Raw genomic sequence first — 144,179 nt, 5'->3', positions numbered from 1 at the left:
TTCTTGAATTTATCTGAGTTTTGATTTTTTTTTTTCCCTTTCTCCCCTTTGCATTTTTTTTTAACTCATGGAAATTTTGAAATCTCCTCACAGGGAGATGGGGATAAGGATTTGGGGGGTTTTGGCTAAAACATTCATAGGGGAAAAATGTTATCCAGGAATTTTTCCTCTTTTTTCTTTCTACTTTCCGCAGCTTTTTCTTCTCAGAATTTGGAAGTGTTTCACTTCCTTCATGTCACACTAAACTTTTTCTGATTTTTTTTTAAGTTACAAAGTGCAGAAAAGAAAAAAATTAAAACTTTAAAGGTAGCTCATTCTATTATATCCAATGCCAAAGAGATGGAAAATGAAGGAAGAAAAAGGTATCCAAGCCCCATGAAATTTTTTAGCACAGTCTATTTTTTAGAAGGTGAAAGAACAAAAGTCTGTTTATCTCATCTTAAAGAAAGATCAACAGACATGTAAAAGAGGAGAGATAAAGCATCCACAGCTGAAGGAATCCATCTGCACAATGAATTTCCACAAGAGATGAGGCTTGATGTAGAGATTCTTTGCAGTATTTTTTTTTCTCCACCAGAATAATATCTATAACTTCTCTTCCCCCCAAATAAAGATGTGTTACTGTGTAGGGGACTTCATGTGAGCAGAAGACAGCCTCTATTGTGTTTAACTGGAGCCTCATTATTCTAATTTAGTGCGTGAAGAGATCGTTCAATACTGAAGCGTTGGGCATTGGCATAAAAGCCGTATGATAGCTGAATAAAAGAAATTCAATTTAATTTCCAAAATTTCCTAGCTGTAATTTAGTGTTTCTTACACCTCAGGCACTATCAACTTGAAAAACTTTTCTCCCCCAGATGCTAGAATTGACAGGTGATTAACACCTCCTGTATGATATATGTAATTAAAAAGTGTTTAGGTTATTCCTAATTTTAAAAATGTAATTCTGTCCAGAAAACAATTCCACAGCAGATTTCTATGTGTGTTTGTGTGCGCATGTGTGAACAAAACTCTAGTTTGGCAAGAAAATTACATGCTTAACAAAGAAAGATTTAAAAATACAGGGCTTGCTTTGCTCCTGATATGGAATCAGATTGATTGGCATGTGTAATCTTGAATTTAAGCTTTGAAATATATAATTTTGTAGGACAGTGGGGCCTAAATCCTGCCCATCTATAAGAAAATGGTCTAATAGAGGTCTGGAATAAGAACTAGCTGTTACGATTATTTGGATTCACCCTCAATTGACTGTTTCTATTTCAGCAGCCGTTCCCTGAGATACCAGGGACACAGAATCGGGGTTTTCCTATTCATTTGGCAAGGCTGTTTTTATTGCTTTATTTATCCCTTAGACACAGGTGATATTGAGCAACTAAAGAGGTAGAAGGGCTATTCTAGTTTTATTCTAGAGCTAGGTAAAGCAGGCAGCAAAGACAGAAAAGTGTTAATGCCACTGCAGAAATCCCTGGCATCTAAGGCATCCTTAAATGCCTTAGTCTGATCTAAAACTCTGTATACTGCTCTCCAGGAAGGACAGGTTTAGCTGGGACAGGTACTTTGAAGGACTGTTATTTCAGCCAGAGGAATAGAGAAGCTATTTTGAAAGGCAAACTAAAGCTGGGCTCGCTTAGTCTATCGGAACAAGAGCTGAGGCATAACTGGACTAGAAGAAAAACACCGGAACAAAAGAAATACTTACCCTAAGAAATAAGATGTAGCTATAACTGGCTGTGAATAAGTTTTAGTCTTCAGCCTGGAAGAAGTTTTTTGCAACTTTGACTGAAGCTGCAGAAACCTTCAAATAGGATTAATAAGGGAGGAAAGGAAAACAAGTATTAACTTTTGCTAGTTAGAAAAAGGATGATGTAGCATTTTTTATAGTATGGAAATCTGGACTTGCTGATCCAGGAGGGCCTTTCAACAGTTTCTCTATTCCTCTACTGAATTAAAAACAGCAACAACGAAAACCTCTCCAGATCTCTTGGTATGTTTTCACAAATACCAAAACCATAAAAAATACCAAGTTCAAAAACCTGAATATTCAATTGGAAAAAAAGTTGTATTTTTTTATATTAGATCTATTTTTTTTACCTATTAGAAATGTAGAAATGTTGCATTTTGCCTGAATGCTTTTGCAAATCACTTTCCGATTCATGTCACAATTTCAAATCTGTCAGTAAAAATAATTAAAATCTGTTCACACTACTGACTATTATCCTATAAATAATATCAAAGAGACAGATCAAATAGAAGCCTGAATGAAGATATGGAAGGGTCTAATTAAATTAATGATAAAAATAATGTATAAGGATAAATAATTACCTTTAAAGAATTATACTAAGTGACAAAAGAAAGCTTTATTATATCATTCTTTTTATTTAAAGAAGAATCAGATGACACCTACATTAAAAACTCTAAATGCCTTAATATATTATTATACTTCCAATAATAGAATGATATTCACCAAGAAGCAATAAATATTCATGTGAGAGAAACAGTTTAATACAGCCAGTGGCATTAAATAATTAATTATTTATAGATAACAAACTAAGCCAGACACTAGCACAAAGGCACAAAAAATTATCTTTTTCAGTTGTCACCCTTTGGAACACGCTACCAGCTTCCCTTCAAATCTGATCTCGTCTCCTTGTTCCTGGTGAGCGCGTTATGCATTTGTTCGGACACTCGCTTACCGCACGTTAACGTAGCTCCCTAATGCGTACCCCATTCCGTAAGCTAGAACTCACAATGGATGGTGCCTAATGCTGAGTTTTATGGGAACTGTTACCAAGGAAATTCAAACTTTAAAAGCTAAATCTGAATCAAAGCTGAGTGCAAAGCAGGACAGTAAAAGTTAGTACATGTATAATAAATCTCCTAACAAATAGTTCTTTCATCCAAAATAGGATTTTTGTGACTTCAGTAGGTGAACTGCTTGTCCATGACCACAGATTATAGCCACTTTTGATGTGCTGGTACTTGATTTACATCCGTAATGTATTTGTAACAGTTAATAATTTATTAACTCCTTAATAAGCCTCCATTAACCTAATCTAAAGACTTAGGCAAATTAAAAACTCTTGGCTGTTAGTTGTGTTAAAGGCTTGTAATGTATTCCCCACATTTCCCTTAGACCATTAGTCTTAAATAAATCATAATTTGTAAATGTTAAAAGATGTGTCATGCACTACAGTCATAGAATAGTTTCAGGACAAAAAAAATGCATGTGAATGTAGACCATCGACTGATTTTCTCACAGAGACAACACTGGTCATAATCCTATCTTAAAAACAGAAAATAAAAAATCCAAAGCTAACATTGTACAATTAGTACAACGAATACCTGTGGAATGTAGAAATTAATCATCCAGAAATATATGGTATTGTAGATTTTTTAAAAATGTAAGGAAAGATCAAGAGAAGTAGTAGTTTAAAAAAGCTTTAGAGAAAGAAATCGTGCAGCGTTCAATGGCTCTGGCAGTTCTCCCCAGTCCATGTTCAGCAAGCTCTTGAAGTCCCAGTGAAGTTAGTCATGTGAAGAACTGCAACAGGGAGATATCTAAACAAAAGCAGAAACTGAGTGAGGTGTCCACTTGATGGGGTCTTACTTTATCCTGAGTCTTTCCCATTAAGAACAGTTAGATGAAGAACCTGAAAGCAAATTGCTCATAGTCCTAAATATTATTGCTATTCCTATTTATTTCTTCTATGGTTCCTACAATAGGCAAAATGCCAGATTTCTGGTCCAAAGATCTGCAAGAAATAGAGGTAAAACTGAATAAGGGCTTATAAACCCAGCCACTTGCTACTTCAATTTTTGTAGGAAGGTCCTTTTTATTTTGACTTTATTTTCAAGGGCTTAGATGTTTTTGAAGGAATACAAGATGGTGGAGTGACATACTGAATCTAGAATCACGAAAAACATTTTAAAAATTTACTCATCAGAGCAAGTGATAGATGGATTTTCTTGGAACTTCTGATTTTGGTCACAGAACTTTTTTGTCCTGTTTTCCAAGAAACAGGTTGACCATGCAAGCAGTAATTCCCTCAGAATGTAAGGCACAGATAATGCATTTTTCTTTTTCTTTCAGTTTTCAGAGTGTGTTAAGGGATGTTATAGAGGCTGCCACCTCCAGCAGGCGCCAGGTCCCATGGGTCCTTCCTGCCCAGCCATCAGAGCCCAGCCTGGTGCATTTAGGATATGAGGGTCTCCCTGTCCCAGGCCAATGGATTCAGCTGTCACTGTCCTGTTTGCAGGTTCCACTGGTGGGAGGATGATCCCAGACACACGTACTCAAGACCCCCTCACGCACGCACAGAGGATGCTGACATGGCCGGCTAGACAGCCTGCCACAGACAAGACACTGCCTTCAACAGCACCCCCATACAGCACTACCACAACCCACGTAGCATATAAGCATAGATAGCCGAGTCCCCTTCCTCCTCTCTGGGGAGTAAAAGTTGATGCTCACTAGTGAAGGCACACATGCCCTTGCTGTAGTTCACAAGAACGTGCACGTTTGCGGATCCCTTGAATGTCAGTATGGCCCCTCTCTGTCTACCTGCTATTCCCATCCAGATCCTGAGCTCTCTTGCCTGTTATACAGGACTTCTACTCACTAGCTAATCCAGCTTGAAGTTAGATAGCAAATTGCATGTATAGATACCCCCATATACAAGGTGGGGGGAAAATACCAATATGCTGGCCCCCACCCCAGCAGCTGGTGCCCAGACACACATGGCATGAGGTCCTGCTCAGCCGCTGACACTGAGACTCTCCCTTGAATTTCACTCTAGCCCCACCAGGAGCTGGCACACAGGACACAGGCCCCACTGCCCCTGGTCCTGCACCAGTGGCCAGTGCTGAGACCATCTCTCACTCCAGTTGCAGACACAGAGGCCACCATTGCCTGAGGTCTGACTCCAGTTACTGGCCCAAATTTTCTCACTCTTGTCTCTACCGTTGCTGGCACCTAGACCTGACAGCTCTCACATATGGGACAGAGAGTGGGATTACACAGAAGGATAATTAGGAAAAGATTTAACAAGATAGCATACGCTGTGGTGATCAGGTGCAAAGCTGGATTAGACAAGCGAGTTGACCAGTAACTGCTTACATACAACTAGTCCCTTTCATACCCCCTCCTCTCTGTTCTCCTCTTTGTTAGCCTTCCCCTAGATTTCCTTAGAAATTTTTGCATAGTCCCGTAGACCTCCCTCTTATGTAAAAAGCTGCATGTTCCTCTTGTTTCCTCCTCCATTACAAAGTCCAGGTTGGCCATGTCTGCAGCTTCTTATGGACCATCAATCAGTGATTGAAAGATTTGCTCTTTGTCATTGACTTTGTTATCTCTGTCCACTAGGTTTTGTGTTTTAGCACAAAACCTTTATTTATTGTCCTCTTTGCACTGAAAAGGTCCTTGAACTGATAACCTGAGTAGTGCAGACACTCTCATATTCCCCACGGCCTCACAGAGTACATGCCTTTACAATGAGGAAGAAGTCAATCTTTTTAAAAAGTAGTATTTATCCTTGCAGGAAAGTGGTGAGCAACTAGTTATCTTACTTTGACAACAGCAAACATTCCCAAGACGACAAAAATAATATTTATGTCTCATTTTTATACCAATGTCTGGTGAAGCTTGAAAATACATATACTGTTCCTGCTAACACAGTCTTGGAACAGAGACAATAAGCAATATGGAAGATCTGGAGTACCGGCTGGTATTCTCATTTTCTCCTAAAACCACAATAATTGAGACAAGATGCCAGATGACATGAGATGCTGAGCTGGAGGCAGAGCTGAGAAAAGTTCAAGCAGCTGTTAAACCTGACATGATTTACACCAAATACTGTTTCACCCCAAAAGCAGACTAACCTCTTAGGAAATATCCACAAATATGGATCTAATCCAAACACTGACTTGTCAGTTGTCTTGTATTCTTTATACTACTACAGGTCTTTTCTGTACTTCTCTGTTTATTCTCTGAAATTTTTCTCTTTGCATTTCTAGTATAGATGTTTACCTGAAAACTGAAACCAACACTGAAAACTGGCTCAGTCTCATAAATTATAAATCTACAGCTATTTCCTGATTACTGTAGGACACAAAATTTCAGAACAAACCATTTGTATTGTGAATAGGCAAAACAAACCTGAAATGTGAAAGATTTCCCTAAGTCATGATTAAAAAAAAAAAAAAAAAAAAAAAAAGATGGACCTGACTTCTGACTTTGAGAAGGCTGGTTGTATGTATAGTTTCACCTCTTCACCTCTCCTTTTGTGCCATGTCTGTGAAGATGGTCAGGACTGCAATGCTTGTGAGAGCCGCTTTCACGACCATTACATTCATAATCCAAAATATATTGAGTATTTTCCTAAAAGCACTAATTCCCTTACATTCCCTCACCAATAACAAACAGAAAAGGATAACATCGCACAGTTAAAGTAATACCCATGTTAACAGAGAACATCTGTTGGGTACACACTGAAGCTACAGCTATTACAACGCCTCGGCACGGACAGAGTTGGGGCAAGACCTGCTCGTGCACCATTGCTGTGGACTCTGCTGCCATCAAGTGGAAATCGGGATAAACACCAAGGACTAGATCTAATAAACCTCACCGTGTTCAGTTATTTGGCATCTCGACTGGAGGCCAGTGGCCCTGAGAATGGAAAACCTGCAAAACACAGCATTAAGTGAGCAGATTTCCCTGGTGGAGCCAGGAGTGCTCTGCTGCTCAGAGGACCCAGCTGAAAAATACCTTCACTGCTTCCAGATCTGGTTAGTCCAAGATGCTCTATTAAGGATTGTGCCTGACAGCCCAGCCTACTTGCTACAGCAGAGCAGATGCCTCTGCCAGAAACCTAATGTACTTTTCCAAAAGCAGTCATTTAGGTCCATTCTTTATGAGAGCCAAGCAGTGCTCATCCTCATTAAAGTGTTCCAGTTGGTAGGATCATTCCATATATGTATCTATTTGTGTGTGTATTTATATATATGCGTGTGTGTGTGCGTTCGTGTGTATAAGACAACCTATAGATTGACACGTCCCCCATGTGGCACAGCCTCACACCCAAACCCGAGCGGGGAGCAGAGCTGCTGAGGGTGACTGACCGGAGACTGCTGCAGCACCCGAGGATGGCCAGGTGAGCTGGCAGTTCTCAGTGTGGCAGGAGTCAAGGTCACATTTCTCACCAGCCTGAGCAAGACAATAAGCAACCCAAGAGAAGACCCTTGGGCTAGTCCCCATGGAGGCTTCCCGGCCATTCCCGTTGAAGCTGAGCCACTCTGCAGCAATGTGCAGGTATGGGAACCACACAGATGATGTGCTCCCCCTTGCCAGACCTCCCTGCAGGCCAACACCTATTTGTTAGATCATCTTTTTGGTTTAGGAAGTTACTTTTCTGCTTGTTTGTACCAATGTGTTTTCAAAAATTGAACAAAGGCATAAAGATCTTTTCTAGACATCAGATGAGTAGGATGAGAACAGGGAACTGCAGGCCTTTAATTGCTTCTCAAGCAGGAAGGACCCAGTTAGATTTTGGATAGCTCTATATCAGGCACAAAGTTGGTGAACTCTCTAGCAGAAATCACACCACCACCAAAAGTGAGCATTCAGCTTAAAATGTAAAATCACCATTCAGATGTTATCCCTCACAGTGGTAATGCTGGATATCAGCCTCTTTCTCTGCTAGCAGGTTCTGTTAGGAAGCAAAGGAAGCTTCCAGGCTCTTATCCAAGGTTGATTTACGCAAATCATGTCTGCAAGCCAAGGAACAATTCTGAAAGTTTAGAATTAAAATTGCCTACTGAGGAGTATTTTTGTTTTAGTTCAGCATAGATAATTGATATTAAAAAAAAATCGAAATACTATTTTTAAGAACTTTTCAGGAAGGAAACTCCGTATCAGCTGTTCTGATTCATATTTGCCCAGGAGTCAATCCATCAAGGATTCAGTCCAGCGGACAGATACAATTCAGCAAAATATTCATGTATTCCAGTATTGAAACAGTGCTACTGCACAGCACTACTATAGTCATTTAACACATCTAACTTTCAAACACTATGGTGGATTTGTGACAAATGCAGCAAATTTAGCATTGGCAGAATTGAATCATTGTATCTCTTTAAGATGAGTATAAGAAAAAAAAAACAGTTAAAAAGTTCTGGGGGTTTTCTGTCCGTGACTACTAGATCATATAGACCTTCTGTAAACTGATCAGGTTCCATCCTAAACATAGGTTTCTATATTTCTTCAAGTTTCCATAAGCTTGTTTCACAGATGGTTAGAAATCGTCTGACTTCCCACCTGAATTCTTTCATGTGAGGCTTATACTTATTCTTTCTTTTTTTTTTTTTTTTTTTTTTTAGTCAATTTTGTCTTTCAGTTTAAATAATCTTTACCTAGTGAATATTCTCTCTTTTCCTTGGCATTTCTGTTCTGGTGTATTTATATGCAGTAATCATATTTCGTGTTAATTTTTGTTTTGGAAGGTTAAACAAGCCAAATTCTTTAGTCTTAAGATCTTCTGCATTGATAGTATCAAATAAAAATGTACCTGCCTTCTGTTGCACAAATGTAAATGAAGAATGACAAATGAAAATGAGGACAAAATTACTGGGAGAAATGGGAAACTACTCAGAGCCCTGTAAATAGAGATGGACATATGATAAATTTTTCTGTTCAACAGCCATACTTAAAAATCACAACAGTAATTTTGTCTGTATCAGAATACAACAGAACTTCTATTCAAACTTTTTTATTAAGTAAAATTAGAAAAAATAATTTTGGTTTAAGCAGAAATGTTTTGTTTAGTCCTAAAAGTAATGTTTAATTACGTTGGTGGGTTTTGTTTATTCTGTTTATATATATATAAAATATATATTATATATTAATATAAACCTTACTCCCCACTTTTTATGGGTTCTTGTTTTGAAAAAAGAGGCCTTTTTAGATGCCATTTCAAATTTTAAAACTTAGTAGGTTTCACTTAGAAAACAGCAAAACAAAGCATTTCAGTAATACAAAACACCTCATCCTGAAAATGTCAAAATGAAAGGTTTTGACATTTTCACAGTTTATCCTCCTTTCTTCAGGCTCAACTATTTATCACAATTTGCTTAACTGTAATGTCCTATTTTGACAAAGTTACTAATCCTCAGAAAAAAAAATCGGTCCATATCTACCTATAGGATCTGCCTTATCTTGTTCTTCAGCCTAGTAAAAAAAGGTGATTGATATAAATGTCTATAAAATGATGAATAGAATGGAGATGGTGAACAAGATTCAGTTTTCTGCTTCTCCCAATAAAATAAAGCTAAGAAATATCAAATGCAGTTAGCAGATGGCAGATTCCAAAAAGAAAAAAAAAAGATCTAAATTTAATTTCATTGTGGAATTCCTTTGTACAGCAAGTTGTGGAAGCTAAAAGTTTACATGAGCTCAAGGGATACATTTATGGAAGGGAATCCTTGGAGGATGACTAAAAACCTAAACTTCATCTCTGGCTCAAGAAGTCCCCAAGATGCAGACTGTTCAAGGCTAGGAGACTATTTTAACAAACTATTATTGTGTGCTTTCCCTATTTCCTAGGCAAGTAACTCTTGAAATTATCTGTGAAAAGATCCTGGGATAGACAGACCTTTAATCTGACCCACTCTTCTGTTCTAAAATGCATTAGTGCAAGTAATGCAAAGAAACAGAATTAATGAGAGCATCAAGCTTGGCCAATCTGCCTGTAGAGCACAGCTGTGCTTGAATGGCATAAACCCTATTTAAAACATCATATTTGATGTCTGCAATGCTCTTTTGAGTTCTGACTGAGAAGAGAACAGCTGTCTTTCTGAGAAACTTCAACAACCCACATATTACCAGTTTTATTTCCCTATTGGTAAAGCTGATTGTATATTGTCCTATCAAATTGTTTACTGTACCATACTATTCTATGTTATTTCTTTTTGTCTTAGGTAGCAGTTCAGATCTGTTGACCACAACAGCATTAGTAAATAAGTAAAAGCCAACCTGCTAAGATCTTAAAGCTAAAGAACAGAGGTGGAGAAGGCAGAAACCAAGATAACTTCATTTAGAGGATATTCTGCTTTCTCTTTTAAGACAAGAAAATTAAACTGATTCAACTTTTTCCTGTCTCAGTGCGCTAGTTATGTTCTTAGGTGTCACAGTGACAGCTGTTGGTCTCACCTGAATTTGTAGCCTTTGAAAGTACTTGATGAACTGCTTCATGATATGTAAGCATCATGAAGATATAGCTATGTTGGTGGCATCAACCAGGCAGTGTATGGAACACCGCCAGAAGAGTCAGACTAAGCAGTGGGAACCTCTATTTTTGTAACACTTGTAATAGCTTCTTCATTATTTATTATTCAAAAGAATAATTACTTTTCCATTTTCAAGAGCAGATTGTCTTTCCCAAAGAAAAAGATGACAACAGTATAACATGAAAGAAGTTCTCAAACCTTGGTTCATAGACCACTTGCTCAAACTCTGTAGTGGCAAAGTAATACAGGTGGTACCTCTGTCTGATTCCCTGCTGCATTAGGGAAAGAATCGCAAAAATTTAGTACTTCTAAATATTATTAATCTGTGAACAGCTGCTGCTCTTGTTACAGGAATGAAAAAATACTGTAATTGAGAGGTTAGACTGGCCATGGTAGTAAAGGTGATGGAGTTCACAAGAGATTACGTGTCACACAACAAAAAGCAGGATAGGGTTACAAAAGAAACATTATGCAATGACTCATGGCTTAAGGACTGTATTAACTGATTATTAATCACGGCCTGAAGTATCATCCTGAGAACAGTTGAGCTCACATAAATTTGTGATCCCAATTATAGCTACAAAGCACTTTAAAATATGCCCAGTGATACACCAAACACCCTAATGAAGTACTTTGGCACAGTTCTTCAGCTCAATGCACACTACTATATGAAGGGCAAGAGAAGGAAAATGAGGAAGAAAAATCAGAGTGGAAAACCATGGTGGAGAACGACATGCAGCCATAAGGATTTATGCCACAGAAAAATGCTACTGTTCAAGGAACAGTGAAAAAAGGTAGGTGTGGAGACATGCATGGAAGTGGGAGAAGAGAAGGCAGAGGTCTTTATTGTCCAGGTCACTGGTGCCACCCTCCAGGTGGCCATCTCTGCCTCTGCCAGAAGTCTGCAGTCAGTCATCACAGAGAAAGAAAAGGGGTGGCCACTGGCAGTAGGGAAGATGCTTTGAGTTTATCTGCTCTTGAGTGCTCAGCAAGACTTCTGGTCTCCAGAGCTCATTCTTTCCTGGGAGGCTGTCGCACGCTACCCTGTAGCACACTTACCCTGTAGCACAGCCTTTCTCTCCTTTTAGCCTCCTGCCTTCTGGTGGCTGTTCTTCCACCCATAGCCAGAGGTACATATAAAATCCATTCACACAAGCTTATCCAGAAGGGGCTTTTATGACACATGTGCATAGTGAGATGAAACCATTTAAACTATACAATGCTAGTTTACTTGCAAAATTCTATTTACTTGGCTTTAGCTATTTCAAATTAGGGTGATTTTTGACATTACTCTTTGTTCCTCAGTTCTCTTTCTGTAAAATGAGAAGAGCTTCCCATCATCCTAAAGAATTTTGTGGCAGTAAATAAACATCTGGATATTATGAAATGACTGATTGAAATGAAATGAAGTAGTATGAAAAGCAATATGGAAAATTTAAAATGGAAATTAATATTTTTTGTCTTCAGAGCAGGTTTAAGTTTTACAGCAATAAAGAATAGAAGTCATTCACTGAATAGTGAGGGAAAAACAAGATATTGTGTAGCTGCTGATTAAATAAGCATTCAGTCCTGCAACCGGAGTAAGTAGAGATCTTGCAGAGAAAGAAAAAGTATGTGATAATATAGGCAATAATTAAAAGCTATATAGTAATGTAGGTGGACAAGAAGTCTGATTTAGAATTGCACAGTGCCTCATCTTTCAGCGTTAGTCTTTCAATCTTAAAAATATTAATTTTCTTCTGTGTATAAAACACAACATTTGATAGATACATCAGACTGCTAAACGATAGACCATTCAGTAGGACAATATTCAGTAGGTTTTTGCATCTGATAAGGTTTTAGAAGAAAGCACTACATATCTTCAACCCCGTGGATAAGTGTTTAAAAGATAGGAAACAAAGAGACTATTTTAATAGCAGAGAAAAGTTAACAGTGAGGACCACAGTGGCCTGTACATGACATGCACTGTTCAATATACATCCTTTTGTGTGCAACGAATAAAGAATGATGAAACAATTTGCTGGTGACATGTAACTGTTCAGAACAGTCAAGCAAAAACTGATTATACACTTGTAGAGTACCTTACACTTCTGAGTGACTGGTAACATAATTGCAAAATAATGCACATAGAAAAAATAACCATGACTATTCTTGCATTCACAGAAATAGCTATTACAGCTCAGAAAAGTGAGCTTCTAGCTGTTGAGAATATTCCCCTGAAAGTGTCTACTCTTCAGCTTGCTCATAAAGGCAAATGCAATGTCAGAAATCATTAGAAAAAGAATAAGAAAATATTATACTACATATAAATCCACAGTGCATCTGCATCTTAAATAATCTGCTAAATTTGATCACTGTATCTGGAAAAAAAATTTAGAGCAACAAAGATAATCAAAATTTTGTTACAGCTTGAAGATCTGGAAAGTCTAAATCATTTGGGTCTCTTCAGCTTGAAAAGAGGCAGCTAAAAGGCAGTATTAGAGAGGCCTCTAAAATCAAAACTGGCATAGAAAAGAGGCATGTAGAAATTAGTCAAATAAACTTGACCAAACAAGAGAATTAAGGGTCCTCCAGTGAATTTTTCAAAAATCCTTAACAAATTCAAAGTATATTCTTTTTCTTTGTCTACTGTCAGGAGTCAGGCTACAGAAACACATTAGCCTTTGGTCAAACACACTATGGCAGATCTATAAATCAAGATCAAATGGGGACCTATCGCATTTGCAGCTAAATATGGAGCTATGGCACATAACTTCTGCCATGTGTGCTCAGCTAAGAATTATTTGGAAGAATTGAAAGGCAGGCTTACAGTTGAAAAAATTTAACATATATTGAAAGACAGGTTTATACTAGATATGGACACACATACATGTGTTTGTATATATGTGTGTGTATATATATTATATATGCCTTCCCATGCATCTATACATTATATATTTTTCTTCCTATATTTGTATATTAAAATACATAATATAAAGATATATAATATACATATACACACACACATATTTCTAAATATAAGAAACAAGTCAGGACGTTAATGATATCTATACATAAACATGAAGTCTTACATATGCTTGGAAGTACATGATACAGTGATATATTATAATCAGAAGAGACAAAGTTGTCTAAATGCCAACTCAAAGCCAATCATAGAAAGAGGAAAGTTTATTATGTTAAATTCCTCACAAAACACTGTCCCTCTTAGTTTCTATTTTCAGGCAACTGAATTAAGCCTGAGGCACCTACTTTAGGAAAGCATGAATAGCTCTCCAGAATCCACTGCCCATGTTAGCTAGGGGCTGAATTTAATTGCCTAAATTTAGGTGTCTGACATAACTTGAAATGCTTTAGCTACTGAGGATGTCCATCCAGGGCTGTCAGAGATTATAAAGGATCTAGAGGAGTCTCAGAGAAACCTGGAGGCCAGGTGGGATATCCTGAGGCATCTCACATGGCATTGGATGCTTACATGTAGGTAACTGCAGTCCTTTGAAAATATCCAATATGGAAAATATCCACTAAGTATCCCTGAATATGAAATATTTCAGTATGAAGCACCAGAACCCTGAGTGGTAATAGAAGAAAAGCAAGCTAACCATTTGTACTCATTTTAGTATGTTAGTGATTGGTTTACACACTGAAGTTGCTCAAGCCTCATTCATAGAATCATAGAATCAGTAAGGTTGGAAGGGACCTCTGGAGATCATCTAGTACAACCTCCCCGCTCAGCAGGGGCACCTAGAGCATGGTAGACAGGGCTGCATCCAGGTGGGCCTTGAAGAGCTCCAGAGAAGGAGACTCCACAACCTCTCTGGGGAGCCTGTGCCAGGGCTCTGTCACTCTCACAGGGAAGAAATTCCCCCTCACGGTCAGGCAGAACTTCCTGTGCTTCAATTTCTGCCCAGTGCCTCTTGTCCTGTCACACGGGACAACTGAAAAGAGTTTGTCCCCATCCCCTTGACACCCTCCCTTCAGGTACTTGTACACATTGATCAGATCCCCCCTCAGTCTTCTCTTCCCCAGGCTGAAGAGGCCCAGCTCTCACAGCCATTCCTCATAGGGCAGGCGCTCCAGCCCTCTGATCATCTTCATAGCCCTGTGCTGGACTCTCTCCAGTAGCTCCATGTGTGTCTTGGGGAGCCCAGGACTGGACACAGAACTCGAGATGAGGCCTCATCAGGGCTGAGGAGAGGGGCAGGACCACCTCCCTCCACCTGCTGGCAACACTCTTCCCAATGCACCCCAGGACTCTCCAGCCTCCTTGGCCACAAGGGCACATTGATGGCTCATGGTGAACTTGTCATCCATCAGCACTCCCAGGTCCTTCTCTGCAGAGCTGCTCTCCAGCAGGTCAGCCCCCAGCTTGTCCTGGTGCCTAGGGTTATTCCTCCCTAGGTGCAGGACTCTGCACTTGCCTTTGTTGAACCTCAGGAGGTTCCTCTCTGCCCAACTCTCCAGCCTGTCCAGGTCTCTCTGAATGGCAGCACAGCCCTCAGGTATGTCAGCTACTCCTCCCAGCTTGGGATCATCATCAAACTTGCTGAGGAGGCACTCAGTCCCCTCATCCAGGTCATTGATGAAGAAATTGAACAGGATGGGACCTAGTCCTGAGCCCTGGGGAATGCCACTAGCCACAGGCCTCCAACTAGAAAATGTGGTTTCATTAAACCATAGCACTCTGGGCATCCTAAGCCCTGAGGCATCTTAGTTCTTCAGCAATGCATATCGCTTATTTCATTTTATACATTGTGTTATTTAACAACAACAACAACAACCTGCAACAAGGAAATCATATTTTCCTTGAATTTTGTGCCTTAATCTCTTCATCCTTGCTGCTGATTTTCCTGTTGCTGTTTTGATCAAGGTGGTGACTATCTCTAAAATGCTTTGCTATATTCTGATCAATGAAAACACAAAGTTTACATTTGAGTCAGATGCTTTTCTTTTGAGATACACATACATACATAGACATAGGTGTGTGTGTGTGTGTGTTTTCCTTCGTCATTTTAAACTACCCATGCAAGATGTGCTCATTTAACAAACCAAAATGAACAGCAATCTTAAGATAATTCAGGTTGGAATGACTCTCAGAATTCCCTCAGTCCAACCCCTGCTCAAAGCAGGGTCAGCTGCTGCTCAGGACTCGATCCCATCTGGTTTTCAAAACCTGCAAGAACAGAGACTGCACAAACTCTCCGGGCAACCCGTCCCACCAGTGGACTGTTTTCTTGGTGAAAACGTTTCTCCCTGACCCTCTCTTGCTCGGCTTGCACTGGTTGTCTCTCATCCTCCCACCATGCACCACTGCGAAGAGCCTGGCTCCATCTCCCTGATCTCTCTCTCCTCTCTCTTTAGGCACTGGGGGCTTCTCTCAGGTGCCCTCAAAGCTGTGTCTCTGCCAGGATGAACAAGCCCAGCTCCCCCAGCCTCTCCTCATAGGGCACATGCTCCAGCCCCCACCATCTTGGTGACCCTCTGCTGAACTCCCTCCAGTTTATCAGTGTCCTGTACTGGATAACTGAACTGGACTCAGTATTCCAGATGTGGTCTAGTGAGTGCTGAGTAGAGGGGGTCAGTCACTTCCCTGGATCTCCTGGCTCTGCCCCCTTAATAGAGCCTGGATGCTTCTGGCCTCCTTTGCTGCCTCTTTCTCCCCAAGTGCAGCATTTGTCCTTGCCAAAGGTTCCTGTCAGCCCAATCTCCTGCCTGTCCAGGTCCCCCTGGATGGCAGTCCTGCCCTTGAGCCTATTGACTGGTCTCCCCAGTTGTGATGGCATCTGCAAACTTAGCAAGAGTGCACTGTCATCTCCTCCGGATTATGGATGAAGGTGCTAAACAGGACAGGTCCCAGGATAGACCCCTGCAATATCCCACTTGTTAACAGCCTCTAGGGTAGAGCCTAGTCATCCAACCATTTTTTTAACCGTCTGGTTTTCCACTCATTTAGACCATAGAGCCCTAACTTGAATAATGCTTCCTTTTTGCACTTTTCCTGTATACAGGCCTACATACCACCATCAAGTCTTGTGTAACAAAGGTGTATGTAGGAGTTCTTGTTCTCCTATGAGAAAAAGTAAGCTCCATCCTCAAAATGTTCTTACATTAATCCTAAACAAACTTATTAATGAGCTGATTGTGAGAACCAAGTCCAAAAAAAGGCAGGGTTACATGACTCATGAACAAAAGAGGACTACAGTCATTAATTAAAACACTGAAAGAAGAAAAGGTGACTTAGAAAAAGGCAGTGAATACTAATTCTCTGCTGCCTGTCATTATTTCAAGGAAACTGGACTCTTTCCAAAGCTGGGTACTTTGTGCATATCTATGCAGCAATAAAAGAGCCATCTGGGGTCAGCAGTAGCTGTAAAATAAATGGAAAACATAGGAATCCCTCATTACTCAGCTTGACTAGAGACAGAAGAATATGTGATGATGACTTCTATATTCTCTCCCTGAAGGTGATCACAACTAAGCCAAGCCAAAATGATGATGGTTGGGAGAATACCACTGAAAATGAAACATGGAGAAACCCATGGTGTGTGAAGTCAGAGCCAAGAACAAATTTATGTAATCTAATTAAAAGGAAAAGGCAAGAATTTAATAAAACTGAGTTAGTGCAACAGGAGTTCTAAAAAGAGAAGATTGAACATTTCTGAGATATAAGAAAAGCCCAGCTGGTGAAGGGATCAAAACAGCAGAAATATTTTGTTCTTGCCTTTAGCTTCTTGCATGAATTATAAACAGAAAAATCTCAGAGAAACTTGGTGAAAGAAAAATAGCTTTAGCAGCATCTTTAGCATCATCTAGCAGCATAATGGGCAAAGGTATTTCAATAGCATTCACTGCAACCTGAAAGAAGAAATTGCTCCCTTCTCTCAGTGAAATGTATTAACCTCTAATAAAGAGTGAGTCAATAAAAATGACTTAAGAGTTCTTTCTGGCCTTAAACTCTGTGAATCAATGAATACCAGACAACACCCATGCAAAGCCAACTGCTTGTCATTCATACCATGATCATCTTTATCTTTCCTGTCCTAAAAGGACAGCATCCTTCTTTGCTCTTTGCTCACTTGCAAATCTTAAGAGTTTAGAAACGTATCCTAAAGGTTTTGTGAGTTGCTTCTACCCTCTGGAAGACCTCCTTGGAAGTTGTGAATACGTGCACAGAATTGCAGGCACATTGCTACCAGAACCTGATAAAAGTAGGCACACAACTAGCCCCATTCTTTCATTTTTTACTTCCAGATTAAGAATTTCACATAAACGTTGAATACAAATGTGTAGCTCTCATAGCTCTACAGGATATAAAAAGGAACAACGACTGAAAAACTTGAGCCCTAGCTTTAGTCACATAACAAGATACACAGTCAAGGTAAAGGGATCTTCTAATCAAACAATTGCTTAATTAAAAGTTTTGAGCATGTACTAACATGACAAGTTCTTCAGTGAGGTAGAGGCCAAAATGTAAGTGCCTCTTAGGGAGCAAAATGGGAGAAGGAATGATTTTCCAAAAGCAAGACAGCGGGGAAGGGTGATAAACAAAGGGAGGGGAGATTGCTGTGAAATTGTCTCTCAGTGCTCAGTCATCAGAGTTAGGAGAAGCACCCCAAGCCTCTCCCTAACTGCAGAAATCAGATGCTTCCTTTGTAGGGTTGGATCAACAAGGGGTTTATGGTTCTGCTGTAGCCCTAGTCACACAAGTGCCCCAACCTGTGTGATATCAAGAGCTTTCCGTTTGCAACTTCTCATGAGCATACCGTGAGGCTACTGGGCCCATATTTGGTGTCTGAAGTGCTATTATCCTCCCAGCTTTGCATTGCTAGTTCTGGACCGTAGCTGCAGCAATGATGTTAGATTTTTCATGAGAAGCAACTATCACTGCTGCGCAAATCACACTTTCTGATCTTCTATCCCTTTTCACTCTTCGCTATGTGGCTTCAGTTTATAACTTTATGTTAGGGAATGCACAGCACCTAATAGCTAACATTAGGTGATAGCACTGATTTAAATAGCTGAAAAGTATTGCCAGTAATACATATGCACAAAGCTGAACAGCCCATTAACACATACAACATTTTTGGGGGGGATCAAAGTGTGCTGTGAGAAGTTTGACTAGCATAGTGAGTGAGAGCAACCAATAAGGAGATGGAACAGGTCCTTATGAAACCATATAGTTGTAGAAGGAGTATTTGGCAGAGGTATTGCCAGCTGCACAAGAGCAGAATGACTGTCTGGGGATCATTCACCCCCAGCATTGCTTTTCCTTCCAGCTTTCTGGGAAGGAATTTTACCTTTTCCTTTCGCTTTCCCTCTTCCCTTTCTCATTTTCTTTTCCCTCTCCCTTTCCTCCTCTCCAAAGTATTTGGATTTTCTATATTTTTTTTCTCCAAAAGTAACCATTCCCACCAGGGCTGATGCTCATTATGGCTGCAGCCCCAGGCAGCTGTGGGTGTGCATGGAGTACAGTGGCAGCAGAGCAGTGAATCCCAGGAACTGGGAATCCTGGGGCTGAGGAGCCTTCTGTGTGCCACAGGCAGTGAGCTGATGCAGGAAATGGGGAGCAGGCTAAGCAAAGTATAGATGTTAGTGTAAGGGGCAGCTGATGCATGTCATCAGCTGCAGATTCCCCAGATAAATATTTGTCCATGTAAGCCTCAACATCTTTTGTGTAGCACCCTTATATTCCTTCCTTCCCCAGGTTTTCCCATTACCACCCTTATCTCCTCCCAAATAACAGTCTGTACCTGTTTACTTTTTCCCCCAATTACTCTGATTTTACTCACTTTATATATTTGTTTGATATTTGCAATATTGTTGTCCCTGTAACTTCTACCTTAGTCAGCAATTTCATTAAGCTAGTACCCCCTTTTTGTTATCTATAACAGTTCTCATTTCTGCTACTTCAATTTTTCTATCTCACTAGTGTTGCCACAATCCAGGGCTAGCCATCTATGTATATGTTAGCACCATTATAGGTAGCAAAAGGGAGTATCTTGGTATTGTAACCACAGGTCAGGGCTGGTGCTAACAGAGTGAGGTAAGGATACATCTGAAGCCCCTTTGATCAGAGCTGCTCAGAGAACAAGAAGCAGATTTTGCCTTAACCAGATATCAGGTCTCCCATATTCCTAGATTCATTTTAGACCATTCTTCTGGTCTCCTGGGAACCAGGTACAGTAAGTCATCCCAATTCCCAGCCGTGGCAGCAATGTGCAGTGTATAGCTGACCTGACAGACATGGAGTCATTGCATTAGTTCTGACTGGGTGGATGGTGATAACCCACCACAGTTCTGAAGAAGCCATATGCACAAAGCCTGCTTTAACTGAAGAGGGGGGAAAGCTCCTCACACTGCTTCAGGCCAAGCATAAAAAGGGCTCCTTGCCCTCACAGACAGGAAGATACAATCAGGACAAGCTGGATAGGAATGCACATGGCAGAGAACTTGTAGTCCTGCATACTGGCCTGAGATTAGCCAGGTCAGCATGGGGGGAAGTGCATACGTGGCTCAGCCCAACATAAAACCTGAGCAACTAACGCGGGAATGTTTGGAGAGAGAAGCAGGCTGGAGCTGGCTTCAACCCATGTATTTCTTCCCAGTGACTGGGGATGCCCAGCATTGTGATGGTGAACATATAGAGATCAGTAACGGCAGTTGCACTTGTGTTGTGACCTCAGTATATCACTATGTCACTCTGCTAAATCCAAAACTCTATGTAACATCAAATATCTTTACAGTAAACTTTTTATATAAAAACATTGCACTTTCTGTATGTGTGGAAGATCTGTGAAAGAACCTGGTCAGAGAGTACTAGACTCTGACAAGTGATAACTAAAATAAATACGTAGTAAAAGGGTGCATCATCTCTCTCTCTCTATGTGTGTGTGTGTATATATATATATATATATATTAAAAAAAAAGATACAGATAATATGTAAAAATATATTTAAAAAAAATCTCAAAAAGAAACAAGAATCTTCGGAAAATCAGTTTGTTAACATCAACAATATCCCATGAGCTTTCTAAGTCATCTTGTCTCTAGAGTTTCCAAATGCTGTAAAGGATATTTTCAAACAGAAAAAAAGCATAATATTTACTATATGTTCTGCTTTGAGCAGTATGACGAGCAAAAATTGAAAGCATATAGAAAAGACTAACTATTAAGATTAAATGCCTCCTCAGTATTAAAAGTCAGAAATTCTGAATTAAGTGTGATGGACTTAATTCTATATTTTAAGCCTTCTCTGCAGGAGTTTTCTGTGTATTAAACTTAGCAGCTACAGTGAGGTGCTATGTCCTAGGATTCCGTGGGCAGTGGTTTTTTTTTTTTTTTTTTTTTTTTTTAATCCATTTCCTTGCTTATTCCTAGTCTTTTTGTGAAAGAAGTAGCCCATTGAAGTCTTTCTCCTCAGTTGTTTTCAAGCACCATCCTCTCAGCTGATAGGAGAGATACTGTTATTCCTTAAATTCATGATTTGACATTTTGTGCTGTTGGAATGTATTCTCATTTCCAGTACCTTGGATCTAAAGAGCATCAACTTCCTTCTTGTGTAATATCCCAGTCCTCCACTATATTAATCACTTCTCATAACACAATGTCATAAGCAACCTTTATCAGCATATTTCCACACTTAATTCTAAGATAAGTGCAAATATTAAAAAACCCACCCTCCTTGAGGAACTCCACTCCTGACTTTCTTCCACACAATATCTTCTTTCAAAACTACCTATTGCCTTCTCTCATCTGATTCATTATTCACCTGAAATTTCTTCTGCTGCTCTCCTACTTCTCCTGTATGGCACGGTAGTACAGATGAACAATATCTGCAACAATTTTTTTTTGGTTTAGAAAATCAGTTAACAAAAAAGGATGTCAGACTACTCAAACATGACTTACACTCAGCAAACCCAGGCTGCAATTTATCTCCTTCTCTGCTTGTTCTTTACCTCCACTTCTTTCTATCAAACTACCCCAGGGCCTGTGGGCAGTAATAGACCTTCACCTGATTGGCCTCACCTGAGGCCTTCTCCCACCTGCTCTGCCTGCAGTCCTTCCGGGCCCGTGCTGTGATAATGGACCTGTGGTTACGTAAATAACGCTTAACCATCCTTAAACACTGTCACTGCATTTTCTCTTCTCCAAACACGCACTGCTATCCCTGACTCCATACGTTGGAAGTATTACCATGAGACCATCGGTTTCATGTAGCAGGTCTGACTATACCTGATCTGAATTCATCACCCTCATTGATGTTTGTGTGCACCTCAGCTCTAGCAATTATTATTTCTATATTTTTAATCACAAAGACATCCCGCCTTTGCTCACGTGTTCTGCATCATCATCTTTGCTACTAATTAACAAAAATAGCAACAATTAATACTTTATTAGAAAAAATCTTTTTGTGTGGCCTATTCAGTTAGGTTGCTAGGTACATGCCTAACTTAGAGGTCAATAGGAAAATTAGCATGTTTAAAATTAACCATAAGTTTAAATGCTTTGCTTTATTGGACGCTTGCACCATATTATCAAGCATCCTATCATAAGATTAGTGACATTTTGCACTTTAACTCTCATAAGGTAGTCTTTAAGCATTTCAAGGAGCTGACACAGGTGTCAAGAGACACCTTCTAGGACTAAATATTGGAGGTTGCATTTTAATACAGTACATTATGATAGGAAAATATTCTCATCTAGCAGCCGTCCACCATATGGTTATCTAGTTTCAAGCAGGTTGCTAATCTCAGACCACCTTAATGCAAATAAATCATGGCATTCTCTTAATATATTGGAACCTGCATCTGTTACTCTGCAGCTGTCACTACAGACATACTGTGGCAACAACATGATTTATGGTTCTAAACTTCCAGTTATTACAAAATGGCACATGAATAGACACACGTACTACTGACAGTTTTTGAAACAGATGGAAATTTGGCAGTGTTATAAACTTCAGACATTATTTTCTGACAATATCAAAGTTCTCTGAGGCTAGTTATGGAATGGACAGTTCTTCTGAGAATCACATCTAAAAACTAGTTACTCACCAACATCTGTATGTTACTTTGATAACTGCAGCAGTACATAACATCTACTAGTTTAACTTGCCATATGTTACATGAGACTCATTTAAAACATCTGCGGACATTACGTTAACAAAGATCGGTACATAGTTTTTCAGGACAAATAAAAAAAAGAATTTTTATAAATATTTTTACTTTACAACTGAATTTAAAGATGTTCTTAAAATATTCGATTCAGTGTATCTACAGCTCAGAGTGAACAGATGTACTATTTGTTCAACAACCAGCAGTGAAATGCATTCATAATGTGATGAATGAAACAGACCTTGTTTTTAAGCATTTTTAAGGTCTTTAATCTTGTCTTTACACTGTTTTTTTTTCTTAAAGATAGGATGAATTTCAACTTACCTTAGCAAGCTAGTATGAATATGCAGCTCTCTTGTCGCCTTATGGCCAATGAAGGGCAATTCCTCCTCTTTTTAGCTTATATGTCAAGGATAACTACTTCTGAAGTAAGCATAGAGGACTTATGTCCTTCATTAACGTTATTTTTCTGGTGGATACCTGCCTGGTTTCATGCCAGCTTTCCTGCACTCTCAGCAGCCCACTAAGATACCTGAACTTCAGGTTCCCCAGCACTTGAGCTCTGTGACTACAGAGGATTAAACATCATAGCTAAGCTCACTGTTTTTTCAGCAAATTTGGGGCGTATGTAATTAAAGAGCATATATTTGAGCAGTTTTATCTACACTGGTTCTTAACAGCTCCATTCTGTTCCAAACCATAAAGCCAAAAGATCTCAAACACCCAAGCTCTCCGACTCTTCCACAGCCCACCAAGCAGGGTAGTGTGAAATGAGAGTCCTCCGGATTCCTGCTCTATATCTGCAACAAAATATTGAGGAATTGTGGCTCCAAAACATTTTCTGGGATATTAACTTTTGTCCTTGTTCTCAAAACCTTTTTCACAGATGTAGAATTTGCTTTTTCAGCAAGCTTTGTGAAACAGATAACTTGCATCAATAGATGTTATTAGATATCACACTAGAATTCTCACAGCTCACTAGAGTTTATTTGTGCCATGCCACTTGATTTTCGATTTTTGAGATGTGCAAAATTGTAGCTAACATACATAACAAGATTTGCAAAAATGCCCAATTTCCACTGATTTCAAAGGTGCTTTCTTGTTCTGTATATTTAAAACAAACATTTGTGAAGTTAGTTTTATTTTTATGATTATTTTTATATTTATGTTTTTTGCCTCTCTGGCAAGAGTTCTGTAACAATCTAGTTTTCCCTAGATTAGAGCTCTTTATGGTCTCTCTATTTTCTGAGTATTAGTGATGTTCTAAGGTTGTGCTTTGGAGCTTTGAAGGTATTTAAAATGTAAACTCATTGTCAAATTGGTAGTAAATTATCAGTTTTCTAAAATTCTATGTGAAGAATTCTATGTGTGAATGGAAACTGGTCTTTCAGAACACACATGAATAAGCATTAGGATATGGGGCCAAATTCTGCCTTGATGTAAATACAGTAAAATCTCAGTATATTTATTGAGAACATATACATTTAAATCATGTCAGATTTTGGCCAGTGCTAGGTAACAGAAATGCACTGGCCCTGGAGAAGCAATAACTCACAAACTTTATTTATCTATTAAAATTGAGCTGGCTTGGACAAACTGAATTTTCAGTCACCTAGTTCTCTCAAATGAGAGACAAAAAATACTATGCCAGCTTTATGCTTTTCAGTGAAAATACATCATCAGTGTTATTAGTTATTTCAGGATGGATCCAAAGCCTGTGGAAGTCTGCCACTTATTTGAATAGACTTTGGAGAAGTCAGTCTGGATGATGAAAAGATTAATAGTAAATAGAACATATCTAAAAAATCAATTTCAATTATCCTTCCCTGGCTTAAATTTCTTATATTAGGAAAACTATCCCATAGAAGTTATAAATATTGTGCTGATCAATGAACTTGCGTATACAGATGATTATGCATATAGAAATGTTTTTTTTTTCACTCACCTCATATTACCATCAAAATAAGTATATTCCTACTCAACTGTTCAGAACTTCTAAAAAGGCATTTTAAATACAGGTATTTCAACTTGAAAAACATCAGACAGAAAGCAAGTGGAAAAGTCTATAGAAAGAAAAAAAAACTTCATCATAGAATCACATCATAGAATCACAGAATCAGTAAGGTTAGAAGGGACTTCTGGAGATCATCTAGTCCAACCTCCCTGCTCAGCAGGGGCACCTACAGCATGTTAGACAGGGTTGCATCCAGGCGGGCCTTGAAGATCTCCGGAGAAGGAGACTCCACAACCTCTCTGGCCAACCTGTGCCAGGGCTCTGTCACTCTCACAGGGAAGAAATTCCCCCTCACACTCAGGCAGAACTTCCTGTGCTTCAATTTCTGCCCAGTGCCTCTTGTCCTGTCACATGGGACAACTGAAAAGAGTTTGTCCCCTTCCCCTTGACACCTTCCCTTCACGTACTTATACACATTGATAAGATCCCCCCTCAGTCTTCTCTTCCCCAGGCTGAAGAGGCCCAGCTCTCACAGCCATTCCTCATAGGGCAAGTGCTCCAGCCCTCTGATCATCCTCATAGCCCTACGCTGGAGTCTCTCCAGTAGCTCCATGTGTGTCTTGTTCTGGGGAGCCCAGAACTGGACACAGGACTCGAGATGAGGCCTCATCAGGGCTGAATAGAGGGACAGGATCACCTCCCTCAACATGCTGACAACACTCTTCCCAATGCACCCCAGGAGACCACTGGTCTTCTTGTCCACAACAGCATATTGCTGGCTCATGGTCAACTTGTTGTCCCCCAGCACTCCCAGGTCCTTCTCTGCAGAGCTGCTCTCCAGCAGGTCAGCCCCCAGCTTGTCCTGGTGCCTAGGGTTATTCCTCCCTAGGTGCAGGACTCTGCACTTGCCCTTGTTGAACCTCAGGAGGTTCCTCTCTGCCCAGCTCTCCAGCCTGTCCAGGTCTCTCTGAATGACAGCACAGCCCTCAGGTGTATCAGCCACTCTTCCCAGCTTGGGATCATCAGCAAACTTGCTGAGGAGGCACTCAGTCCCATCATCCAGGTCATTGATGAAGAAATTGAACAGGACGGGACCCAGTACTGAGCCCTGGGGGACGCCACTAGACAAAGGCCTCCAACTGGACTCCAAGCCACTGATGACGACTCTCTGAGCTCTGCCTTTCAGCCAGTTCTCAAGCCACCTCACTGTCCACTCGTCTAACCCACACTTCCTGAGCTTCTCTAGGAGGATGTTATGGGAGACAATGTCAAAAGCCTTGCTGAAGTCAAGGTGCACAACGTCCACTGCTCTCCCCTCATCTCCCCAGCCCGTCATTCCATCATAGAAGGCTATTAGGTTGGTTAAGCAGTATTTCCCCTTGGTGAATCCATGCTGGCTACTCCTGATCACCTTCTTCTCCTCCATATGTCTGGAGATGACGTCCAGAATGAGCTGTTCCATCCCCTTTGCAGGGATGGAGGTGAGGCTGACTGGCCTAGAGTTGCCTGGGTCTTCCTTCTTGCCCTTCTTGAAGACTGGAGTGACACTGGCTTTCTTCCAGTCCTCAAACACCTCTCCAGTTCTCCAGGATCTTTCAAAGATGATGGAAAGCGGCCTGGCAACAACATCCGCCAGCTCCCTCAGTACCCGTGGGTGCATCCCATCCAGGCCCATGGATTTGTGGATGCCTAGCCTGCCCAGAAGGTCTCTAATCCTTTCCTCCTCAACCAAAGGAAAGTCTTCCCTTCTCCAGACTTTCTCCCTCACGTCCAGGCTATGGGATTCCTGAGGGCTGCCCTTAGCAGTGAAGATTGAAGCAAAGAAGGCATTTAGTAATTCTGCCTTCTCTGTATCCCCTGTCACCAGGGCCCCCGCACCATTCAGGAGCGGGCCCACATTTTCCCTAGTCCTCCTCTTGCTGCTGATGTATTTGAAGAAGCCCTTCCTGTTGTTTTTAACATCCCTTGACAGACTCCATTCCAACTGGGCCTTAGCCTTCTTCGCAGCATCTCTACCTACTCTGACTGCATTCCTATAATTCTCCCAAGTAGCCTGTCCCCTCTTCCACATTCTGTGTATTTTCTTCTTCTGTCTGAATTTGGTCAGGAGCTCCTTGCTCACCCATGCAGGTCTCCTGCCCTCTTTGCTGCACTTCTTACTCATAGGAATGCACCGCTCTTGAGCTTGGAGGAAGTGACGCTTGAATACTAGCCAGCTGTCCGGGACCCCCCTTCCTTCTAGGGCCTTAACCCATGAGACTCCTCCAAGTAGGTCTCTGAAGAGCCCAAAGTCCACTCTCCTGAAGTCCAGGGTTGCAATCCTGCTTGTTGCCTTACTTCTTTCCTGCAGGATCCTGAACTCCACCACCTTGTGGTCACTGCAGCCACGGCTGCCCCCAACCTTCACATCACTAACCAGTCCCTCTCTGTTGGTTAGGACAAGGTCCAGCAGAGAGGGACTTCATCCTCAATATTCTGCATAAAATAAAAAGGACGAAGAAATTGTTTTCTGAAACTATGGAAAGCTATTTTTGACTGAGTTCAGAATGTTTCTGTACTTTACCTACAATTATATACAAATAGATTTATTTTGCAAATTGACAGCTATCAGATTAATATTCTTTATAAAAATAATTAATGTTACCAATTTCACAATTTGATGATGAATTTTGTGATATTTAGTTGTTTTCTTATAGTTTCAGATTCTTGGAACACAGTAATGACACAGTAATTCTGGCTTCATTTAAAGTTAAATTTTCTAATCTGAACTGCTAAAGAGAAAGGAGTATTACAAGGGGCAAAACTAAGAAGCTAATAAAAGGTTCAATTAAATCTGCATTTTGCCTAATACCAAATCATAGTTATTGGAACTATTAGGTTTTAGCAACGTCGAATTATTGTTCAGGTTACAAAAAGGCTATGCTTGCAACAAATAGGGTCTTATTATATGTGATTATATTCTCCTTTATGCTATGTTAATCAATGTAGCTTTTGATCTGAGAGTAGAATTTGGTTTGTGAAACCGGTTTGCTTATGTTATAGGAAGTCCCACTGCTGAGACACATACTGATCTCAAAACACACTGGAACCCCGGGCAGTACCCTAGAATGAGTTAGTTTAGTAGAATCACTCAAAATGAAAGCAGCAGACATAATAAGAGATTTAGAAAACATGACTTACAATAAGAGCATGGAAGAATCAGGATTGTTTAGCCTAAATAAAAGAAAACTGAGAGAACATGTGTGTTTGTATGCTTGTGTCTAAAAGGTTGCCAAAAAGTGGAAGGAAGTAACTTCTTCTGTATTCCTGTGATATACGGGATGAGAAGTGACAGGATTTAACTTTAGGAAGGAAGATTTAGGTTAGACATTAATAAACATTTGTAACAGAAAGCATGGGAAGTACCGTAATAGATTGCCTTAGGAAGGTTGTAGAGAAACCACTACTGGAGATCTTCAAGAAAATGAGAGCCAAACAACTGTCAGGAGCACTGTATGAAAAATTGATCAAGAATATTGGATCTGGAGGATTAACTTGATGAGCTCTTCAGATCCTTCCCTATGTAATTTGATATGGTGTATAACTGCCCTCTGACCTGATCCTCACGATCTTGTTAAACGTGTATTAGGGAAAAGGGGGGGGGGGTACAGAAGATATTCTTTATACCCTTTGTAACAGAAAAAGAAATGAGGCATTCAAGTATAAATCTGAAAAATTGCCTAGATTCTCTACTATGTGAAAATAGGAAAAGGCAAGAAATTAGGAAGGTAGAAAATAAAGTGGTAACTTAAAGCAATTTTTTCCATACCCTTTGAGTATATATTTTATCATAATGAAAACATAAGGCAGAATTTCCCACATCCTAGAGGAACTATACCACTACTCCATTCGATTTAAAAATATTTGTCAGTCTCTGTTTGAACCACACTAATCCAGTCCCTTTTTAGACATTCAACTACAGTACATATATATATCCGTCCATAAGTTTCACGCAACCAGTTGCATTATTTGATGCAAGGGGCTCATTATGCCAACCAATTGAATTATAAATAAATTTCTATCAATTTCAACTTATCTTTTCAGTCCAAACTATAAAAACTATGTATTTGCTTTCATTTACTTCTTATACCTGGAGATATTAAAGTACTTAGAAATTTTTATTTTCCTCACCACATTCCAGTAAGGTGGCAAACTGTGCTAGTGACCTATTTAAACCACAAGGAAAAAGAATGACAAAGACTAAGCCACTCTCCCAAGATTATCCAAAGATAAGTGGCAATTATTAGAATAAACAATACTAAAACAGAGTGATCTTTTCTATTTCACTAAACAGTGCTTCGCCTTTAACCATGATAACATCATGACTGTGTATTTATATAAAGATTGCGCTGAAGTAATACCACTGCATTCCAATAACTACTGGAAATAAAATGAGAATCTGGGCCATTAAATGTGGCTTTTTTACTTCTGTTGTCATTTGTCCTTTGTGTCTATTATAAAAATTCGGTATTTCATAATAGTGTCTGATCAGCTAGAGCTTCCCAAGCATTCAGTTCACTGAAGCTGAAAGTCGAATGCCTCACTAGAGAGAACCAGACTCAATGGAAGCATTAAAAGGTCAGCTGCAAGAATTTTCACTTGCTAAACTGCATGTGGAAATGATATTATTTGTGCAGTAACATAATAGGATGAATCTCCATTTGAAGAGGTAACAATACAGAAACCTCACTGTGCTAATACAATCTTCCAAAAACATAATTACTTCATTAAATGAGGAACCTGATTCTTTTATTAAAATGAAGGAATGGAAAGGGTCTTTACTGATTTAATTGTTATCCAGCTATACATATTTAGAGAAACAACAATGGATTATATAAGTTGAATAAAAAACGCATTACTAACAAACAGTCTTTTCAGAGACAGTGATTTGCTGGTTTGACTTCTTTGGCTGTCTCATTAGATTCTACACTGAAAATAAATCACTGTAGTGAATATTTTCATTAATGTGTGCCGTTGCTAACTGGGATGTTGCATCGTCAGTCTAGATGTACAATGTGTTCTGAATGACAGAAGAGAAAATTGTTCTCTCATAAGTTTTCAGGGTTTCTCTCAAATAAGTTCATAAAAATGAGACAATATCAGCCACAATTTCATTTTAGTGAATTCTAGTGAATCACTTTGCTAAGTTTCCGTTTAGCTGACTTCAATATCTTTTTGTCTCTTGAACAATTTTAAAGCTATTCTAGGTTCCTGAATTACTATTACTAGACATTATCTTTACCTATTAGAACATAGAAATTAAATGCAAAAAAAAAGTCTAATAGTTTTTCTGTCATCCAATCTGTCTAATTATTCTTTGTCATTCAGGTTTGGTTCTTAGGGTGTTTTTTGAATGTTTTGATGACTCCAATTCCAAATTACAGTGATACCAGCTCTTTGGAAAATATTTTGCTCTAGCAGGTATCAATGTTAACATTTTTTCTGACAATTTGTGTTTTATGAGTTTCCTCTGATTCAGCCTGTGGGGTTCTGTCCCCTGCCTTGACTGACTCCATCCTATGTATTAAGCCCTTCAGAGAGCTGCAGATGTACAGATGGGAACAGATCCTGCGTCCTCGATCACAATCAACTCAGTCACAACCAAATACCTACGTCCACCTAGCAGAATACATACAGTAGACTTTGTTCATCACTGCTTTGTCACTGTTGCACATTAATCAATGCGCAAAGTGATCGCAAAGTTCTGTTACTAGATCAGTGGCTCTTGATGTGTTGCCACCCGGGTGTCTTGACTACTTCTGGGAAGTCCACATAAGATAGTTAAGTAAATACATCTTAAGTGTCTTAAATTTGCTTCAGTGAAAAGTTTTCAATTGAAAATCACTGTAACCAAATGATATCCACATATTCCTTCACAAAAGGAAACTTAGCAAAACAAGAGCAGTGAATTAAATGTGTCATAATTTTCTAAAAAATATATACTTTTAAGAGTAATGGTGTTTGCTAGTTCATTTCTGAATACTTCATTACTGGTTGGCTGGGGTGGGGGGGTGATATTGAGGGGCCTAGAACAGTGCCCTACTGGAACAGCCTCTAATAGCCATTTAACATTGTGTGGGTTAGACAAGTGAACAGTGAGGTGGCTTGAGAACTGGCTGAAAGGCAGAGCTCAGAGGGTCGTCGTCAGTGATGTGGAGTCTAGTTGGAGGCCTGTGGCTAGTGGTGTCCCCCAGGGCTCAGTACTGGGTCCCACCCTGTTCAACTTCTTCATCAATGACCTGGATGAGCGGATGGAGTGCCTCCTCAGCAAGTTTGTTGATGATCCCAAGCTGGGAGCAGTGGCTGATCCACCACAGGGCTGTGATGCGATTCAGAGAGACCTGGACAGGCTGGAGAGTCCTGGTCTCCTGGGGTGAATTGGGAAGACTGTTGCCAGCAGGTCGAGGGAGGTGATCCTGCCCCTCTACTCAGCCACATCTTGAGTACTGTGTCCAGTTCTGGGCTCCCCAGGACGAGACACACATGGAGCTACTGGAGAGAGTCCAGCATAGGGCTACGAAGATGATCAGAGGGCTGGAGCACCTGCCCTCTGAGGAACGGCTGCGAGAGCTGGGCCTCTTCAGCCTGGGGAAGAGAAGACTGAGGGGGGGTCTTATCAATGTGTATAAGTACGTGAAGGGAAGGTGTCAAGGGGAAGGGGACAAACTCTTTTCAGTTGTCCCATGTGACAGGACAAGAGGCACTGGGCAGAAACTGAAGCACAGGAAGTTCTGCCTGAGTGTGAGGGGGAATTTCTTCCCTGTGAGAGTGACAGAGCCCTGGCACAGGTTGGCCAGAGAGGTTGTGGAGTCTCCTTCTCTGGAGATCTTCAAGGCCCACCTGGATGCAACCCGGTCTACCATGCTCTAGGTTACCCTGCTTGAGCAGGGGGTTGGACTAGATGATCTCCAGAGGTCCCTTCCAACCTTAACAATTCTATGATTCTATGATGTCTGCACACTCTAGTTTCCTGTATTTCTTCACAGTAGGAGCTACATATTCTTCTTGCCCCAAGGGACTAAGCAGTCTGTCATTCTTTTTCACATATTTTGCTCACTTTTTCTCGTGAGATTACCATCTCCTTGGAAAATGCTAAGCAGCATTGACTCCATTGTAAATCAGCTATACCAGTTCCCTTCTGAATTTCTTAAACAAATCCATCTTTCTGTTAGTACCAACATTGCTATTACTCACCAGCTGTACTGCAGTAGCACTACTGTGCTGCAGCTTCATCCTGTTAGGCTTACACATAACAAAAAATTGAACCTTTTCTCAAGAAAGCAGAGGAAAGAATGGATAGAACAAATAGGTAAGAGGAAATGCAAATTAATCATAGGAAATATTTTATGTCATATTTATTGCAATAGCGAAACCTGAAACAACAAATGTTGGGCAACATTATATTTGTAAAACTGATGACAAGAGCTACTCTGTAAAAGTAATTACAGACAAGATGCTACCTTTTCCAACATATCAACAGGCCTATCTGGGAAAGGCAGCACATCCTGAAGTAAAGGGAAAGTGCAAATGCTTTTTCTTTTCTGCCAGCAGGAGAGCTTATAGCACTGGAGACACTGAGCCTTTGTAGGTTTCTTCTTCTTCCCTATATTGTGATTTTAATGAACAGATTTCCATGCTACAGAATCACCCTGCACTCCCAGTTCTGTATAGCCAGCTTGATATTTGGATTTTGTGAAGAACTCCTGAAGGGCATGAACAGACCCTTGAATCCCAAAATATCCCTGTTGAAATAGAACCGCATTGACTTTACCGTGTTCAGGAATTCACATTCGTTTCCATATCAATGTTGTCTGCCTTCTGGTGCATTTTATGAATTGTGAGTACGGCCATATTTGAAGGGCACTAATAATCTGAAAAGTAATATTCTGAAATGAAACTTCAAATGGCACTGTATGTTTTCATCTCTAATTGACTCATTAGTTCGCCTAATGAGAGTTGTTTATTTTGGCACATTAGGAAGACCATGCTGTTATTTGTCCTAAAACTCTCTGTAGGTGGATTTGATAATCATGCCAAGTTCTTTCTATTTATGATGTTTTCAGTCCTAATAATTCAACTCATTTATCAGTTGTAGTAATAAAGTGGAATGCATCTTGCTGTGCAGCACTAACAGAACTGAAAGAACTTTATCAATGTTACGTGTCCAGAAAGTGCTATGAAACATAGCATAGTACCTATATTTTATACCTTTGAATTCACACATATTTTACTATTGTATTTGTTCACATTCCTAACCTTCACTGTACTTTCAGAGTAGTCCTTGACAGAGAAGCATTCAGCCTACTGAGGATCAGGCTCTGACACAATGCTCTAACATCTACATTGATGAGTGTGTAAACACAAACAGACTGATTAGTTTCAGTCCTTTGTGCATAAACTTATAATCTGATTAAAAAAAAAAAAAAAAAAAAAAAAAAACTTGAGGAAGATTTTAAACTGTGGTCTAGATATCTACTTGCACATATATCCTGCAATATTTAAATGATTTTTCAAGGGAAATTGGCCTAAATATAAATCCAAAGAGTCAATAAGATTTTATTTAGTTTATCTAAAATAACCTAAGAAAATGGTTACCATTTATATTCAGTTTCAAGCTTTGCAGTTCCTTGATGAATTACTCTTTATATTGCACTGGACACACTCTAAAATTGTGTGATTCACTGTACTGTGCTGAAGGTGCTGGTATATCACAAGAGCTGCTAATCTCAGAATCAATATACAGTTAATTTGGAAAAGGAAATCAGTTTGCCATATAACAAAGTTAGCATAAGGTGTGGATAAACTTTGAAGACAGCCATGACAGAACAAATGCAAAAAAAAAAAAAAAAAAAAAAAAAGAGAGAAAGAAAAAAAAGAAAAAGAAAGAAAGAAAGAAAGAATCTGTGCAAAAATGAGCCACTAACACTGCAGTTTGTATTCATGGAGTTTGATATCAAAAGGATATCATCACTTTTCAAGTTTACTCCAAACAAGATAGTTTATTCAACACATGAGAATGCAATTGGCATGGCGGAAAATACTTATATAGTTTGGCTACCTCTATTCAGATACTACGTCCTATATATCTGCATAGCAGGACAATTTCTACTGTGTGGCAGTGGTAAAATCTGCAGCAAATTTTTGTTTATTCTTTGTAGCTTCAACAACATCAAAAAACTGAATGAAAATATTTTAAGGTGAAATGTGGAAGCGTGATTGTCATTTCCTTATTTTGTATTCCTTACTTTATCTACTCATCAAAAAGTAATGATTGTTTTCCATGTCCACAAAATCTGTATGTCCAGAAACCTCCAAACTAGTTGCCAGTGTTACAGTATTCTCACTTATCTAGCAATTAGTATGTATTTTCTCATATACATATATTTGGCTTTCCCTTCCAGTTCTACCTCAGTGCTGAACACAGGATCAGATGTATTGATACAAAGTTTGCTCCGCTATGAACCTCAGCGAACAAAGTTCAGGAACATTCAGGTGCTTTTAGAACTAACTGAAACTGAAGTATAAATGCAAATTAAGATTATGGACTTAAGCTTAGTTATTTCAAAGGAAAGGGGAGGTGAGTTATCATTGACAGCAAAATACAGCTGTCATATCATAAAGCACAAAGTCATATAGGATAAGGATCCTTGCTGCCCCTGGATCCTTTGAGGGAATTTTCTTTCTTTGTAAGTTCACAGTATGACTACTAATGGTACAAATACCCTGTTTTGCATCCCTCCTGTTGTAGTCTGTTCATACTCTGTCCTGCCACAAATTAAAAATACACTGAAATCTGTTTCTTGAACAGAAACAAAAGCAAAATATTCAAGTCCTATATTGTCTTAGCTTCTCTGATCACAACTGCACGGCAATATAGACTACAGAGATTAATGACTTGTAATGAAGAAATATTCCCCACGCTTTTGTACACATTCACCTATAATTCTGCCACCTTCCTCAAGTAACAGGAAGAAATCTAGAGAGTCTTAAAAAAAAAAAAAATGGGAGCTAAAATCAGCAGCCACTGGGTAACCGTCATACTAATTAGCCAAGGTTTTCTTTCAAACTCTTGGCTATCCCATCTATTTAAATTATCACTGGGCTGTCTCTTCTTTATATGAGTGTATTTATATTCTAGGCTTTGTAATACAGTGATAAGAAGGTTTGGGGCAGGTATTTAGTCTTCAAGTGTCATTTGTTAAAATATATGAAAACAGGCAACAAGGATCAGAATGCAGGACTTCTCTCCTCAGAGCACATTCTCTTCTCACCAGTCTGCAAGACCCAGCTCCCATTTTTTTATTTTATCTTTGGTCTCATTAATCTTGAATTCTCCTGCACACAGTGGCCTGGTCAAACTCCAACAGAAGCCGTGGAAGCACACTCTGCCAAAGATTCTCTAGAATCCGGAAGGGTGAGATTAGTCTTGCAAGACTGCCTGGAACCTGCTTCATGTCTTAAGTCTTTAATTACAAAGTTGTGGCACAGAATTATCTCACACCCTTCGTGTCATACCCCAGCATTTGGCTTTCTGATTCCTGAAAGACACTGGAATCAGACATGAGACAAAGGCTTATACTCTGGCAAATGGAGCTGCGTTCCAGTTCAAATATAGTTCTGTGTCTTGTGTTTCCTATTGCTTTCTGCAGTTGGGCCCCTCAATGGGATGTATCGTCAGAAAAGTCAGAAAGTGCCAATACAATGTTCTTTTTGAGAAGAATGATTTTGCTGCAGTGGCTGCAAGAGTAGTGTTGAAGTGTTATTCATATCACCAATTCTGACAGCAAAGACAGGAAAATGAGTGACATGAAATAAATTGTGATAATTTTAAAATATTTCTAAAATCCTCAAATCATTATTAGTATATTTAATCAGTCCTTTTGTACACAGAATTTCTCCATCAGAAATAAGAGACTATAAACTATTAACAAACATTTTAAAATGTAGTAAAATTCGGCAGCCATTAAACACAAAAACGTGGCAAAACAGGAACAAAAAATCAGCTCATCCCCCACCCCAAAATGAGTGGGTTCATGAACAAAGACAAGGTAAAACATCCTGAGTGCCTCAATCTCAAGAAATAATATAGCAATTTGGCTCTATAGAAACCCTAATTTCACAATGGATTGAAAACAAAGCACAATGTTTCTACAGAAACATTCTGTAGCTCTGGAAACCAAAATCCTCTGTAGAACTCTGAGCGTCAGTCATCTTGAATCACATTAGAACACATTATTATGAGAAAAGTTAACAGTAGACTATTTATAGTTAAATCAAGCTATATGCAAATTTTGCTCTCTGTTAAAAGCCTTGCTTTCCCATTTAAGAAAGCTTTAAGGAAATTCAAAGTTTTAAGAAAACATTATTATTAAAGTCAAAAATATCTAAAACTGACAAGTGAAGATGGTTGGGTTGAATATCTGCTAAAAAAGTACATATTTTTAATATATCCTTCCTCCTATGATGTTAGAGGAGCAAAGTAAAAAAAAAAAAAAAAAAAAAAAGAAGAAGACTGAATTTTGAACTAAGAAGATAATGCCCATGCCTTCTGATTCTGTTTGCTCGGTTTCTTGATTTAAATTTTTAGAACAAAGGTCTTTCTAAATTGTCCAATAAATGATGGCTCAGATCTTGTATGTATCCTTCAGGAACCACTACAATACAAATAAATAAATATAGCATGGAAGGGGGCAGGTTAAGAAGGAGTGAGAAAAATAATGGAAATAAAATTGATGTAAATTAATCACAGATTTTCTAGAAGAAAATAAGGAAATTCAGGAAAAAGTCTCTAATAAATATTACATATCTAAGACAATTCATAACATACTATACAGAACATACGCAGCTACTCAGCTATATCTAAATGGTAAATCTAGAATGGTTTCTTCATTTTCTATTCAGGATTTGAACTGCAACCATGTCCAAACCTCATGTTACGGTCTTCTTTTAGTTCCTGTCTCAAGAAAAGAGCACTATAAAGTCTAGTCATTCCTTCCAGACTGAAAAGGAAAAGGAAAGGAAGGCTGGCATGTGGGCCACATGGGAACCATGGCATGCTCACCCCCAGGTGAACCATGCTGTTGTAGAGACCAAAAAGCAGAAGATAGAAGAGATTTTTCAATTTTATGTTCAATTTCCAAAAGAGCAATAACCAACTGGTTTTCTGGTTTTGTTTGCTGAGGCCAAGCAGGGAAAAAAAAAAGTTTGGGTGCCTAAACACAGTTTTTTTAGTACCATAGTAAACACAACAAGATAACTGAGATATCTGCTGGCACACTCAAACCATATGGGAAAATAATCAGAGAAAAAGGAATCCAGATGACAGAAGAAATCAGCTACATTACAAACCCTTACATTTCTGGTAGCTACAGAGCTTCAAAAAGTAACATAGAGTTCCTTGCATTTCAATAAGCAGCACTGACATATCTATATCAGAGAGGAATAAAAATCTGAAAAAGTAGTATATACTCACATTGACTTCATGCCAAAGGTAAAACCTAATCCACAATATTATAGAAGATAATGATTGCTCAGAAGGCAGAAAAATAGTCATACGTAATATATGAATTATTGAAAAAGGACCTATTAGGGCAGAATTATCTAAGTCATTGACTCCTTTTTGGTATGACTGCAACCTTGTCATAAGATCTGCCAGTAACACAACAGAATGACCTGGCCTCTACCAACAAAGTTATTGCTGAAAATAATATAACATCGAAAAGACATACACAGATCAACGAATTGTAGAACTCTCTGACAGATTTTTCAGTTTTTAATTCAAGTAAAAGTAAAAATATTCCAAAATAATAAGAACACTTTCAGCTTTTGTACAGAAGAATGGATAAAAAATCTGAAAAATATTTTTACTTAATAGTGATATGAAATTTCAACAGATATACCTAATTGTCCCACTCACAAACTACTGTTCTCTGAATAAAATGGTATTCTAGGAACACTGATGGCAGATTATGATCCATATCATTCACAATAACAAGTACCAATTTTGCCAAACACTCTACAACCTGGTACCAACACTTCTGAAAGTGCCAAAAACAAATAAATGTTAGAATCATAGAATGTAAAAATACTCCTGAGAAAGTCAGGTGACCCCAACTGCAACATTAGCTTCTTAAACAGAATTATAGTTACATATGATTTGTCTAATTCCTACGTGGGGAAGCTTTCTACCTCATGTGCTGTTTTGAAACATTTAGCTCAATTTAATCTTGGTTTTCAAAATGGAAATGTGTAGAAATAAAATGTCAATGTTAATCTGGCTTCAGGTTTCTCTATGAGAACCTTTCTATAATTCTTTCTACATGTATGCCTTCTTACAGATAAACCAAATAAATAAATACCTGAGTAACTTACTTCTTAGAAATGTCACAATGTCACTTCTCAGTGTGGTAAGTACTTACAGCTGCATGCTCAGCTACAGTCAAAATTCTCCTAAACTATATTCAAGAAGCAATCTTTAAAAAGAAAACCAGCAAATCAATGAATCAAAATTCTATTAGATTTAATATTTTACTTCCTCAAACAGCAGCATTTTTTAAAGAAAGGATTGTCACATTAAGTAGTAGGGCTATACATTCTATTCTATGTCAAGCGATATGAAGGCATAGAATCCAGCTACAGACAACTGCATTGCAGATTATTTTCTTGAGACTTTGATCCACTTCATATGACCTAGAATAATATAAAAAAAGTATTTTTAATCAAATTTGAGGAACAAATGATTAATGCTACATACTTATAAGAAATCCAGTATCTGATAGTCTAGAAAATTCATCAGTGACCTGGACGACGGGACAGGGTACACTCTCAGCAAGGTTGCTGATGATACAAACAGGCAGGAGTGACTGATACACTGGAGGGCTGTGCTGCCATTCAGAGCCTCCTCAGCTGCAGCTGAGAAGGAAAAACTTCATGCACCAGGGCATGCTGGCAGCCAACTGGCTGGAAAGCAGTTTTGAGAAAAGGACCTGGAGACTGGTGGACAGCAAGTTGAACATAAGCCAGCAATGGGCCCTTGTGGCAAAGAAAGCCAGCAGGTTCCTGGATTGCATTAGGTAGAGCATTGCTAGCAGATCAGGGGAGATGACCTTCTCCTCTACTCAGCCTTGCTGTGGTCACACCTGGAATGTGGTGTCCAGGTCTGGACTCCCCAATACAAGAGAGATATAGAACTACTGGAGAGAGTGCAGTGGAGGGCCACTAAGATGATTAAAGGACTATAGCATTTCTTGTATGAGGAGAGGCTGACAGAGCTACAGCTACTTAGACTGAAGAAGAGATGACTGAAGGGAGATTTTATCCCTATGTATAAATATCTGAAGGAAAGGTGTAAAGAGGATAGGGCAAGACTCTCTTCTATGGTGACAGGATGCCCAGTGACAGCATGAGAGGCAATGGGCACAAACTGAAACACAGGAAATTCCATCTGAATCTAAGGAAAAACTTACTTAGTGTGAGGGTGACTGAGGAACAGGTTCCCTGGAGAAGTTGTGGAGTCTCCTTCCTTGGTGATACTCAAAAGCTGTCTGGACAGTGTCCTGAGCAGCTTGTTCTGCTTGAGCAGTGGGTTAGATGAGATGATCTCTACAGGTCCCTTCAAAAATAACCATTCTGTGATTTTGTAATTCTGTATTGTTAATTGCTGTTGCAAATGTATAGGTACTTTAAACATAAATATATACCACATATATATTTGTATTCATGTGTAGTGTGCAATATATATATATATATATAACTGATAACATAAATGAAAACTTGAACGTATTTTGATTGTATTCTTCTTCCTTATATCCTGTATATCACTTATACTACGTTCAAAAAGACAGAGGAAAAACATGGAATTAACAGCAAGCCTGTTATCATTATGATCATTTCTGTGTTAGATTTATTTCCTTCTTTGCATATTCTTGGTCTTCTTACATTATAAACTTTTGTAAGAGGAATCTCTTTTAAGAAGCTTCCTTTATTCAGGGCTAAGATAGGGCATCTCAAATTCTTTCACATTTGTTGCATGTCAGAAACACAAAGATGTGAAATTACTACAGCCCAGCTGTTAGGCAGTAGCCTGTTTAAATGTCTAGAATCCAAATTGGCTCTCAGGGCCTACCACTAAAAAACAGATATTTACCAAAATAAAAATCATGCAGTTGAATCTGACTTGACAGAAATAAAAAGGTCACAGACTTTTTGGTGAACAAAAATATTTAATGTGTGCTAAAAAGGTACCCAAGAAAAAATATAATAAATAGTTTAAAAATCCATGCTTAACTTTGTCCATGTTAAACAGCTACTTACAAAACTAGTTTGTTCATGTATTTCATTGTGAGGATTACTGAAGTGCAAAAGAAGCTAAGGCCTGGGAAAAGTCCTTAGTAGCAACAAGCAATCTTCTTTCTTGAAGCTAATAGTATTGAAGGAATGTATTATCAACTGACTAGTGATTCTTTTAGGCATTTTTGCAAATACAATTGAGTAAACTCTTCTTCTTGATTCCAAGATTTCACATTAGGCAGCTTCACTCTGTCTTACACCAGTTATGTGCACACTACCTCACACAAACTGTGCATGTACCAAATGTGACAATAACTGTTTTGTCACACAGCGAGCAAGGTGCAGAAATGTAAATCTGAGTATGTACTGAAAGTGATAGATGAACTCTCCAAATCCACTATTTTCACAAAAACACATGACAAATTTCGTGACTATGACCTATAACGTACTAAGCCCTGTAAAAGAGAGAGACAGAAAACAGGAACAGAAATGTTCATAGATTTGGCTCCATGTGGCACTAACAGATGGAGTGGCCTGGGAGTTCTCTTAAAGAAAAGAGTCATGTTTACTTCCTAAAGCTCAAGGAAAGAAGATGAATGTTGTGGATCTTTTTGGAGAGCAACTATTGTAAATTTGCAAAGATAGCTACTCTCTATAGACTGAAAGAGAATTCAACATCACAAAAGAACAGACTGTTTCCTGAGATTTGAAAAAACACAAGGAAAACACAAAAATCTTTATCAGCATGTCAGTCGATGCTTTGGTGTGTGGAATTTTTCCAGCAGAAATCTCTATGGGAAAAGTCCTTTACCTGCTATACTGAGAACCATCAAAGCTGCTTAATCTTAAATGGTCAAAACTGCTTTCTAATACAAAGATGCAAAACAGCAATGAAGACCTAAATATAATGTTGTCTGCACAGATAAATGATTCGAATGGAAAGACATATTAAAAACCTCATTTCCAGGAGATACGGCAATGCTTAAAGCCACATAAAAAATTCCAGTATCACACAGATTCTGATTATCTGAATGATCCCAATAACCCCAATATACTTCAAATAGTCATTTTGTAAAAAGATCAATGAAATGTGTGGAACCACACTGGAAAATAGGATGAGAATGCAAAACACCTTTTTATTAACATTAGCATATTAACAGAAATATTAATTTGGCTTATAAAATTTATCTTTGTCTATCAGGCAAGTTTAAATTTCATTAAACTATTTTTGCTGAAGTGAATAACAAGAACAATCTGTGAATGAAGAACGTATATGAAAATTAATGTCATGCCCACTGGGATACTGAATCACCGACAACAGAATTCCTGGATTTTAATAGGAGAACTTGCTAGCTGAGCAAGGACCATTTCCCAAACACTGTAGGTACAATAAGTAAGAAGTGGTCACTGCTGCAACAAGCAAAGAAAAAGGATGGATAGATAAATTAGGACAAAACTAGTACCAATTTTCCACATCTGGAAATTAACCCAAATGATTTGCTGAAAGGCAAACTTCAGAAGTGAATCCAGAACTCTCCATTTCACAAAACCACTTTCCTTCTCTAAAACAGCTTGACAAAGGTTATTATCATGTGGAGTTATCCTTCATAGTTTCCTTCTGTGCTTTACTGTAACCATATATATGGAACTATATAGTTCTAGATTCTAAACTAGTATTTTGAGCAGCAGCAGCAGTTTACACTGCTATGTCTCAGATGGCTTTCAAGTATCTTCTGATACTTTAGACGATCTCACCAAATAATTCCATTCAGTTTAAGTGCATGGTTTGGGTATATCACTACTGTAGAAGTGCTTCAGAAAAAAAAGCTGAAATGCAGGTATGTCTGACCTTACCTCGACTGGTTTATACATTATGGAAAATATACAAAGAGGAATTTGTTGGGTGAGAGAAGGCAACTATCTAAGGAATAGCAGAATGAAACTAATTAAAAGAAAATCATGGACAAAGAACAAAAAAAATACATCAGTGAGGTCTATCTTTCTGTTGAAGAAAATCTGCAGAAGAGTGCCACTCTTTCAGTTCATAGAATGTAGCCTGGACATATGTAAAGGCCTTTAGAGATCATTATGGCCTTGAGAGAAGTAGGCAATGCAGTAGGTTCTTTATAATACTAAGAATCAAGGAGGAAAAGCTATTTTAAGTCAGAAATTTTATATCTGGCTTATCAATTTAAACCAGTGGGAATGTGGGAAGCTGAAAATATTGCTTTAATATCTCCCTAGCTGTGGACTTTTCTGTTAAGATGGAAAATACTAATATCACCTTATATGTATGCAGCTACCCTTAGTCCCTGAAGATTGCAGAACATCTACAAGCTATTCATAAAGGAAAATTACATTCACTCAATCATAGATATGACTGCAGCAATTGGATGTTAGTCACAAATATAAAACCAGTTATCACAAGAGACTCAATAAGGATATTTTGGACAATAATATCTATGCAAAATCCTGTACTTAAAGAGCATGATCACACAACCTTTAATTTCAATAGCTTACTTATTTTATAGCTGGATTTGAAAAATAAACGGCACCAGAAGGGAAATAAAAGTGGAGCCTTTACTGGGATAGTAAAGGATGCAGACTACGGTATAACTAGTTGAAGGTAATTTTTTTCTGAATATTCCTAAATGAGAATATGCAAAATATCTCTGAGGGACTGAAATGGAAGATTCTAAAGAGTTGGATCTGGAACCAGTACAGGAATTAATGTCTCTTAAAGTGCAGGAAGAATACTTAAGAAGAAGGGTTCACTACAGAGCAATTTCATGACAGATGCTTACTAAGTAACTGTGTAGGAAGACTATGGAAAACAATTAAGTTCTTACTGAACCAAGATCTTTCCTGCAGACCTATGTCCATTGTACACAAAAAGTGATCTAGTTTTAATGGAATGCCATGAGGGTAGAAAAGTTCTGGAAATAAATAGAATATTCAACACTTAAATTTTCTCCTCCATACTTGTTGTGAAAGTTTGAAAGGGAGATTGACTCTCCATTTAAGATGTTGCTCCATTCTCTGTTTTAGCTGATCCATAATCCTCTCCTTCCACTCTAGCAGCAGTAGAGTAGAAAGCACTGAAGACCCCACAATTACATAACACAAGTACATTTTACACTGCTGGTGTGAGGAAAACCTCCTTAGATGGGATCTCAACTCCTTATGAATGAACAACCAAAAGTGTGGGAACAAAGCTAGATCATTAACACTGTCTTTTGAATTTGCCCAGCTGCAGCATGCATATACCTAGCACCTCACGTTCCAAATAGCCCCAAATATACAAATCTCCCCACTTACAGCACACTATTATTCTCCCAACTCCCCTCAAATCTGTCCTCTGTATCTACTCCGTTTACATCAGCTCTGTTTCTATCTCCCCTGTTCTTTCATCTACCTTTCCTTTCCTCAGCCATATCTTAGCTCTTCCTTTAATCCTGAGGGTTTTCACACACCATTCTAATGACTGTGAAGGCTGCTACAGGACCATTTTCTTCCTCAGATCTCATGTTTCAGAGAGTAAGCAGGAAGGAGAAAAGAAAATACTTCCCACAAAAGACAGATAGATGTCAGATTTGTGTATTTATGTGTGTGTGTTTGGCTGTATGTTTCCCCAAGGATCCTGCACATTTTTCCCGTCTACTTTGATCAACCATTCTCAATAAAAACAAAACTGAGTGTGGCATGTATTTGACCAGTTACTCCTTTGGGTAACAATATAATGCTTACAGTATACTATTTAGTCATATCAAAGAGAAATTTGAGATGTGGCCTCTTGAGTTAGTATACTGTGTCCAGCTGGGAGAGTAGGAGAAGGATTAATGCTCCACTCTTGGAAGACAACTGCTTCCTCTGCTTAGTAGAGTGGCAGCACACTCCAACTTTCATTTTCAGCTTTTAGAAAGTGTTGCTTATTTCTGTTAGCTCAAATTCTATAGGAAAGCTTTTTTTGCTTTTGTGTTTTCTGGCAAGCTGAAGAATAGTCTCCATGGATGCTGTTGATGTTATTATACATCTGAATGTAGTCAGCTCTGCTAAGAGTGCTCTTATTAATCAAAGTTTCATCGCTGCTAATTGTGCTTTAAATATAATACTGACTGTGAAGGTCAGAAGGCTGAGTTTAGATGTTGGCTTGTTAAAAACACAGGTATTATATCTGCCTGCCCCTGACTCCCTAATTCGACTGACCAAATACCTCTTTACAGTCAAGAAAAATGGGGACTTGACTTTGACAGGCAAATCAAATAGCTAAGACCTCATTATGGACTTCTGTAGAAGACTCCATAGCAATACCTCTTAATTGTTCTACCACTGCATCCCACTGCTAATTCTGAAAATAGAGACAATCAGAACACAAGAAAAGTGAATGTGGAACCCAAGGAGAAAAGAAATAACAATGATTAGAGGAGAGTATGTGACCATCCAAGAAAACCTAAAAATACCAACTTAATATAACCAATATAGCTCCATTAATAAATTCTTAAGCAACTGAGTTATGTGAAGTGCCATGTCACCTCCTCAACTGTTAACAGGGACACCCTGGAATGACAACTTAAATGTCAGTGTTGTTAATTTTTGTTCTACAAGTTATTCCAACAGACTGTTCACTAAAATTGCTTAACTCAAAATACTACCCTTGCTCCAAAATCTAGGCAAGGTTACTAAATTTCCAGTTATCTGTCCTTCAATTGTCAAGCACAAATGCTACCAACAGGAGCTTCTACAATTGTTATCAAAATCTGTGCTATTAAAAACTAAAAGTGCAGAAATATCATTAAATAATTGGCATTTTAGATAAAAACAAAATACACAATTTGGTTTTTTTTATGATTCCTTCAGATAGTATAAATTCAAATGTATGCTTTATAGGTAATATTTTCCTATAACTTTCCTATTTTAACAAGAATAAATCCTCACTTCAGTGTATTCAGTTTGGTACAATACAGCAACTGAAGCAACTGTGGCAACAATAGCAACACATGAAGCGCAACATAAGAAGTCTGACAGAGCCGTATTCCTTTGTTTCTTTTTTTAATTGCCAGTGATCACCAACAGGAGACTATTTTGTTTTTGTAAGTAAAAATAAATTAACTAAGAAATATTCCTGTGTATAGAGCTCTAGAAACTATGCCCAAACTGCTAGACCATAGAGTATTATTTTTATGCAACAGTAGCAACAACTACAAGGGGAAGACTACTTCATGCTAAAAGATGTTACAGGAATGCTAAGCATTATCACAAGTTTCTATAAAAATACGTAAGTGGGAAGCTTTAGAAAAGGGATTATTTCTTTCACACATGCATTATCTAGCATTCATGTTTTGTGTTTATCAAAGACTGACACACAAAAGGTTAAAATACCAGGGATAATGGCATCTTTGACTCGTTTCTGCATTCTCTCAGAGCACTACTCATAGTTTTCAGATTCCATACTCCCACCTATTACAGGATGAATTCTTACAATTCTTCACTTTTAGAACAGGCCTACACTATTTCTTATTGATGAGTTTGCCTCGCAGATCCAGCTAAACTCAAGCTCTTTTTGTTCTTCCCTTTTGGTGATCTGATAACCTCTGAAGAACAGAGTAGTTTCCAGTCCAAAGTAGAAAAAAAAATTAAATAGTACTCTGGCTCTATGCTTGTATTAGATCAGGATTTATCATCTCTTGCTAGTAAATTAGGTAGATACTTCCAAAATCCTCAGGCAGATCTTTATGCCTCAGTCTAGTTTTCACAAACAAAAATTCTTCTTAGGTTATTTTTTAAATGTCGTTTTTCTCTTACTGCTAATGTTTTAGGGATTTTCATAGCCTTTATTGTCTCTCAGTGACTTCTGTGCATTTGCTGAGGGATGGCTTACACTGAGCTATTCTTTTTCCTTTCTATTTGTGTCTTCTAACAGAGCACCTGAAAATTAAATTGGTATACTCATATTATAAACATCTAAACAGATTAACATATGGAATGTAATTACTACATTATTTCAGAGCTGCTATGAGTCCATCACATAAATATCTCTAAAAATAGCTGATTTCTATGCTAAAGAAAGAGTATTCATGAGTATGCTTGTTACAGGAACCATGCTGAGCCTATTGCAAGAAAATGGTCTTTCTGTATCACAATCAAACTTGTCATCAGAGATTGCAAGATAAGGTGCGAAGTATTCTATAAATAAAAACTGCATGTAAAGTTAAATACACAAATGCACTTAGCTCTTTTCTGCCATTACATACTACACTACAAAAAGATCACATCTTAAAGAATTAAAGTGACAAATAGCTAGAAAGATTGGCCAGTAGGCATATAATTATTCACTTATATTCTGTCTCAATTATATTACTTCTCTTAGCATCACCTCTTTTATTCTGCTCTGGAAATATGCTAATTGTATATCAATGATTCAATCTGTTCAATAGAAGTTTACCAAATTCTCAGAATGATTATATGCTAAAAGATTATTACTTTACTTAGGACTTCTTCAAAAAACTCATATTACAATGTCTTAGTGGAATAGATTAGTTAACAAAATTTAAGTATCCTCTTCTTCAGCAATGGCTGTCAAAGTAACTACATGCTTCACAAATATTACTGACAAAAGCTTGACAACCTCATGTAAAGCCCACACCAGGGATAAAAGTCATACTGTATCAGAAAACTCACTTTCCCTGGTTCTCTAGAGAACAAACATCCATAGTATACATTCTGTTGGGCAGACAGGCAGGAGACTTGTCAATACTGTGTTGCAATGACATATAAAAGAGAAGAAGCTGAAAATAAAAAGATAAGAGTTGCAGATATTGTAGGATCAACATTTCTCTTTAGACTGTTTCTTCCATTGTCCTTGCTACAGATGTTAACCTCAGCTTGATGTATGAACCCTAGAACTAGGCTGAGCAAGGGGGTTGTTATCAAAGATGCAGAATATTGTAAGACTTGGATCACTACTTATCCCAAAATTTGGCTTTTCCTACACACACATGCTGCTGGCTACTCGTGCTGTTAGGTACTTTCTTAGTCAATTCTCCTTGTTTTTATAAAACTACCAACGTTATATCTTGTCTTGTTTGACATCCAGCCATGTCCTGTTTTGTTTTTGCCTTGATCTACTTTCTTCTTTCCTGCAGAAATGTGATTATAGATTTCCACTTATCTAAATTTATGGTTTGAAAGTAGCTTCCTCTTTTGCTGACTGTCATAATTTAAAGTATGTGCAAGTATCTTTCATAAAACTTTTAATGATTCTGTATTTATTCCCCTTAATCTTCAGTTGCTTCAATTTTAATAATTACCTCTTATTTAAAGTCAACAAATACAAGTTTGGGGCCTTATAAGCCAAGTTCTAATGAAGAGATGATGTGGATCAGCAAAGCAAATAGAAAATGTAAAAAATTTGATATGGGAATTTTTTAATATAGTGAATGAGATATTTAAAGGCACCCCAGGAGGCTAGAAACACAACTCTGGCTAATTGCTATGGGAATTGTCTTCCTAAAGCACTTGGAAAATATCGATAAGAAATTTTTAATATTTTTTGGTATTTTTTAAGTTGGTCCCTCTAAGAAATGGAAGTTACATTTCAGAATAATTGATTACCACTGAAAGAGGATGACATGGGGAAAAAGTTAAAAGATGCACTGAGACTGTGGCTGAAAAGCTCACTTCACATAATCACAGAATCACATAATGGTTGAGGTTGGAAGGGACCTCTGGAGATCATCTAGTCCAACCACCCTGATCAAGCAGGGGCACCTAAAGTATATTAGACAGGATTGCATCCAGGTGGGTTTTGAATATCTCCAGAGAAGGAGACTCCACAACCTCTCTGGGCAACCTGTTCCAATGCTCTGTCACTCTCACAGGAAAGAAATTCCTCCTCATATTCAGGCGGAACTTCCTGTGTTTCAGTTTCTGCCCGTTGCCTCTTGACCTGTTGCGTGGCACTACCGAAGAGTTTGTCCCCATCCCCTTGACACCCTCCCTTAAGGTACCCTTAATAGCGAGTGCCTCCTCAGCACTCAGACGGTTTGCTGATGACACCAAGCTGGGAGGAGCAGCTGATACACCTGAGGGCTGTGCTGTCATTCAGAGAGACCTGGACAGGCTGGAGAGCTGGGCAGAGGGGAACCTCCTGAGGTTCAACAAGGGCAAGTGCAGAGTCCTGCACCTAAGAAAAAATAACCACAGGCACCAGTACAAGCTGGGGGCTGACCTTGTGGAGAGCAGCTCTGCAGAGAAGGACCTGGGAATGCTGGTGGATGACAAGTTGACTACGAGCCAGCAATGTGCCCTTGTGGCCAGGAAGGCCAATGGTCTCCTGGGGTGCATTGGGAAGAGTGTTGCCAGCAGGTGGAGGGAGGTGATCCTGCCCCTCTACTCAGCCACATCTTGAGTCCTGTGTCCAGTTCTGGGCTCCCCAGGACAAGACACACATGGAGCTACTGGAGAGAGTCCAGCATAGGGCTACAAAGATGATCGGAGAGCTGGAGCATCTGCCCTATGAAGAATGGCTGTGAGAGCTGGGCCTGTTTAGCCTGGAGAAGAGAAGATCTAGAGGGGATCTTATTAATGTCTACAAATGCCTTAAGAGAGGGTGTCAAGAAGATGGGGCCAAACTCTTTTCAGTTGTCTCGTGTCAGGACTAGAGGCAATGGGCACAAACTGAAACACAGGAAGTTCTGCCTGAAGGTGAGGGGGTATTTCTTTCCCAGGAGAGTGACAGAGCACTGGAACAGGTTGCCCACAGAGGCTGTGGACCTTCTCTGGAGGTATTCAAGGTGCGCCTGGTGGCAGTCCTGTCTAACATTTAGGTGACCCTGCTTGAGCAGGGTTGTTGGACTAGATGATCTCCAGAGGTCCCTTCCAACCTTACTGATTCTATGATTCTATGAATACCTTAAGGTATTTGTATACATGGATAAAATTTCCTCGTGGTCTTCTCTTCTCCAGGCTAAACATACCCAGCTCTCGCAGCTGTTCCTCATAGGGCAGATGCTCCAGTCCTCTGGCCATCTTTGTAGCCCTATGCTGGACTCTCTCCAGTAGCTTCAGTTTTTCCAAATAAACAAATAGAAATTTGATGACTGCTCCATTAAAATCCATGTCTAGAGTGTAAAGCTTAAAATCACTGCAAATTCAAGTATTTTAAAATTAATCATCCTATTTTTTTTCTTAGAAAAGAAGCTCCCTCGGCTTGGGAGCTGCCTCTCAGCTCAGGCCCTTGGGCCCTGCCACAGTGACACCAGAGCGATGTCCGCGCTTGGCATCACACTTCACCTTCCCATCCTCACCTCACACTCTCCTCATCACTGCGGCTCGCCTGGCCATCCCTGTGCTGCAGCAGCCCCCAGTCAGTCGCCATCAGCAGCCCTGCTCCTTGCTCCAGTTCAGGTGTGGGGCTGCGCCGCAAAGGGGAGGCACAGCCCTGCCCGCCTCACAGCGTCCTCGGCTGCCCCTCACCACGCAGCTGCTCTGCTGCTGCTTTGCGAACGCCACCACGAACTAAACTGCTCTTGAGATATTCCCAAAAGGAAACACACCAAGGAAGACTTTTAAGTCAAAAATAAAAACATTTTTAGCAAGCATTAAGAAAGCTACGAAGAAAAATTATAGTAGTATTTTCCAAAGTAAGAACTAAAGATAGTAGCAAACTTTAGCAGAAACTTTACTGGAACTCTGTATACAATTTGTTTTTAATCTTTCCTTTTAAATATCTTCCATAATTGGTAGCCAGAAACAGTATTTCTCTGCTGAGGTGGAAAGCATCTACATTAGCACAGTGGGCAGAAACTAAATGAAAGAATTATTCCTTAGAACCAATATTAAAAATGCCATTATTTCAACTAATTTAAACAAACCATCTAACAAATTTGTCTAAGCAAATCAAAGCAAAAGCTCAAAATCTGGCCTGTAAATAATTAGGCCAGCAGCTCCTGAAAATGCTATATTCATTTTTAGGACAAGAATTATAAACTTAATAGGTCTGTCCCAGTGGCAAAACTTTCTGCTGTTTGAACAGATCTATATACTCCAAGATTGAAAGCAGAAATAATTACTGTAGAAACGTAAAAATAGCTGTGATTCTTCAAGCTGATGAGTGACAGAATGAAGGGCACGAAAACACAAAAACAGGTATGCCATCCAAATCGCTGTTTGGGGCTATTTTACCAGCGCACAGGTACTCGGGTGGAAGCGCAGGGGCAATGGCCAGGCTACGCGCCCGTCACGCCGCCGCCACCCGCCCGCGTCCCCGCCGCCGTCCGGAACCGCCCCGAACCGCCCCGAACCGCCCCGAACCGCCCCGCGCCGCCGCGGCCGTTCGCGTTACCGGGGCAACGGGAGAAGCCGCGCGGCGGCGGCGGCAGGAGCCGGGGCGGGATGGGAGCGCGGCGCTGAGCGCGGTGCCGAGCCCGGGCCGCCGCCACACCGCGCCCGGAGCGAGGAGCGGCGGAGCGCGCAGGTAAGGGCCGGCGAGGCGGCAGGGCGGCGGCGGGAGGCGGCCACCCGCACGCCGTGGCCGATGCGGGAGCGCTGAGCGCCCGGTGCCGCCGGGCTCATCGGCCCCGCGGGGCGCTGCGGCCTCAGGGTCCTGGGGGGTTCCCGGTGGAGGGGCAGCGCTGCCCTGCACCCGTGTCCCCTCAGGTCCCTGAGCCTTGTAGTGCCAGCGCTGCCCTGTGCCCGTGTCCCCCAGGTGCTTGACCCCCTCGGTGCCAGCACTGCCCTGTGCCCGCGTCCACTCAGGTCCCTGTGCCCTGTAGTGCCAGCAGTGCCCTATGCCATGATCACCCCCACTGGCTGTTCCCAGTACACCTACGGCTGCCCTTATAGCAGTGTCACCTCAGGTGCCTCTCCTGGGTACAGCCAAGGCTGCACTATGCCTGTGCCATCTCAAGTGCCTGTCCTTTTTGGTGTCAGCACTGCCCCTGTGCCTGCGTCATGCTGTGCTGTCTGTCCTGGTGGGACCATGTCTGTCCAGTGTGTCTTTGCCATGCTCTGGTGTTTGCCCCCGTAGAGCTAGGGTGCTCCTAGCACTGCTGTCATGCCCCATGCTCTCCACAAAGCTAGGGCTGCCAGGGTGCCAGTGCCATGTGCTGTATCTGCAGGCCTGTGTGCACTAGTGCCCTTCCCTGTGAGAGCCCCACAATTGCATTTTGCCCTGCAGGGATTTAGGGCAACTACATGCCACTCTGCCAGCCGTTACGTGGCTGGTTCCTGTTCTTGTGCACAGCCAGGTTTGCCCCAGTCCTTCATCCCACTGGATCCTAAGAACCAGACTGCTCCGAGGAACATTTGCGTTCTGACCTTTCCTTGTTCTCAGACAGCTCAGTGCTCAGCCACTGAGATACACCGAGGCAGTAACTCAAGCGGAGTTCCTGAATGCCTTCTTCACTTCAGTCGTTACTGCTAAGGGCTGCCCTCAGGAATCCCAGACCCTGGAGACAAGAAAGAAAGTCTGCAGAAAAGAAGACTTTCTCTTGGTTGATTGAGGAGGATTAAATTAGAAATCTTTTGGGCAAACCTGACATCTGCAAATCCATTGGCCTGGATGGGATGCACCAACGGGTTCTGAGGGAGCTGGCACTCTCCATCACCTTGGAAAGGTCCTGAAGAACTGGAGAGGTTCCTGAGGACTGGAAGAAAGCCAGTGTCACTCCAGTCTTCCAAAAGACCAAGAAGGAGGACCCAGGCAACTATAGGCCTGTCAGCCTCACCTCCATCCCTGCAAAGGTGATGGAACAGCTCATTCTGGATGTCATCTCTAAGTATATGGAGGAAAAGAAGGCAATCAGGAGTAGCCAGCGTGGATTCACCAAGGGGAAATCCTGCTTAACCAACCTGATAGCCTTCTCTGATGGAATGACTGCCTGGGTAGATGAGGGGAGAGCAGTGGACATTGTGTACTTTGACTTCAGCAACGCTTTTGACACTGTTTCCCACAACATCCTCCTAGATAAGCTCAGGAAGTGTGGGTTAGACGAGTGGACAGTGAGGTGGCTTGAGAACTGGCTGAAAGGCAGAGCTCAGAGAGTCGTCATCAGTGGTGTGGAGTCTAGTTGGAGGCCTGTAGCTAGCAGCATCCCTCAGGGGGTTGATACAGCATCCGGTCTTGTTCAACTTCTTCATCAATGACCTGGATGAGGGGACAGAGTGCCTCCTCAGCAAGTTTGCTGATCATCCCAAGCTGGGAAGAGCAGCTGATACACCTGAGGGCTATGCTGTCATTCAGAGAGACCTGGACAGGCTGGAGAGCTGGGCAGAGAGGAACCTCAGGAGATTCAACAAGGGCAACTGCAGAGTCCTACACCTAGGGAGAAATAACCCTAGGCACCAGTACAAGCTGGGGGCTGACCTGCTGGAGAGCAGCTCTGCAGAGAAGGACCTGGGAATGCTGGTGGATGACAAGTTGACTACGAGCCAGCAATGTGCCCTTGTGGCCAGGAAGGCCAATGGTCTCCTGGGGTGCATTGGGAAGAGTGTTGCCAGCAGGTGGAGGGAGGTGATCCTGCCCCTCTACTCAGCCACATCTTGAGTCCTGTGTCCAGTTCTGGGCTCCCCAGGACAAGACACACATGGAGCTACTGGAGAGAGTCCAGCATAGGGCTACAAAGATGATCGGAGAGCTGGAGCATCTGCCCTATGAAGAATGGCTGTGAGAGCTGGGCCTTTTCAGCCTGGGGAAGAGAAGACTGAGGGGGGGACCTTATCAATGTGTACAAGTACGTGAAGGGAGGGTGTCAAGGGGATGGGGACAAACTCTTTTCAGTTGTCCCATGTGACAGGACAAGAGGCAATGGGCAGAAATTGAAGCACAGGAAGTTCCGCCTGAATAGAAAGAAGAATTTCTTTTCTGTGAGAGTGACAGAGCACTGGCACAGGTTGCCTAGAGAGGTTGTGGAGTCTCCTTCTGTGGAGCTCTTCAAGGCCCACCTGGATGCAACCCTGTCTACCATGCTCTAGGTGCCCCTGCTTGAGCAGGGTTGTTGGACTAGATGATCTCCAGAGGTCCCTTCCAACCTCAAGCACTCTGTGATTCTGTTATTCTGTGCTAAGGAAGAGAGTGAGTGCATTGTCAATGCAATTCCGAATTTGGTTTTGAGAGCAATTATAGTCTAGGTGAGAGGTTAATTACCTGTAGGAAGGTATGAAGTTTGAGTCTAGGCCTATGGCAGTGGAGCAATCATGGCACTGGGCCTCAGTGTAACCATGGATCTATGACAAATTCAGAAGATTTGTATAGTTTAGAGTGTGTTGGCAAATCATTGACATCACACATCTGGAAATGATCCAAAACAAACCGTTCCTCATGGAAAACCAAAGTTATTCTTCAGACAGCAGCACCTCTGGGATCTTGCTGTTGCTCCAAGTACAAGAGCTGCTATCACAGAGCTGAGCATCCTGCCCGTTCCAGCCTGTGAATTAGAGCTGCATTTGCCTACTCCTGTTTTTTGCAATTGAAGAATTACACAAATTGAAAGGAAAGCACAGAACTATCCAGTATGTACTACTTGGCTATGTAAACATATACATGTAAGAATCTGAATTATTTATTTATGTTGTTTTGACAGGTTAAAAGACTATCAAGAATATGGAGCAGAACAAGGAAATGTTTCAGGGGCAAACTCTGTCTAAGTAAGTACTGACTTATCTGGGAGTTGAACACATAATAGAATTGAATATTCTGTTTTGTTAAAGATGTGAAATGTGAAGTACTAGTTATTTCAGAAGCAAATACAACTGTTTCTTCATTTCTTCTACTGCTTTCTATGTGAACTACGGAGAAGTTACTAATAAGTAGGACAACACAGCTCATTCCTTTAGTTAATGATTTGGTGACTGTCTTTGTTATTTTTCTTTTATTTTAAAAATCTGTATACCTGAACAAAAAAAAAAAGAAAGATGTGAAATTTTATTAAAGTGCTAAGAAATGTTATTTGAAATGTTTTTCAATAGCAATTAAAGTTGCTAGGCTACATATCACAGCATTAAAAATTTCAAAAGTCTTAGAAAAAAATGTTAAAACCAGTCTTAATTTGCACGTATACTAACCACAATTGTTCTAACCAAGTATTAAGAATGCACTTTTCATTCACAACACAGTCGTCTTTTTTGACACAATCCAAGTTCAGTTCTTCCAGTACTAATCTAAAAAAAAAATATTATCACAGCACAAAGTCTTTTTAAAGAAGAATTGTAAACCCGGGCGAGATCTGAATCTCACTGAAAGCAGTCATGCGAAATGTATCACTGAAATGAACAGGACCACGTTGTGGGGCTTAGGAATGGCAGGGTCTGGCTCTGTATGCGTAGGCATTGTTGAGAACTTCTTGAGACAGATGGCTTTACAGAACTTTGCTGTTCCCCATCCTCACTTGCATATTGCAGGAGCTGACGATATTAGATGCCGTGTCTATTGACAAGGTTATGCGGTTAAATCATGGCATGATTATGCTGTTATAGCATGAAACAAATGATGTGAAACTAGATAGTTCTGAAGCAACGAGAAGACACGATAGGACCTCATCCTATCCCATCCAGCCGGTTCCAGGAACACAGCAATATAAAAAGCACCTCCCCATCTAATGAGCTAGATAATTTATCGTAATTTTATAAATGAACATATTACATATTTTCATATTAAAAAAATCTTATATCATTATTATCAAGAAGCAGTTATAGGTAATATGACACACATTAAGTGTAAAAATCTGTCTTCATAAAAACATACATGTTCAATCACACCTTATTCTGACCCAATGAGTTTTTTATATGGTGTGACTATGCATGTTCTGTTGTATTGAAGAATAATATGTACACTTTTCATGATAAAAAAAAAATTAGTACACTCTAGTAAAATACAATATTCTGAACAATGTGGCACTTTTTTATTTTAAGAGGCCTTTTTGTTAGTGATACAATTTGTAAATACAGTCATCTAAGAACTTGAATTTTAAAAAATCAAAATATTAACTATTCTTTGGAGAGAGCCTATTTTAAGAGTTCAAGCCTTAGTTGTAACTGACATATGTGAAATTTTAGGCTGTTACGGATGAATCTAGAGAGTGGTTCATTCCATCATAAACAGAGTGTTCTAGGTAGCTATTTATTTCCATTAACTGTACAAAAAATCTAAAAAGTCAGTTTAGAATATACCTCTGGTGGCAGAAGACATTAGTTTCTGTCTGTACTGACAGTATCCCAGGGATAATGCAGATCCTTTAAATTTTAGGAAACTGGCTGAGTAATGGGCGTAGATATGATAACTATTTCCATGCTTTTAGAACTCATAAATCACAAATTATCCGTCCACAAATGTGTATGGCTGACAAAGTGAATAAAAATGTTTAAAAAATTACTTGTATTTCATATACTCTAGGGCAGAAGATTCTAATAGACTGTTGTATCACAAGCAGTTAATATAATTCCTATTTTTAAAGCTATCTTTTAGAAGAGAAAAGGAAATAGTATTGGGTCTAGAATCTGGCTTAAAGATCAAAAACTAAATGAATGTACTGTGTAAGATGGAAATCTTTGCTTACATTCCTCTGCATAGATTTTACATATGTTTGCATAGATATGATCATACGTATTTTCCTATTTGTCTATAAACCTAAGTGTAAAGGGGAGAGGGCATGAAGTAGGTACTGACAGTCTGAACTAAACATTTCTAACAATTTCAGGTTCTAAATTACAACTTTATTCTAAAGGATACAGGGAAAAATATTTCTGTGGCTCTTAAGAAACAATCAGAAAAATACAGATCTGTGTAGAACTCCAGTGCAAGAGGGTGAATAGAGCTGTCAAGGTCTAACTAATGCAAAAAAACAGTTTTAAAATAGATAAAGACCTGGAGTTGGTAGAGCTTGTTATCTGGGCTTTGGTTTGTTTGAATCTGGAAACATCGAGATTTTGGATGCATTATTGCTCTCTTAATACAAATAAATCATTATAAACAGCACTAAAATATGAATCATGTCTATTTTACTAATATGAAAAGGGAGTGAAAAAGATAAGAGCTTACCTACATCACTTTAAAAATGTGATACTTTCAGGAGTTTTGCACTGTTTCAAAGTAAATTTAACCAAAAAATATCTGCCACTTGCTCAAGTACAAGTCATTATTGCCATGCAGGAGGAACCCATCTGAAGTATAGGTTCAGCAGTGTGGGAATTTTGAATGAGTATGGGTGGGAATCCCATACATCTTTGCTTTATGGGAAATCTTGTTCTTTATGTGTTTGTTTCCCTAATGACTGATGGGATATAAAACAAAAGATACCAGAATTTTCCATATTCTGTATATAAATCCATATATTTCCAGGAATCAAATGAAATTCTCAGGGTTCTGATATCATATGACCAGCCATATTCTTGAGGGAGGGGGAGAGTTAGCATTATTTTCAAAATACTTGAAGAAATAAAATAGTAGTTACAGCAGCAATTAATAACTCTGTGGTATGCAGATGTATTTGGAGTGCTACAGCCATGTTACAGGGTCATTCTGGTAGTGGAACTACGGCAGTAATCTACAGCTTGAGGCACAGTTTTAGCCATAACTGGAGGATCTAGATAAGACAGTAGCTAAAGATGAAAAGATGAAAATAGTAAAACTGAGACACAGTTTCAGAAAAGATTTTTCCTTTAACAGCTTCATTTTGTATATTTTTGGTGGGTGGTTCAAGAAACATGCATCAATTGTTGAGAGAAAACTGTCTAGCAGACTTGGGAGGACCAAAAGAGTAACTGATGATCTAGGCCGGCGATTTCATTTGCATTTGCTCAGGGACAATTAGATGATTCATATGAAGAAACAATAAAAGGTCTACTTATGAAGACTAAAATCAGATATAGCCATTGCTGGTGATTCACCAAAATGTTGCCACCTGACAGTATGTGAGGCTGGAGGAACATGTCTCTCTCTGCAAGAGAAGCAGAAAAAGCTGTTCCTGATGCAGTAGTACTTCATGTTCTGTTTTAAAAATCCCTTTTTATATTTGCTCCAGAGGAATTCAAAGTTTACTGCACCATTAACACTGTTTTGAGGGGAGTTTCAGGCACTCCTCCTGAGTCTGAGTGAGGAGCATCACTGCTTTGTGGTTGCTACTTCGCAATGCTTGAACTTTGGTTATTACCATTCTATGGCTCATACTCAATTTTAAAATGACATTGAAAAAAAATTATCATTAAAATGATTTTAAGATGTATGTGTGTATTTAAAAAGCTTTTCCAACATTAACACTGATATAAAATAATCTTTCTAGGATTTGTTGATAAAAAAAGTCTTAATTTTTTTTTTTTACTTTTACTTAAAAGATTATTTGAGATTTCAATTATGATGTTGTAAATCTAACAAATTTTCTCCAATTTCTTGTAATGATTACAAGAAAAACATGGGCTATGCAACATTTAAACACTACAAAAAAGGTACAAACACATTTGCATGCCAAGGAACTCTTTTTTTTTTCTGTTGTAGTGCAGTCAGAGGTTGAGCATGCAAGATGCCAAACACAGAATGTGTGGGGCCAGCGCTCAATCCAAAGCAGCAAACAGGAAACACCCATGTGACGGCAGGATGAAGTTGCGAGAGCAGAAATGTGGGGAGCTGGCTAAACAGCTCGGGTGTGGAAGAGTACCTTTCTCAGGTGCAGTGTCCTCAGCATATGCCAGGTTGTAATGTAGGTGACGCAAAACGCCATTCTGTCCTGGTGCTGCGTGTTGGACTCCTGTCCCAACATTCCCAAGGATGGACTGGTTCAGGCACATTGTGTTTTTTATTATTAACCCTTTCGTAGGCTGCCATTACTTTATGTAGATGTTGCACTGTCTTTTGCCCCTGAGTGACCATCTCTAAGGCAATTATTTCATAAATAAATTGATTTCAGGGCCAAAGCACAGGGAGAGGAAAAGGAGCTACAAAATGTGAAGGACTAACTAAAGCAAATAGCTGTGTACATTTTTACAAGCTTCCACTTCATAGAAACACCAGAATTACTGCATACTGATTAGCCATCATAAAGGCATTTGCCCCACAAAGTTATGTACCGTCAACAATCAAGAGACTATGTAACTTTTATACTTTCATAAATCAAAAAACTATAATCAGTGGCCATTACATTTACTTTTTAAGAAAATCTCAGTAGGCTAAATAATACCCTTAAGAGGAAAAAAGAACATGGCATAACTCAAAACAATGACAAAGTATTCTTAGACACTTTTATATGAAAAAAACTGTTTACTAAAAGGCTAAATTTATCATCATGAAAAGTAACTGATTATAATACACTTTTTGCATCAGTTTAAATTTAAGGAAATACAGTTAACAAATTTATGAAATAACAGAAATGCTGTTTTATCAACAGGAAATTCAATACAGGCCTCTGTATTGAATCAAAAACAAAAAAAGAAAAAGAAAAAGGCATGAAAATAACAGTATGAGGAAATGGAAATTAAATTTAGATTAAATGTCAGTTGTGCAATGAATAGTCACTGCAACAGATTAAAAAAGTGAAGAGAAAGCAAGTGTGCAACCAACTGTTTACTAACAGTATAATTTATTGAGATAAGAAAAGAGTTGACACTGAAGAAATATCATGTAATTCATTTCTACCTTCATTTAGATAGAACAGTAATTAGATACTCTAATCTCAAAATCATTGCAGAGGGAAGATTGCAGAAATTTTTGCAATGGCATGATCAGATCACATCATTGAAAACAATTATCTGATGATTCCAAATGAGAATGTTTTGTTTTTCTTGGCCAAGATAAGATTGCAATGACTAAAAATGACACATTTCAAAACTTTTCAATATGTGGTAAAGATAAGGTAAACAGAGGTCTTCTAACAAAAGCCATGTATTAGGGTCAGTTACAAATAGAATCTCTTATTTTAAAAAATTATAAAGCAGTTAAAACTAGAACAGGAGATAAAAAGGTACAAAAAATAAAAACAAATAAAAACAATCATAAAAACGGAAGTGGGAAAAAATTTCTCAACAAATGCATGAAAAAGATATGCAGATAACATGCTGCTGGAAAAAATATGTGAAAAATAGATGTTTACAGAAAGTGAAATAAGAGAGAGGCTACTTCTCAAAAATTTCAACACATCTCCTGGTTAAAAACAGTGTGCAAAAGATTTTCCCTCACTTTAGTGAAATATATGCCACTTTTACTACTTACTATAAATATATATATATATATATCTACATATTATGAGCGCTGAATGTACTAAAAACTGATAAACATGATTTTATTTCAAGAAATAAGAAAAGCAAGCATTACAGTGCTGGGTCTGTTAAAAGTTTTTCTCAAAAACATTGACATAGCTAATTCTAATATAGTATGTCAATTCATGTAAATGAGATCAAAGTTTTTAAAGATAAACAAGTGATAGATAATTTTTGTAGATTATTTGGAATTACTCAATATCAGATTTTTTTTCCATATGACTCAGTGAGCACAAGGTTTTATGGAAACTTTGTAGGGATATGGACATAGACAACCAGTTTCTTCAATGGCTAACTGCTCTTTGTACTAGTCCAAAAGCAGCTCTGGGTACTGATGCAATTAAATTTCCCTTCTTTAGTTTAAAGAGAGGAGTTAGGCATGAATGTGTGTGGTCTGCTTTATCTTTTCCATAAGTCATAGAATCCTAGGCTAAGTGTATGAGAAGCAATAAGGCAGAAAGAAAGATGTTAAGGAACATATCGATACATAGTTTTATTTAATCGTGATGTAATACTACTTTTTCTAATTGCAAAATTTCTTTGAAAACTGAGCATAGATACAGAAATTCAAGAAAGTTTCTGACTTGAAGAAATCATTACAAACCTGAAATGCCAACTGTGTACTTACAGATTGAGGGAAGCTAGCATTCCTTAAAATGTTTAAATGGTCAATAAAATCTCCAAAATACCTAAGGAAAAAAAATCTTTCATACTATAAAAGAACTGTATAATTCAGATGTCACATAGTCATTTCCACAAATAAAAATATTGGAGTGCAGAAAGAATTATGCAGTTTCTTGCCTAGATATAGTATACACAAACTAATATTCTCTGATGGTATCTTTCTTATTCAAATTCTTTCTATATTCATACCGGAATACAAAGTTTGAATTTATATAGAATAGAGAAAGCTCCAAAATAAATTCAGATACATTGTATATGGCTGCTAAATGATATACACTAATATTGTTTGACACTGTCCAGGCAATTTTTCTTTTTTTCTTTCTTTTTAATCAATATACTGCTCCCACATAACTGAGAGGACAACTTTGACAGCTTTAAATTTCTGCTGGCCCTTCTGATCTGCCCTACATTAACTATATGTACCAAAGGGGGAGGCAGAGTCTCTGCCTGGTGTGTTGGGAAGTGGGTACTCCCAGGACGGCAAAGGACGGAAGCTTTTCGCTTCTGGCGCCAGCAGGAAGGATTCTGCTCCACCTTAAGACCAGCAATTATAGACCAGATTCAGTGCCCTGGTAGCTGACAAGGGGAGCTGGGAGCTCTGTCCAGTGAAGCACCCAAGCCAGCTAGACCTGACCCACATAAGAGCAACAGGAAGAATCCGTGAATGATAGTAGCGGGCGACTCCATGCTGCAGGGGATGGAGTGATCTGTTGGACCTCGTATTTACAAACAAGGAGGAACAGGTTGAGGATGTGAAGACTGGGGGAAACCTTAGCTACAGTTGCCATGAGATGGTGGAGTTCAAAATCCTGAGAGGAGAGAAAAAAGCAAAAAGAAGGATCACAATCCTGGACTTGAGGAAAGCAGACTTTGGCCTCTTCAGGGATCTGTTTGGAAGAATCCCATGGGAGACTGTTCTGGAGAGAAAAAGGGTCCAGGTTTATTTTCAGGGATCACCTCCTTTTGCTACTTATGAGATATCATGATCTGAAAGCAACAATATAAGACATGTTCTATCATTGGTAAATAAGTCATACTGTAAGGGATGTATTCCATACTCAGAAGTTTGGGAAAACTGTACTGTTTATGTTTCAGATATTGCACAATCTGAATTTAAGTACAGCAAAATGTCCCCCAAAGACAAGTCCATTTCAAAATTCACTCATTTCTATGTTTCCTGGTAGACTAATGCTATAGAAGTTATCTTGTCACTTAAATCCATTTAGCAAAGAGAATATGAAATCGAAATATAAAATTTGAACTAGCAATTAAAAATCAGTACTGTTTTTCAAGCTGGCTGTTAATAACCTACTTCCATTATTACTGTGGGGAATGAGAAGTCCTATATCCAAGTGCAACTTAGGGTTTAGCTCCTCTTACTTTTGTCCGTTGAGGTGTGGGCCTGAAAGTCTTTGACCTCACTACAACATTCTTTCAACTTAATTTATGTTCATTGGATAACTTATCCCTGAAAGAGTAATCAAACAGCATTTAAATGAGCCAAAAGTCCAGAGTATCCTAAATGCTCTGATTTTAGCTTCAGAATGGAGAAGTGGGATCCCAGCTACTCTTGAAGGCATCATTTAGCTTGTCTATATCTTTTTTCTGATATTGAAAACTCTGTATTTCCATCATAATTAAAAAAACAAATCTTTGTAATCTAAATTAAAATCTGTATTCTTCCTTATTAGAAATATATGTATATATTTTATATTATTAGAGCTTCTCCATGTGAAGCTGAACTTCAGGAATTAATGCGTCAAATTGATATCATGGTAAACAGCAAGAAAGTGGAATGGGAAAGGAAGATGCGAGCTTTGGAGGCAAAGATGACTATCCAGGATCAAGAATTAGCAAATGCCCAAAGTAAATTGGATCAAAAAGGTCAAGAGGTACTTAAAAATATCACATTCTATGAAGAAGGTATTTATTCTGGGAGTTAGTTAATAATATGCTCTATAAGTAGTCCTGTTCATTCTGTCATGTCAAAATATCAAGAATAGTTTTAAAGGTCAGCAATTATTTTTTGATATTTTGTTTTAAAGTGTGCTTCTGTTCTGAAAAATGACAGTAAAAGTGCCATTGAAAATTCTATATTTATTCTATTTCCCTAGGATCTAAATCAAATATTCTGAGTTTAGTTATAAAATATAATTCAACTTTTTTTAAATGCCAACACTTCTAGCATCGTCAGAAATTGAAAGTGAAAATGCACTGTTCAAAAAGTTAGAACAAATTTTGTCTTTGTAATTCCTGTTCGTCTGCATTTTTTATCATTTTACATGCTCCATGGACTTCGTATTTTAATTTTATTATTAACAACACAATTTTTATTGTATTACCACTTAGAATGGTTTAGAGACATCAATGAACCCATCAGTGAATGCCATCAGCATGGCATTCAACTCTTGTTTAAGGCATCTGAATTTAGGTATATACTCATAAGTGTCTGTGCGTGAACAAGGTGCCTAAACCTAAAACTAGGTGCCATTATAGTCCATGGGAGTTTGGAAAATGATATACCTCACCCTAACAAACAATTTAGAATTTAATTCAGTTACCCTTAGTCATTACAGTCAGAGGAGCCAAGAGAATAATTCAGCTAGCCAGCCCTTAAAGCCTTAGTTTATTTGCCTATACGCAGTTATTATCTGAAATATTTTAGCATATTCCACCTGGCTTCCTACTCTCTCTCCAGAAAAATATAGATTTTCTGTATGTTGTCTGTATGTTATGCAAAATTTTCACGTTGGTGGCCAGTGAGTCATTCATACAGTTTGGCTAGAATTTTTCACTTAGAGAGTCTTTCATGACAGACAGTGCTATCATTAAGTCGGAGCATAAGCACACAAAGAGTTTTTATTCTAAAATCCTGAACTTGATGTCTGTACAATCCAGGTTCGTGATGTCCAGTTTTATTATTTTTAAAAAAATAGTTTTTTAACATTCATCTTTTATGCAACAGTCTTTTTTGAAGTTTCAAATAAGTGCTTCCAAAATTACGCATTTTTGAACACTTTAGAAAGGGTAAAATTACATGCTTATTCTTACTGTAGGTGGGACTACTTCAACAAAAACTGGAAAACTTACAGAAAACTAAGTATGAAATGGTTCAGAATTATGAAGTTCAGCTTCAAGCACTGAAATCTCAAGTAAGAAAAATATCGTTTTCATTATTTTCTGTTTGCACTATAAAGATCTTCCATGTTTGTAATATAGTAGATTCACCTTTATGGATTTGAGAAAATCAAATTGTGTCATGCAAATGCTGATGACTGCAACTTCCAACCTGGCTGTCACTTGTGTACTGACATGCCTGGATCTTGGATGGATTGTGACAATGCTGTCAACTGTCTGGAAGTCACATATTTGATGTTTTGGAGTAATAACGTGAAACCTTGGTGAAATGAATAAATCAGATAATAAGCGTCATGCTAGTAAGACTGTGAGGCACATTAGGAATTTTGAGACAAACTGTTCTCGTCATGTTTTTGATTGCCATACATTTTTCTGGTCTTGGTTTTTCAGGTCTATAGGGATCATTAAAATGGCTTGGTAGCTTTATGTGAGGGAAGATAGTTTTAAAAACCAAGTAACCCGGAACATTTATGTTGTAAATTTGTTTTGGCTTTATTTGAACAATGTTTACTCCAAGCCTATTTTTATTTCTTCTGCAAATCCTTGCCATGAGGAAATACTATCTATTTTCTCTTCATAGTTCTTTTTGTTGGTTTGTGTGTTTGTTTAAAGTCTGGCACTCCCTAACTGACTTATCTACAGCTGCGAATCCTTCTGGCCATGGTTTTCATTCTTAGTTACCACTCAGACCACCCAAACTTTCTGTGACAGACCCGATTGCTTTACCTTTTCCCTTTATCCAAAACATTTGGATTTCTGGCTCTTAAGAATATACATACTCAGCATACATCTCCTGTACACTTCTTTTTCTTTATGTCATCCTATTTATTTTAGTCAAAGATTCCAGCTTGTAATGTCATTTTTATATAGGATGATTTAATGTCCCCAATTCTCAGCTGCACAAACTCTGTCTAAAGTATGGAGCCTCACTGTTATTATTAATCTTTGTCCTCTCTCCTTTGTAACTCTTTCTTGTCCTCATTTGAAAGTTATACCCCCTTCTACATTGTGTATTTCTCAGAGCTACAATTTAATGTTGGACAAACTTTGGTGCAAGCATTACTATTCACACAGTTGCATTTTATCTTTCTGTACAAATATTTTCTTAGACTCCCTCCTAAGTTTTGTTCCATCCTAATCTTGGTAGAAATATAAAAGACAACTGTTTTTCTAGCAACCTTTGAGCTACTCAGAAGAATATCTCCCTGATATACTCTTTCTATGATCCTCAGTGCTTTTTACCTTTTGCTACTGGAAAGGCAGCTGTTTAATGAGCAACAGTCCCATAATATTAATTATATACCTGATCAGTGCAGTAAAACCTATATTTTTTATTGTTTTAGTGCAAAATTCCTGATACATAGCCTGAAATGCTTAGGAAATGCCTGCAGTCATTCAATTATACAATATTATGTTACAATTAAATAGCAAAAACTTCAGGAGTTCATCTTCATTACATTCTTACTTCAGTTTTTCTCATTACATTACAGGAGTATAATTTTCAATCTTGATTTTCTAATTTTGGGCATTCTGTTCCATTTTAGAGTGATTTGCTGAAGTGTTGGATCCTGTATTTCCTAGCCTTTTCAGTGCAAACAGTATAATACCTGTCTTCATCTAGATTTGCTCTTCCTAGGCATTTCACATAGGCCATAATATATTATAATAACCAAGCTCTTGTTATTTGGAAAAGGGCGCCTTTCTTCGAGAGACAACGAGTCCTATGTTGTTTAAGCTAAAACAGTCTGGTCCATTTTAAATATTACATCTTAACTATATTCTCTGGTAAATTCAATTTCAAATACAGGCAGCTCGTCTGCAGGACCTTTGATTTCCTTCTGAGGGTAATCTTTCAGCTCTGTAAGTCCATGTTACAGAATTTCTATTACAAAATTCCAAGTTGGTCAAAGCTATTCCTGAACCTACTCATTTTGTGAAACATTCTGGTCTGTGACATGTTATCCTTTGGTCATCTTTTCAATTCCTTTTCCTAGTCCATTTTAGGAGTTCAGTCAATTTTCTCCTTCTCTTTGGATAGGTTTCAGCTGCTGACTCTATAATCATCTCACATGACTCTAGATAGTTTCCAGATGTTTTTGCAGTTTGTGTTCTGTATCTTTTATGGATTTTTTTGGCATCTTTGTTATCTGCGTAGACTACAATTTGTTCCGTATTGGTTTGACAGGATTCTGTTTTTTTTTTTTTTTTTTTTTTTCCTGTGGAAATAGTTTCTTTTCCAGACAGTAGTTAGCCTGAGATGTTAACAAAAATAGAGCTTTTGTGTTTGTTATTTTGTGGGGTGGCGGGGGGAGGGGGGGGCAATTTCTTTCTAGAGTCATGGTTTTTTAAAATGCAAGCCTGGTTATTACAAAGGATATAATACGGCACATATCGCTAAATTTAAAGAATTTAAAGAAGCTAAACAAGAAGAGACATGATCTTTATTCATAGCTCTAAGCTTCTTTTCTAGTCAACATTTTTCACGAAGTTCCTGTGGTTAGCTTTCCTCAAGACCATATTTCTGGTGTTTTCTTTGACAGTATCCTTGTCATTGGTTTTCTGATGCAATCACTGCTGTCAGGAGCTTCTCTTCCTTTTTGCTCAAAACAAGATACGTATTTATCTATAAGCCTATGTGTGTTTCTGCTGTATCAAACCTGTGAATGTGCACCTTCCCTTTTAGCGTCCCCTGGCCAACTTCATCAGATTGGCCATTTTTCTGCGGCTGTATTTCCTTCCATTAGTAGCTTCATTTCCTTGCTTCTGACTCTAAAGTTGTGTTTTCAAGGAAAGATGCATAATAGTATTGAGTATCCGTCTAATTCCCACAAGCACTGTTTGATACTTAATGATTCCAGAATAAAACAATCATCAAGTACCTAACATTTCAACAATTTTCACGATAAAAAAAGAATCATATAAATTTAAACTACTGTAATGATGATCCTTCGTTCTGGCTAGTGAAGTAACTTTTAAAAACGTCAACACAAGATGGCAGTAAACAAGTGTAAAACAGTTCATATAAACATAGTAAAGGAAATGACTGTATGGGTAAAAAACAGGTGTGCCATAAAAAAAAGTAGCAAAATGAAATAATGCTCAAATAAACCTGTGTTTAAGTGAGCAGTTAGGTAACATTTATGTAAGAGCTTAGCCTTGCTCATCTATAAGAAAGTAACATTTTGAATTGGCACTTTGTTATATTGGTTAAACAACTAGAACATTTAAGGTGCAATTATCAAGTCTAGCTTAGAGAAATGATTAACCACGTGGTCATCTGTGATAGATTCTGCATGTTTATGTCTGCTTTCATTCTTAGTTTTTGAAGCTGATACATAGTTACGAAAAGCTACAGTTACACCAATTAAAACAAAAAAAGGTCCAAAATGGAGATAAATGTCTGGAAGGCCTAGAGATGCCATTTGAACTGAGCAATTTAAACAAGAAACTAGAGGTAAGATTATGTTGTTATTATATGATAATTTTAATAAGCATTTAGAATTAATTTGTGGTTTACAGTCAGAGACTTTAAATTTCTCATTATTCTACAAAAATTCTGTACATGGGAAAAATGGGCATAACATTTAACATTCAGGTTTCTGTTCTTTAACAAAATGTTTTTATTATTTTTGTTAGTTAATATAGATAAGTCAGTTCATAAATATAAATAAGTATATATGTGTTTGATATACACATATATACTTTTATATGTAGTCACTTAAATATGTGTATATTAAATACAGTATAAATGTTACTTCCTCCCTGATTAATATATTAATATTGGATAATATCATCTATTAAGGTATGAGAATTTTTACATATGCAGGATATTGTAGGTGTCACATGCTATATTCTACATTACTTCAAGTTTATAGACTTCAGGACAATTTAGATCATGCAGAGATAGAAAAAGGATTAAGGATTGGAAAACTGATTGTTATACCACCTATCTTGTCAGCACCTGTATACCTAAGGCAGTCCACAACCTTGACCTCAATACCTAGATTCTGTAGGTAATGTGTGAGGAAAGATAAGGCACTTAGAAATAAAATCCACAGAATCCAGCATACTGAGTAGGGAACTAGAAAATACAAGTTGCTAAGAACAGGATTGAGTCATAATCCCTATCCCTCCAGACATATGAGTCCTTACCAGAAAATCTACTAAACTTTGGACTTCAGCATAACTGTCAACATCTGCTACTACAAAAATAATAAATAGGTTATATATCCATCATTGACTAAATATATCACAACTGTGAAACTGTTGGATCCAGCTAATTTGAGAATGACCTTATTCAAGATCAAAATGTGAAAATGATGTAACACAATGCTATCATTTGAGTAATTATGCAGTATGAAAAATGAATGCTTGGAATATGTTCAGCAAATTCTAGTATTCAGAAAATAATTACTGTGTTGAAAATCTACTAAGCTCAGCAATGCTTTAGTAAGGCCTTGAACCTGCAGTCCTCTTTTAGTAGTCTGAATTTCCCATTTTTATCACATTTTGTAAAATAGGAAGATTTTTATTGGTTTTAAATGACAAAGCAAATATTAGGAAAGCTTTATGGAAAGATTTGTATTTATTTGCTTTGGAAAACATTTAGTTTCAGCAAATAAAACTTTGCTTTTTAAAATTAGAGGAACATAAAGTTTTGAATAGTTATACAAAATCATGTACCTTTTGAGGACCAGCATTATTTCCATTATGAAAAAGGAAGTTCTTAGAACAGCTTTAAAAAGCACTTTAATTTTCACTGTGCAAAACAGTATACTAGTTATTTTGGTAATTTGTCACTCAATACAGAAGATCAACAACTCAAGTAATTATGGAGTTCTCCTACCTCCTACTTATTTTGTAGGATACTGTCTTTAAAGTCTAGCTGTGAACATATATGATCTAATATGATTTAAAAGCAAAATCAAACACAGTATCAATAGGCATATAAATGCAAATAGAGAAACTATTGTAGAGAAATATGATTATAATAGAACTTGTTTATCAAGTTCTGTGTAGCCCTGGTGAACTCAGGTAAAAATTCATAATCAGAAACAGGAATTGAAAAGAGAGCAAGAAGTAAATTTTTTTCACTGCAGCTGCTATCCCATTTGTTCAAGAAAAAGGGGAAAAAATAGCAGATTTTCTGAATGTTAAGGGCATGATTCCATACTGATTACTTTACAATGGTATAACTCCATTAAAATCACAGGAACTACCCGCCAATAAAATCGGTGTACTGTCATAATGAATCAGGTCCCTAAGATCTGCAACAATGGAAGTTATATAAAATATTTTTATCATTTTGATTCAGTGATTATGTTTAATATCCAATTTGTTTAGGTTAACAGCCCTTGAGACTGGAGTTTTTTTGGTGGAAGGGAAAGATGGCTATTTTATATACTTGTTCTCCTTTTCTTCTTTCCAAAATTACAGAAAGACTATGTATTAATTACAGAACTATATTTTTCTCAGAACTGTGCAAATTACAAAGTTATTTAGATTAAGGAGAAAAGTAATTTTTCCTGTATTTAGTAACTTTGCTGTTTTTCAGGAATTTGAAGCAAAATCAAGAGAATGGGATAAGAAGGGGACAATCTACCAAAATCATCTAGTTTATTTAGATGCTCAACAAAAATTACTGTCAGAGAAATGTAATTTATTTCAGGTAAAAATCCTATCTTCCTGCTTTAGAGAGAAAACTATTATTAAAAAGCTGTTAGTTCAGTGAAAGTTATTTTAACTTAATAAAAAAGAAAAAAATCTAAATATCACTAGTATTCCAATGAATCTGAAGAATTAACATGGATACATTGCTCTTAATGAAGGTAAACCCTTTTTGAAAGATCTATTCATACATACAGTTTTATTTTTGCATGTAATATGAATAAATATCATAATAAAAATTACAACATTTCTGAAACAGGTAAGTACAGAAAGGAATGCATGCTCCTTTTTGATTTTTTTTTTTTTTAGTATGCTGTGGAGTTATTTGTCAGAATATTGTATTATCTTCAGTACAATTAACTGTGATTAAAAGTTATAAAAACTTTGTTGTTTTCGTTGAATTTTTAGCGTAACCTCTAGTCATTGTTCTTTGTTGGCTTTGTGATTGTTTTTTTATTATCCCTTTGCTTTTTAATTATTTATGTAACAAATATAGTATATTTTTATTTTTTAATTCCTTCCAGTCCAGAACAAGATATTGATATGTCTCTTTGAACTGTCCTGCTCTAAAGTAAATAAATAAATTACTTACAAATAATTGGTACACAAAACAGCTTGAAAATGAAGTAAAGAGAAACCAGTTATGTTGTTGACTAGTAATCCCCTTTTCCATTGGGCCTAAATTCTTTTTGTCTTAATCTAGTGATACACTTTCTTAAGCATTCCTATGAGGCTCTTTATGCATATGCAGAGCCTCCAAAGCTGACAGTTAAGTTTAGTTTATGGATGCAGAAAATATTATATTGGATTATTGAATTTTCATACATACATCTGATGAAAAAGGTAAGACTTTGACTAGACAAATCTGGTGCTTGTTGAGTAGATTATACAATTGGACAAGTCAAAATAGAGTATTCAAAAGATTGTCATCCACATTTTTCTGTTGAGGTTCACATCACTGCCATCAGTAGATTTATCTAAGAAAGTAAGTAAGTTTTTATATAGCAGTTTGTTTAGTTTTTTTGAAGACAGCTTTCATCACAACTGTAGCATCACACCAGCTAGTTTAGTAGATACAAATCTGATAGATCATCACAGCGTAAGTCTTTCAGAAATATAAATTGATCCTATCTTTGCTCAGATTCCTCTTCTAGGTGGTCTTTGATTTCCATCTGCGGTCATGCACTGTGTTTTTCACAGGCTACTTTGCCATTGTATTATGTCAAACTCCATAACCTTAAGTTAAGGTTATGGAGTTTGACCTTAATTTATTATCTATATTAACAAAAATTATCTGCAAAGTTCTCTAGGCGTTTTATTTAATATACAGCCAGTGGTCAGTTCTGTTTAGGTATTCAGCCAACAGAACTGCTGAGAATATAGTCAATGACATCAAAAGCAGTCTAAAGCATGCCTTTTTGCAGTTCCCATTAATGAAATGTGGTACTCTGTTTATTTTTAATATAAATTTTCATGCTCAGCTTGAATTCTAGATGTGATTATGGTTTGCAGAATATATTTTGTTGCTGGTTTTCAGCTAATTCTCATTCTTCTGGAAGATTATTGCTGTTTGTTAATCTCCCGGTAGATGAATCCATATGGATTATTTTTTAAACAGCAAAAGCATTTACCATAATAATTACGTTTCTTCGCAATGCCTGTGAATTGACAAATACCACCAATACCAATTTCCTAAAGTTTTGGTTCTTTAATTTTTTAATTAGTACAAGAAACTGAAGAGAGTGTGCAACTTTGCTTCCATAGATGATGAATGTGGGAATAATTCTTGCCAAGATTATGGATAATGATATCAAAGAAGTACAGTTACTGTAGAGACTAACTGTGCTGTTTATGAACTACGTAATACTAGTCTTTGACTACTGCTAGTCAAAGGTTAATATCTATTCTGAGACACACAGCTCTTACTGAGATCAATGTATCAAAGAGAAACATTTCTCTCAAATAATTTTTTATAGTTAACTGCTTTGAGTCAGTCATCATAATCACATTTTTCACATTTGGGGCTAATTTGCACTAAGGACTATGGAAGCATACAGCACAGGAGAAAAACCCTTGACAAATTCTGCACACTGGAAAGTTTCTAAAGTATTTTTCTCAACAAGGGCAAGGAACTTCAGGCCAAAAAAAAAAGGAAATAGCCAGGAGAGAAGTAGCATGCAAACCATTCCAATTGTGCCATATTTTCTGAGAAAATGGTGGTGAAGAGGATAGAAATACCTTTATGATTTTAATAGCAATAGTTTGGCCCTAAAATTTACATAGAATTATTGAATTTAATTGAAAATATTTTCTTCTTTTTTAGAAACAGACTCAGAATTATCAATTCCAAATAAGCAGTAAGAAACAAAACCAGGAAGAGGTAATTACCTCCAGCCAGCCCAAAAGTGAAAAGGATGAGTTAATTATTGAAAAACTAAAGGCAACTGTGCATGAAATAGCAATAAACAGGAATAAGCTAGAAGAGGAAAACCTGAAACTCCAGGAGGATCTAAAAATGTACCAAAAACAGTGCCAAGTAATGTCAGTTTTTCTTTTCTGTGATTACAGTAGAATTAATGTTGAAGCATTAATTACCTGGGAGTATACTTTTAAAAGTTGCACTGAGATGCCTATACAAGAGATCTTTACATCAGGCATGTTCTTTGCAAGAACACAGAATGAGCTGTGAATGGTACAAATTTTGGGGTAACACATAAGAGGAAACAAAATAAGTTTGATATACAGTAGTATCTTTTATTCTTGTCTGTTTATAGAAGTTTTTGTAGCTTCTTATCTCTGTATCATCTACAGAAACTTAGTGTCATTCATTTGGTTTGCTGTGTATACATGACTTATGAACTCTGTTTATCTGGTTTACATTTAGTTGTACAACGTGCCATATAGCCACTAAATAAGTATATAGCAAAGTGTGTAGTATACTTTATTATTGTACATAGGCTTTGCAGTGCAATGTATTTTTAAGTTGCCAGCCATGTGAAAACCCATCAGGTTTTTATCTTACCCATAGTTTACTATTTTTTAAAACTTAGCACTGATGTATGAAGATAGCTATCTGGGCATCTTCTTTTCTTGTGACTTATGAATTCTGACAAGATTGAGATAATATAGGATCTTTACACCCTTTTTCGTTAGCTATGTCCAAGACAGATCAGGAATAAGATTCTTATTGATATTTTTTCTTGTACCTTACAAGTTATACTTGCTTATTTATTTAAGCATTTTAACAATCAATCAGTGGTGTATTCAGTAGCCTATAGTAACTTTAACTCTTTCTCAAGAAAGATGATCTGTTTTACTAAATACCTTGTAGAGTTATCACTTTATTTGTGATATATTTTATAGTAATTAACGTAATTGTAGTAGAGTTTAATTTCAGAACAGCAAAGATTTGTGCAAGTGATGTTTATACATTTTATTTGTACAATAGGTTCCTGAGTCATTCACCTATATGCAAAGTAGCAGTATGCATTTCTGTATTTTGGTACGCAACTAGAAAATTCTGTTTCGGGGGTCTGTCAAAGGCTGCCATAAAAAGTAGTAGCATATGGAGCAGAACAAAACATGGTAATTGTAGGGGAGGCATGAGGGTAGGTGCTGTGGGACATGTAGAAAATAGAGGCATTGTTCTGCAGCTATCCTCAAGAAGTTTGAGCTAGAAGATATTCTTGGAGTTGTGCAAATAGAATACAGGAGTTCTTGGAAGCCCTGAAGAAGTCCTCAGTAGAGGAGGAGGCTGATGTGCATAAGGCTGTTAGCTAGAGGACACAAAGTTACAGAATAACTTGGTGGTGTTGTGGGATAACTGCTGCATTCACTAGAAAAGCTGCATTTGCAGAAGGCTGCAGAAGGCAAAGTCAATATAGAGTGAAAACAGCATAGCTAAGAGAAAGCATTTTTGTAGGAATGTCCCTGTGAGAAAGAAGGAATCCCAGGGCCTTTTGTGGGCTGGGAGGAGTAAGCAGGTTTGAGTGAAGGAGTGCTGGGTAGAGGAGAGGGTAGTTAGACCTGATGTGGGAGAAGGAAGAAGCGTTACATGGGAGTCTTGATGGGGAATGAGCTGATTGCTAAGGCAGAGAGTCTGAAGGCCAGTGTTGTGCCCCAAATGGTTTCTGTGATGTGACCACTTCCGATCTGCTTTTGGCTGTTCTTCTTGTACCATTAATTAGCAAGGAAGCAATAATAACATGTAATATATAGAGGGCAAGTTGGTTGGCTGCACAGAAAGTACAAATTTTAAAAGGTACAGAGATTACAAATGTTTCTCTAACCTTATGGACTGCCTGACAAACATAACTGCAGGCATACACGTGGGGCAGCAAGAGAATATCACTCAAGCTGCTTACTACTTGGAAGGTCTGTGTAAGTCAGCTACTAGATGCTAATTTACATAGAAGTTCAGTCATACACTCTAAAAAGTTAAACAGCTTTGAGTAGAGTTAGCAAAGGAGCTGATCAGGACATTTTTGAGACTTCCTTTCAGTATCAAGCCTGATGGGCTAGTTGAAGCAAAATTTCATAGAAGGAAAGATTCAATACCTTTTTCAACTTGAGATAGAAGAGTTTCTGGAAAAAGTAGTGTTTCATTTGATATTTTCTAAACTCTAAAGTTTCCTGGTTCAAAATTAATTTTCATTTTGATATTTAAACTAGGTGTAATGAAAATTTCCTAAAATAATACATAGCACATTTCTAAATGACTTTTCTAAAAGGACATGTTGTAAAAGTATTGACCTGAAGTTATGTTTTAATTATTATTGCTGTTGCTGCTCTTGTTCCTATTATTATTATAAATTACAGAAGAAAATACAATTTATGTAAGCAAGTACGATGCCTGTAATCTGCCACAGGTGATATGGCTTCCACAACACAACTGCACTGAATTCCCCTTACCTACCTTGTAATCACATCAGAGGTTTATCACCCCTAAATTCTTATGTTATAAAATATAGGAATTTCCCTTTTTCCAAAGGGAAAACAGAGGCCTCTTGGAAGCAAGGTCATTCTAATGTGAGGCTCTATGGACCTCTAAGGGAAATAAACCTTTGAAGATCTTTGCTTGAAGTGTCCTTTCTGGATTTCATTTTTCTGAGAAGTATCTTTTGAAAGTTTAAAAGCTTTATTTTTTCTTTTAAAATCAAGAATTGTATTGAAATAAAATGAAGAAGTTTTGAAAAATACTAGCATTTTTGTGTAATATTTTAAAGGCAAAGAATCAGCATCCTTGGAAAATCTTTTTCTTTTATCTGGAATATGTTTTTGGATCTTGGATAAAAGGAAATAAACATTCTCTGGTTGTTATTATTGCAAAGATCTGACTATTGTTGCTACTTCTGTTATTTGTGGTTTATATTTTCAAGTTACATCTTTAGTATGTATTTTGGATATTTTTCTTCATTAGTATAGGAATTTGGGTTTTATGATTTAAAATATAACATGCACCTTTAAGTTGTCCATCACATTCTCAGTCAGAAATAAGAGGTGAAATAGAGTGGAAAGAAAAATCTTTTTGTAATTGTTTGAAAATCTGGTGATGTCTGTTTAAATAAGCAATTATGTCCATACAGATAGGACTAGTTCTGGAGATGATTGAGCACCTACCTTATCTAAATCCATCAGTCTACATGTATCTGCTCCAAGGCATCAGGCGATGTTTACTGAAGATCTGCATCTAATCCTGCCCCTTCCAGTTTTATAGAGGTGGAAATGTCATTAAGAAAATACAAAAATGCATGTTACTTATGGCATTAAATCTTGCATGTGAAGCACATTAATAGGGTGTCAAGCCTAAAGAAACAAACAGATAAAGAACTTCTAGAGGAGTATTCCCTATGAAATTTTAACAGACTGATGCATTGGGACATTGCAAAAGCTAAAGAATGTTCAGTATCTTATTTTTTAATGACATTTCTAGAGGAAGGAACTAACATATAAAATCTTTATGAAAGCCATACTTTCTTCAGAAATGTGACTCAGAATAGAAGCAACTTTTTAAGTAAAGCTTTTTCTTTCATATATATTATACAAGTATGAAAAATTAGGTATTGGTGTGAAAAAAAATGACATTTTGAGCAACTACTATCTCATTTTATTTATCTGTTTATTTATTTATTTAGAACATGGAGGCAGGCTTTTCAGAGATGAGAAATGAGCTGCAGTCAAGGGATGCCCTCTGGAGAGGGATACAACTGGAATGCCAACAATTGCATACAGAGTTATTGAAGATCAGACAACAAAAAGATATGCAGGAAATTCAAATAAAGTATGTATCTTAAATACAGTATTTAAATTACCAAGTACTTCTGAGCTAGTAACTTTTTCCTTCAGTTTGATTTAAATTATATCTGTTAAAAAGATACCCCAGATTCAAATGTCAGATTCCAAACAATTTTTGAATTAACATTTTCATTAGCAATTATATATGACAAAATCACAGGCAATAGGTGCTAACTCTGTTAAATTTATCTGTAAATATTTAGTCTTTTATTTCATTTATTTCTATTTACAAGCTTAGAGGGTCTTTCCTTTTCTTGGCAATTAAAACGTTTTGGACTTAGTGCAATTAAGATTCTCCCTATTTTCTTTTGGGTAAATTGTTCATCTTTCTATGGTTTATCTAATAGATGAATATTCTACCATAGCTACTTGAAATTGTATGAAATATTAATTTACAAGTTATTTCAGTATTCATTCTGAACACACTTGAGTTAGTATTAATCTCTTGAAATCTCTGAAGATTCAGCTTGTCTTAGGCCAAACCTTTTACTTTTTTTAATCAGAGAGCAGGTCTTCTCCAGTTTTACAATGAGGAGAAGATACTGTAAGGTGAAGGTTGTTGCACTTTCTGCATGTTTCATTGTTGTGTTTGTTTCTTATTTAAAGGCATCAGTCATCTTGTGTACAACTTACTGAGCAACTAGAAAATAAAAACGCAGAGTTATTAGCATTAGCACAAAGTCAAGAAAGCCAGAGAGAAGAGCTAAACAAGGTATTTCATATTCTTATTCAGTATTTGTATTCATATTCAGTATTCTGATTCTGTGGGCTAACACTAGGTCCGTCACTGAAATAATGGAAGGGACCACACCTAAGCATCACTGTGATTCAAGTAACACCTTACAAGTAATCAGCCCTATTATCAGCTGTGGATAATAAATAGGCTATAGGAGGTAAGCAGTAGTTGTAGGTGGTCTCAGATGTAAGACTTGCTAACAGATCAACTCATACAAATCACTATGGCAAGTACACAGACAAGGCCCAATCTGTCACCTGCAGTACAATCCAGGGCAGCACTCTTGTTTCAACTATGCATCACATCACATTGCTTTCAGAAGTGCTGTGTGTAAGCGGTAGTGGCATGGCACTATGAAATGGTTTACGGCTTGGCAGGTCAAAATACTTCTGGATTAGAGGATGCTAAGAGCTCTCCTTACAGGCATGTTGTGTTTTGCTAAGTAGCAATATAAGTAGGAACATCTGTAATTGGATGCAGCTGATTGGATGCTGCTGCAGTTTTGACATGACAGTCACGATCTAGCTCTTAGATTTTTTTTTTTTACATCTACATCTATTTGTTTACAGTTCTAGTATTTTCTGTAGTTTGCATAATTAAAAATGAAATACTGTCTGTTACTGATTGCATGCAATACTGTGAGAAATTATTAAAATGGGTTTGAAAGTAGCTATGCTGGGTTTTATAGTTGCTCTTTTTATGTAATATGAAAATCTATCATACTGAATTGTTTGTTATTAGTAGAAAGATTATGAAAACAATAATCACTGTGCTGATTCTTTGGAGAATTATTTAGATAGGATATACTGCAGAAAACTCAACCTTAAATTTTACACACAATGGCAGCCAAAATTCTCACAAAGTGATTTACTGTATAGAGTTTTCTCTTTATTTCTTATGTAGTTTTTCATTAAAGAGTCTCTAAATTAATTCAGTTTAAAATATTTTAAATGCAGCCAGAATTAATTTGGGAGTAAATTAATGCACATTTGCATGGCTATTCTTTGTCATATAGTCCAGTTCTTTAACAATATTTTTATTACATTATTTTAATAGTTAATTCAAATACCTAATATTTTGTTCATTTTTAATACTAAATAGGCAAATAAAAAAGCATCTGAGAGTTGCAAAAATATGTTGTAAAAATACTGCAGTGGCTCATCAAGATGTCTTATAATAAAATCTCAGAAATCTCTGATTTATTCAGAAGATTGGTGTCCTGGAAGCAGACAGCAAAAAAAAGTCACTGGTTGATGATAAGTGCTGCAATCATATTTACTGCACAACATTTTCTCTTTTTAAAACATTTTTGTTACAGATAAGAGACCATCTTTATCAAGAGGAGCAGTCCCATCGCTCTGAGCAGGAAAGAATGAGGACAGAAATCTCTGACCTGACAGAAGAGCTTCATCAGAAGGAGATCACTATAGCAACTATCATGGAGAAAGCTAGTCTTCTGGAAAGACAGTTAAAAATGGAGTTAGAGATAAAAGACAAATTGTTAGCAAAACAACAGGTATGCAAGCAGGCAAAACCAGCCTAGGTAATTTTGCTCCATGTTACTGATAATGACATTCTTTATCTAGTAGAAAAGACATTTACCTTTCTTGCTGTAGTTTTCATCAGCAGTGCTGTAATATTTGCAGTTAGTTTGATAATTCATTATGTATGTTCTGAGTAAAGCATAATATTAAAATTACACATATCTATCCTCATTGTTTTTCAAGTTAACAATAATATTCTTGTATTCAACTAAGAATTTAATCTTTTCCCAGTTGTAACTAAGAATTTAACCTTTCCCAGTTGTTGGATTCCAGATACAAAGCTATCAAATGTGAAAACATACATCTAAAAGAGATGATGGAAAACCAGGAGTGTAAAAGATATGTGGTAATTTTTTTTTTTTAATCTATACAATATACAGAACAGTTACTTACAGTTCTTGAAAACTTGAAATTTAGATCATGACAGATTTAGAAGTTTCTGGGTTATAAAAATCTCCAAATCCACCAATTGTTATAATCATGTTGGGTGTACCACCAAAAAATTGTGCAGCATAATCAAAAACAAGTGGTATTCATGCACAACCTGCAGCTAGGTGCATTTAGGAACAATTTTTCAATTGTTCATTTCTAGACTTTTCAATGTAGACTTTTCAATAACTTTGTCTAGACACTGAAGAAATTCTGGGAACCTTATACCTTGTAAGTAGTTTCACTTATTTCACAATATTTGTTTTTAACTGTCCTCATTCTCACAGATACAAAAAGATGTCCCTTTTTGATTTCTTTACTCCTTTGTTGTAATGACATTTTAAAAATAGTGTAAGAATCACAGAATCAGTAAGGTTGGAAGGGACCTCTGGAGATCATCTAGTCCAACCTCCCCACTCAGCAGGGGCACCTAGCGCATGGTAGACAGGGCTGCATCCAGGCGGGCCTTGAATATCTCCACAGAAGGAGACTCCACAGCCTCTCTGGGCAACCTGTTGCAGTGCTCCGTGCCCAACTTATTTTCAGAACTTAGTATTTATTTCTCTTCAAAGAGGGGATAGTTCAAATTAATTTATAAAAACATACATATGCTATATCATCATGCAGAATAGTAGCTTATACAGGTATAAATATTATAAACACTGCCTTCCACAAAACAGCTTAAAAACTCCCCTGCTCACCAACCATCTATAGTTACTGTATCTGTCACAAGAAAAAGACTGAAATGTTGCTTGTAAGTAAATCTTGAGGAGATTCCTAGCATTTTTTTTTTTGTCTTATTGTAAACTGACAGATGTCTGGAAAAAAAGGTCACATTATTCTATATCCTCAAAATGGCAGATATGTCCCCCAGGGATCTTTTATCTATGCATACACATGTACCTATACGATGTGTTATTGTGGAAACAGATGTGTGTGTATATGTGTATGTCTAGTTCTTCTCCACAATAATATTTTTCACTGAGATTAAAGTGTTGTATGACAAGAATTCTTGTAGCTGTCATGTGATTTTTAATTGTAACAGTTTTTAATTGTATCCCGTTACTAGATATACTAAGGTCACTGCATATTTCTATGCAATACATTTGTCGATTTGATGTTTTCCTACTTTACTAGAATGTTCTGAAAATCTAAACGTGAAAGACTATAAGGTATCTGGATGTTAAAATTGCAGGAACTGTAGAGATTCTTACAGATATGTTCGTACAGTAGAGCATGGCACAAGACCCTCAAACTAGTGCTGGACTAAGTCAATATGGTGTAATGCTTCATCATGCAGAGTTACTTGTTTGGGTTTCAAAAACAGTGTCTGCATCAGTGCCATGCTGTGTTAGCTCAGTTGTGGGGTTCATGCCATCAGAGCTCTATTACTTCTGGTCCAAGAGCAATTAGAGGTAGGGGTGACTTAGCTCTGCTGTGCCTTTCCTGTCCCTGTGGCAGGCACAGCTGAGCCCTGTCCCTCCATTCTTTGGCAAAATATTTCATTTTCTTATACTTCCTGTCACTTCCATGCCATATTTCCTCATCAAGTTGCCCTAAAACTAGCTAAGTAAGCCCAGGTTTATAGGAAGAGATAACATCAGATCGGTTAGTACAAGAAAGGAATAAGCTTTCACATATGGGAGCCCTGTTTGGGTAAAGGTATAACGACCCACACTGCTATGTCCTAGTGATACACCAAAACCAAATCCTTAATTTTCATGAATTACTGGGTTCCAAAGGAATAATGTAGACCTAGAAATATAGGAAATTAATAAAATTTAAAGGTTCTTTTAGCCTATTGTGCATAATTTGAAAAGTCTTTTGAGATATTTTCCTATGGATGACACTATACTGTTATTATGAATGTATGTGAAGGGCTGTGAAATGTATATGTGAAATGTTCTGTAGCTAACTCAGATGTGCAGTGTGGACTTCATGGAAGGCATGATAGTGCAGAAAAGGAATGGGGTATCCTGGATAATCAACTTCCAGAGCTAATTCACCTCTTCATATCACAGTGGATAGGCCTCTTCCACCCCTAGGATGCATGTACATGTATTGCTTGCATTTCAGTATTCTGATCTGGACACCAGTGTGATAACCTAACCAAGAAGCAGAGTGTTGTAACACAGTGAGCACTGAGCTAATGTGGCTTTAGTGCTTCTAAACCTGAAGGTAGCTCATCCAGATCTAGCCTTGAATATCTCTACATAGATATTAAATTGTGCCTGTAGACATGTATTATATCTAATATAGCAATGAATTTCTGAAAAGTTTTGTTATTTCTGGTAGAATTGTTTCTAGAGGGAGCAATACAGTTAAAACATCTACAACTTTAGCTGTTATGGTTGCTTTTATGTCATAAGTTTTACAGAGCAAGTGATAAATTTACAACAATAATATTTTGAATGCACTGTTTGCTGAGACATTTTAATTTGTTTTGGTTGTGTTACAGAAGGCTGTTATCCATTCTTTCACATTTATCTAGATGTTTGTTTGTTTGTTTTTCTGGAGGTAATTCTATCAGTTTGTTATAAGTGCTACATGATTATATATAATAGCTATGTGTTTAGCATGGAACACTGCATTGTGTTTGCTTGTTGAAAATATTAATATCCATTTATTGTGAAACAGTGCACATTTAGTGATAGTTTTATCTCCTTTCACAGAGTATAGATTTATCTAACAAAAAGCATAGAAGTTATGCAGCTCCCACTTGCAAACTGGAACATGAGACTGTAAGATTGCGAAATAGTCTCATTAAACTACAAAATAACACAGAAACATCAATACTGGATGGCATGGATACACATGAAGAAACAGAGCACAACTACCAACCACATTTAAAGATGCAAGAAAAGGAAGACAGGTAATATTTTAGACTGTACGCATATATAAAACTTTCTATATGTTGTGTGTGTTTTTGGAAGCATCTAATAAGGCCAGACTCTTTTTTTCTATTTCTGTTCATTCAAAACTCTGACTAACCTAGACATCTGACCTTATTTAGCTTTCCAGGCTACTTATATGAACTTTACTGAAGAATGCACAAAACTATAATGTTTTATTTGCACTTACATCTTCCTTTATGACACACTAAGAGAAATGGTTTTCCACAATAGAAATCTGTGGTTTATCAATCTTAAATCATCCTGCAGTCAAAGTGAGAGGCTAGCCAAGAACACTTTTTATGCTTCTGGTACTAGCTTTTCACGTGATAATGTTCAGCTATGAAGGAAAATGATAGTGTTATTTAGATAGATGGACAAGTAGAAATGAACGACTATCCATTTTTTTGTTCCATGACCTCGTGTAAAGAAAATAAGGTAACACTAACAAAAATACATAATTCTACGTTATTACACTTCCTTCCCAAAAATTAAAATAACTGAGAAAACCGTGCTCTGAGTATTTTCAGATACAGGCTACTTCAGACCTTTTTTTATCACAAAATGATTTACCAACAATGTACACACATGACTATTTAAATAAAATATAGCCACTATTAACACATTGGGGCAGATGAACAGTGCATTTTGTTTTGCACAGCTGTGGAACAGATGGAATTGCAACTAGCACTCAAAGAGCTCCATGATATTATTTGTCATGTGAAACGCCTTAGCATCACCGTCTTGGATTAGAATTCCATATGGCTCTGGCAAATGTAAAAATTTGGCTCATGGAGTATCAGAACAAAGACATGTTCTTGCTCCAGCGAAATCCACATCTAAGGACAAATTATGATGTGTAGATCATTGAAGTCCTGTTATTAAAGGTTTACCAGAAAGATTCATACATAGTAGAATTCTCTTCATGCTTGTCAGATGCCTGAAGAACTGGGTTGGTCCTCCTAACTCCAAATCAGACTAGATGTCTTAGATCCAGTTATGTCTGTATCTGAGACATATAGTAAAATTTTAATTCAAAGTAAGCTTGGTAATATTCTGTTTAGAGATGGAAATATAATGACTATGGTACTTGTAATTACAGTGCTTCCAAGAGCAATGGGCAGTCCTGGACCTAGATAGTAAGTTAAAAATCCGTAGACTCACTACATCCTCCAAGGCTGTGACAACAGCAAGGGTAAATATGCAGATCAAGTGGATGCTGTTAGCAAAAGTATTTCCAATTTTGATACACAGGATGGATTTCCTCTTAGAGCAGAATATTACAGAGGCAACACACTTAAAAGAAATCTCTTTACTATACAATAACTCTTCTTTCCTTCTTCTGTGCTGTTATGGAATCTTTTTACTATGCCAGGAGAGATGTTCTCAATTTATGTATGTACTTGTAGGTATTATACTGTTATCTGAGTGTGCAATTCTTCCTGTACAGTTTCTGATGGTATGATTACATTTATGAAAAATGCATCAATCAGCAAATTGAGCCCTGTCTCCATAGGAAACTTGGATTCATCTGTGTTATATGAGGAATAATTTCAGAACAAAATATTCTGTGAAGGAAATCTTAGCTAATTGCTGGGTATTGGAAAAGCGAAAAGGACTAATTAGCTGTTAATTATTCTATAGTTCCTTCCTATCCATATCCTCTTACTTCCTTTCTGTGCCTCCTCCCTGAAATTTAAAGATGAGAGTGTCATCCATATAGAACACAAGTTATTTTTTAATAAGCTAAGATGAGCAGAGATCTGCTTCTGGCATTGTATATGAATGTCATTACAATGGGAAGGCTAGATAAACTCGGTTCTTTCAGACTTCAATAGCTATAAAAGAAATAAAGCTACGCTGCGCATTTCCATGAGCTTTCCAGCTTCCTGCTCTGTAAGGATATTTTCATTACTTTTAGAATATGAGGGGAGCTTCTAGCAAACTGACTCCCCTTTTCAAATTGTAGGGCTTAGAGAGCTAAGATGAGAGATGGAGTCCTGGGTAAGTTCCTTAGCCACATTGGCCCATATGTGTCCCATATGTTAGGTGGCCAAAATGCACTTTTTTCAGCTACTCAAATTAGCTGCTGTCCTTTAGGGGTGTAATGGAGCTCTCTGAGATCAGATGGCGAGTTACGCTTTAGAAAGGCTTTAGAAAGGCAAGTAACAGGTGTCACATTAAATAGATCTTTGTCCTGAAGAACGCCTCTCCTTCTCATGCCATGCCTTCCATAGATCTCGTTACCTTTCCTCTGCTTCTAGCCTTTGCTTCTAAGCATGATGTGATGCCTCACCTATTATCACAACTTCTTTTCTCACAAATATTTTGGATGTGTAGCTGCTCTCTCTGCCATTGCCAATCACCACACTACAAAACTTAAGAACAGTCACTGAACAGATATAGCAAGGAGTAGCATCCATCAGATCGTGGTGAAACCTGAACTAGGGTTCACTGTCTGTGAGAATGTTAGGGCAATGTCACGTCATTTAATAGATAGTCTCTTCCACCATTCTAGATCACTATCCGGAGCCTGTTCAAGAAGAAATATCAATGTGTTTTCTACTTGACACAGTCTACCAAAAAGCAACAGAAACATTCTAACAAAATAGTACAAATGAAGCAAGTCTGAGGCAGAGAGAGATGTGGGCACATGCTGGAAAATTGGGGAAATGGCCTAGTGGATGCTAAGCGAGGTTGTTAAGCCATTTACAGGGACAAGAGGATCACTGTTTACTGAGCAAATAAAAATTCCCGAGCATGACCAAGCATCAGATTTCAAGACAGCTAACCAGAGCAACAAATGCAGAAAAGGAAAATCTCTAAAAAGCAAAGATAGGACATAAGACAGTATGTAGTTCAAGTACTGTGGGATATGGTAGCAAAAATGCAGCATAGAAGAAAAGAGGAGTTGGCTTCAGATTTGAGATCATTAAGGCCAATATTGAGTAGACAGATTCTAAGAATCCGATAGTTTGAATTCTACTGTAATCTAAATATCTCCTTGCAGATCATTCACTAATTCTCCCATCTCTCCACTGTCTTCTAACAAAGGGAGTTTTGGTGGGAAAAGAAGTACTTATGGTTGTTACTGAGCCTCCTCTTGCTGTACAAAATAATTGGTTCATTTCTAATATTTGGTTTAGAATTGACATATTCCAGCTGGATAGATTTAGATATGGCATGTGGAGCTGCATCAAAAATGAGCTTGAATAGATTCCAAATGGATAAAATGGTAGGTGTATGAAGGGCCTGCTGAGCACGTGCAAATGAAGCAATTTAGATGCCCATTCAGCCTTTATACATCTCATTTTGGATGGCTACCAGGTGTAGCTGCAAACTGGCTCCTTTGTGTGGAAACGGTGATGGTGGGTTGAATCAGAAGTAGCTAGATTAAGGAGATGAATTCAAATATACTTATGTCAACTATGGAATTAGACTAGTTCCATGTGAAAAGATTTCTCTAATACCAAAATCTTATCATTATTTCTCAATAAGTAAGTCTACAAAGATTATAGCTTTTCACTTGCTTTCTTTTGTCTGAATTCCATAATAAAAATCACCTACTTAGTGTATCTGTAAGATTTTTTATTTATTGTTGACTAACTAACTTATTTGGCAATAAATAAAGCCCTGGAAATGTTCAATCATTATTTTAATACTTAAGCATTTTTTAAAAATTACATGCTACTTAAGTTATTCTTTGCTCCAAGTTTTGCAAAACAGAACAGAATATACTTCTACTGCCAAATAAAAACAAGACAATGAAGAATATACAAACCAACATGAGAAGTAAACGGCTCTGCAGGAGGTTATCTTAATAAGCAGTTTGAACTAGAACTCCTGCTGAAAAGCTTTGTATTTTGCTAGTTCTGTTTGTTGGGAGTTTCCTTAAATGTATTTTAATTTTGGTGTTCTTGGGTGACCTGATTTTTAAAAGAAACATAATTTCAGATGTCCTGAATAAATCTTTATCACTTTAAGTGTTTTTAAGGGGAAAATAATGAGACTTAAGAATACTCAGGCTCATAGAAAGCACATTGTAGCTATGCCTTTCCTTCTTAATTCCTTGTATTCAGTAAATTACTGAATTACTTTCAAACACCTTATAATCATGAAGTTGCAGTAATAAAAAGAAAATTAAAATTTTGAACCTGTACATTTAGTATTTGAGAAGATGTAAAGTGATTCCCTTTCTGCATATTAAAAGGCATCCACTCTTGATACACTCTTGCCTAAAATTACTTTTTAAATTCAATATATAGCATTTCAGGTAGTATTCATGTGTGTATATATACATGTATGTGTGTTTGTATATGTATACATATAAATACGTGTATGTGGAAGTGGCAGGTTTGGCTGTTTTCCTACTAAGCTTTAAATGATGTTGAAAGCTTTGCTGAAACAAAGATTTACTAAAACTCTTATACACACTATTCAGCTCATAATTTTACCAAAAATTGGTCAGCACAATTTTTGCTCATGCTTCCACTATTCAGAAGTAAGAAAAAGTAAGATTTTTCCCTGTTTTCTCAGCAATTACTATACAAAAGGACCTGTGAAATTATTCATGAGAATTTAAGTGTAATAGACAATACAAATATGCAGATAATTTGTGGAATTTTGATCTTGTAGGCATCGAAGACCAAGATTAAACCAAACTTGGAAGAGCTAACGTTCCTCAGAGCAGAAATCTCAGTCACACTACTGAACACAGTTTAAATTATGGTTCTAATTAATAGTATTAACTACTTCAAAGAAAAGTGAGTTTTAGCATTTTTGAAAAATTGTTTCACTACTTACTTGTACCACATTTCAACAGCATTTGAAAATACAGAGCTAGAGGCCAATAGACATGACTGAACTGAGAGCTTTGTAAATTGAAATCAGTTAAGTTATCCAGGGTAATGCCAGAAAGCAAAGAAAATGCCACATTAACACCTCTTCATTTGTCTGCTTTGTTGGAGTACAGCCTTCGGTTTGAGGGAGACAATTTGTAGCTGTTGAATATAGGAAAATGGGACTGTTGAAGAAGCTGAGGATTTGTTTCTGAGTGACTAAATATTTGTCATAGTCATCCATGAAGCTAGGGGATCCGATGGCCCATAGATCAGATGTGTTGGGCCTGCTTTTCAGGATCTAAACATGTATTTGAGCCCCTAAACTAAAGGCTATTCCGTTACCATAGCATATATACAAATTTCAAAAAATGTGCGAATTTTACGTGTAGTTTTTATACACATCAGGCTGCCAGTCTTTTTAAGACTGAGCCCTCTATATGCTGTTAGCTCCTCATTTCCAAACAGGGAACTACCTCAAGATTTTCTCAGAAAACTAAATTTTCAAACATCAAATATATGCAGATAAGCCAGGCAATTGATATTGATTGAGTTTAACTCTGGGGTCTGTTTTATTTTACTGTGAGCATAAACCATGTTATTTATGTTTTAATTTGCAGTTCTGTTTCCATGGTAATTATGGCACTGGAGAAAGGGCAAAAAGACTTTTTTTAAATTTTGTAAAAAAAAAATTTTTAAATGTGGTGTTCATGTAGGGCAGGGGAGTGGATGTAGGGTTGTATTTTAAATGGCAGTTGCCAGATGCCGTGCTTTTTGTTTTTCCCATTTCTTTCAGAAACCTTGAAATGCTTGTACAACCGAAAGATGTCTTCAACTAACTATATTCTATAACATTTTTCAGGCTCGTCCTCACAATCAGTACTAGAATCTGAGGCATGAGCACAATCAATACGTTAGATGGGAGACCACTAGAGAAAGTTTAGGAAATTGCCGGCAATTGTATTGATGATTAAGAGGCATTTTTTCTTACTTTCAGTATACAGTGAATTTCTAAATATTATGGAGTAGCATATAGAAGAGTGGTATCTTTTTACTAAAAAGATTGTGCCCACATCCTAACTGTAACCTGTTTAACTAACTGCTGTTTTCATATATGATAACTGCTTTATTTTTTAATTGCCCTACCTCCAGAGACTTAGTCTGTGATTTAGAGCATAGCCACAGAGAGTAATGTTGAATTTTGGTGGGACTGAAAATGGTTTCCCATGATGAAACAAATTTTCAGAAAGTAAAACATGCGTGTGAGCTTCCAAATTCAAGGTTCCTTAGTTGCCATAAACATACGCACAGGTTAGGTAACTGGTCAAGCAAAAGTGCACTTTGCTCATGTGGCAAAAGTGAGGGGTAAGGGCCGGGAATGAACAGATAAGGTAGGTGGGGACCTCTTAACCGGATCTGTGTTTACAGTGGGGTATCTGTTTTAAGGAGGCTTTTACTACCGTTTGGAGGTCGCACACCCTCAGGCATGCTGACCATTACTGCAAGAGATAAACTGTAAGCAGCAAAAACATTCTCTTCAGGAAAATACTTTTTAACCATTTTCTTTTTTTTATATCAAGTTAGCAGTTACAAGGCAAAAGCAAAAATGCTCATTCTGAGCATGATCTGGTCATTAAAGTTCTTTTGTTTTCTTTCTCAAGAACAGGCATGTTAACCAGCACAAGCTATGTAGGGAATTTGTTTTGCGCCACTGAAGTCATTGATTTCAGAGGGATCAGGCTAATTCTACATGTGTGCATGTGTAAGAGTTGGGGAAAATGTATCCTGTCTATGTAAATTCCTTTTGCAAGGATATAGCTCTTCTTGTTCCATGTTGTTTTCTGTCAACAGTGATATCATCTTTGTGAAGTATATGTGTATGTTAAATACTCTATAAAGGTAACACAATGAAATGATAAGTTATGCAGCTACAGTTGCAGAGAATTTGCATTGCCAGTGTTAACAAGTGATCAGATAAAAAAAAGAAAATGCAGACATTTGCCTACTTTCATATTTGTGTTCAAACCAGAAGTCTGCTTTTAGATATTAGTTTGCACTGAACTGGTGGAAATTTAAACCCCAACTGTGAAATCTGTTTAAAGTGAAGGCATAGAAAAATCCATATTGAAGCACCTCAGCATAGGTGACATGTTCTTCCAAGATAGCAAGCAGCAGCAGCAGTCCAATGGATTATAGTAGGAAGTGGAACACTTTTAAAAAATCAGGCCACTTTTTTTTCTAGTGGTATGTGAGCATGTGTGTGTGCATATGTGTGTATGCTACTTTTACCATCTAAAAGCTATGATAACTGTAGGCATCCAAGTTTGAAAATGCTAATCTTAGTGAAGTCAGCTATAGCACAACAGTAATAACTGTTATTAAATATAGAGAACCAGTTTTGGAATTAAAAAAAACCCACACAGAACACACAGCATTTTGCTGTGGGTTTACAGAGAAAATTACTTCCAAAAAGGTCAGAACACAAGATGAAAAAAAATTGTGATTTCATTATTCATGCCATTTATCTTCAGTTGTGGCAGTTTTTTCACGATGCCTTTCATCCAAACAATAGATAGAATGGATTTTAAAATAGAAAGGAGAAAAAGGATTTTCTTCTCTGCCCAAAAGAGCAGAGTATATTTATTTAATGAAGAGCAAGAAGGGAAGGAGAAAATTCTTCCCAAGAAAAGGTGAACATATTAGATGATTTTAAAAACTAGAAGGATTAGTAAATATCCTCACATACTTTTATCTTAGAATGAAAGTAATAGTAATAATAATAATGTAGCATCATGCTCATAATTTCCTTTCTTAGAGCATTCAGACTATTTCAATCACTTCTTTATAATCAAAGAATATATTCTTCATCACTTCTCTGAGGTATTCTGCACCATACATTTATGAAGTACTCACTCAGTCTCAAATTTTAGGGCCAGTGAGCTGTTGTATAAGCAGTATCCATTAAGACTGCATAGCTACCCTCCCCACTACCAAGTATTTAAACTAAGGTTAGAAAATGATGGTGTGATCTTTCTCTAGAAAGCCTTGCCCTTTTCTCTGTACTTGGTAATTTTTTTAAAACTAGTTTCCCTGGAACTGAGCAGCAATGCATACTCCTGAAGACTCGTAATAACTATATTTTAGTGGTAGAGAACTTGGTCTTTAAAAGCTTTTGTATCTGCATTTCATGTTAGTAAAGTGCCTTAGGATCTTTTCAAATGATGGGGTGTGGGGTAGGTTTAAAACAGCTGTTGGGTTAACTATAGTACGTACTTCCCAAGACACAAAATCTCTTTTTTTTTCCCTTCGGTCAGACTTCAGTACAATGGGAAATGTTACTACAGCCAGAAGTATTCATTTCTAACAGAAATGTAACAACATCTGAAACAACTGAATTTTCTTGTTTTGCATGTTTTAGTATATAATACAAGTAAAGATGCATTTGGAAATTAGTCTAATTCAGTAAACATCTGGATAAGCTCGTCTCAAAATTCTCTGCTCTTTGTCAGTGTGGTTTCAGAATTGTTGAGTTAACTGTCAGGAGAAGAAGAGATTTTGAACGGGAAGCAAACAGCTTGCTTTCTTTACATTGCAGTTAACCATAATAGTTTTTACTTGACAGAGCTACAAATGAATTCAAATACATGCTTTCACATCCATTCTAATTGCTGTAAGCAGGATGCAAAGTTATGGAATAAAATTATAAAATACTTCAAAATTATTTTGTAGCATTGAAAGTTTCAATTGTTGTTATCAAAACGTGTTCTTATACAGTTAAAAATTGTATTTTAAATATTTTTTCATTTTTTATATTAATCTAAATTGTGTTCTCATTAAATCAATGGCAAAAATTACTATTGGTAGCAAAGGTATACAATCAAAGTCTCTTCTACTGTTTTTTAAATTTAATTTAAACATCTATTTTAAATTCTAACTTTTTGAGCATATTTGCTTAAGAGATAATTAGATCAAAATTTACTAATTATCTAGACCACTAATAATAGTTTTGGGGTTTTACCTCAATTATAGTTTCATATTTCATTTCCTTGTATTTGTGTGGTTAAGTTCTCTCTAGTCTCTATTATCATAGAATCATCATAGAATCATAGAATCAGTAAGATTGGAAGGGACCTCTGGAGATCATCTAGTCCAACCCCCCTGCTCAGCAGGGGCACCTAGAGCATCTTAGACAGGGTTACATCCAGGCAGGCCTTGAAGATCTCCAGAGAAGGAGACTCCACCACCTCTCTGGGCAACCTGTGCCAGGGCTCCGTCACTCTCACAGGGAAGAAATTCCCTCTCACACTCAGGCAGAACTTTCTGTGCTTCAATTTCTGCCCATTGCCTCCTGTCCTGTTACACGGGACAACTGAAAAGAGTTTGTCCCCATCCCCTTGACACCCTCCCTTCAGGTACTTGTACACATTGATAAGATCCCCCCTCAGTCTTCTCTTCCCCAGGCTGAAGAGGCCCAGCTCTCACAGCCATTCCTCACAGGGCAGGTGCTCCAGCCCTCTGATCATCTTCATAGCCCTACACTGGAGTCTCTCCAGTAGCTCCATGTGTGTCTTGTCCTGGGGAGCCCAGAACTGGACACAGTACTCGAGATGAGGCCTCACCAGGGCTGAGTAGAGGGGCAGGATCACCTCCCTCAACATGCTGGCAACACTCTTCCCAATGCACCCCAGGAGACCATTGGCCTTCTTGGCCACAAGGGCACATTGCTGGCTCATGGTCAATCTGTCATCCACCAGCACTCCCAGGTCCTTCTCTGCAGAGCTGCTCTCCAGCAGGTCAGCCCCCAGCTTGTCCTGGTGCCTAGGGTTATTCCTCCCTAGGTGCAGGACTCTGCACTTGCCCTTGTTGAACCTCAGGAGGTTCCTCTCTGCCCAGCTCTCCAGCCTGTCCAGGTCTCTCTGAATGGCAGCACAGCGCTCAGGTGTATCAGCCACTCTTCCCAGCTTGGGATCATCAGCAAACTTGCTGAGGAGGCACTCAGTCCCATCATCCAGGTCGTTGATGAAAAAGTTGAACAGGATGGGACCCAGTACTGAGCCCAGGGGGACACCACTAGCCACAGGCCTCCAACTAGACTGCTGCCACTGATGATGACCCTCTGAGCTCTGCCTTTCAGCCAGTTCGCAAGCCACCTCACTGTCCACTCGTCTAACCCACACTTCCTGAGCTTCTCTGGGAGGATGTTATGGGAAACAGTGTCAAAAGCCTTGCTGAAGTCAAGGTGCACAACGTCCATTGCTCTGCCCTCGTCTACCCAGCCAGTCATTCCATCACAGAAGGCTATCAGGTTGGTTAAGGATGATTTCCCCTTGGTGAATCCATGCTGGCTACTCCTGATCACCTTCTTTTCCTCCATATGTCTGGAGATGACATCCAGAATGAGCTGTTCCATCCCCTTTGCAGGGATGGAGGTGAGGCTGACAGGCCTAGAGTTGCCTGGGTCCTCCTTCTTGCCCTTCTTGAAGACTGGAGTGACATTGGCTTTCTTCCAGTCCTCAGGCACCTCTCCAGTTCTCCAGGACCTTTCAGAGATGATGGAGATCAGCCTGGCAACAACATCCGCCAGCTCCCTCAGTACCCGTGGATGCATCCCGTCTGGGCCCATGGATTTGTGGATGTCTAGCCTGCCCAGAAGATCTCTAATCTTACCTTCCTCAACCGAAGGAGTCTTCCCTTCTCTGGACTTTCTCCCTCGCGTCTGGGATTCCTGAGGGCTGCCCTTAGCAGTAAAGACTGACACACAGAAGGCATTTAGTAATTCTGCCTTCTCTGTATCCCTTGTCACCAGGGCCCCTGCCCCATTCAGGAACAGGCCCACATTTTCCCTAGTCCTCCTCTTGCTGCTGATGTATTTGAGGAAGCCCTTCCTATCATCCTTAACATCCCTTGCAAGGCTTGATTCCAGCTGGGCCTTAGCCTTCCTCACACCATCTCTACCTACTCTGACTGCATTTGTGTAATCCTCCCATGTAGCCTGTCCCCACTTCCACATTCTATGTATTTTCTTCTTCTGTCTGAATTTGGCCAAGAGCTCCTTGCTCACCCATGCAAGTCTCCTGCCCCCTTTGCTGCACTACTTTTACTCATAGGGATGCACTGCTCTTGAGCTTGGAGGAAGTGATGTTTGACTACAAGCCAACTCTCCTGGACTCCCCTTTCTTCTAGGGCCTTAACCCATGAGATTCCACCAAGTAGGTCTCTGAAGAGCCCAAAGTCCACTCTCCTGAAGTCCAGGGTTACAATCCTGCTTGTTGCCTTACTTCTTTCCTGCAGGATCCTGAACTCCACCATCTCTTATACCATAAGCTAGGTTTTCAAGACATATCTGGAGAGTGTTTACCTATCCTCTTCCACCGAAGAGCTAAAGGGGTGATAACCTTTGGCAACAGACCGGCAGCTATTGAGGAATATTGATATCCTGAAATACCTGAAGTGGATTTGTGTTTCAGCACTTATCATCCCACAATTATACAGCAAGTTTAGTCAACTTAAGCTCCAATGATGGGGTTTAAAGAAGCATAATTTATGTCATAACTGAAGCAGACAGTGAATGTACACCCAAACATTTACACTAACTAGCTAGCAGGTGGTAAGTTGCTAAATTTCTACAATTTGATAAGGTACAATGTTATGCCAATAACTTGATACTTGAAGCAGTTCAAACATCTGACTAATCAAAATTACATAAATGAACAAAAAATGTGGCTTTGCTATGACAGCTTGTAGTTTTAACTGGTTTTCATACTTTGACTTTGTATTTTTATTACTATTTTAGAGCTTTCCGAAATGAAGATGCATGGCAAGTGAAACCTCAACAGTTTGCTGTGTTCACAGCCAGTAGACACCACAGAAGCTGTAGTCCTACTTTATATGGCCAAGGTGATATTATTGGTTCAAAAAGCAGCACCACTTTATCTTCTCAAAAACTTGACAGAGGTCATGAACAGGAACTAGATGATAAATCTCCATCACCACCAATGGAACATCCTTTGTGCTCTGAGGGGCTGCTTCCTGAAGAAGGCAGAACAGGCATTTTACTGGGCCATGCTTACAGTGCAGAAGAAATCAAATTAGCAGTAAGTAACTCTTTTCCTATAACACAGGTATTCTTAAAGATCCATTTGTGGATCAAATATAAACCTGGAGGAGCTAAAAATTAGATAAACCCTGTTGTCATCTTTATTTATGCAGTGCCAGCCCAGCAAAAACTGAAATACATCATCCTAACATAAATGCAGTTTTTCTGACAATTAAACATCTGCCAGTGGGCCATACCTTCATATTAATAATGATAGTGATATTTACCTGCCATTATGTAACTGTAGTGGAAACTTCTGCATTTTAGTTAGTTGCCAATATTGCTGTCAATATGGGCATTCTGATTTAAGTGTCTTTCTATAATACCTGCAAACTTACTGTTAAGTAATATAATGTGCTGTTAGACAAATCAAGTTTCTACAGCATTAGATTAATGGATGTAATCTGAGAAATTCCAGCAAATATTTTCGATGTATTTTCTATTGTATCCAGAACCAAACAGAAGTGATAACTGCTATAATCTTTTTTTTTTTTTTTTTTTTTTTGAAATGAAAGAATAATAGTGCAGCATTCTTTTGTTCTCTGTTCTTCATAGAATGGAGATTACCAATCTCCATGGCAAGTGGAATAATCTCCTCTTTACCTAGGGCCACTTCTTAGGAAAAACTCTCCAGAACTCGCTAACTCTGGCAGTCTTTATACCTGAGCTTTAGCCACTCCCTTAGTGTCTTTTATTCTCCCCTAGGCATCCCTACTTGCCACAATTTTTTTTTTCACTTGAAAATTTAGCATTTATTTCCCAGACGTCAAAGCATGCAACCATGCCATCATTAAATAATGGAACTAACAAGTGAGTGACTGTAGCCACCTCTCTGTCCAGCTGTGATGCATAAAAATTTGTACCCAAGAGATCCTGAACTGTAGGTATGTGGCCAAGGCTTGTAAGGGAAGATTGTACTTCAACTTTTACTAGGAGGAAACAGTCAGCAATTTTCTTCCCATTTGTCACATTAGGTAGGAGAGAGGAGACATCATGATGTCATCAGCATCTTCAAGCAGTTTGTGGTAGTTATCCCCCAGCTCTGCTGTGCATTTCAGAAATGTGCCATCCTTCCCGATCAGAGATATGGCTGCTGGAATACAGTCTTCATAATCCAGAATCTCGCTGTAGATTGGCCGCACCATAATGAGGCCTGCCCTAGGAAGCAGGGATTGTAATGTAGCTCTTTCCTGACTGTGACCCAGGAGCACGGTCTCAGCAGTCTGAGAACCACGTAGTCCTGGGTCTTTGACCTCATCCTACCATTTTCATATTCATATACTTCACAAAGATTTTAAATAACTATCTCTTGGTTTCTCATGGTTTAGGCATTTTCCTCTTTAAATTGTTAATCGCAAAAGTAATTGTTGGGGCTTTTCCAGGAGAGTTTGATAAACACCAACTTCTCCCCCTCTGTTCTCTCAGAAGTGTCAGACAGAGACAGCTGGTCACAAAATTTCCATTTCCAGCCAGTCCAGGGAAACTACCTAGGCTGAAATAATTTTGCAAGCTACAGGGAAAGCATATCCCAGTTGGTACTCAGGATATAGTCCATGTCTAGACAGTTGACTAGATTATAAGGAAAACACTTCCCAGTTGATGTGTGGGCAAAGTACATAATATTTTTCTCACTGAGCCTAGATCCAAATCAGTGGCCTTGAATCAAGTACAAGTCCAGAAGATCATCAGAAGTTAATCATTACTCAGACAGACTTTGGATACCACAGCTTTAGTTCAGAGCCCATTCACCACTCTGTTACTCTGAAGTTCTGAGACCCAATGGAAAGCCACTGCATGAAGAAGAGAGAGACGGAGGAAAAAGTCCTACAGTGTATTGTAATCCAGAGTTCTTTGACAGCTTTTTTCAAGACATGAGTGAAATCTCCCACATGTTTGAAACTCCTAAAGATGTTACAAGCGACCATTTTTCTGAAGAATATTTGTAGCGCTACTTGAAAACATTGGAATTGAAAGTGATCTTCTGCATTTACCAAAATTATTTCATTGTTAAGGTATTTGAGGAAGATAAAGTAGTCTCTAGGGCTTTAGGCAAAGACTTAAGTCTTCTTTCCACAGAGATCTTCAAACTAACTTACTTTAATAAATGTTTCACTGGAACTTCTGTTCCTTTACATTCCTCCTTAGACGTTACATGTATAGGGAAGGCCACACCCACCTTTAGAGCGAACTGGAAATCTCAGGTGAGATTCATTGGAGAATCCCATAAACCAAAACTTTTGTTTCTAAGTTTCCCAAATATAGGTGGATATTCTTTCTCTGAACAGTAGTTTGGAGAGTGCTTTCTTCTGGAAATGAATAACTTCAGAAAACAGTTACTTGCACATTTTTTCAATTTCAGTTAGAGCTGAAACATTGTGCTTCCCAGTCTAGATTTATAACTTTTAGTCACAATTACCTTCTCATGCCTCTCTTCAAATAATGTGCATACATCCTCTATTCTTGCTTTCTAAGACAAGAAGTAGTAGACTTAAGCAGTAACAAAGAAGATTTAAATAAGATGTTAGGAAACTTTCTAACATTAAAGATGGAGAATCACATAAGAAATAGATTGCAATGAAACGTTGTGGGAAATTCTACTGTTGGACGTCATCAGGAATGATTCTGACAGTCTTGATCCTACTCTGAGGCACCATGTGGTTCATCATAGAATCAGTAAGATTGGAAGGGACCTCTGGAGATCATCTAGTCCCACTCCCCCCACCTCCCACCCCCACTCAGCAGGGTCACCTAGAGCGTGGTAGACAGGGTTGCCTTCAGGTGGGCCTTGAAGATCTCCAGAGAAGGAGACTCCACAACCTCTCTGGGCAACCTGTGCCAGTGCTCTGTCACTCTCACGGTGAAGAAATTCCCCCTCACATTCAGGCGGAACTTCCTGTGCTTCAGTTTCTGCCCATTGCTTCTTGTCCTGTCACACGGGACAACTGAAAAGAGTCTGGCCCCATCTCCTTGACACCCTCCCTTCAGGTACTTATACACATTGATAAGATCCCCCCTCAGTCTTCTCTTCCCCAGGCTGAAGAGGCCCAGCTCTCACAGCCGTTCCTCATAGGGCAGATGCTCCAGCCCTCCAATCATCTTCATAGCCCTACGCTGGACTCTCTCCAGGAGCTCCATGTGTGTCTTGTCCTGGGGAGCCCAGAACTGGACATGCCATGTGGTTCATGCTTCTTCCTCTTAAGTATTACTAACTGCTTAGGTACTCAGGCCCTCTACATGTCTTCCTCTCTGGCCTGACACTTTCCTAGGCACCTCAGCTGAGGTGTTCATATTTGAAGCACATTTTTCTGAGAAGACAGACATGTATACCTGCTGCCTAAGATGTAGGGTGCACCTGCTGTAGTGTAGATTTAGAGGAAACCACCCAAAAAGCCCCCAAATTTACTTACAGTAAGACTAAAATTAGCTAGACCAATTTCTATCCTTGATGTTACAAGAATTTTCCTGGAAAACAGGAGAAACTCAGCATGAGAAGACTTTAGCCTGTAACTGTAGTGTGATTCAGCCATTAAATGTTAGAATGTCCTGAATGTTAATGCTGTCTAGCTGCCTTGCTGAAGGTACCACTACAAATGTTGGGACTATTCATGGAATCAGAAGGAGATTCAGTCTAGACAATTTAAGTGCAAGAGAGAGTAGATTCAACTTCCTGGGGTGCTTCTCCGCAGCAATCCAGAATTAATTCAAAAATACTTTGGGCAGTTCTTGTTTGAGGAGAAGACCTCAAAAGTAGCACATATTTCACACATGAATCTGCTGCATCTGCATCAGGTGCCCTTCTTCATTTCCAGCAGCTGATGAGGCAAAAAATTCATTCTCATCACTGACCTGCACCAAGGAAAGACAGGGTTATATGACACAGTAAGACTGAAAAAGCGGAATCTGTATTGCCTAACTGTACAAAAGGTTAAGTTGAGAGCTTACTGGTTCTGGACATTTCTGCCTAGATCCAGTTAAAAAAATGAAATACATAAGTGCTAGCTGAGGAAAAGAATTTCAAAATAAGTGACTGTGAGTATTATCTGAGAAATGGATTAAAGCAGTATCTTTATGGTTCTTATTTCTCAGGCACTGAAAGTAAAGATAATCACAGAATCACAAAATGGTTCAGGTTAGAAAGAGCCTCTGGAGATCATCTAGTCCAACCACCCTGCTTAAGCAGGGTCACCTAGAGCATCTTAGACAGGGTTCTGTCCAGGTGGATTTTGAATATCTCCAGAGAAGGAGACTCCACTACCTCTCTGGGCAACCTGTGCCAGGGCTCCGTCACTATCACGGTGAAGAAATTCCCCCTCACGTTCAGGCGGAACTTCCTGTGCTTCAATTTCTGCCCATTGCCTCTTGTCCTGTGACACGGGACAACTGAAAAGACTCTGGCCCCATCCCCTTGACATCCTCCCTTAAGGTATTTGTAGATATTGATAAGATCCCCTCTCAGTCTTCTCTTCCCCAGGCTGAAGAGGCCCAGCTCTCACAGCCATTCCTCAGAAGGGAGATGCTCCAGCCTTCCAATCATCTTCGTAGCCCTACACTGGACTCTCTCCAGGAGCTCCATGTGTGTCTTGTCCTGGGGAGCCCGGAACTGGACTGAGTCCTCCAGATGTGCCTCACCAGGGCAGAGTAGAGTGAGAGGATCGTCGCCCTTGATCTGCTGGCAACAATCTTTCTAATGCACCTCAGGATACCATTGGCTTTCTTGGCCACAAGGGCACATTGCTGGCTCATGATCAATCTGTCATCCACCAGCACTCCCAGGTCCTTCTCTGCACAGCTGCTCTCCACAAGTACAACCCCCCAGCCTATACTGGTGCATGGGGTTATTTCTTCCTAAATGCAGGACCCTGCACTTGCCCTTGTTGAACCTCAGGAGGTTCCTCTCTGCCCAACTCTCCACCCTGTCCAGGTCTCTCTGAATGGCAGCACAGCCCTCAGGTGTGTCAGCCACTCCTCCCAGCTCGGTATCATCAGCAAACTTGCTGAGGAGGCACTCAGTCCCCTCATCCAGGTCATTGATGAAAAAGTTGAACAAGACTGGACCCAGTACTGAGCCCTGGGGAACTCCACTAGCCACAGGCCTCTGCACTGCTGCTGATGACCCTCTGAGCTGTGTCTTTCAGCCAGTTCTCAGTCCACCTCACTGTCTGGTCATCTAACCCACACTTCCTGAGCTTACCTGTATGTCATGGAAGACACTGTCGAAATTCTTGTTGAAGTCAAGCTAGAGGTGCCATCCAGAATGAGCTGTTCTATCACCTTTCCAGGGATGGAGGTGAGGCTGATAGGCCTAGAGTTGCCTGGGTCCTGCTTGTGGTTTTTGAAGATTGGAGTGACACTGGCTCCCTTCTAATCCTCAGGCACCTCTCCAGTTCTCCATGACTTTTCAAAGATGCTGGAGAGCAGCCTGGCAACAACATCCGCCAGCTCCCTCAGTACCCGTGGATGCATCCCATCTGGGCCCATGGATTTGTGGATGTCAAGCTTGCCCAGAAGATCTCTAATCAACCAAAGGAAAGTCTTCTTTTCTCCAGATTTTCTTCTTTGTCTCCAGGGTCAGGGATTCCTGAGGGCAGCCCTTAGCAGTGAAGACTGAAGCACAGAAGGCATTCAGTAGTTCTGCCTTCTCTGTATCCCTTGTCACCAGGGCCCCCGCCCCATTCAGGAGTGGGCCCATGTTTTCCCTCATCTTCCTTTTGCTACTGATACATTTGAAGAATACAGAACACAATGATAGAGTAGGGCAGAGGTTTAGAAAACAAAGCTTAGATCCTTATAAGTTTTGCCTTTTAGATCTGTTTAGATTCAACTTTCTTTCAAAGTGCTTAAAAACGGTGAATTGGGACCCTATCTAAAATGATAGTCAGTGATGTCTGACCCTCAGGTAGGAAACCAAAAGAAACCATGATCTACTTACTCTGTGATCTATATTCTTCTCTCATCTGTGAGAAAATTTAGAAATGGCTCTTTAGGGCTGAGACTGTATTTCAAGAAAAACACATCAAAGTACAATTGAAGTAAAGGACGCTACTGTTTTTGCAAGATGGCTTGATCATGTATGTTTCTAAAGACAACTCGGCAATTGTAAACATTGTTATAATGAATCTCTGCGTATCTCTCGTAATAATATAACATTTCTGAGGATTTAGCAATCTTGTCTCTCTGCTGGCAGTATGACTTTTTTTTTTTTTTCTATAGGAGATGACACCTATGAAATCCACATTTGAGATTCATAATTGCCTGACTTCTTATGCTCTCACTGTATTTTATTTTCTCAATATTGACTCAGTGATTTTGGAGCTGGTATTTAGTAAGTGAAACATATGGTGATTCTTTAAGGGAGTCCAGCCTTCATGTCCAATGGCTTCTTCATAATACAAAGGCCTTCTTCATAGTGCAAAATAGTACTGCTGACTGTACTTTTGAATCCAAATGTCACAAGAAAGTATTTATGTGACTATAGCCCATGAAGAAATGTTCACAAAAATCTCAGGAACAACTCTTCTTATGAAAACAACAATGATTTATGAGTGGGAAATCATGCACATGTTTATGAAGTAAAACATAAGGCAGGTGATCTCTCCCAAGAGTTTGTCAAACATCGGAAGATTAACATTCCTTGGCTAATGCGGGGATTGATAGGAGAGTGTAGTACCACAGGGTGACCCAATACCTCGTGCTTCTTTTTCGTACACAGAAAATAAAGGCGTTTTTTCTTTCTCATCCTATTAAAACACTAAGGAGGAGGTTCTAAGAAAAGGAAAGTTCTACTTTATCCGTTTATTTCATTTTAACCCAATATGTCAGAAAATCTGTCTCACTCTAGGAGGACAGTATTATATCCAGAATTTATTTCTGGCTATTGCCCACTTGTACTTTGAAAAGGAGAATAAAAATTCACAGGTGTAGTAAAATTGTCCTTTTCCACAAACCATTTAAATAATTAAAACATTTGAGGGCTTTTCTATTTCATATTCTGCTCCTTTTATATTGTAGGAAAAGCAAAACCAGAGATTTTAGACTGATAGCTCTATCAATTAAATTGAAATTATTTTAACATATAGTTTAATTAAGATAATAAATGTTAATAATCTTCTCAGTATATGGTCATACAAAGAAAAAATGATCTTTCTCTTACTAAGTGTTGAAGCTCTTGTACTGAGTTTTTTCTCACAGTCCATTGTTAAAAATTCATGTCATAAAATAATATTTATCTATGTAAATAAACATTGGATTTATTTAAACAAGTATGAATATCTTCAGGCAAAGAAAAAATATTTCATATTTCTTTTCATAAAGATATTCCAGTGAATGGATCTTAATATTAACAAATAGAACTCTAACTCATATCACAACCATTTTAAAACTGATTTTGCTATGGCTTCTATCTCAGTCTACTCATTAAATGAAAGGGAATTTTTTAGTGAACTATTCATAATGACTAAAATTTAGTACGTTTTCCAGAATATCAGGGCTTTAAGATGACAATACTGAAATGAGCATAGGTTTTCTTCCTTTCCTCAAAAAGCATCTCTTGAGATGGAACAAAGGCAGAGGCACAGAATTACAGGAGGCAATTAGCAGTACCTAACACTAATTACATATATTCTGTAATTTGAAAAAACAGATTTTTGTCCTCTGTTCTGGCCTAAATTATAGCATGACCTTTATCTAGGTGAGGGTTTTAGTGGTTCTGAAGCAGTCTGAGGCTGTCTAACAGGGCATTGAAATGCTTAAAAGCAAATCTACGTGCTAAAGCCCTTAATATCAAAGGTACTGTGAACATGAAGTCATTCAAGCACTTGAACACCTCTAAAAAATATATGCTTAAACTCATGTTTACTCATGTAAACGCATGCATCATGAGATATAAAATGGAGGCTTATTAGCTGATATATGTTAAGCTGCTTTTAAAGTTTAAAAATTGATAATGCAAGCACTGCTGTACTTGCTGTTCTTTACTAACCACATCTCTCTATGCATTAATCAGTCTCTTCCTGAGACGTCCCTCCTTGCAACAACAGAAAAGTTCCTTCAAGAGGAAGAGAAGCACACCAAAGAATTTGAAGAACATTTAAATTCACACATTGAAGAACTGAAAAGACATTCTGAAAATACTCTAAGAAAATATGCCAGGTTAAAGCAAAACAGACATATTTAAGCCAGCTAGACTTTTTTGGACAATTAAGAAAATAAAACCAAGTAATCACCTAGGAGTTTCTTAGAACAAAAATCTATGACTAGCTTCTTAATTTATTTCGGCACATAGCAAATAATGTGTATTTTTTAACATCAAGGCTTTAATAAGGTAATTGTTCTCTATGGCTTTTGGTAAATTGTAACTTGGTATAATACAAACTATTGCACTCTAGACATATACAGGTTGTTTTTGCATAGTTAAATTGTGTGCAGCAGAGACTTTGTTGCAGTGCCATGAATTAAGTAAGATACTTTCAATTCTGTGATGTACAGAGGGCTAATAAGTGGAATTATTCCCTTGAAAATATAATCAGTCAAGAGAAATTCTCTAGATTGCAGAGCAAGAACAATAGGGGCCTCTAGCCATGCCCTAGCTCCTGGCATAAATAGCTTATGTGTGCTCTGGTTGTACTTGGCAATAGAAATAGCCCTTGGGACACTTGAAATGAGTAAGTTTTAGAGGTTTTTCTTTCTTATACTTTAAGCCATGCAGGTCTATGGGAGGAACATGTATAGACAAAGCACAAACATATTTTGAAGCCACTCAGACCTTAGACTTCACCTGTGACAGAGTCCGATCTTAGTTGCTTTACAAGCTTTACACTAATACTGAAGTACTTAAATCCTGTCTTCAAAAGCACCTGTTTTGATACTGATGTTTCTGCCTTTATGCTGGCTTGTTGTTTAACTGCATTGAACAGGAAAAGAAAAAAAAAAAAAAAAAAAAAAAAAACTTCAGACAACTGGTGATCAATCTTATGTAAGGGCCTAGAATTTTTTATATTTTTCTGCAACACAGGAAAACATTATAAAACAGCAAAGTTAGTTCAACTCTGTATGCTGAATAACTGCTTACTGTAGAGATTCCTTTTATTTGCAATTCATATTGAATTCTATTGCTGTGTAAGTGAAACAGTCAGAAATTACAGGCAGCGCTGATTAACCACCAATTTCAGTGAAAGAGATTCTGAAGAACTGCTTTTCAGCATACACTGTTGCCAGCTTCCTGGAAAAATCTGGATAAAAATAATAGCAGACTGTAAAACAACCCAGTCTGTGAGTAAAAGAACTATCAATAATATTCAAGACCAAAGCAAAAATATAAATTATTTTTGGAAGCTATGTTTCCATGATGACAAAATACACTACATCACACTTACACAAAATACCAAGATTTTAAATACCAGTTTGTCTCTGTTTGCAATAAAAACGAGTAAAGAAAAGGAGGACATCAAGGAACCTTCTACAGGAAAATTCAGAGAAATTAGAAATTACTAGACTCAGCTGGAGAAACTAAGACTGAATAAAAAGAGGATGAAAGGACAGCTGAACAAACTAAATATATATGCATCCCCAATTTAAGAGGAGATGCATCTGGGAGTTTTAAGAGATCTAATGAAGAAATTTAGGAACCTCTGGAAATACTGCTAAATTTTAAGTTGGGAAAGATCTTTAGAAGCAAAAAGACAACAAAACATTGTCTTTCAGAAGGGCAAAAGAAGAAATAGAATATTAGCCAATTAGCCAGATTCATTTGCCACTAAAAGATTTAAATATGCAACAAGTCAATACGGCAAACACGGAAATGTATGTGCCTGCCTCCCGTTAATTACCTGAGGATCTCTCTCATGATTACAGGTATGTGTGATCAAGCAGCATGAATAAATGCAATTATCAAAAAATGAATAAGAGCTTTTAAAAAATTTAACACTTAGCCAAGCTATTAACTTTCTCTAAAGAAATAGCAGAGTCAGTTCCAGCCTAGCTTATGTGTAATATCATACAATAAACTCCACTTGAAAACCACTGAAACCTGCATAGTCCATGTATCTGAACAACCTGCGTCGGTACCATTATTTGCTGCTTGCAGCATTTTATATCAAACGTGTCCTGGGTTGGTCTATTCCTAAGTGCAAATCAGTGTGCGGGTGTTGCATGCTCACCTGAAAGGCCACGTTTCTCTTCCCCAGCTGGACCGGCAACAGTTTCTCATCTAGCAATCACCTCATTTAATCAAGAGCCCGTTGCTGGCAGAGCCTAGTCAGAGTCAACACACGGATTCTGAATGGTGCCATCTGCATAGCATAGAATAAAAGATCCACTGATTTTTGAGGCAGGCTGTCAAGCCTACTTGTTCCACATGCCTTTGAGTAAAGATCAGCCTGTTTTGAGTGGATGACAAGTTCATAACTTACAACATTTCTGAAAGAAAAAAGATGATACTGGGATTCACGTAGTCTCAGGAATAAAGTACTAGGCAGGTGCATGTTGTAATAATTCAAATTAATGAAATCCTTCAACCATATTAAAGGTAGAAACCCTGCATGGCTGAACTAAATGAGAAGTTTGTGAAGGAAAAAGTATTGCGCTGGTGCTATGATGCCACTAGGTTTGTATGACTTGTGTCACATTCCCTGTTACTTGGAAAACTTTTTAGTAAATGATGGACAGCAGAAATAATTGAGAAATGATATAGATTATGAGCAAGGATTGGACATACTTATATTGTATGGATACTTATATTGTCAAGAAAAGAATATTCAGAAGAGTCCAAGGCTATAAATACCTGTAACAATAAAAGTTATAAAGTGAATTATTAATCATACATTCAATTGGCAGGGCAAGGTGCAATGTTCTGGAACTAAGCATTAGTAAAAACATAAAGAAAACTTCTATTCCACCGTATGAGTAGATGGGCAATGGAAAATTCGTGTGAATTATTGAACTTCTTTTATGATTTTCAAAGCTTTCCCCAAAAGCATTTTTGGCTCCCAAATTGAAAGGTTTGTTTTAAACAAAAAGAACAACAGTTCACAGGTTGCCACCAGCTATTTGCTGAGGCAAAAACAGAGGTCACATGTACGCAGTTACCAGCATGTTTCATCAAGATATAATTTTGAAATAGTTGGTGGTAAAGGAGCTGCCAGACCACTGCTATCCAGATCACTTCCCCAGACTTACTGTGATGGAGCTGTCAGTGAAAGGGCAGTACGTGAACGGGAGCGTTTAAAGCGGGCTCACGCGAAAGGTGGGCGCTGTGCGCTTCTCCCGACCGTCCCGTAATCTCTTCCCTTTCGCGCAGGGGACACATTCCCTTGGGGGAACGCAAGCCTGGAAGAGTGTCACGGGGACTGGGCGCACGCTAAACGATGCAGAGAGGGATGCAAACAGTGGCAGCAAAACCATGCCGAATCAACCTAAAACAGGATAGACATGAAAAATCACAGGCCTGGCTTCCTTGCTTTTCTGGAGGGTAGGCGTCAACAACAGTTTTAGCTTATCCAAAAGTTAATATCCGCTATACTCAGGTGCACTACAGAGAGCCTAAATCCCCAGCCTTGTTGTTCTGGTTTGATGGAAGTATAACCGTCTAAATGATTGGTTTAATGATAGTATAAATAACGCACAGAATCAAGCCCACTGCCATTTAATCACTTAAAACTGAACTAAATAACACCAGCGGGAAAGGCAAGTCATGAACAGTCTAAAGAGTTGAGCCTCAGGTGATCTATTTACATCCGTGGTAGGTCATACCAGTCACTGAAGTTTTGTTTGTACAGAGAGCTCCAGTAGAGCCAAACTCCACCCAGAAGTCAAATCGTGCTGCTTTCTGCCCGTGATTTCCTCAGAGATCAAACGGCTGGTTGGAGCCGGAGCACATTGGGTGAAGGTGCTTAGCCTGTATCACACAGATCATGGGACTGCAACGTTCCCGTCTGGCTGTACAATCTGCAATAGCCAATTATGCAATTCACTGTCGGGTTTTTTTATTAATTCACACTAGATTTCATGTCAGCTGTCTTGTGCTATGAGGTCTTTTCTACTCAGACACAGCAGCCTCTGCTTAGAAAATGCTTGGTTAAAGATTGTTCACAGCAGAGCTTGTTTGAATACCCAATAAGGGCACTGTGTATTGGTTTTTCTCGCTCTAAGATTCAGATCTCAAAGTTACACATTATATCTAAGGCTACTACTTAATCACTTGAACACCCTCAAGGCTATAAATAGGCTATAATTTGATGTTGAATCTAAACTTCACCTAATGTATTGAGCAAAGCCCCCTTGACCTTGCCCTCCACTCACACAAACTGATTGGTTTGTCCCTCTAATCTACTCTTAGCCAGAACAAGACAGATTTCTCAAAAACAGATGTTTGTCCAGATATATTAGGGCGGTATAATTCTTTTGTGGGCAAAGAACAGTTCTAAACCATCCGGTCACTGATTTCCCTGTGACAGAATTTGAATTTACCTGGCTTGACTTAAATCCTCCTACAATCCAAGACGGAAATCCTACCGAAGGCCTGCGTCTCCTGCATCCTGTGTAAGTACCATAACGAGATTATGAATTTTTCTTTTTTGGTTGACAATTTTCCCCTGTGTACAAATAAAGGTGGTAAAGAGAAGATAGCATCAACTGAACAACTGAATCTACAGTTACAATGAAACCAGCCTAAATACAGATGATAGGACTTCACGTTCCTGGTGCAGTATGTACGTAAACTAGATTTACGGCCCAATAGTTCCCTGATACGAAAATTCTCCATGATGCAGGTCCAAAACACAGAATTAAAGAGCAGACTCCAGCTCAGATCTTCCAAAACAAGACAAGGGAACACTCAAAGCTGGATACATTTTATCCAAGCACCTAGCATAGTTATTCTAAAAAAACAAAAAGGGTGCATTGCATCTCCCATATGTAGTTAAAAGTGCTATTTTCCAAAAATCAGTATTTCAGTAAGTAAACATGTTTGCATGGAAACAAGTTTGATTGAAAAAGACTGATAGTGAGTTTTTCTAACATCCGAAATTATGTATAGCTCTATATATGTAGTATCACTGGCTTATACATTTGGGGGGAATAGGGACCATTTGTAAGAGATGGTCACTCACCCACTGTAAGAATACTTGATACAATTCCTCTATTTTCTCAGCACTTCCAAGACATTTATAAAATCTCCATTCAAACCTTGATCTTTAACTGTTTGACTCGGATTTGATTTATGCTTTGAAAAGTTGGTCTTAATAAATTGCTTCTGTAACTTGATCTATCAGATGGCAACGGCAGGTTTATAATGACTTCACCAGATAACAAGCACTCCTGGAAACTGTATCATAAGACACCACTGAAGAAGTATCTCAGCATGAGTCTTCTGGTAAAAACACTTGTAATAAATTATTCACTTTTGCCCACAAGCTACTGTATGCTGGAAAACAGTTTGAAACCCTATTTCTAAAACACTTTTGAAGTTAACTGACACTTGGAGTAATACATACAGTTGAAAAACACAGACAGTTATACTTTAAGCTGAGAAGTTCAGAATAATTGACATTTGGGCAACAGCCATTAATTTAGTTCCTGATTATTTCCCATTGATTTTTGATAGTTTCTGTCTACAGTGGCTTCCTACTATTTTTCCAAATGTGTTCTCACATCTGACGCTAACAAAAGGGAACGTGGCAGAAAACATCAGAATCCAACATCACAGTTTACTACAGAAACCTGTATTTTCTTTCTTCTTTTATTTTAGAGATTCAAACCGTGAAATTAATTCTATCTTCTGCATAATGAACGATTCAGAACGGTTAACACTTTTCTTCTCAGATTAGTTCTCGTAGAATTGCACATTTCAGTCTCTTTAGCTACAGGCTTGTATTAACAAACACTTGGCTCCAAACAGACGATCACAGTGACCTGAAGAACATGTAGATGACAAGAGATAAATGAAGGGCAAAAGAAGAAGAAATGAAACACCTAATTAGCAATGTAGTCTTAAACATCATCTAGCCTAACTGACCTTTTACTTATTTAGCTGTAATTAGCCTCTTAATTACTTTTAGGTGTCACCAATTGGACTTTTGGAGAATAGGGAAAAAAAAAAAAAGCTGCGTAATGGCTGACCAGGCTGAAGGATTGCAAACATAGAGGGCTACTGCTTACGATGACCCCCCCCCCCCCAAAAAAAAAAAAAAAAAAAAAAGCCTTACAGATGGAATGGACTGAAACAATCCTATTCCTCAGTGATGGAAAAGTCACAGGGACTTTGACAGAAAGAGTATCACAGAATAAGAAGGGGTAGGAAGGAAACTTTTTGCTTCTCTTCCAGATGCTCAAGAAACTGAACACACTACAACAAGCGTTTTTAAACTATACTTAAAGTTGTTCACTTCTTCAGGCACAAATCCTATTCAAACTGAACACCTTTTGTCACAAAAAAAGACAAACCGCCACATCTCAGTTGCGGCCATCCTTAACCAAGGAGAAAAAAATAGGACAAAAAACCCTGTTCCTTGGGAGAGCAAACAACGGGAAGCGAGCAGACCAAACAGCTACCTCGACAGAGGCAGCGTTTTAGATCTCTCCACTTCATGAAAGCAGCTTGCACAGCAAAAGCATAGAAATTTTTTAGTAGTAGTATGTAGCTTGGGGAGTGGAGCTCCACTTCAGAGTTCTAGCGGGTCACTCAGCGGGTAAACGCTCTTCTAAAAACATCACGATAACCATCTTGTCTGGGCAGTTTCTTGTGCATACAGTCCAAGTGCGTTGCAGGGTGGGGACAAAAAAAATTAACAATTTATCCCAGGTCTTTTACTTAGTTTTTAACACATTTTTTAGCATATTTCAAAAACATCCAAGATCATGAGGTCAGTTTAATTCTAGGCAGTACCAACAGCAGTGGTGGCACAGCAAGTATCTCAGCTGTGGCCGTCCCAGCATAACTGGGTGCACATCTCATTCTGAAGCAACCTGTCGATAGCTGCACATACAACCATCTCACTTTGAATTAAGACTTTGCCCTAAGGCATATGTTCCCAAGGAACTGCATTTGCTTGCCTATATATATATATATATATGTATTTTGCAAAACAACTTTAGTTAAAAATAGCACTTCACACAGGAACAGTGCCCAAGGTTAATGCAGAAAGCAAGCACATAAGAATAGTCCCACTGACTTCACTGGGACTATGCATGTGCTAAAAGACAAGCACATGAAGTGACAATTAGAGACTCACTGACTTTCTATACAGAAATATTTCCTGCTACATATCTGTGCATTTTAACATCATAGTCTTTCTCATTTGGCCTGTATTTAAGCAGTGATAGAGTTCTCAAATTCCCTCTCAAAAGTCTTCTGAAGCTTAATGGTTACTCAGTGCCTTAAAATACTTGGATGAAAAACAACTAGAGAAGAATACAAGATTACTGAAGGGTTTTATCAAAATTTAGAGTTTGATTTCCTAGAATAAAATGGCTAAGGTGCACTTCCAGTTCTCTGCAACAGAACAGCAGATCACTTAAAGAGATTACAGACCTAAGCAATATTAATGCCACATTTCCTTCCTTTATGAAAAGAAAAATCAAGCAGCCATACTCAAAACCACTTTTTTATTGCTGCTCTACAGATTTAAATTTTAAACATTCATATAAACAACTATTTGTATTTATGTAATTTGTTATTAGCTACTTTACCATAAACTGGTGGAACCTTCCTTTCCGGCTTTTGTAAAATTCCTCCTGTTGGATCGTAAAGAATTCACTTTGAATGTTCACATTTCACAGCGAAAAGAAATTCTTTTCAAGTGAACTATATAGTTTTTAATGAAAAAAATATTATACGATGTAGGCTTTCACAAGTCACATTTTTCACAAAATAAGAGGAAGATTCCAAGTAAGACTTATCTCCTTTATTCAAAAAATAAATATATCCTTTCTGAGTCAAAGCATTTCATATGACATTAAGTACAAAGAAGAAATATACTTCTTTGGAAGTTCTGAAATAGACATACAAGAGCTCATGGGAGCAACATTATCTATAACAGCGATAATAGCTGAAAGCCGATTTTTACAAATTTATGGCAGAACAGAATTTCCTTTTACAATATAGAACTTCAAACAGATTTCAGAAAAACACCATTTAAAAGTCTGAAAGGCACATGAACTGGACCATAAAACGTACTGGCACATTCACTAATACGTTTTATGTTACATTCCTAAAGAGAAATTGTAGAACCCTAAACAAGGGAAAGACTGAAGATAACAGCAAGTTCCTTTGTAATGTATTAAAAGAGTGGCAGAGAGTTTCTTTTGGCTCTTGATAAAGTATTAATACCCCAAAGTTAGAGACTCTGACAAGCTGCATCATTCAGTTGTATTTGGACGTGTTGCTACATAAACAAATACAACAATGAGAACTACTACAACAGCCAGTGTGGGAAGCACCACGGTGGTGATTTGTTGCCGGGCCTCTTGCATTGCCTGTTTTCTCTCCTTTTTATCTTTGGAGGTCTCTTTTTTGGGTTTTCCTTTTAGCTGCCTCATTCTCTTCCTGGGATTCTGTGTTCACCAAAACGGGGTGCAAAGAGTTGAGCTGCAGAAGACAGGCCAGGGTCTTCTAGAAGATGGGGTTGAAAAATTCCGTTGGCTTCAAAGAGTTGGCCGTGCAAGAAACTGCAAGAGGAAAAACAAAACAAGTCTTCTGAGCAAAATCAACATAGTTATTACAAGCTTCACTTGATAAAACTTTTGTCTAAACTTGCACCAATATCTGTGCAGTTCTTTCAATGAAACTGAATCGCAGAGCACTCGTTCACTTCAGTAATCACATTTTCCCCATGAAAAATTAGAGCAGTTCATCACGATGCATGTATTTGACCAAAAGCACTGAACTTGCATTGTGTTAAGCCAGAAGCAGAGCCCGGCACCATACATTTTGTGCTTCAAGGTAAACAAGATAACAGGGCTAAACACTTAATGAAAATAATATGAATTAGCCTTGCATCAACACAGAGCACCAGATAGCTGCCTCTTATAACAACAGTGGGCTCCCAAACAGAGGTCCATGGCTGCACACAGATCTACAGAACTAGGAAGGGTATGCAATGAAAAGCATTATGCATTTATCTTCCATGCAAGACATTCATCAGAATAAAGGGTGTAACTATTCTAATAGGCAAAAAAAATGTGAAGAAAGATCTGCTTAAATTATAATTCTGTTTTTGCTGCCATTGAATATATCTAAATCATAACATGAATGAGTGCTGTGACTCTTATTACAGCTGTCATTTTTATAAGGAAAAGATCATCCCAAGTGATAACCAGCCTGCTTATAAATAACTGTTCAAGACAAGCAGTTGCTGATAAGCAGATTGCTCTGAAGCACCTACTAGACTAATTTTTAAAAGCAAAGTATCTATGAAGTGAGATTAACAAAAACACTGCACATTATGAAAGCTGGAGAGCAGAAGCATTAGTGGGCGCTTTTACTTCCATACCTAAGTGTGCAGAAAAGTGGAGGGTCTGTGGGTTTTTAAGATACCTACTACAGCTGTGCAGGGAGGAGGGTAATTTTTTCAATATGTTCCTCTCTTCCACATCTCCCACCATTTCTGTAAGTGCACAACAACTGGATACAGGCCAGATGTATCGAAATACAAATTGGGGGGGGGGGGGGGTGACAAATACAGTCTTTATTTATTTCAGTGAATTGAAAGATTACTACCCAAAATAATCAGCTGCTGACGATCCTGGAAGTCTTTCAGGGACGTGTTAATCTCATGACTATGTCAATTAAACTAATTCACTCCTTAGCCACAAACTGACCTCTTGCAAGCTTTTCAAAGAGAATGGGAGAATACTCATGATCACAATGCAAGCACACACATCTGGAGACAAAACCATACTGAATAGCCCAGCGAAACTACTGAAAAGAAGGGACATTATTCTGTCAACCTAGCATACTCAGAATAAAACATACTAAGAAACTAATTGATTACCTTATCTGTCTGTCTTTTCCTCTTTTTAAATCATAGAATATAAGCATAATTTTAGTGTGCTGCCCTAGGTGAGCAAGAATACATCAGCAAGCAAAACTGCAAAGCTCTCCCAAGTCACCCCACTTAAGATCTCCTCTTGATGTTTCATCTCTGCTCAATGTTAGTAGCTTTGTGACTCCTCTTTTTAAAAAGAGGTTTTCACTGAAAGTGGGATGCTTTCTCTAGGTGTTGGCTATCTCAGTCAGCCCTGTTTGTTATCTTGACAAAAAAAGCACAAAGAAGCTGAAATGCTCATTTACAGAACAAGAATCTCCCCCTACAGTCACGTGTAACCAAAACTTTTCCCATCCTTTCTCCTAAAGCAACAATCTTCGAATTGTGAATCTCATCCAACCCTGTTTCATCTATTACAGCAAAATCTGGAATAACTTGACCAACTCGTAATTACAGGAACAACCAAACTATCAAAGGTACCCTGCAGTATCTTAAAACCAACAGCAAATCATCAGTATTTCTACCTTTAAATGGTCCTTGGATACAATCTCAAAAACCAGAAGTGTGACAGAATATCTGTGCGCAGCTGGTTTCACTGATTCTGTATCATGCGCACACACCTTTCAGACAAGCAGCTGTTTTCTCTGACCATAAACTTTGCAAATTTAATCTGGACATTGAGGCAAACAGTTTATGCTTTATCAGGCCTGGAATTCTGGTGTTCGGGATGATTCTCAAGGAGATGATAAAATTCAAATCTTAGAAAGAATCAATTCCTCATGTAAGCTCCAGCATTAGAATTAAATACTTAACAGGTTTTGTGGAGACCAGACATGGCCAGTGATATTCATGATGGGAAAGCAAGTGGAAATTGGCTACAGAAATTACGTATGACACCAGGTTCCAGTCTGTTTATTCAAACAGGTCTACTTTATTTCCAAACTTCAACAAATGTTTCCCTCAGCAAACCCTCAGCCCTCTTACTGGCTCAGGGAAGGTCTCTGGTATTCTACCTTCTGAAAGCTACATTTTTTTTCCAATCCCTTTGCTAACTTCCTCTCTTAAATCTCTAGGGGGAAAAAAGTAATCTCTGTTTTACCTCTTCAACTTCAGTTCTGCTCCTGCTTTGGTCACAAGCTTTATTATTAAACTCCAGAAAATCTGCTATACAAAATAAAGTGTTATGTTTGTCCTTTGGTGTAACTAGAAAACCAGTGGTGTAGGCTATAGTAACTTCATATTGTTCTCTGTCTCCACTGTTAAAGTATGTCAGCAGGTTTTGTATCTGGATTACTCAGAAGACCTAGGAAGTGATGGACAATAAAAGTCCTTGGGATTTTCTATGTACCATAGTAACAAACAGGAGCTGCTGCAAAACCAATCTCTCAAACAATAAATGTATGCCTTGTTCTACGTAACATCACTTGCTACCCAGCCACTGAAAACATTAGTTGTTTTCAAGTCTCTTTTAAATGAATATTTCGTTCTGAAACAAAATTATGTAAGTTAATTACATACACTAGCTATCTGAAGAACTAAACCAGAAAGCCTTCCCACAAACATCAGCAGCACTAGAATTACAAGCTCATGTTCTCAAGTTTTGCATTTGGCATCAACCTCCAAACAGGCTTCTAATAGATTGGGTTACTTGGCTTTGCTACTGGCAGAGCTGGACTTGCACAGAAGTTTGGCCCATAATTTTTAAGCAGATGAACCTTAGGATTCATCCAAACTAAATCATAAAATAGAAGCAGTGAATCTCTGCAAGTCACTGCCAGGCTCCTGCTGCCACTCGGAGCCTGGACATGACTGCCACGGATTAGACAATCTCTACAAGAGACAACATCCCTCCCAACACGAGCGCTCTAGCACACCGCACATGCTGGTATACAAATGCTGGTATGCAGCACTTCAAAACAGCTTAAATGGAAGCAGAGCTCTCACTTGGACACCACAGTGCTCAGTTACACACAGAGCAGTTCTATGGGCTATGTTATGCAAGGGGAATCACAGCGCCAGAGCTGCCCTTCTCCACTTCGACATCTCCTACCAGTCACTTGCAAGCTTCCCCCTGTTGACCTCACTGGAAGGTAGATGACCACTTACATCTAGGGAAGTGAAGAAACATCTAGGGAAGCGAAGATACAGAAAGACCAAGTAGCTTTAGCCAGGCAAGTTGGTGCTGCAGCTGGGTTAAGAGGAGCAGTCTCGTTTTCAGCAGCGTGCATGGGGGCTCAAGACAACAAATTATCTCATGTTACTCAGTTACCTCCACTTTTGGCCAATAATTACCCTGCCTGCCCGATGGTAAGGCCAAACTCAGATGCAGACAGGAAGCAAGGAAGACAGCACCAGGATGGCTGTAATTAATCTGGCTACTACTGCCTGCTGCGAGTATGTCAGAGCAGTTCCCTATCAGAAAGGCAATGAGAAAGTGATGGCTCACAAGTACTCTGATCTTTTACAAACCTCTCTCCAGCTGTGACGATCACCTAATCGCTCTCCACAAGAAAAATAATCAGAAGCTTACCCTTTCATTTCAAATGGGAGCTAAGAGTCTCCTTTCCATTTCTAGTCTCCTCCAAACAGGAGAGGGCTTGCCTCGCAGACTGCGCTACCCGGCCCAAGCATCTGTCAAGGTCAGAAGCGAACACCGAACTAGTTCAACTAGGCTTTTACCACAAAGCATCAGTAACTGCCTCAATTGGGACATCCATATAAACAGCAATAGAAAGGATAAAGATAGTCTTGCAAAAGTGGAATATCCCTGGGCCACAAGAGTCTGACAATAGTCTTGTGCCAGTCAATAGAGCCTATTTACTCTCCTTTCATGAATTTCACAATTTAAACTTTCATAATAAAATCACATTGAAGTGGTGAAAGAAGATCTTTTTTTAAAGCTCACTATAGTCATCTGTCCCTCAAATGCAGGAAATCTCCTGGCTAGAAAGAAACTATCTTGATTGCAATCTCAAGAAAAGAAGCATTGCCTGGCATAGTTGGTTGAAACATCCAAATCACAGAAATCACCTCTTCTCTCTGACACAGCACTACTGCAACTTGACAAACTCACTGAAACGCTTGGTCTCAAGAAGAACAAAACATAAAAGTTCAAGCTGCTTAAGACTAGCCTAACAATTCTTCAACAGATTAAGAATTCAAAAATTTAGTGTCTTGGCTTAAAGTTTAGCTAGCGCAATTCCATTCCTCCCTGCCCATTATCCAAACTGCTTCTAATATACAAAACACTTATTATTCTAAATTGCTGCTTTAAGTTACCGGAGCTGTTTTGCAGAGCCACCCTCAAAACCTAACAGCACAGATTAACAGACTTAGTTACTTACTTAGTTAATTACATCAATGCTGAAGCATTTCTTAACACCTTAAAGCAAGTCAAAATACAGTTAACCAAGGATAATTTTGTACCAAAATATTATAGTGAAATTTACTGGGACTAGTCACCTTCAAAACACACCAAAAACATTCCAACCAGAATTTATGGTAATCTGTTTTGTTTTGTTTGTTTGTTTGTTTTGGAGGGGGCAATTAACCCTGATCATTAGTAATCTGCAATTAGAAGTTCTTCATACTATACGTGACTATTTCTGCAAGACAGAAAGCGCAGTACTGACTCCAGCTGCATTAATACCCGCTAAGTACTCTGGTTTCTGGATCTCCTTCCGCATGCCACACATGCACAGAAGATTTAGTTTATCCACACTTAGTGTAATCACATGTCTAGACATCTGAAGAACTTATTATCACCAACTTTACACCATGAATGTATTAGCCATGTTAAGCTGAATAACTTTCCTCCAAATCCAAATTATAAGTGTTTGCAAGCCAATTTGGATTAACCTGGCCTTCTGATCCTGCTACTGTCACTGCAACATTTCTGAAACAGCAAAATATCTTGAAATTCAAACGAGCAATCCAGCAAGAATTAATTTTTATCGTTTACATTTTCCCCAGGGCCAAGTATGACATTGAGACATTAATAATAAAAAAAAAAAGCAGAGAAGCAGACACACTGTGTTCAAACTGGTTGCTAAAAGTAGGGAAAAAGGCCACAAGATACATAAGCAAATATTCCTTAGATTATATTAGTGTTTAAAAAGCCCCCTAAAACCAGTAGTTCTCAAACACTGAGACACACCAATATCACAAGTCAGTCAAGGAAAAAAGCTTAAACTAATGGGCTTTCCTAAGCTTATATTACTCTAGAGTACCACAGCCAGGGCTGCTGCTGGAAGGAGGCTGGAACAAAAAGAGAACCCAGGAGATGGAGGAGGTGGCAGAGACCCAGAGGACTAGCGGGAAGTTTGGTTAGCAGTAACGGTTAGTTGGTTAGTTACCACTCAGCACAGCACAGAGACAAAACCTGTGTCTAGCCTCAGGTTAAGGATGATGCCTTCCATCAGGAATAAAGAAAAGTGATTTCCACTGCAACGCTCCCAAAGGCAGAGGCCACAATGCAGAGCACGCTGCTGTTTTATGTTCCCAGCAGAGCACGTGTGGCGTCTCCGCAGCGAGGAGTGGCAGCTGTGGTTAGCAGCTTGCTCTCCTACTCACAAGGCTTTAATCCTCTTTTTACCACATATAACTTCAGCTTCGCTGCAGCTTAGCCAGCTGCCCCTGTGCGGAGCCAGCAGTGCCTGACGCAGCAGAGGAGAACTTGACATGCTGACCCCAGTCAGCTTCGGGAACTGGGTGCCAACAAGTCGGCTCAAGTAATACTGTTCTCCTAGCTGCAACCCACAATTAACCTGCCAGGAGGTACCTGCTGCTTACACGTCACTTTGTTTCCCACCTTTGAAACACACTTTACAGCCAAGCAATTTTTTAAAAAATAACTGAACTGCACAGAAAGTAGTCCCTAGTGTTTGTGTAACTACGTAATGAAAGAACAAGACCTGCTTTAGATTACACCACAGAGCACAGCACCTCAAGGTGAAATACCACATTTTGAAGGTGGAGTTTTCTTTGGTACAGCTCTACAGTCTGGCCATTGCTGCAGCAGCATCAGCAAGGTCACCAATTTCTAATGTGATTCAGACAGCTTAGAGATACAGCTAAATGAGAGTATCAAAAAGCCAGGTGTATTTTGGTAGGAGCTTGGGGCAGATTTATGAAGGGTAATATCTGAGCCCTGGTGTGGAGCTTTGGCCAGGACCTCCAGACACCTCAGTTCCTCACTCAGCCTTTCCATAAGCCTTGGCAAGGATCCAACTCTCAGCGAGCTGTTTTTCTTGTGTTTCAGTTTTCACAGGTAGACGAGAGAAAAATGGTGATCCTTGCACCTTTTCTGAAGGACACCTTCAACCCTTCAGATAGATGCTAGGTGGGTGCCCTGCAGGATTTACACAGTTCCTCAAGCAATTAGACACCCAACTGTAGTGGAGTCGGAAGCCAGAGCTGCTCACAAACGCTGGAAAGGACATTGGGCACCCAATACCTTTGCAAATCTGGCTGTGAGGAAGGGGCTTTCTATAAAGCCTGATTATAACATTTTTATCTAATATGTAGTGACTGTCCAGCAATATTTCCAACCATTTTCAAGCACAACTATTAAATCAAGTTTTAAACACTAAATGTAAAATGATACAGTCTAAAAAAACTTTATTTGACAGGCTCCAGCAGAGCAAAACGGTTTGTATAATCACTTGTGTGGGTGACAGAGACAGATAGAGCAGAGATTTGCCAATTTGACTAAGACAGTTGAACCCTAAAGAGTGAGCCTGCCCAGGAGATTAGCAAAAAGCACTTTAATCCCAGTCACATTCTTCTTCTCTCCCTGCAAAGCAGACCTCCTGGGCCAACCCACCTTCAGCAACAAAAGGCAGCCCCAGGATGAAGGGAATATTCCATCTGTAGGAGAGCACCTTTCGGTACTGAAACACAGCCCGATTCATATGACCACAGACACATGGAAACAATTATTAAGTACTTAATGAAGAAATCTTTAATTTGCTCCTAATGGAACAAGTTCACCCTAAGTAAGCAAGGAGTCTTTGGGGAGAGTTATACAAAGTAACACACAGCACCACAAATAAGGTTCACTTCTGCACCATCAAGTCTGTGCTTTGGGTCACCCAGCTCATTTCCGCAAAACAGAAGTTACATAGTAGAACTGAGGCATAACAGAAGATAATGCTTGTTAATGCTAAATTTGAGACCTTCATGTTTCTGTGACATTATCTGGCAAGCGATTTCAGAGTGCTAAAAATGAAGAAAAACATAAGAGAATTTTCTGCTCTGTGGAAAATGGATTTTCACATTACAGCATGAGTGTAATTTGTAATAGCATAAAAATTTACCTCAGTCTATTTCATTCTATCAAAGAATTATGATTAACAAATCAAAACACCCTCTTTTCAAGAGTAAGAGCTTTTAATTACATACATAACAATATGGAACTATTAAGATATTGTTTAAAGTCAGTTTAACACTGTCTTACAGTGAATTTTTTTTGTCAAATTACAGACCTAAATCAGAATTGACCCATCATTACCACAACATCACATTTACTGTAAATACAGCTTTGAGAGGCTCCAAACTATTCATAGCATTTTGAAAATGAAAGCAATCATTGAATTCTGCCAGAAAGTCAGAGAGAACAAGGACGTCAACAGAAAGAGAGCTATTTTGATACAATTTTCACAATTCTGAGGACTTGGATAGAGTGAAAAAATCAGTATTGGAAACAAAAAGCCATGGGACTACTTCATCTGGGAAGGCATCATTAAGTAGAGACTAGGTGACACTGTTTTCGGCAAAGACAGTGTTATAGCGTGATCCTATTTGATCAGAACTCTGGAAAAAGAATCCAAACAGAACGCAATAAAGAAAAAAAGAAAAAAAAAAAAAAAAAAGACAATCTTTTGCTCAATGAATGGGTGGGCAAATTAACAATATTCTTCTTTGTAGATAAAGAATCAGTATCAAGACAACTTTTGAAATGAGACTAGTACTTACTGAAAACATGAGAAAAACAAGCAATTTATTTCACTGCATGTATTCAATTCCTAGGGGAGGCTGTAAAACAAAATCTTTTCACTCTCCATGTATACAGCTACAAATGATCTTGTATATAAATGTAACAAACAGCATATGAGTGGATAACACGTTTGCTCAGCTGTTTTCTTAAAAAAAAAATTTTTTCAGCTGTTCCTGACAAGATTCATTTGGATATAGAGTATTTATCTTCCCTTTGTAGTTACAGAAATTCAGTTTGTTTCTAAATAGACACACTAAATACATAAATAGTCACTGATACTTAAAATACACATGCAGTTTTTCCAGATTAACTCCAACTATTTGGTCTCTCTGACAATGAGCAGCAGTAAGAATCAAGTGTGAAAGTAATATTTCTGTTTTCCAATATAGCTGTGTCAGGTTGAGAAGCAGATTGTCACTACTAACTCATATCACAAACCAAACCATCACCAGAGGGTAGCAGTGCTCATCTCCTGAACTGATGACCACCCAGATGGGAAATACACATTTTCTTTTATCTATCCAGTGTGGGGTCTGATTGTTACCTTTCCAGTTCAAACTACTGGTTTCCCAATAAAACCACTCTCTGAAACAGCATCATTGTAAGCATGTTTGAAAAACATCCCTAAGACATAACCCAGGCAGCTCGCCAACAAGTCCAAGGCCTGATGTTACAATTTTGTAATGCATACAAGAGAGCTGAGGGACTATCACTGCTTTTCATTGTAATTCTATTGTGATTAAAACTTTGGCTTTGAAAATTCAGTCCAGGCTAAAAGTTGGCAGGCAAAAAAACATGTCCGCAGCAAGAACAGCTTGTTAAATCTAAACAACAGACAGGCCAGAGAAGAGAGTGGGTGTGGATGGGTGGTTAGCGTTGGTGGCAAGATGGGGTAGTACACGGATGGAGATTTGCCAACTGAAAAGCTGAAGAAACTCCCAAGATGCAAGGGCAACATCTAAAAACAACACTTCTGTACTTTTTGACCACATAACAATCTGTGTATGCTGGACCAAAATTATCTGTCAAATAGTTTCTTCAATAAGCAAAAAAAACAACAAAAGGGGTCCTGTCCTGGCTCAAGTTACAGAACTGTCTGCAACAGGAGACAGCAAGACAGATGTTTATGTGGGCTCCTGGTACCTTCCTGGGACAGTCCTGAAGGGGAAGATGGTCAGCAAGGCAGTAATGCTGGACTTTAAGGTTTTATTTTTTATGAAGTATCTTGAAGTTATTTACAGATTTAAAGCAAACTGGATGTGATGCCAGAGCTTATTGGACAAGGGGTTCTGATCTCAAACTCTCTCCTTCAGAGCTTGTTTGAAGTTCTGTTTTTTCAAGCTTTTCTTGGCACAGATGGTTTTTCAGTAGGAGGCTGAGGAAAGACTGCTATCATCATGCTTGTCTTTCCCTGCTTGCACACATGCCAGGAGAGGACTGAGTAACACTGGAGAACAAAGTACAATTTATGACAAAAATCACCCAGAAATCAACCCAAGCAGAATTGCTGAAGTGGATGAACTCAGATAGAGGAAATTTTTTCAATGTCCATCTACTGTCCCAGGAAAAGGGACTTGTTTTTCTGTGGGAACAAGTATTTTTGAGCATGTCCAATGGAGTGGCTTTGCAGGTTTCATTCTCACCTGTGTCGCCTTCCACAGGCTCACTTGATCTGGGTAATCAAGTTATTGATGTAGGAGATGCTCAGCCTAGAACTCTAACACCCACAAATCTGTGCCCTCCCCTAACTCCGTTCAAATTACAGAAATGCTCTCAAGTAGCAATGTTACAGTAACTCAATCAGGACATCTTTTTGGAGAAAGAGAAGATAAGAACTGAAACTTGCAACACAGGATGGGTGGGGACAGTTTTTTCTTCCTATCACTGGTCTCATTAAAATCTCATTCATTCTACTTCCCAGCTTAAACCTGAAGTCTTATTACATTTCTCTAAACAATTCCACGCTATAACAAAGCGCCAGACTCCCCTGCCATGATTGATAGACTCTGCTTCCAATTATTAAGGAGAAGACACATAATTACATACAGCTGAATTAGGCCGATTAAATCCTTGTTAGTGTCTGTCAATTGACACTAATAATAAGATACTGTGACATTAATGTAAATTAATTTAAATGCATAGAGTTTAATTAAGGCCTAATAAAATTACAGGGACAAAAAGTTTTGCACGGTCTAACCAAAGGGAGTTTCCCCACAAAACTACTCTCTAAACACAAGCTCAATTTTGCCTAATCAGTTCTGCAACAATGGCTCTTGCACCACCTATTTATGTACTCCTATTTACAGTCTCACTGTCAGGACTTTCCATCAGCTCAAAACTCAGAAACAAAAGCAAATGCTGCAGTCTTGTGTGGGTAATGCATTCATCCATTCCAAACAAGCATGGGTAGGTAAAGAATAATGTCTTACTGAAGTTCCTCTACAATGTTCAGTAAACAATTATTGATTAAACACCACAATTCAAAACCAGGAAACCCAAATGACCTTTTTTTAAAAGCACTCATCAAGATCAAAACATTATATTCCCTGATGTAACAGCATTCATATTCTCCCTTCTCAATTATTCCCATATAGACTTTCCAGCTAGAAGGCTTTTTTTTCAAAAAAAAAAAAAAAAAAAAAAGGTAATCCACTATATTCACAATGCTCTGAGAAAGTTGCGAATGATACATAATCAGGCATTAATCTCAGTATGCTGATACAGCAAGATACCAGCTTCATTCTCCTCACTGAATTCCCTACTGACTAGATCCAAACTTTTCCAAAGATACTCATGTTCGTGCACAGCTGTAGTCATCTTTTTCATGCAACTCACAAGCATGTGAAAACTGAAAACCTAACCACAAGTTAAATGTATTAGGTGTTTGGTATGTATGCAAGCCATTTCAGCCTGTCTAAGCCCATACACACATGCAGTCTCAAGGAGATCTGGGAACGGACCTCAGATGTCCTGTTACCACCATGCTTTCCCTTTTTTCCTCTTCATGCTCTCTGTGATGATGAGTTCAACTGCTCTCTGTGTGTGTATGTGTACGTACGTGTTATTTCCAACTCTGATGTAGATGCTTTCACTGTTTCTAGGGAAGCTGTGCTTAGGCACGCATTTTCCAAGACAGAGTTAATTATGACAAGAAAGGTACAAGAGCAGTGCCATAGCAGACCTAAGCTTTACCAGTAAGCATGCTTATGTTTTGCTATGTTAAAAAGTAGGATCTAGGATCTCACAGGGCAATTCACTGTTCCCAAAAGCAGTCAGCTTTTCCCACACTACTATTTCCTCACATGCTCCCTGCCAAATTAAATCAGTTTGAGTATCTCATTACAGGCAAAAAAAAAAAAAAAAAAAAACATTGCAGATTTTGTTTCATGGTCTCTAGACCAGCTGAGCCTGCTGCTCTGATCTGGTTTACTAGCCAATTCGTGAGCTACTCTGCTCAGCCACCTCTCTAAGGAGACCCTACTGTGCTTCAGCAATTTCAGAGAACATTGAAGGACACACAAAATCCTCACCAAATCCTCACCCCAAAAGATAGCAAAAAAATCTGAAAAAGTCTATCTCCCAAACATTCATGTTTCCTAAAGAGTTAGCTTCTCTTTCCCCTAGCTGACAAGGAAAAATTTGAGAAACAGAAGTGCTAGAAAGGGTTACAGTGCATTCTCCTGGAAAATACATTAAAATTCAACACTATATTAAAATTATCCAAAAAAATTAAGCCCTTCTCTGTTCAACCATGTGCCTCAAACTCTCAGCCCACCTCCCCATGCTAGTAACAGATTGATGTTAGACAACCTTTTTTGAACAAGTCTACCAGTTTTTCTGAATATATTTTAATCTTGGTTTATGTTTTGTTCTCTGGCAACACAGCTATTTAAGTCAGCCATCTAAGCCAGAGCTCACAGTAATTTTTCTTGTTTCTGTTCCACTGCAATCCTTCAAAGCATCATAAAGGCAAATTTAATAAGCACCTCAATTCATATTGCTTTCTATTTATAACACTGCAAACACCTGCTGCTGAGATCTAAGCAGATATCTTTCTTACTTAGAGATTAATTCAGATTAATCTTAATCATTTCATATTTTACAGCAATTTCAAGAAACATGCCTCCAAACCTTTCTGCAATTTCATTTAAGATCCTACTTTTCAGCTCTTAAAAACGCTACTCATTTTGTTTCACCGTACATTCACTTTACAAAACTGAAGTGAACCAGCTACACTTGGTATTGTCTTCTGTAGGATTCAGCTGAACCCTACCTTTAAGGCAACTGTAGGCACTCAACAATCCAATCGTGTCAAGCTGTACCCAGAACCTAAAATAGTGTTAGGTAAAGTCAGCATTAAGGCCTAGGCACAGTCTGGGAACCATCTGTGTGCAGAGGAGAGGTGCTTAAAGGTGCCTATCCTTTAAACTGGTAAAGGGGCCAGAAGTCATGGGGTTTTGCTCACGTGCTGTTTGACCTTCCTCAAAGCATGGATTTATTAGTTTTTAATCTTGTCACTAAAGTGCCTCTGAACACCAAATGACAGCCAGGGCTCCAAAGCTACCTTAAGTCTGATCTTGCAAAGGAGCTAAGGCATTAGCTCTTTAGGAGACACAAGTGAATCCATCTTCTAAAGCTTACACAGTATTTACAGATGCACTCCAAAATTCAGGGCTGTAGACATACTGGTATCCAGAATATTAACATCAACTGCTCTTTCTCTTGTTTCATTTACCAAGACCACAGACAGGAAGTCTAATCCAGGGAAAAAAACGTTAGGCAGAGCAAGTAGATGAGCAAGACAATGAAGCCAAGAGAGCAAAAGTAGGATACTTTTGCATCTGAGTCTGAGTAAAGAGGAGAAAAGAAACAGAAGGAAAAGAGAAAATAAAGCACAGAAGGAGAAGCTGTACAGAAATAAAATAAAACCTAGATGGAAGAGTCAATCCAGTGGAGAAGATGGACATCAATTATCATTCTTGTCTCTGGACTTTGTTACTCTTAGTGGCTGATAAGCAAGGCTTGTATTTCTCATCCATCTCCTATCTACATATTCAGGTTTGCTACACCACACTCCACTACAACCTGCCAAGGGATCTTACAGAAAACTTCACAGGGCATGCTGAGGAGAGTTTAATCTTAACAGTGACCCTTAAGGGCTTAAACTCCAACTCCAGAGGATTGTTGTGCTATTTGCATCTCTGCAGGGCTTTGAACATACAAGATTTTATGCACTGACTGAAAACAAGTACCTTTCAACAAAAAATACGTTGTTGCTGTTTTTAATTATCTCAATCCTAACTCCAGGAGAAAAGCACACTTATAAATGCCTGAAGTTTTCAAAACTCTTTTGTTGAAAAAGTATGCAAATGAAATGGCTCAGGAAACATGAGACACATCTTTGTAAAGGAGGATTCAGCATCAACACTCTCCTTTTCTTACTTACATATGAACAAAAACTCCATATATCTATTATCTTGGAAAAGCAGATTTTTATTTTTTTTTCCCCAACATAAAAGGGGTAAGAATATAGATTTCCAGGATTTCCTTGGTCATTATAATGAACGTACCTCAAAAAATAAAGCTGACACATTAACATTGTAGGTCATGCTTAAAAAGGAGAGTCCGTACATCTCTTCTGCCTCTTGCTGCAACTTTTAAATTACTATCCCGAAGCTTCTGTATCCTTCATGTGTTCTCATAGTCTTCCATACCTACTCTTTATCATTTAGGGATGTTCCAAACTTTTGCAACAGCTATGTTCAATAAATCAGCTACAAGCAGACATGCTGCCCATATTCCACAATTCCAAACTGATAGCTAATAGTGAATTTTAGGCTTTCAAGCAAATAAGGTAACTTAAAATGGCAAACGTTCCTTTGTCTACCCATCTATAAATTATAAGTGACAGTAGCAGATTATTACTCATCCACTCAGAGTGTTTGTTTGGCCCTGAGAGAACTGGCTTTATTCCAAGAGCTGGCAAACACCGGTTAATATACATGTAAATGTTTTACTTCTCTCAGAGTAGGCAATTTCACAAAATGAAATACCAAATTAAAGACGACCCTCGTTTTCCTGTTGATGCCGGTCTCAGACACAGAGCTACTGAAAGCCCTTGCAGTCTTTCTCACACAGAAGTCAATAGGGAAAAGTCACCCTTTCTCTTAAGGGTGAGACAATTTCACTGAAAGCTTTTTATAGAAATATTAAAAGTTCTCCTGGAGTTAAGTGAATGAACACTGGTTTATGTGAGGTTCCTGTACTGACTTGATAGATCAAAATGTACTGAAGTGGTTTTGCAAACACCACTTCAAACAGGCTGCTCCTCAATACAAGAGCTACAGAGCCAGAAGTGAATTCAGAGACCCCAATTTTTATTTTAAGAGTACTTTAAAAATACACTTTACAGTTCCTAAGAGAGAAAAGAGACTAAATAAAGAAAAATGTAACATATGTACACTCTTTTTGAGCATCGGGTTGCCAAACCCAAGAAAACCAGCAAGCTCATTATGGGTATTTGGAAGCAAGGTGCAGACAATATGCTTCATCTCTAGCAGAACTCCCAGAACCATCAATTTTCTACAAGGAGCCAGAGACATCAGGAGATTCTCCTATAACACAGATCTACCAACCGCTGTTGAATCCTCTGTCTAACAGAGGAGGGATTTTCTGCAAGAATTAACCTACTGCAGAAGCGAGAACTACAGACACATTTTTGAGAAGGGGAAGAGGGGAAAAGGAAAGCCTTTACCTACTTCCCCTTCCCTATTCTCACACAGTCCTCTACATATGGTACATTCTCATCTTCCTAGACAGCACACTGGAGAGTTTCAAACAACTAGAGATGCTAGTTACACGCCAATTCACAAACTTCTATACTAAAGTGCCACAATATTAATATATTTCAGAACAGCAAACTTACCATAAAATACAAAATAAGCTAGAAAGCATCAGCCAAGTTCTTGATGGAGCTCAAGAGTCAAAAGTGTAAACACTAGGAAGAAAAAAAATAAAAACACACAAGTAGGGCACCTGCAATCTAAATCCATCTCCTTCTAGGGGAGGGGAGATGGACACATACTGATGGGATTTAACAACTACCAACAGAATACCTTTTCAAAAGATACAGGACTACGTACATGTGGGAAGAACTGAAGAGAAAAGGAAGTAAAAAGAGTTCAGTTTCAATATGACAGCTTGTCCCAGTTGCTACTACAGTATTCCACAGGTTTCAGCAAGATCTCTCTGGACACAAGCACCGACTTACATGGAACAGTCTGCAGACCTGAGCTTTATGGAGACATGTACAGCAAAGACCACTGGCATAGGCTAAAATAGCATAAGTTAAAATAGAAAATATCAGGCTTGGCTTCCTCATATTTTCTATTTTAACAGGAAAATATAATGCAGACTCTACTACTACTTAAATTAACTAAAGCTGCTTTTGAAATTGTTTTAGTACTTAAAAAAAAAAAGAGGGGATTTTGAGAAGTAACTACAGAAAATTATAGAGATCATTACTGTTGGAGCAAGCACACTGTCCAGTGCTTGACAACACACTGCTTTGAACCTTGGACTTAACACTGCACTTCTCAGGGTTGCTTTCACACAAAACACTCTCCCTCACCTTCTATACTACTGCTTAGATGACACATTTAGAAGATGTCACAAGGAAACCTGCTGAACAAAAGGATGACAACACAACAAGACACTGTCAGGTCCAAAACAAAAGAGGATTTTTATATTTACTGTGGAGCATCACTTTTCAATGGTCAACTTTGTATGCAGCTGCAATGAATACACATGCTTGCCTTAACTGTTAGAGAGAGCACCTCTCTAAAATGAGAGCATGCTATTACTAGATAAAGTACCAGCTAGATATCACTGATTACCACACCAGACAGAGATTTTAACCGAACTGGAGAGCACACAGCTAATCAGATTTCTTAACAGACTTCTCTCACTTTCAGTAAGGGTGATGCATACTGCATAAAGGATTTAGAAAGATATTTTTCCCAAATAGTGTGTACCGTTCTACTACAGCATTCTGTTATCATCTCAGCTTATGTTTATATACTGGATGGTAAGTCTGGAACATGAACAGTTATAAAGAGGCTAATCATTAAATTCAAGCTGTGCCAGGACAGCAAAGCTAACCTCTTGAATAAATTTTGAGCTTAGATAAAGGTAATATTTATTTTCCTAAAGAGGTTTCATTACCTATCTCTAGAATCACAAAGAAATTGTGATTTCTTTTGAGAGTATGAAGTTAAGAGTTAACCCAAATATCCTAGTTCATTTCTACCCAAACAGAAACAAATGTATTTGAAATGCAGGGAATACGACAGACCTCTCTTCCTTTCATTGTTCTCTCCCCTCCGAGAGAAACTGTACTTCACAGGACTTCAAACCTCAAGGGAAAAAAAAAAAGAAAGAAAAAAAAAACTCATCTTTATTCTACAAGCCTTTCTTCCAGCACTGAAAATCCAATGTGTATTTTCTCCCAACTAGCTTTATCTCTGTTCTTAACACTTTCCTAGAAAGAAGGTTTTTTAGCACATAAGTGGACATCTCTAATTTGATGAAGGGATAGAGTTTGAAGCTTACTCAGTTAAGAGAGATGACAAACAGTTGCATGTGCTATATCTACCATCAAAGCTTTCTGACGTATTTTCTCCTTTCCCACTCTGATTTTCCTGTTTTCCTTTTAAAAAAATATTTACATCAGAACTGATTAGCTGGCTGTTATAAGCTATACCATTAAACACACGAGTTCCTTCTTTACCTCCTGCAACTATAACAATTATAACATCCTTAAAGGGAAAGTGATCTCAGTATCTAATTTCACACAGGTACTGTGAAGTCCTGCCTGAACCATGACAGGTCAGTGAAAAATGGAGTATCTTACGGACTTCCCTAACTTTCTGAACCTACCATTTTGACCTACTTACATCTCTGGGAACATGAAGCTTACTTAGATAAGGTCTAAGCAAAAGTGAGGAAAACTACAGAGACTAGCATCAGTCAGTAAAGGGGGGAGAGGGGGGACAGAAACAACTGCTTGTCTTTTAGGACAAATAAAACAATTTCTTACTCCCTCCTTTTGAAAGCCTTACCTCCTTTAAAGTTAAGCAAAGTTTCCCCAAAGCAGCCATCACTAATTGCATTCATTTTGCATTTTTATGTAAACAAATTTTGGAATATGTAAGTAAAAAAAAAGAATATTAAATCATAGGATATATACTTTCCAGAACCTTTGTCTTTGGAGAAAAAGAATGAAAAATAACTGAACATGCAAGAGAAATACAGCTAAACAAGAATATGGAACCTGAAAGGCTTTTTGCTGAGGTCCCTAGTGTCTTAAGAATTTATTAAAAGATAACGTTAGAGCATCTGAATTTCAGAGAATTACTTCAGAGATGGCTCCTGCTCCTATTTCAGCAGTTTCTGCTGGAATATTTTACTCTGGCTGTCAGCCAAATCTTTGCTATGCTGATGCCAAATAAACGATGCCTAGTTTCAATGACAGATGCTTTTGTGTTGACCCATAATTGATATGTTCATATTCAGGGCTCCCTAGAATCTGCAACAGCAAAGCTTTAGTCACATTACTGACAGCAGAATTCAAAGGGAGCAGCATACAGCTGATGCTGCTGCACCGCAGGTACCACAAGCCTAGAGAGACACCACCACTAACAGCCAGGCTGCTCAAAACAGTGGAGACCACAAAGTTTCCAGGGCAATGGAAAATAAGGACAGATGCCCCAATAGTGAAAGTTAACTGGTCTAGTCAGAAACCAGCTTGGTCACAGAAAAAGGAAACCTTAAGGCTTTCAACACAAGTTTCACATGCCCTTCCTGCAGAGCTCATAACTGGGTAGGAGATGGAAGTCATAGAAACACCACAGCACTGAAGGAGCAGACGTGCCCATAATCATCTTCTCTCTTTGACTCCTTGGTTTCCTAGGCAGGAAACAAATTATCAACCTTTAAAAACGTATTTGGGAAAGGCATGCTCCAAAGGAAACACCATATTTCCCTTCCTTGCATTTTCACTCTCCTGCCAATAACTTGAAATAAAATTTCAGGAACAGTATTTATTTTGAGAAACAATTATAACCTTTTTCTACTTTTCTAAAGATCTGCAGTATTTATTGTAATTCCTATAGAAAATGCATACAACCACAGAAGACATTATGATCTATTTAACTTTTAATAATGCATCATCGTATCCGTCACTCAGTGAATGAAAACATTCACAGAATTAAAATGTTCAGAGAAAAATTCATACTCAATCATTTCACAAAAAAAGAAGAAAACACCAACAACTAATATCATAGTTTTCTGTCATTTATCCAGCTAGTATATGTGGTTCAGCAAGCATGCAGTGTGAAATATCTTGCTGCAAGGCCTCTTTTTTAATTACAATTAGGTTAAGCTTTAAAATATTTTTCAATTTCCTTATATGGGGATTATTAAAGACATTTTAAGTTTATTAATAAACAAGAATCACTACCTGAAAATCTTTTCAACCCTTGGGAAGCATATTCTGTTGACTGCTTCCTAAACTGTGTTTCTGAACACTAAACACAGTTCTGACCGCTTCTGTAGTCTAATAATCACTGCTTGCAGAGCCTTACCTAGCTCTCAGATGCTGTCTGGGCTTCTTAGCTTCCCTAGCCTGGGCAAGATTTGATCCTCCAGTGTCACTTCTTTCCTTATAAGAAAGGATCAGAAAATATTGACATTAATTCCTCAGACTCTGCACATTCCAGCTCTTCCCCTTAATTCTTCCTCTCCTGTTCTCTTGTGCAGGAGAAGACATTTTTTCATACTAAATTTCTCCTTCAGGACTGGCCAGAACAGGGTAGAAAGAGAAAGTCATGTAGGGAATGTGAGTTTATCACCACTGCCCACTTTTCTCCAGCACACCAAATTTTCATTTAATTCAACAACATAGAATATGTAAAATATGCAGGATCATGTGCATGTAAAAGCACAGAGCGTTTAAAAAGGGCAAGGAAGGGTATTCAGTAGAAAAGCTTCAGGTGCCAGTGGATTCTTTTCACTGCTGTAAGAGAGACCCTGCATAACCCATCTTTGTCAAGAAAACACATATGGATAGTAAAAATTTAAGCATCAAGTGCCCAGGCACTGGAGTTAAAGTCACAAAGCACAGCTGAGACTGACCTCCCACAGGCAACCGGGCATTTCAGGCACCTATTCAGTACATGCAAAAGTGGCATGAGCAAATATCTGAGCTAGCTGTACACAGGCTGAATGACCCAAGCCAGCAATGGGGCGCATCTGGACGGTAAACCACAGGCAGGCCCGAGCTTCTCCCTCACATCCACAACAGCACAGATGCAAACTAGCTCCAGTTCAAAAGCTGCAGTTGAAAGTGGTGCTGCGCCTAAACTAAAAAGGCCAGTCTCTCAGTGCCGCATTTTAAACTGAGTGCAGCACTGAAAGAAAGCTAGAAGGCTTGCAGACAAAGTTCAATGCCTATGTAATCATTCGAGCATGTGGGCAGAGGCGTAGGTCAGTCTGTGAGGCATTGCACAGATACACCCTAGCTGTGTTAGAAGGGGCATAATTAGCCCAGGAGAAGCTCAGTGTTAATACACACCGACCATGATACCAACATGAGTTTCTGCTTGTTACTGAATCTGTCAGGAAGACATATTCCTACTGTTTTCTTTGGACTTTTGCCCAACTCCTCTTGCTCCCCCTTAAGCACACACTAGATTTCTTAACTTTCTTTACTATTAAATTTATTTTTAAATAATCTATCATGTTATTAAGAGAGGCAAGGACTTGAAAAGTCAAACAGATTCTCACTCCTACTTCTGCTGTTGGTGTTTGTGTTTTGTTCAGTTTGGACACAGAGTAGAAAGATCTTGCCTCTGGATTCTCCCACTCTGGAAGGCCGTGCTGTGGGTATAAAATATGGATAACAGTAAAATGGTTACATGCAAATTTTTCCCTCACTTTTCCTCCAATTTATAATGTCATTTAAAAATGCAAAAACGTGTTTGTTAGAGCTAGATTATTTTACAGTAAGTTAACATGCCAAATAAATTAGTAACAGAAAGCAAGCTGCCAAGCAAGCTAGCAAGAACTTTTTGAAATGTAAGAGGCTGTTAAAAGCAGTTTAGGCAATCGAATTGGAGGGCAAATCTTATCTTTACAGACACTGTTCTCTATCCTGTTATATGTTTCTCTTACCACTGGGGGAAAGACTTAAACAATGAAGGAAAACTGGCTATAGGCTTGGTCTGCAGGCTGAAGTAATCCCAATTCAGCAGCAATAACCAGCATCCAGGCTTTTTTTTTTTTTTTTTTTGATTAATGGTATCAGACTCAAATATTTAGGCAAGTAGAAGTTTATGCGCACTTCTTCCTCTACAACAAAGCCCTTCAGCACAAATAACTCCAAGCCTCTCAGCTTCCTAACACGTTTGATAGGTTACACAACTATAATTACAAGCCATGCCTTCAGATAATGGCAACTCGGTAAACAGGAGTTTTTCTGATGCAGGAAAATAATGATGCAATGCAGCACTGTCAGCTAAACCCCTCAAGTCATTTAAGAGAGACGTTTATCCTTCACTTTCTGTGCTAAATTGTCCTACGATTTAACAGTAAGCTCTCTTACTCCAAAGTAGCCTGCACTGTGACAGCAGGTGAACTGGTTTCTAAGCAGAGTTTAGTTTGCAAAAACAGACAAGCAATTCTGCAGGTGAAGTGTACCTGCACGTTTTGGGGAGTGTACCTGCAGGATCAGAGCCATATATGATCCTGGCACCACTTGAAAACCTGACCAGTAGACTAGCAGCACCAAGTCTGGCAGTCAGTATTGCCAGGGGCTGGTGTACAATAGTAAGTATTTAACTAGCAGGCCAAGTCTTCTGAACACCAGAACAAGCAAGTCTTGTGATAGTCTCCTTTTTCACTCAGTAAGGTCCAATGAAAGGGTCTGGGATCTTCAAACTTAGATGTATGGTGAAAGCTATGTACCCGAGCAACGTTTCAAGGTGCGCTTTTATAATTAAAAGCTGTACCCTGCAGATTAATCTGAACATTTTCTTGTCTTTGTCACCCTTTTACCTGGGTGTCAAATCAAGCACAAGATCTTTCATAATGCAAAGACACTACATACAGACGTTACTGTCATTTAACTACTGTTAGTCAGCCATGCTAGCAAATAAGCTATAAGATGCAAAGAATTCAAGTGAGCTTTAATAGTGAGTTTATATAGCACATCTCCTCTTCAAGCCTGGTGGTGAACTCTTGGTCCAAACTTCAAACAAATTGACAAATGGTGAAAAACTAATCACACCAACTTCTAAAGATAAAGCAGTCTGAGAACAAGATGGTTTTGTCTTAATGGATATATACTGGAGATCTAATACATCCAAAGCATGATTACCCATACTTCTAGTATGTACAAACCCCCAAATTAAGATAAGCTAAACTCAAGCTTTTTATTCTCGTCAATATTAGGCTCAAAGAGCCTTACTAAAGAGCCTTAGCAAAGAGCCTATCTGAATGCAGCTAGTACCTACAGCATTAAAGGCCCCCTGCAAAAATAATTGCTTTGCTTTTTTTTTCCCCCTCAAGTTTAACAAAGTAGAGTCACAGCTCTTTGACCCTAGTGTATATTTGCACTCTTAACAGATTTTTTGAGAACTGCCTATGGCCAAAAATCACAGCCAGCAAGTGTTTGTAAATGAAAATGCTTAGGTAGTAAACAGTCCCAGGCAAAATGGATTGGGTTTGCAAGTGCAGAGTCCTGCACCTAGGGAAAAATAACCCTAGGCACCAGTACAAGCTGGGGGCTGACCTGCTGGAAAGCAGCTCTGCAGAGAAAGACCTGGGAGTGCTGGTGGATGACAGGTAGACCATGAGCCAGCAACGTGCCCTCGTGGCCAAGAAGGCCAATGGTCTCCTGGGGTGCTTTAGGAAGATTGTTGCCAGCAGCTCGAGGGAGGTGGTCCTGCCCCTCTCCTCAGCCCTGCTGAGGCCTCATCTCGAGCACTGTGTCCAGTTCTGGGCTCCCCAGGACAAGACACACATGGTTTAGGCAGAAGCAGCTTTTGCACTGACGCTGCTCTATTTTCCACATTTTTTGTGAAATACAGAGACAATTTCTGAGCAAAGCCTTTGGGGAAAGAGCTTTACTCAAAATCACTCCTCTGTCTAGCACAATAAGAGCAGAGAATGCAAATTAATTTCAGTAAAAGCAGCTGGCAATCAATAAGAAAGGGCTGGTCTCCGAAACTGAAAGTAGCTCCTCTGAGGATAAGAGTTAAAAGGGGAAAATATAAGAAGATGAAAGTAAAGGAAGTACAAATGTAAACAATGTGGTTGGGAGGGTACAAAAGGAGAAAAAGTCTAATGGCACAACTTAAAAACTAGGAAAAGAGACAAAGAACAGCTAGGGGTAAAAAGGAAAAAAAAAACACTACACAATTAGAATGCAAATAAAAGGATCATTAGAAGAAGTCTTGCAAAAGAGATGTGCAATCCACACAGAAAATAAAATAAAGATGGTGAAAGGGAGCAGGTAAGAGGCTAGGTGGCACAAAGGTTTAATGCACCAGGCACAAGTTCACAGTCTAGCCTGACTAATAGATGCTGATGAGTCTGATAACGAGTTTCAGCATTCCTTCTATTGCACATCTGGCCAAATGACAAAATCCTCATAGGTTTGTTTTTTAGCCTTCTGCCATAATCTAGAAAGTCAATACCCACCTGAACGGGCCAGAACTGACTCACTCCATATTTATTCAGACTCTTTCTCTAAGGTCCTCTCACCTCAGGAAGTCCACAAGCACCTGTAATAGACTGTGAGAAAAGCCCAGCATTATCGTTATCACCTGTTTAAAGAAAAAAAAGTAAAAATAAAATAAAATAATTCCTCAAGACTGACACTTTCACTAAGTATCCCTCCTGTTGCATCCAATTATTATAAGCCAATTAGACAAGGAATGCACCAGGTCACAGAAGCCACTTTTCCTTGCATGTATTACAGTTACTCCTTGATACAAAGCAAAAAAAAATACAAGTATTTGGCACTGTTGGCAGCCTCTGCTCAGGAGAAACCCAAGAATGAAGCAACCCACGTACTGCAGGTGAGTGGCACAAATCACTTACCCTTTGTCTGCCATCTACATAGCTGATTCTGGTTTTCAGTCTTACAAATGTCCACCAAGGCTACCTGGTTATCATGGAATTAAGGTCACTATTTTGCAAATGCATTTAGCATTACATATTTGGAAAGAGGAAGGTAATCACTTACTTTGTTCAAAACTTTTCAGCCCCAAAGAATCTCAGCAGCAAACTACACGCAGTAAGTAACTCCTTTGATGCCCAGAATGTAGCCACCATCTTTAATGCAATAGCTGCTTAAATAGCATACAATAATTATGTAAGGTGGAAAGCCATCTTTTGTACACATATGAAATTGAAGAGTTCAGAGTATTTACTCAGATTAGGTTTTGACCAAAATACTGATGGATTAGACAGAGACCTCTGTCAATTATGCATAGTATACTTTAAGAACATTAATACAAAAAAATTTAACTGGGGCATGCTCTATTCTTGGAAAGGTTCTCCAGGATTTCTAAAGAAAAAGTGGTCAGAAACTTCTAGTCACAGTGACATCTAAAAACACGTAACTCACATTTTTAAAAGATGAAAAAGTGACAGAGAGCAACTGAAAACAGTATACAACAAATCAGATGAAGTAAGATGGAGAAGGAAAAGAAAAAATACTGAGAGTAAATCAGTGGTAGAGCAAGAGACAACAAAGAGAATATCATCACACATTCTCATCCTCTCAAGATATAGGTGTATATATAAACATCTGATCTCTGGCTGTTTGCCACAACCAGTATACAGAGCTTGCTTCCTCTATTGCCCACAACATTTATTTTAGGGTTTGACTTAATAGGTAAAAATCTCAAAAAGGAGGTGGGATGAAGGACAGAGTAGCCTGTATGGTTGCAGAAGTTTACATCCTCTATCTCATGTCCTACCACTACTGCTAATACAATTACAGCATTGTAACAGCACACCCCCCTAAGGCAAGTAGTTAAGACCTTTATATACCGAAAGAGATGCCCTTCTACATTACCACAGCTTGTTAGCCACAACAGGATTAAGAGCTCAGCAAATCCTCACTGAGCCCACATCTGTCATCACAACTCTTCCCCATATGGGCAGATAGGAAGGTAACTTCCCAGCTTTACTGGACAATTAATGGAAAGGTGACGTGGTAAAAATAATGATGATGATGGAGCAACACCAAATGCCACAATCACAGAAACTCCTCAGAATTTCTTACCTGGTGAAAATAATGCCACACAGTTAAAGAACTTGCGGTCTTAAAGAGCAGTCCTGCTGGCCCTGTACAGCAATCAATCTCAGGAGATCTCAAGAGCCCAGAGAAGACAACAGCCAGGATCTCTCTGTCTGACACTTCTCCAAGCATGACAGCACTACCAGCATTAGCCAAATGTCAAAAAAAGAGAAGTCATATTTGTATGCAATGCAAATTGCTATTGGATATTATGGATACATCTTGCAGTGCAGTATGCAAAGATAAGGAGGGAGACAGAGAGATCATTTAGTTCTGGAGCACATGGACAAAAGAATTTGAGCGAAGAAATGCCAGATGCATTCTCAGGGACCTCAGATTTCTTTGGGAATAGCTGGGACACAGCTCTAACAATACAACCAAACCAAACCAATTCAGTGGAGAGATCTGGGCAAATGTAAGAATGAAAAGGCCCTCTAGATCAGACAAATCATTTTTATGGTTAAACATACCTCAAAGACCATTCTGCAAACTTGTGCTTAGTTTTTCCAAACTGACACCACTGCAAAAGATCAGTATCTCCCTCCCCGAGTATACGAGTATAGTCCCACGAAAGCACTGCTACCTACTGAACCAGGGTAGGTCTCTGTGACTCTCCATGGAGAAACTCTTCCCTTTTCAGCTTAACAGCATGTGGAGCCCTTCTGCCCAAGCCCTACTATCTGTCAGTCTTTGAAGAAATAGGCAATGGAGAAAGCTGATGGAGTAGGAAAGTTTAAAACAAAAGTGAACATGGAAACTGCATTATATTGTACATTATGTATCATATCCAAATTAATTATTGCATGTTCTATCTACCCTCCCATGAGCCAGCTCACATCACCTAATCAGCATGTATATCTTATCAATATGCAAAAGCATTTCACTAGCTATTTAACATACAAAAAACAATGATAGATTTTAAAAAGCAGGCTATTTTGTTAGCAGACTGATACAGCAGTCAGCAATGGGGAAATAATCAGTCTACTGTCTCAGGTGTTACTCTGCACACCTCCAAACAAGCAGCAACATGCTAGCGGTCACCTAGCAAAGTGTGATTCAGGGTAAACAATTCTGAGCAATCACCACCCCATCCTGCACTCTGGGATGGCCTCAAAGCTCTGGTGGCATTTAAAGACAGAAGGAGATGGGGGTATGCAGCCACTGTTAAATATCCTATGTCTGAAACAAATCAGTCCCATCAGTCCATGAACATTGATCTGGCACCGAAACAGTGCTCTATCTGCTAAGGATTCCCCAGAAACAGGGCTTCCACCACCCACGCCGGTAGCCTCTGTAGAGACGCCCAGCTCCGCAACAGCTCATCTCTCTCTATTTCCACCTGGGCTGGCCACACTCTTTCTGCAGCCCCTTTACACTTCCTACAAGCCAAGAGGAAAATTACTACCAAGACTGCTGTAATAACCAACAGCTCATTTACCTGACAGAGGTGAATGACATCTCTAACAACTCCAAAGTTTGAGAACAGTCTAAAATCCGCTTTATTCTTTTTTTTTAGTCTAAGAAATCGATATATTATAAATAAGTCACTAAAAGTTGCCACTCAAAGGCACTTAGGAGAGAAGTAGTAAGTTTTTAAAAGCGTATTAATGAGAAATAAACTCATTTCACTTTTTTTTAATACAGCATCACAGAATTCCTCCTAAATTTTTATTTCATTGAATTGAGAAATTTTTTAGCAAAACTACAGGTAACTGACAATTGAGTTCTCAAAACTGAAAGAAAACATGAGAACACCGAAAGCTCCCAGTCCCGTAGGGTATCACACTCACCTAAAGAAAGCTCATAGAAATTTAGGGAGGTTCAGGAAATCTCAGCAAAATGGGAACATTTATTTTCTGTGCTCCCTTGTAAGAAGGTTTAAACCATAACCAGTTAGAAACATAATAAAAACTAAGTCTTTTTTTTTTAAAGGTAACCAACAACGAAGCTGTACATTAAACTCAGTACAGCACACTTTAGGGATAAATCAAGAATAAATTAATGCAGCACGTTAGGAAATAAACAAAGCCACATTTTTATTATTATTATCACATTCAGAATGGATTGTCTTTTTTCTCCCAGATCACCTTTTAATGCTTTCTTCAGATTTTTTTTAATACACTGCTTAAACACCCAGCTCAATTTCTTTCCCAAACACAACTAACTGCACCAGAGAATGAAGAACTGAAATTAACATAAATAAATAAATAGATAAGAAAGACAAATACTTGAAGTTGCAACTATTTTAAAGATATTTTTCCCTAATTAATCTCTTAGCAGTATTTCCCAAAGGCTGCGGTTCAAACTCAACAGGAGCGGGCCGAAGGCGCTCTGTTTCCCCGGCAGGAGCCAGCCGGCCCTCCGCAGCCCGCGCCTCGGCCCTCCTCCGCCGGTGCGGAGGCAGCGCCGAGCGCGCAGACCCAGCGCTGCCCCGCCGCGAAGCGCCGCGGAAGGGCTGCGCCGGCCGCGCGCTCCGCGGAGCTTCCGCGCAGGGCGAGCCGCGGCCCGCGCCGCCCCTGAGGGGCAGGGGCCGGCGACCGTTAGCCCGCCGCGGACCGTTACGCCGCGCGGCAGCCGTCAGCCCGCCGCGGGCCGCCGCGCGCGCCCCACCGTTGACAGCCGGTTCGCCGCCGCCGCCGCCGCGCGCGCTGCGGCCCCCGCGCGCCTGTTTTTAAAACTTTCGGATTTTAACGGCGCCGACCGGCCGAGGGGCCCGCGGCCGCCGCCCCGGCCCGGCCCCTCCGCGCCCGGCGCTTCGCCTCCGAGCCGCGGGACGGAGCGCGGCGGCTCCGCGCCGGCAAAGTCGGCAGGAAGTTGGCCCGCCCGGGAGCCGAGCCGAGCCCGCCGCCCCCCGCGGCGGCCAACGGCTCCTCGCGGGGCAGCGCGGCGCCGCCGCCCCCGGGACGGCGGGTCCGGGCCGCCGCGCGTCCTTACCCGGAGTTGTGCTCCCCCGCGGGAAGGGGCGGGCGGCGGCTGGGCGAGGGGAAGGGTCCGAGCTCCGCGGCCGCCTGCAACTTCCCGGAGCCGGGCGCCGCCGCACGCGGGGCTGCAGGCGGGCGGGCTGCCTTCCCTCGCCGCGCGGCGCAGAGGACGTGGCAGCACCCGCCGCTCCCTCCCTCCCCAGCCGCGCCGCGCCAGAGGCTCCTCCCGGCCCCGCTCTGGCGGAACGCGCGGCGCCCTCTGCCGCCCGCCGAGGGACCCGCTGCCCCGGGCCGCGCCCGCGCCGCCGCCGCCAGGGCCGGCGGGAGGCGCCGCGCGGCCGCCGCCGGCAGCACGGGGCGATCCCCACGCCGCTGCGGGGCGGCCGCGCCGGCGGAGGGGCAGCGGCAAAGGCCGCATCCCGCAGCCCCCTCCCGGCCGTGCCCCGCCGCGCCGCTTGTGGGGGCTTCGCGCGAGCCCCGCGCTCTCGCCGCGCTCCCCTCCTGTATCGTCTCCTTGTATGGGACAGCTGCAAAGCAGCCGGCTGTGGAGGCGGTTATAGAAATCACTTGGAGTTCATGTGTACATCTCAGTTTAATTTTGCAATTAAAGCGCTACTTCAGTTCATGCAATACTGCATTTATCAGCTAATTAAATAACAGAACGCCAGAATAGGTGAAATTACAACAGCAATTACTTCCATGTGTATCAGCAGGATGGCAACGCTTTGTTGCTGTGCATGGAGTTGATCAAACTCGGAAATAATTGGCCTAAAATACAACCGGAGAGCGATCCACACGTTCTCCAGGCACACAAACTGAATGGCGGTAGTGGCAGTATTGAATTGGCTGAGCGACCTTACTGTGCCCAGCCTGAGCTGTTGTTATCTCGGTGCCAACAGGACCTGAAAACATCTGGTAGCTGCTTCACAGTTTCCATGGTTTAAGCTGACTCCACCACGGCTCTTCTGTCTGCTGAGAAGAAGAAATCTCGTACTGTGTTCCTAAAGAGACAGTGGCTGTTAAGTGGTAGAAAATAAAAGAGATCTCAGCCAACCATTTGCATTTTCTTCTTTTCAGGATTACACATTTTGAAAATAGAAGACATTACCTGGACTTCCTGGTTTCAGAAAGCCAGACGTAGAGGTTTGTATTGAAAAGGTCAGTAGAGAGGAATTTCTCCCTTGTTCCAGATTAATAACAGCTACAAAACTCTTCCCGAGCTTAACAGTGCCATTCTTTTCCTAACATCTTAGAAGAAATGTTAAGATAATATTAAAGTTCCTCATATGAATTTTCTTACAGGAAACAAATTTTGAATTCTAACTGAGTGATACTATAGTGTCATGCTGTTAACTCCTGGTTCACTTCTTTCTGTTGAAAATATCAGTTTCTTCCAGTCGTAGAAGAATTTTTAATCTCTAGGTGCACTGCCAGTTCGAGATTAGAATTTGACTTTGAAGTTGTAAGATGCACTGTTGCTGATGTTCAAATAATGTTGAAATGCTTATGGCTAAAGCAGAGAAGAAATAAAAATGCATTTTTCTAAACCACCCTTTATATTACAGTTATTGCAAAGGGCTTTAGAAAATTATGTCAGGTGAAGGTGCAGCTTTAAACACAGCAGCCATTCTCTGCACAAACATATCTTTGGACATAGAGTTTTTTGCCCAAGGCAGAAGAGTTATCCATAATGATTTAATAGAACTATTATGCTTGTTTAATGATAATCTGCAATGCCCTGAGAAATGTCCAAAAAGGGTCACCACCTAAAATCATTACAGAAAGATGACGTGTATGTGTATATTAAACTCATCCTTGGAGTTGACTCTACATAAGAAAATGCTGCCCAGTAGATTTAAGATTAAACTGAGTGTTTGACTCTTTCCTAAATACTCCAGTAAAGCTGTTACACTTTTAAAATGCATGATTTGTTGGTAATTAAGTTATGGATGTATTTGTGCTAAAGTACCCTAACAACAAACTGTATCTGAGTTAGAATGATAGATCTGTCTAACGCTGGCTGGCACGCAATTAGTTGCTTCTATAATCTTTCTAGTTTCAGCAGCACTCTGTAACAACAGGACATTGTCATTTACGACACAGAATCATTTCTAACAGTTAAGCAGAAGGCAATATGTGGACAGTATAGGTTTTTCCATTCTGCATCTGTCCAAAGTAGATGTGATTAAGTGCATTTTTGTTTAGTTATTGATTTATTCACCTGGCTTCCTCAAATGTCAGATATATGTATGGTTTTTGTTCAAGAAAAATAGGGCTGTTTGGAGTATTGATTGCAGCAGTGGAGTCTGCAGTACAGCTCAGTGAAAATTTTAAGACGTTGCACATTCATGCGCTTTAATAAAGCTGCACCTCCTTTAGATGTAGATGCAAAATTTACTGCCAGGGTTGTATTATAATGTTTATTATTTTATTTTTAATCAGAAAAGAGTCTTTTCAGACAGCTTTGAGTTATCAGTGTGCGGTAATCCCCCCTTAAACCTGCTTAGAATTTATAGATTTCATACACAGCATTGTAACAGGATGGGAAATGGTATAACCAAATTTAATATTTTTCCTTTTCTTGTATCCTGCTGCTGTGATAGTAGCAGCTTAATCTTTTAATAAATATATATACGTGGATTCATATGTGTTTAAATATGTGTGTGTGTGGAGAGAAAGAGAGAAAAATTCATATATAAACAGTACTTGCAGTGCAATAACTATAGTAGTAGTTACAAGTTCACATAAAAAATGTAATTGTATGAGTGCCTATACATATATGCACTGCAAGGGCCTTTCCCTAGAGAATATTCTCCTTCCCTGAGAATGTACTGGAGAGTGGCAAAATCTCCCAGATAACACCTTTCCCAAACGGCAAAATATTTCCCGATAAAGAAAAACAAATGTTGCTTCTCCAGGCTCTATAGATTGGTGCGGTGACTGTGATTTTCACGAACTCCAGCAATTCTAGACTTACTTTATTCAGAGAGTGCAGGATGTTGCTATCAAATCCAGCACACCTGCAGCAAATCCCTCCTGCCTTTGTGCACTTCTTCCACAGGGTTCTCCTGGTGTTTCTGCCTTTCCAAAACTTCTTTGCCTTTCTGTGTTTTTTTCTGGGATCCACACTTTCTCTGTTCACTCTGTTCAGACCATATTCCTATGGGAACTTCCCTGAATCGCATCATCAGAGTCTTCTTTCTCCCCTCTTGCTTATGCTATCACTCCGAGCATCCAAGAAGTCTCTCTTACAGTCATTTGAAACATTCATGCTGGGTGAGCTTCATCTGTCAATTTTTAGATGGGAGGAATGTGCCATAGGAATTACCTTTACTGACCATAAAGACTGCTTGAACAAGTAGATCACATTTAGAGATTGAAAGCTGGGTGAGGTGAATCCCGTTCTGCAGATCTATTCTGTTTCCAGAGAAGTCAAAGACAAACTCTGAGTAATTTCAGTAGTGAAAGATAAGGTCCTGATTTTTTCTCTGGCCTGGTAAAAATTGTGCTTGATGTGACAGATAACAAATGTCTTCTTTTCTAGCTTAGCAGCTAGCTCAGAACAGAAGTGACCATTAGTTATTGCTGTCTGAAAGTGGTTTGGTAGTTTCTGAAAAATGTGAAATGCGTCTAGCTCTTACTTTGTCTACAGAGATAACTTCATTAGTGATGCCACTCACTGACCTGGCCCAGAGACTTTATTACTCTTTCTCTCCTGGAAAGAGAAAAGTCCTGGAGCTCAATCTAATTGTGGGTGATAAAACAAATTTTAGCAAAGAGATGGTTTAAGGAGTGAACTGAGTGTGAAATGGAAGTACCTATGCAGAGAACAACACTTCAGGAACAGACTCTTCAGACTCCCAAATGAAAATTAAACATACTCGCATTAAGAATGAGAATGAAAAACGTGCAAGCAAACAAATAGGGAGAAAGGCTGATGTGCAAATCGGTATGACATTATGGCAATACTGATCATGCCTGAACTGAGACTGGACATTTTTCACATGCTCCAGTCCACTGGGGAACTGAGTCCAGGAATTCTGACAACCTCTCTAGACAGGAAATCAGAGTAAAGTATTGCAGGGCTTTCTTCTGACTTTACAATCCTTGGATAAGTTGTTTGAACAGAAAGTAGGGCCATATTGACAGAGTAAAAGAAGTGGCTTGCATTGTCACCGTTCCTGCAGGACTCTCTTCTTCTTAATTCCAGATAACCATTTCACAATTATGACAGTTTGCGTAGCGTAGAGACTAAAATATCATTTAGAAGAATAATATGAATTGTTTCAGAAAAGAAAAGATCGGGTTCATCTGCTGATAAAACCTGGTATAGCTCTAGTGAAGTTAATGAAATTATATTAATTTAGACAAGGAGAATTTCTGATCTATCAATGTTTGAAGCTAAAGCTGAATTACACTAAGACACTATTCTTTTCCCCTAGAACTACTTTTTATGTCTCTAACAGAGCTCTTGAACAGCAAAACTCCTTTTTCAGAAGAACAATGAATAACATTTTGAAAGATATATGAAAGATATCTGAAAGACAGAAATATGACTTCATCAGAACTTTGGCTAAACTTACATTAGAAGTAGAAAAATATATTCAGAAACTTCTGACAGTTAATTTATATTTCATATGTTGTATACAATAGAATAACTATATTATATTTTGCAGGCTTAATTCTGTAGTGCACGTTTAGTCTTTTTACATTTCCTTCACTATCACAAAGGATCAAATGACAGATACAAAATTTACTTGATAATAATTGAGTATGTCATCTACTTTGAAACATTCACAATTCCAAAGCTGAGAGAGACTGTAAAAGCAGAAATCTATGGTGTTACATTGTACTTTATCTCTCAGGTAGCTAAATATTGTGACTAAAAGTCACAAAAGATTAGACAGCTACATGCGCACCATGTTTTATAGAAGTGGAGAGATAAGTCATGGAAGTTGACAAAGCTTTCTTCAGTAGAGACTAGTGTTATAAATGCTTTAGCAGATCTACTCATAATTTTTCATTCTATCTCCTCTTTTGGCACTGAGCTATATTAAATTTACAAAAGCAACAATTTCAGCTCTCTAAATCACTGCCAATCTGAAAAATGATGCCTAGGTTTAACATTTTTCACATTCAATCATCATAAATATATTAACATTTATGTGACTTACGGTGAGCCCCTGAAGATTTTCTTTGCTTCAAGATTTTGTTCTCTCTGAAGAACCTATCATATCAGCAAGACTTCCAAGAGCTGCACTATAAACACAACCCTGTACTGCCGAGCATCTTCCTGTAAGGTACTAAATGCTTTCAACTCCTATTGACATTTGAGGAACTGAAGGAAGTTTATTATTTACAGGAAGAGCTGAGACTTCTAGAGATTTATATCAAGTGCAAATTAATTCTATTAACTTTCAAAGCTGTAGTTACTTCTAGTTATATTTTCACATTTCTTAGTTTTCTTTTTTGTCAGAAAAATATACTTAGCTGGCAAACACCTATCACTTCCTTTAGGATTTTCACACTTGCCATCAACTTTTTCTTTTGTCAATGTTACCTTCAGTATGCTATCTTCTGTGTTAGAGGACAGAGAGAAGTAAGTGTAAAAAGTGTAAAAAGCTTTTAGTTTTTAAACCTGATGTGCTATTCTATGACTTTCAGCAGATAATTTGTCTCCCTTATGTATATAAACATACTAGTGCTGTGAGCTCTTTTATAATTTTCCTAAATCATAGCGGCCAGGTGTCCAAATGGTTGATTCAGTTGAGGACTTTTTCTCCAAACCATTAGCCTAATTCCAGACCAGAGTTGTTGGCTGTTCAATGATCTGTAGAAAGATCCAGTGGCATTTGGCACACAGCTAGCATTTACAGCAAGCCCTTTATTCTTTCTGGCACATAACAGATCCTTCTGCTTCACTGATGATCACCTTACAGCTACTGGGAAAGTAAAATAATATAATTAGAGGCAGTGCAGGTGTCCCCAATCCTGTTAGAAAATCATATGACAGTATTATGCAGCTTTGTCCTTAGTGTGCTTAGCAAAGAGATGGGGCCTGCTCTTTTTTGACATGGATGTCACTGTAATTATGGGCTTTTGCATTCGACAATGTGGCAAAATCCAAAAGCTGATCAAAGTTGGGTATGTTCATCCTTAAATAAAATTCAATCTGTGAGAATAGTTAAACAGTAGGATGCCTTAACAAGCAAGTGGTAGTTTCTTTATAACTTACCCTTTTCAAAAGTAACAGTCTCTCTCTGTGTGTATATATACATATATATATATATATATATATATATATATTTTACAAAATATGCATTAATCAATCTTCTGGAAGAAAGGTACAGCCTATATGTATGAAATTAGGTGACAGAGACATTGCAGTTCCTTCTGTGAATCTGTGAAGCTGTTTCCTTTCTTCATGGGTTATGGCACAGGGAATGGCATTGTGTGCATCGTCCTGGCTTTGCTCATACCACTTGCAGCTCTGCGTTAGGACAGTGTCTATAATTTACCTCACTCTCAGGTCTTCAGATAATTCCCTGGGGTATTTATTCTTCGTTGTCCTCTCACTTGCACATGCAGAACTGGCCAGATATACTTTTATTTGTCTTTTCCTCCTTTTTTTCCAAAGAATCAAAGCTGGGATGCCGGACTGCATGGACTGGTGGTTCAAGAGAGTAACGATTTCAGATTGGCTGGCTGGTATGTCTTGTCCAAGGCAAATCTGGACCTGGGAAGAGAGATCAACCTGACTTGAACTGTAAGGCATTCCTGTGTGTTTGTATCAGAAGGAAGGGAAGGCAGTGGATTTCAGTTACAGGACCTTATTTGTAGGTGGAGGACTGGAGTAGATCTTGGCTGTCGATCGATTGATTCCAAACATATCACTGATGTTGTCAATGTAAGACAATTTTGTATGTATCATTGTAAAGAAAACATGTTTGGTTCCTGTTTAGCTCATACCAAAATGAAACTAGTGACTTGACCATAAAGACCTTCCTTAATAGTAGTACTAACCATCAAATCTCTTGAAAGCTTGGCCAGAATCTGAGGGTGGTATCATCATGCAAATTGAGCTAGTCAGCGGACATGTCCCTTGTACAATGCAAGTTTACTTACAGCCTAAAACTCCTTTTATTTATTAATGTCAGACTTTGAGATTTTAGTAAAAACATAAGGGATTTTTTCTCACATTAGCAATTCTCTCTGGGCTCAATTCCGAAGTCTTTCTGCACATGATATCTGTAGATATAGTGTCTGAGATTTTATCTGTAGATGTTCATATTGGTTCAGTCACATAGATCTCAGAAGCTAAGTTCATAATCTTTTTTATAATATTTCCCAAGGACTTATATTTCTAATGCAAAGATATATGATGTACTTTTTTTGCAGCACTATAAGAAGTGGAGGGGGGATGCTTTTACCCCTCCTCCCTCCTCTTTCTTTCTAATTACTCGCATGAGTAGGTGCTACTCAGCATGAGCAGGGACTACAGGAGCAATCTCTCAAAGGCAGGAGCTGGGCCTGAAACTCAGGTTTTAAAGAGGACCCACAAAGAACCTCGTAGTCAGTGGTGGGGGAGGGAGGTGGGGAAGGATATTTGAAATAGGATACACCTGATTGATTCAGATCTGGTGTTCTGTCTGGGGACTTTTCCCAATGGAGATGAGTATGATTATGTACCC

The 144,179-nt window shown here is 38.7% G+C and overlaps 1 protein-coding gene and 1 long non-coding RNA gene across 5 annotated transcripts; one reads left to right on the top strand and one right to left on the bottom strand.

The window, feature by feature from the left end:
* The first annotated feature begins 53,261 nt into the window (after positions 1–53,261).
* Positions 53,262–100,396, top strand: DEUP1 (deuterosome assembly protein 1). Its single transcript, XM_062577915.1, has 13 exons — positions 53,262–53,311; positions 61,311–61,482; positions 62,647–62,742; positions 66,048–66,182; positions 68,283–68,396; positions 70,719–70,931; positions 74,530–74,675; positions 75,296–75,401; positions 76,744–76,941; positions 77,229–77,315; positions 80,071–80,270; positions 91,921–92,221; positions 100,226–100,396. The coding sequence occupies exons 1-13, from the start codon at positions 53,268–53,270 to the stop codon at positions 100,394–100,396; spliced, it is 1,983 nt and encodes a 660-aa protein (XP_062433899.1). The 5' UTR covers positions 53,262–53,267.
* An 8,352-nt stretch (positions 100,397–108,748) lies between these two features.
* Positions 108,749–136,705, bottom strand: LOC134141591 (uncharacterized). 4 transcript variants are annotated; one of them, XR_009958658.1, is made up of 5 exons: positions 136,502–136,705; positions 131,959–132,051; positions 129,043–129,135; positions 127,842–127,918; positions 108,749–108,882 (listed from the first exon to the last, which is right to left on the bottom strand). It is a non-coding gene; the product is annotated as an uncharacterized LOC134141591 (long non-coding RNA). The 4 variants fall into 4 exon arrangements; XR_009958664.1 differs by having other exon boundaries at positions 129,049–129,135; XR_009958663.1 differs by lacking the exon at positions 129,043–129,135.
* Between the last annotated feature and the right edge of the window lie 7,474 nt (positions 136,706–144,179).

The sequence above is a fragment of the Rhea pennata genome, chromosome 1, assembly GCF_028389875.1.
Source record: "Rhea pennata isolate bPtePen1 chromosome 1, bPtePen1.pri, whole genome shotgun sequence".
Lineage (NCBI taxonomy): Eukaryota > Metazoa > Chordata > Aves > Rheiformes > Rheidae > Rhea > Rhea pennata.
The sequence above is the reverse complement of the archived record's forward strand: the minus strand, read 5'-3'. Positions and strand labels throughout refer to the sequence as shown.

Bases quoted from the DNA above. Each gene is read 5' to 3' on its own strand.
- DEUP1 (XM_062577915.1), top strand. From the start codon at position 53,268: ATGGAGCAGAACAAGGAAATGTTTCAGGGGCAAACTCTGTCTAA. The intron at 66,183-68,282 runs GTAAGATTATGT...GCTGTTTTTCAG, and splicing joins ATTTAAACAAGAAACTAGAG to GAATTTGAAGCAAAATCAAG. The intron at 77,316-80,070 runs GTAATTTTTTTT...CTCCTTTCACAG, and splicing joins AGGAGTGTAAAAGATATGTG to AGTATAGATTTATCTAACAA.